This window comes from Sphaerodactylus townsendi, linkage group LG08 (assembly GCF_021028975.2).
Source record: "Sphaerodactylus townsendi isolate TG3544 linkage group LG08, MPM_Stown_v2.3, whole genome shotgun sequence".
NCBI classification, from domain to species: domain Eukaryota; kingdom Metazoa; phylum Chordata; class Lepidosauria; order Squamata; family Sphaerodactylidae; genus Sphaerodactylus; species Sphaerodactylus townsendi.
Genome location: NC_059432.1, coordinates 51,812,105 through 51,956,283, shown reverse-complemented (window position 1 = coordinate 51,956,283; position 144,179 = coordinate 51,812,105). Strand labels below are relative to the sequence as shown.

Here is a 144,179-nt window from a genome sequence, read left to right as displayed (position 1 = left end):
ATTGGTACAGGGAGAAATGAAAGACAAACAACTCTCAAGACTGCTTAAGCATTAAGCACTCTGCAGAAATAAATATGGCACAACCATGACTAGCATGTTAGAGGATCATGACATTTATTTTCCCCCTATATAAGATTCAAATATTAGAATCCAGGTTAAAGTAAAAGTATTGGAGAACTGTGATGGGGTTGCTACAAGTTCTAAAGTTACAAGCAACCCACGGTAGCAAGTTGTTTGGTGCCATGGCACTGGGAGAAGAAGAATGAAGGACCCCACCAATGGTGGGATCCAAAAATTTTAATAACAGGTTCCGATGGTGGTGGGATTCAAACAGTGGCGCCGCCGCACACACGCACCTCCAGTCCCTATTGGGCAGGGAGGTTGCTTTAGTAACCCCTTCTCGGCACTCAGAAAAAATGAGTAACCACTTCTAGAGAAGTGGTGAGAACTGGTTGGATCCCACCTCTGGACCCCATACTATTTCCCAATTTAAATTGCTCTGCCCCCGGGTAGAGAACATACAAGTGTGCTTGGGGAGGGTAGCAACAAAGTCTTACAAATGTCTCCCTTGCAGACTTTTCTCGTAGATATATTCTGAATGTTTCTTAACAATGTTGGGGCACACTTCTTGTCTACTGTTTTGAGGGAAAGGAATACTCAAGACCAATGTTGAGGGTCCCCCCCCCCCAACAATCACAGTGCATTGACTGTATTTCATCAGGAAGTGCTGAATACTTTAATGCCACATTTCTCACATATGGGAGAGAGGATCAAAAGACAAATGATTAAGAATAGACAAAAAACTGGATATAATAAATTTATCATTTAAAAAAATTGAAAATCCATTGAACAGGAAGAACACATTGAACACTGAAAAGTAAACCATAAATCATAATCTTCTTTTGTCCCACAAGGTGACAAAATTTAGAGAAGGAGAGAGACCAGGATAAATTCTTCATAGTAGCTTGACTATTAAGGAAACAAGTTGAGTTTTGTCTATCCAAATTGGTGAAGAAATAATATAGAGAAACGAGAATTGGAACCAGGATATATATTGATAATTTTTGAATATTTAAAAGAAAACTATGTTTTTAAAAGAATCAATACTATTATGATGCTGTGGAATATCCTGACTGGGAAATATTGAAGGTTCTGGATGAACTTCTGCTTAGAATATTTTCACTGTAAGATATACCTATCTTAAGGAAAAGATCTGTGCTCAAGTACTTGTGGAGTTCCTTCTGCCTAATATCAGTGATTCTACAAGACATTAATTCATGGTATTATTAATATATTTGGTATTCTATCAGAAACAGAAACAAGGACATTGTGTGCCTTCTAAAGCAGTACAAAATTAAAACTATGTTCAGTCTCTCTGCTCGTTTAGCAGATACTTTAGGAGACCTTTGCTGCATTTTGAAGCATGGCAAGTTCATACAGATAGAAGGCTTCTATTTTTAGGCCGTTACAGTAACAGCCAGGAAACTGCTAAATCAAGTCAGACATAAGTGTTCTTCAGTACTAATTCAACATTTTTACTCATAGAAGGGTATATTTCATAACATCACAGAAGTATATTTAATCTCAGAAGTATCTAGCATACATTGCTTACAATTCAGAAGTCAGTATAATATTCTATATATATAAAAAGCTAACAGTGTTTTTGTTACTGATGCCCTAACGCTGAAACAGCCAGACGGAATGCCCCCAAATTTTCACATGACATCCCGCTCTGTTGCGGGCAGGTAATCGGACCTTCAAATCACCAAAAGTCCATACCTGAGCCAGGAAAAACGTCTTTTTCCTGGTGCACCAGGCCATGAAGCTGGCTGTGTTTAACTGTCACTCTTAGAATGTTTGTGCAGCATGTCTGTGGCCTGAGGGGTTGGTATGTCCTTAGAATGTTCGCGCAGATGGCCAGAGATGAGTAGTGAAAACAGTAAATAGGTAATACTGTTAGGTAATATGAGTGGAAGTGAAAGAATTGAGGTTTTGTGGTTATTGATTGATTGATTGATTGATTGATTGATTGATTGATTGTATTTATAAACCGCCCTCCCCCAAAGGGCTCAGGGCGGCGAACAGAACAAACAAATAGAGCACAAATAAAATCAAAGTTAAATATAGCTCTATATGCTAAAATTAACCCCATTAAAATGCAGCATCCTAATATCAAAATTAACGATGACAATTTGTGATATGTTTTATGATATTTTAGGTGTTTTTTATTTTATGCATATTGTCACCCAGTTTTCACAGGTTATGAACTTATTTCTAAAAAATCTCCACCAGCTGCTAAGAGTGTAATAGCACACAAATATCTTAAAGTAGCAATGGGTAAAATAACGTGGCTTGGCAATGCTTTGGGGAAACAGCTCACTTGGCAATACGAGAGGCAGACTAGGAGGGGATCTTTTAGACTATGTATACGGGGAAATATAGCATGGAGCGTTCCACAGAGTAACACAAGGAGTCCAAATTGAGTTTAAAATATTTATATAAATTTGGTTTCAAACACACATACAGGAAGATGTGGAGGCACATACACACAAGTTCCTAGAGATATAAAAACATGAGAACAATAGGTTTGGATGATAGAGAGGGAATTGGGAAGCAGCAGGGTGATACGTTACCTAATGGTTCCAATGCAGCAGATGAAGTAGAAGACAGGGACTCTATGCCTGCACAGAGATCCAGTAGAAGGCCGATATCATGCCTCACACCAACTTGACCAAGGGAGGTTCAAGTTAGAAATGAGCCATGAGCTTAAGGTGAGCAGGGCTTTTATAGGGTGGATCGCTAGTTTGGCGGGAAAGGAGACCCTTTGCATTAAATTTCATTTCCTACAGCTGTGCTGGCTTGCAGGAGCTGAGCTAATCAATAGCTGTATCTATTGTCCTAAACTCAGGAGTTGGTAGCCAATTGTTTCCTTGATTACATTAGCAACACCTTGAATAGGTGGTCGGAAGAGCAAGTCTCTGGCTATTGTAATTTAGCTGAGACAGCAACATTAAATCAAGTATGGGAGCACTTAGGAGCTTTTAGGAACAGCTGAAGGGAAGGAAGGTTGCAGCATCTCAATTCAAGGGATATTTTCCATTTGCAACTCTAATGATTGTAGCTCTGGCTTGGGTGTGAACATCAAGGAGCAGAGTAGTTTTATTTCCTACTGACTGTTTGCTATTCTTTGGGCTTGCTGTTAGCCCATTTTATCCCACACCACGCCATATATATTTTTTAGCCTTAATATCACTCAGTAATATATCTCACATATACTTTGTGTGTATAAATATCCCGGCTTGGATGCATGATTTAGGATGTGGGGTGAAAGGGGTACATAACAATATTTTCTATTGAGATTTTTATGTATAGTTTTCTATCATTAAGAGTTAAGCCCAGTGCAATAAAATGTATGTTTAGTGTATTTTAACAGATATATGTTAGACTTCTCAACCTCTGAGAGGTGCCTTGCCAATATGAGAGCCCCAGCCCATGAAGGGCTTTGTATATGACAGACTTATATGCTGATCCATTCTCATGCATAAATAATATAACTTTGATAATAATAACATAATACATGTTTAAACCTATAATGCAAATACATTGATTCCATTGATTCCATTCACAAATACATTGATTCCGTTCACTTTAAGTTCCCTGAATATAGGTTCATATATTTCTTCCTTCAGAAGTGTGTTAAACAAACACATTACTTCAAAATTACCCTAATGTGTTTAATTTGCATCCAGCATTTCAAGTCTGCATGCCTGGTAGTTGTTGAAATCCTACTGTTTCTGCTGTTAATATTATATTGCCTGTTCTTCGAAGGTGCTTTATGTTTAGAACAGCAGCAGCTGTATATTTAAACTGGTACCTTGCTGAACTGGGTAGTGATCTGTCAGAATTCCTGAATGCAACCACCAGATGGCAAAGTTGTACTTTGTTGGTTTGTCACAGCAGCTTCCACCAGATGGCAACAATGAATTCTGTAAATCTCTTGCAAACACAAATCGAGAAGGTACTGTTTTGTTTTGTGACAGGACCTTGGACATAAATGGCCATTATTATTATTTTTTGCTCTTTGATCAGCATTGAATGTCATGCAGAGATTTTTATTGTACATGGGTCAGTGTAGTTAAAGGACAATCCACGTAGATATATCTGGGTAAAAACTGCAACTTTTGATGATAAATGTTTAAATGTTACTGTGCTAATACTCTAAAATGAACAAAAGTTGCACATCTTTTTTTTCTTCTAACTAGCCTTCAGTCTGCCAGGTGAGTTGGATGTCAATTCATCTGTTGATGTGAGGTAGTCAACAGAACAAAAACATTTTTCCTGTGGCACTAATGAATCTCTGATCCAGGGGCCCCCAACTTGCTGCCCACAGCCAATACTTTTTGGTGCAAGTGTTTTTTGCAAGTGTGCAGGACTGGCAGGGCTTCTGTTTGACTATTAGAGATGTGCTTGGTTGTGCAGATTTTTTTAAAAAATATTTTGTCAGCAGCTGCCACCACAGCAAAAGGATCTGCACCATGTAACTGAAGTTAAGTAAGATAATCATTTTGTGGGTGGCTCTGCCTCCTGCGACAGTTATTTTGTCGCTGTACCTACCACACCATGTCAAAATTTCACATGAGTCTACCAGCTCAATAAGTTGGGGGCCCCTGCTCTAATAATTGAAGTCTCCTATTATCCATTATCTTCCATTACCTATTATCTCCCATAATTACATTATGTTTTTTTAATAAGGTAGGTCTGGGACACACACAACTCCTTTTCCTGCAGTCATATAGAAGTGGCAGGGGAAAGCATTTTTAAGTTTACAGGAGACTGAATGGGCTGGGGATAATTGAGTGTAGGTTAGAAGGGACTCTGCTTTTGCTGGTGCCTTTTTCCTAAATTGAAAAGACTGAGAGGTGCATCTTCAAAGTTCTACATGCATAGAATACTGCACAGATCCACAACTCTGGAACCTACTTGTCAAAAACATAAGATGTAGGCCGTTTCTACAGCCAATTACAGTGGTGTGCCATCAGGGTTATTGGCAATGCTGCAGCAATGGAGCGTTTGCATGGGCGGGCGCTCCGTGGACAGGTAGCGCATTGACTGAACTGTGGCACTTTGCACAGCTGCGCCTTGCAAACGGTGTTCTTTTCCCCCCAGGGTAGACGTCATGGGCGTTTGGAACCAGGATTGGCCAGTGTGGGTCACCATTGTGGGGGGTGGACTCTGGGCACCAATTCCTGGCAGGTGCTTCACATGATGCCGGCTGTAGATTGAATTGAAAATGGAAAAGACTCACTCATTGAGTGATTTTCAACTACACCATTTTGGGGTTGCTGGAGTGTTGCTGCATCACTGCAGTGTCATTTCTGCAGCGGTGGCCATGTGAACTCCCCACCCATCAAGGACGTAGGTAAGGGGGGGCGTTTCCTCAGGTTCAACCCCCCATTCATGTCCGAAGCTCCGCCCCTCTGTTTGTGGGTTTTGAAAACATTTTAGTGTTTTTTTTCTTTTTGGCCTGCAGGGGGCGCATTGTTTGGACTAGCAGCACCAAACTTTCAGGGATTGTTTGGGGGACTCTCCTGATGATACTACCTGGGTTTGGTGAGATTTGGTTCAGGGGGTCCAAAGTTATGGACTCCCAAAGGGGGTGCACCCATCCTCCATTGTTTCCAATGGGAGCTAATAGAAGATGGGGGCTACACATTTGAGGGTCCATAACTTTGGGCACCCTGAACCAGACTTCACCAAACCTGGGATGTATTATAAGGAGAGTCTCTTACTGATACCACCCAGGTTTTGAGAAGTTTGGTTCAGGGGGTCCAAAGCTATGGACTCCCAAAGGAGGTGACCCCATCCCCCATTGTTTCCAATGGGAGCTAATACAAGATGGGGGCTACACATTTGAGGCTCCATAACTTTGGGCCCCCTGAACCAAACTTCACCAAACCTGGGTGGCATCATTAGGAGAGTCTCCTAAAGATACCCTGAAAGTTTGGTGTGTCTAGCTTAACAATTGCACCCCTGGCAGCAGGCTCCCCCCAAATCTCCCCAGATTCTCCTTTTAAATCCACCCCCTTCGGCATGGATTGAAAGGGAGAATCTGAGGTCGTCAGTTTAGAAGAATAAGAAGAGTTGGGATTTATATCCCCCTTTCTCTCCTGTAGCAGTGGCGTAGTGGCTAAGCAGGTGCACTCTGATCTGGAGGAACTGGGTTTGATTCCCTGCTCTGCCACTTGAGTTGTGGAGGCTTATCTGGGGAATTCAGATTAGCCTGTGCACTCCCACACACGCCAGCTGGGTGACCTTGGGCGAGTCACAGCTTTTCGGAGCTCTCTCAGCCCCACCTACCTCGCAGGGTGTTTGTTGTGAGGGGGGAAGGGCAAGGAGATTGTAAGCCCCTTTGAGTCTCCTACAGGAGAGAAAGGGGGGATATAAATCCAAACTCTTCTTCTTCTTCTGTAGGAGACTCAAAGGAGCTTACCCTTCCTCCCTCACAACAAACACCCTGTGAGGTGGGTGGGGCTGAGAGAGCTCTGAAAAGCTGTGACTAGCCCAAGGTCACCCAGCTGGCGTGTGTTGGAGTGCACAGAGCAGGGAATCAAACCCGGTTCCTCCAGATTAGAATGCACCTGCTCTTAACCACTACGCCACATTGAAAGTGATGCTGTTTCACGGTGGGTGATAATCCACCCCAAAACAGCATCACTTTCAATGTTGTTTAACTGGGGACCCCAGATTCTCCCTTTAAGGTGGATTTAAAAGGAGAATTTGGGCTCTCTAGTTTAAACACCATTGAAAGTGATGCTGTTTGGGGGTGGATTCCAGCATCACAGAGGCTGCCCGGGGGGGGGGGGGGGCCCAGATTTTGCACTGGGATCCATTTTCCCTCTATGCCTCTGCCCAGAGGGGAGGGCAGAAGGAACTGCCAGCTGCCGGCTGGGAGCCCAGCTGGTGGGGGGCAAGGGAGGGCGGGGCAGAGGAGTCTGCTGACCCCGGCCTCAGAGAGCTGCCTTTATAAATGCTAGGCCAGAGGCGGGGCTTTGGTAGGCATGGCCATGCCCTAGGGCCGGGTGGGGGTGTGGCCCCACCCGAACCCCCCCATAAAAAATCTATACCTATGTTCCTGCCACCCATAATGCTGTTTTTACCATTGTTTTACCGGCTTTTTTTAGTCCGTGCAGAAATGGCCATATTTTGGCCATTAGGAATCCTTTCTGAAGTCAGTAATTTTCCACAAGGCAGGATGAAAGGGATACAATAGGGCTTTAAAGGAAAAACTCTGTCCTTTATTTAGAGGAGGTTTGCTTTTTTGTTTCAGAATAAAACAAAATAGTGCTGTGAAACAATCTGTGGGGATCTGTTGGATACCAGTGCAATTAGTCTTTGGAAGGGAAATTAAGACCTTTCTGTTTGACAGTCCATTTTTGTGAAATGTCTGTGCATATTTTTGTGCAGCCTGTGCACACTGGGGTTTTTGTGCATTTTGTGATCTGATGGGTTTATGTAAAATATGTTTAATGTTGTATTGTTATCCAGCTTGGGTGCTTAGAAGGTGAGGCAGGGTATAAGTATTTTGAAATAAATAATCAAAACATGCAATTGATTTTTTAAAAAATGTCTCTCCCCCATTTTTTTAATCCAAACTGCATTTGCCATGTTCACACATGGCAAAAAAAAAAAAAAAAAAAGAGAGGAAGCGCTTTTCATGTGAGATGTCTTACCCGCATTAACATTGTCATCTCTAATATACTTTATTATCCAGCTGTGCTGGACTAAACAGGAATTCCTTTCAGACCTTTCACTGTGTCTCCCATCAACACTGAACAAGCAATGAAGGATTCTCACATTTGTTAAACTTTGGTTTATACATTTTCTTTCAGTGATGAATCTCAGAATGCGTTTGTTGCCAGTTTCCTGGAGTTTAAGCCCCATACGGGCTTGAATTAGTCTATGTTTTGTCTCTTTGAAACACAAGTTTCATTGTCCTGACATTGCTGCTGATTTTAACCGCTCCAGGCATTTTTAGAATACACATGTAAAATGTCAACTGCTGTACAAAGGTCTAATTGCTGAGTGACAATTGCCTTCCCTCCCCTTTAAGTAGTACTGTGACCACTGAACTCTTCCTGCCCTAAATTCTCCTATAAGCACCAGCTATTTTGCACCTGTTACAAGCATATTTTAGTCATCATTTCCCTGGAAAAAAACAAAGCACTTCTAGCACTGGCAAATTTCTGTGAAAATCATTTCACTGGGGAAAGAAAATTTTTGTGTATCTCCTTATAGCTTTGATAAATCAGTTTACATTGCTCATAACTTACCTAGAATAATTAAGTTCTGAAGGACAGAAGTCTAGTTGTGCTTTCTTCTGTCTTTGGGAAACAGATATCATATGCCTTTTTAATGTGGTTAATATGTGATTTCTGTGGTTAATACAGATCTTTCACTCCTATGGGCTGCTTCAACATGGATGCTTTTCTCTGTCTTTGTTTTCAATTCAGAGTGCCATCTTTTGGAGCAAAAACACAGTCATTCATTCATTCATTTTTCAGGATTGCCCATGCTTTCTCAAACCTGGTTTACTATGATCTTTCCCGAAAGAACGCAGCCAAATGCATTTACATGGTGTATGGATGGGAACATGCACACTTTCAAAAGTGTATCAGCACCATTTTCATTCTATCAACCCCTTAAGGACAGTGTTTTCCCTGCTGCACCACCAGAAGGCTTTTTCAAAATTCTAGTAATTGCTACAACACTATAATGCTATAGCAATTGCTGAAAAAGCCATCCAGTGGGCATGATGGGGCAAACTTAAGGGAAAATAAAGTGGTAGAGGATGGAAGAAAATATGCAACAACTTGCACATGGGTGCTGGGTTGCCAGTGAAAATGCCAATACATTAGCTGTGGCAATCAATGCACAATGGATAATCCTCACCATATGAAAGCAACCTTGACTGGGGCTGCCTGCCTGCTTCCTTCCATTCTCCTTACTGAAAGACATGTCATTGACATGTCATTCCTAGCAAGAACACAGGACTTATGACCAGTTTCTCATTTCTATAATCTTCCATTCAAATGAGGTTCTTTGTCCCAGGAGGATGTTTTCTTAGATTGAGACAGTTTAGCTGCCAGCTCCTGACAGTAACAGGACATCCAGGTTGACTGTGACCTAAAAGTTTCTTGATCCTAGGGCTCATGGTCTTTCCTGTGCTGCAGCTGTTGAATGGCTGTTTAATCAATAAAACAGCTGGAAATCAGTGGGATGTGGTAGAGATACTTTGAGAACAATATTTCAGACACAAAACATTTGCAGTACAATTCTTTCATTAATCCCATACCAGCCAGAACGCATCTGGGACAGGCTTCTCAGTTTTAGCAAATGTTCATATAATTTCATTTATCTGAAAAATTCTATCCACCTTACCTCCTCAGACTGAAGGTAGCTAACAAGGCAACAACCACATTATTTATTTATTTATTTATTTAGAATATTTCTATGCCCCCTCTTCAGAGTCTGACTTGAGGCAGCTTATAATTAGAATGATGTAACAATGTAAAAAAAAGCCATTAGACATTAAAAACATCAATGGGCACAAACAGCATAAAAACTGTCCAGAGAATCAAAAAGCTGGTAAGTTAAAACCCTTTAGTAGAAGCCTAAGTAAAAAGAAGTGTGTTGGTTAAAGGACCCACTACATCAGTTTGTTTAGCAAGATTAAAAAGCACAATTTTTTTTTAAAAAACAACAGAATTAAATGAACCACACATAGAAAAAGAATAAGTACAGTCAAATCTGCTGAAACCACTTACCCTCTCCAAATTGCTGTCTGGAATAAAACATTCCTAAACATAGCAAGTGAATCTGCTCTTCACAGTCACTCTGGTAGGCCATTGCAAGGACTGGGCCCACCATGCAAAAAGCCCATGACCAACCTTTTATGTATTTATGATATTTATATCCCGCCTCAGACTCGCGCCTCTAGGCAGTTTACAAAGGTAAAACAAACAAACAATAACTGGTGGGAAATTGGGAAGGGGTACTTATAAAATAAAATCAGTCCCACTATAAATACTCAAGCACAACAATAACTACAATAAAACATTAATAATCAACAATAAGCTGGGGGGACTAAAATGTCCTCCTTAAATGCCTTATGTACAGTGTTATTCGAATTGTATAACAAAACTGTTACATCCCTAAAGTGCTTGATTTCCCATTTCACCGATTTCATTTTTCTAGTATCTCCCCTGCTGTTTTGTTCTGTCAAATCAATGATCTATCTTAGAAACCTATAGCCTTATACAATTCAACAGCCAACCAAGGTCAAAATTCAGAGCAAGAACTCAAAATGAACCAGTCTAAGGACACTCCAAACTGAAATACACAACTTAATGTTACTGATAATTGACCCATTTACATGTTCCTTCTGTAGCCTTTATTGGCATTCCATTTACATGTTGATTAATGTCATAATGTTTCTACAGCCCAAACAACGGTTGTTAGGACATGCATGGCACACATAAGATCTTACAATATGTAATATACACAGGAGCACCCTGTGCAATTGTTTTAGTGCACGTGCATAAGCCTTTGCATGGTTCATGCTTGAACTGCTCACCTCTACCGTTTCCCTTTCTGTATAGCATCTCTAAAATGTCCTTTGGTGGCGGAGAAGGCTGTCAAGTCAGGATTGATTTATAGTGACCCCCACAGGGTTTTCAAGGCAAGAGATGTTTGGAGATGGTTTGTCATTGCCTACCTCTGCAAAGGGACCCTGGTAACAAGCCAGTTTCACAGCAACAAATGAAGGTTTTCCACTGATTGTCACTCCACAAGAAGTCACATTCAATTTTACCTCTTTGACTTCACCTGTCTTGCACACATTTTGTCTAGCATCTGTTTATCACACTTACTTTAGGTACTTGAGAGCAGCAGTGGTGTAGGAGGTTAAGAGCAGGTGCATTCTAATCTGGAGGAACCGGGTTTGATTCCCAGCTCTGCCGCCTGAGCTGTGGAAGCTTATCTGGGGAATTCAGATTAGCCTGTACACTCCCACACATGCCAGCTGGGTGACCTTGGGCTAGTCACAGCTTCTCGGAGCTCTCTCAGCCCCACCTACCTCACAGGGTGTTTGTTGTGAGGGGGGAAGGGCAAGGATATTGTAAGCCCCTTTGAGTCTCCTTACTTATTCCGCACAATGCATTGAAAGGGGATTGAAAGTGGATTATTCTGCATGTGCAGAAGGGGCTCTCCGGGGATTTGAATTTGGATCTTACAGATCCTAGTCCAAAATTCTAATCACTGTATCACACTGGTTCTCTTAGGCATACAGATGTGTGAAGAGATGCCGATTGGCACTTGTTTAATACAATACATTCTTTGTGGTTGATTTTGGAATGTTGCGACTCCCAATCCTCTCTCATACATCTCTTTAAATTGATTTGGCAGAAGTGGGTTCTCCTGTTGCTGCTGTGGATAGATTGTACCAGGACAGGGTGTTTAGTTTGGATTCTTTTATAGTTTTGATTTCACGTAGAAAAAAATTACACTATAGTTTCAAGATAAAAATGACATCATCAAACTTGAAGATCAGCATGTCACAATCAATGAACTATAATGTATGATGCCCTTTTGAGAGAACCATATAGTAAAAAGGAACTGTCCTTTGAATGCACAAAACAGATGCCTGAAGCTGGACTGTTATTACTGAGTAGCTGGCAAATGCAATTGTTCTCTAGGCATAAGTGCCTGTGTTGAAAAAGGTTGAATCACAGACTCCAAAGGGTAACAAACAAGTGTTGTCTCTCAGTGTTCTGCAGCAAGAAAGTTCCCTAAACTGAACCCCTACTGATAGATTCTTCTTTGGCACTGAGATCTTTCAGGGACTGTGCCTAATTAGTTTGGTTGCATATTTCATTTGAATACAGGCAGCTTAAAGGAACAGTTTTTAGCACTTTGGTTTTAAGCACTTAAGGAAGCATTTTTTTTCTCCTATTAATTCCACTGCTTTAATTAATGGATTATTGTAATTTGCCTTTGTCAACATATTTCACCCACTGGAATGAGTTGGTATGAGCATCCAGGAGTCTGTAGTTTTACTTTTCTCAGAGATACTCAATGAAAATAGTATGGGATAATTTCCAAAATGGTGGTAATGAATAATTGAAAGGGCCAGGTTCAATGGGATGTTGATACTGTATTTATGTTCTTGATGTTTTTATTTGTCTTTTCTGCATTTTCACAAGAATGCTTTCTTATTGGTAGTGTGTTACATATATCTGTTAAATAATAATTGTTTCATTGGGATCTATATGTTTCGAAATATATTAAATCTGTTCCTCAACCTTTTGTGGTTTACTTTTGGATAGTTGGTTGTATGTTTAGTTTCCACCTTTTTGAGTTATACATTTGTTTTATTCTCACATTGTAAGATCCCAAGTTGTACCCTATCATGAAGATCAGTACTGGTAATCAGCCCTGATTCAAATAAAGTATTTTTTTTAAATTCTCTCTGGTCTTGTTTGTGTAAAAATTTTTATCTAGTGAGTAACCAAAAGCTGAATAGTATTTGCACCAACAGATAAGGATTTATAAGTGGCAGCAGCTGCTGTTGATCCAACACCAGAAATGGTTCAGTTACTTAGATGTGGCCTTGAGATGTCAGAGATTTCTGTTTATCAAGGCTAAACATGCTACACAATTCCCATATCTCTTCTTCAAACTCTCTCACATGAAGAGTCTGAGAAATCCTATCTTGGGTAGTATGAAACTCAGTGCTTGTGGTAAATGACACATCAGACAAATTCTATCTCCATGGATCGACACTAATGAATATCTATTAATACATGTATATTACTAGACTGATGAACGAGTTATCTGCCTTTTAATCATTATAGCACATTATACATGTCTACTGGGAGGTAAATCCAAGTATGTTAAGTAAGGTTTCCACCAATGTGGATAATATTTCAGCCCTTAATTGTTTAATCAAAATGGCTTCCTGTAGCATAACAGTTCTACATCTATGCATACTCTACATTCTCTCCAGACATGCAAGCCCAGGGGAACAGAGAGAAATTCTGAGGTCCATTACATATTGGAAAAATGACATCTGGGAACTGACTTTCTCTATGCTGTGACTCCAACCCAAAATTGTAGCCCATCACTGCAATTTACCAATAAAAATAATAATGAGATCCATTCATACTTCTCATAGTTCTCATCTAGTTTGGTCTTAAATTGTACCTGAATCAAAATAGCTTTTAAAAAAAGTAGGTGTGCCTTGTAAGTTAAATGGAAGGGTTACCAAACTCCTGGTGGTACCTGGAGGTCTCTTAAAATTAAAAACTGATCTCCAGACTCTCTAGATCAGTTCCCCTGAAGAAAATGGCTGCTTTGGAGGGTGAACTCTATGGCATTGTATCCAGGGCTGGAGAGAGGGGGAACTGCGTCCGGGGCACGTGCGCCCCCTGCACCGCCGCCTGCCCTGGAGCTCCCCCAGAACGTCCCAGCCATGCTCCCACACCAGCGTTTGCCTGGGGCATCATGCCCCCTGCCCCGTTGGCCCTACGCCACTGATTATATTCCACTGAGGTCCATCCTATCAAACCCTGCTCTCCCCATGCTCTATCTGTAGATCTCCAGGAATTTCCCAACCCAGAGTTAGCAATTCTATTAAATGCACTGCACTGCCCATTAAATTTGCCTGGTACAGATTGTCACCCATTAACTCAATACAATGGCTGTTTAAGTGATTACTGATTACATCTTTCAAAAATTGCACCCCTAATTTATAATTTGGGGTTCTAGCGTAAGCATGATATAATTTTGGTTAATATTTCTGGCAGTAAAAAAAAACCCTAATTATCCTTTTAAAAACTGCACTGTGGAATTTGTCTGTGTTCTTTGTAGTGGGTAAACTACAGGAATACTATAATTTTATCCTAAACAGATGCTGCTTGGTTTAGAAAGGGGTGGCCACTCTGGTCATTCTAAATAAACATATTTAGGATTTTCAGAAAGCAATTTAAACCTAATCTGAGAATGTCTGGAAGAGGAAAATGACTTGTACGTGCTGGGGACAGTGTTCCATTAGCAGTAATTTATTGTCCTTAAGAGCATCATAAGAACTTTTATTTGATACAACAAAAAACAGACATTTCCAGTTGGTTGTCATATCACCTTGCATTTGTCTACCATGAACCAGCATCAGTTTGCTCCCTTTATTCCTGGAGAGAACTTTACATTTTTAAAATCTGTTTAGAATTCATAGGACCCTTGAATTGCTAGTACCTCTGTTAATATGCAGAGATTAGCATGTGCAAGAAAGTGTAAGATTAGACTGGGCATATGAATTCTTTTTGGCTTTAATGCTGTATATATTAAAGTATTTTCCTGATTTGCCTAATTCACAGTTCTTCAAAGGTGATTGGGAAGCTGAATTAGTAATTTACCTTTTCCTGAATGTCATGTACTCCTTGATTTATAAAACTGCAAAAATACACACGCACACACACACATGACCACATAAATCAATGCTATATCTTTTAAAAGGCCATGCAAATGCTCAAAAGCATAGCTGGGCAGGAGTGCGCCCAGGGCACACTCAGTGTTTTCCGCCTCCCTGCGGCCCCACCCCTCCCCACATGGCCCCTTCCCCTCCCCATGTGGACCCCCACTTACCTTTTCCAGTCAGCAAAACCCAGCTTTCTGCCAGCTGAAAACGGGCCAGGCTGGTGGGGCAGGGCCAGGCCTGGTGAGGTGAGGCGAGGCGGGACAGCCCAAGGGGGAAGGGGTCGGTGGTTGTTTTTGCACCCCCAAGCGTGAGTCCAGTGCAACGTGCAGCCCCTGCCCTTGTAGCTTCGCCACTGCAAATGCTGTATATATATTCCAAAAAAATAGTTTTATACTCTTTAATCAGCATGGTTTCCTGAAAGACTAAACTGAACTGTAGTTTGCTTAAGGTGATAACTATTGTGTATTAACGATAGGGTTAGGGTTATTGCCTTAGTAGAAGTGGAGATTTGAACTTAAATCTCCCAGAATCCTAGTCCCATATTCTAGCCACCATGCTTTGCTGGCCCTCAGATAGGCCACATACTTCAATTAAGAGTAGATGGAATTATGTTTCTTGTAATATACCTGCTGGAGTTTATGCCTATGAGTAAATTTTCAATGTGTATAAGTTTCCTACTAGGAAACCATATGAAAAACCCATCATGCTAGATCCAGTTGCTGAAATTCAGTCTTTGATTCCAGAAAGGCTAGATTTTCTCAGTTAATATGATTCTACTTGTGCAACGTGGACCATTTGTCCTCATTTAGTTTAACTTATTGTTGGTCTTACTAACTCAGTTTACAGCCCCATCCAAAGGAGGGAGGAAGCATTTCAGGGAGCGGTGTGGCACTGCACTGATGCATTTGCCCTCCCTGGGGCATTTAGCCCAGCAGGGGGAGCAGATATGCCAGTGGCGGCCTGTCCCACAGCCCCATTGCCACAAAACGCAGAATTCTGGGCTGCAGCAGGGCTGTGTTGGTGTCCTATTTGGATGGGGGCAGGCTGGGGTGTTCCCAGGGGTAAATCATGATAAATCAGTTTATGTTACAGTTGCGGCAGCACTTTCTGCTTTTTTAGGCTTAGGGAAAGTTGACTTTGTACCTTTCTGTCTACTTTTGAAAACCATTTATTGGTTAAAGGCACGAGATGACATTTTCCTTTCAAAGTTCATTCCCCAAAGGAACACAGATGACAGTTTCCCTTCCCTATGTTGTCCAATATGCAGTTAAGCCACATGCATTACAAAGATACCTAAAGGGATGCTCATTAATATCTGATGCAGCTTGTATTATTTTTTAAAGGTATATGTTCAAACCCAGGTCATCAGGCAGATCTCATCATAATAACATTTGAAACATGGGTCTCGACTTGCATCCATCTGAACTTCCGCAATGCCTACAAGGTGGCATTTACTGCTTGGTGCTTAGTCGGTTAAATGCCAAAAGGTTTCAAGAGCAGTGTAAACAGTCAATATAAATACAATTTGCATGTAATGACTGGATTCCTCTAACCTCAAGGGATGGGGAAGGTATTTGTCTCTAACTAAAAGGCATCTGACAAATTTCCAGAAAAAAATAATTAGGTTTGTAACACCGCAGTCAGTGTGTCTCCTTATTGATCAGGGAGCTGAAGCAAAGTTGCCCTCAAGGCTGTGTCAAGTGCTAAAAGAATACTAGCTTTGAAAAGACAGCTAAAACATTGTGTGATTTAGCCTGGCCATTAGCTAGCTTTTATTCTGTGTGACAGAACCTCACAATGTCAATACTAGTCTTTCCCTTTTGAGCCCACAAAGTAGCTCTCTTTCTTTTTCAGCCATTAATATTTGGCCATCTAATTTCATCTGACAAAGATGATACGTTATTTCTGTTTTAATGCCATGGGCCTTGCTGCTAGAGCTTGATATTCTCACACTGCAGAAGAAACATTTTAGGATATCGAAAGAACGTAATGGGGAAATATCAAGGTAGAACTAGAATTGGGTAGAGCAGAATTTAAGAAAAAGTAGTGGTGAAAATTCAGGCGTGGCATGGGAAACAAACAAAATGGTTTAGAAAAACTCTGCAGAGTAAAAGTACTTGAAGCTAGATAGAATTAGATTGAAATGATATATGCACATGAACTGAATGGTATACATGCGTTACTCTAAAGCTTTTTATAATTACTTGGAAAGTTTGAGAGCTAACAATGATGCATTTTGCATTCTAGGTTAGAGCCTGTACAATGTTTCCATGGGTGCAAGGACAGATCCCACCTGTGAAGCTTGGTTTTTCCAGCTCCCTACTCCTGAAACATCCCATGACTTCCTGTTATTTGAAATTCACTCTCATCAAGAACAAAATTTTAGGAACCATTTCTGGCTGCCATGGAACACGGACCAAGAATGTTACATTCTGCTGGTAGAAGTCCTTGTGCTTGCAGAAAGGCTGTGCTAGAGCCAACCTATTATGTAGAATTAGGAAACAGTCAAAGGTAGAGTAGAATCCTCTGGCTCAGGACCTCATAGTTGCCGCGGAAACCATAGAGTTATTTCTGTTTCTGGTCCAGCATATTCGACATGCTCTTGACCTGGTCTTTGTGATGGGACAGGGGTGATAAGTTAGTTGGGGGACTTAATATTTGTCTTTTGTCATGAATGGATCACTGGTGAATTTTGGCTTCAGCTGCTACTCCCTCACTGCAGGGGCAAGGGACCAATTAAAATGGACTGCCCTTAGAAAAGGATGGGATCCTACTATATATTTCTGTATCAAAGATAATACCACACAGATCAAAGATAATACTCTGTGTGATATTAAGACTTATGCTTTGCTTCAGTTCTGTTTTTAGATTTCTGACTGGTTCTACATCACTAATGCTATTGTATTGTTTATTGAATACCCCACATTCTGTTGATTGTATTGACTTGCTCTGTGTAATCTGCCCTGAGTCCAAGTGAAAAAAGTGAATGATAAACAAAAAAGAAGAAGACGTCTTGAGGAGAGAGGTGTCCTGTGTCACATACAGCTCAGCAGCTGGTTCCCAACTCCAACCTTCAGGTGGTGAGGAAATCATGCAGTGCTCTATACACCTATGATACTCCCCCAGCTGGTGAACTGATGTGAAGGGTGTCATCAGCAGATAGATAGGTCACCTGCCTTATGACTGAATTCAGTAAAAGGCTGTGGCCATTTTCTTTCCAAATGGTCCACTGTTAATCTTCCCTGCACTCAACTTCCCTTGCACCCTCAGTTGCAAATGAAGGCTTGGACAGATTTATGGAGGAGAAGTCGATCTCTGGCTACCAATCTTGATCCTTCTTGATCTGAGGTTGCAAATGCCTTAGCAGACCAGGTGCTCTGGAGCAGCAGCAGCAGTAGGTCATTGCTTTCACCTCCTGCCTGTGAGCTCCCAAAGGCACCTGGTGGGCCACTGCAAGTAGCAGAATGCTGAACTAGATGGACTCTGGTCTGATCCAGCAGGCTCTTTCTTATGTTTCTTATGAAGGCCCCCAGTGGTCATTGCTAGGCAGCATTATGGTGTTACAAGTCTTTACACCTTTGTGTGAGTAAGGCAGGTGGCTTTCCCTCTTCTGGGAAGACTCGGCCTCTTCCTCGGGCAACCAGAGCAAGCAGTGGGCTGGCCCAGAAGCCTGCGGCCTGCGGCAAGCTTTGGTGTGTGGGGGAAATTTTGCGACCCCCATGTGACCAGATAGGTGGTGCCCCAGGGCCTAGCCGCTTGCTACTCTTCAACAGTAACTGCCCTGCAAAAGTCAGTGTTATGTAGTGGCTAGAATTTCAGAGCTTTAAAGGCAAAATAACAACAGTTATTTAATTTTTTTTTGTTAAATTGTTGGTACTGGAAACATATAAGACAGCTGAAAATAAAAATTGCAGTGTAGTCTTTTATTTAACAACTTGGTTTGTTTGCTTAATTTTTGGCATCAAGTCACATGGTGACCCCGGTGGGGTAAGAGATGTTCAGAGGGTTTGTCATTGCCTGCCTTTGCATCACAATCCTGATGTTGATTGAGGCCTCCCAACCAAATACTAGCCATGGTTGACCCTGCTTAGTTTTTCAGATCTGACAAAATCAGGTTAGCCTGGGGCAATTCTCTCCATAATTATCAAAATTAATAAACTAAGTTTGCATGGGCTACTTTTTCACTACTGCTTAAAAAACTTCATAACACTGCATTTTTCCATTGATCACCAAAGTAGTTATCTTCTGAAGAAGGAACAATATGCTGTATTAATATCAGGGCTGTTGACGTCATGAAAACAGCTACTTAGAACATGGTCTTACAATTTCCATTTGCAACGATACGTTATTGTTGCTGTTCTTTTTGTTTGGTTTTGTACTGCTCTTAATTCATATGGATACTTACTTTTAAAAACCAGTTTGAACTTCCATGCTTTGCTGTGCAATATCCAGTGGAAACCTGACCACAGTGACCTTTACAGACTACCACACTGAAAGTATTATTAATAATATATCTGTGCACAAATAAGTACTCTCAGAAACAATTATAGCCATTTGTATGAAAGGTGCTGACAAGATCCCTTTTAATATATATTGGCTTTTTGTATCTGGCAGTGAGAATGTCAGCTCCTAGGAGGCACAGAGAGCATAAGAGACTAGAAAAAACAATGATTTAAACTTGAGCACCACTAAATAGCCATTGTCAACATGAACTGAGCGGAGGAAAAGGCAGCAGAAGGGGCAGAGGAAATAATAATTCACTGAACAAAAAAGGTCTTTCATGTCAAGATGTTTACAATATGGTATACCCTGTCACAAGCACGTTTGTTCTTCTCCATTCTGTGCACAAAACATGTAACATTTTCTATTTGAAATAGGCTACAGCACAACCAAAGGCTATTTCTCCTTTGATGTTTTGTAACGATGCAATACTTTTTTCAGACACAGAATGTCGATTGATGTTTCATTAAGGCACTATTTAGTAATGTTGTTTGCTATTGTTGAAGCATTACTTAAATAATTTTTTCCTTCTGAGTGAGACTTCAAAGATAAATTTATTTACATGTGTAAGTACACAGTTGCTATTTTTTTTATTTCAAAGTTGAAATATGTCACTTTTCCCTCTCTCCAGTCTGTTGTATGCAGAAGAAAGCTTCACGAGGTACTTACAAGCAGGGAGACTTTTCATTTTCCTCTTCCTACTAGTTCCTATTTCCATTCCCTGAAAGTCATTATTACCTCTCCTCTTTTCCTGTTTCCTTCTCTACCACCAGTCAACTGCCCCTCCATCTTCAGTTTTCCCTTCTCCACTCCTATCCTTGGTGGCTTCTTGCTGGAAAAAGTTTGTGTGGTTCCAGGTGCTTGTCCAGGGTGGCAGTTGTGCAGTGCTGGCTGCTGGCTCAGTTGCATGGTGGCAGCTGCTGGGCTGGGCTCAGTTACAAACTGGGGAACCCTATAAGACTTCTGGAGGGCACCTCACTTTTCTCTGTGTTCTCCTCACTGTACTATGTCCTCTTTTATTCTCCTGACCACCCCCATACCCTCACCTCCCTGCTTCTTTTTCTCCCTACCTGCCAACTTTCCCCCTCCTCCATCTTCAATTATATTTAGTATTTATTTACTTAATTCATATCCCACCTTTTTCCCACAATGAGGACCCCAAGCAGCTTGCAGCATTTTCATCTCCTCCATTTTATCCTTATGACAATCCTATAAGGTAGGTTGGATTGTGAATGTGTAACTGGTTCAAAGTCATCCAGTAAGCTACCATGGCAGGATGAGGATTCAAATCTGAGTTACATAGTTCAAAACTCTTACCTGGTTCAAAACTCTTATACAGCAGTTGCTTTCATGGGTATAGCTGTTGTTGTACAATAGCAAGCAACTGGATCTGGGTGAGTCAAGAAAGTCAGACGATATCATGTTGCTGAGTGGTTTCTGCCAGGCTCCATGAGTTCTTCCTCAAAGGCCAAATAACCCTAGAAAGGGCTATTGCCCCCCAAAAAATCTGGACCAGGAAAGAAGCTGAAACCTGTATTTCATTTTATTCTGCAGATTTATTAGCACTGAACCAGCTCTGTGTACAGATTAATTTTGTCAGGTCTGATTCAGATATATGCAAGCTCCTGAGAAGCCCCAGATATTTGGTTAGCTTTCTTGTATCAGATCACTAATCCCCTCACAAAAGGTTCACTGGTACAATATGTTTAGTTTGTTGTAGGTACAAATAAATACTAGTAGAAAACCTTTGCCACTATTTTATCTTTTATTGAAATACAACTATTAAATAACATCCTTAACACTGACTTTTCTTCTTCTTCTTCTTCTTCTTCTTCTTCTTCTTCTTCTTCTTCTTCTTCTTCTTCTTCTTCTTCTTCTTCTTCTTCTTCTTCTTCTTCTTCTTCTTCTTCTTCTTCTTCTTCTTCTTCGGCTGCCCTTCTCCTTTCTGGCTCAGGGCGGCTTACAACGTAGTTTAAAATACAATAAATAAAATATCTGTCAATATTAAAACGTTCTAAAAAATCAATCATTTCAGTGAATTCAAGAGACAACTAAAACATTCAGAGTCCATCCATTAATTCTGCATAGGAAAATATGGGAAATCAATAACATGAGTCCATTAAATATCTTACCAAATGTAAACAGGATTACAGGCAGGGAACCTCATCTAAAACACTAATAATCAATTTAGCTTATCATCTTTACAAGCTTTCAGAATAATCTCCACAAATAGTTAACTGACAGCTTGACAAGACTCTCATTCTTGGCTAATTAATTATTTTATTCTGACACCATGCAAACTTATCTACACTTATAGTCCATATATGTTATGTTAATTTTGTTAGTACATTCTTGCTACTTTTAATCATAATAGAATATAAGAAACAGTTATTACATGTTTCTTATCTATATTTGTGATTCTAAAACAGGAGCTATGGGGTGGATCAAAAAATCTACACAATGGGGCTAGAGACAGATACTAGGAATTTTTCTACAAGCCTGAGAGAAGCTTCAGATATGCAGAAAAAATATGAATTATAAAAAAGTGGTCGTTAAACCCCCATGAAACACAGAAGCAACATGTACTTCTTTAAGAAAAGTATGCAACTAAGATGCTGCCTGCAAGAGTATATTGTGTAGTCTTGGTGGCTTTTTAGGAGGTTGCTAGGCAACTCCCAAGCCTTGGTTAGTATCACTGTGAGGAATGGGGGTGGGGTGGCAGACTTAAAACATAAAAAAGAAAACACAGATGGGAAGTAAGAATGGCAAAAAGGAAAAGGGAAAAAAGAAAGCTGAAGGCAGGGTGGGCAACATAAGCATTACTGTATAAACTAAGAATTAGCAGATAAAGACATTTGCTATCCAAGTAACTAATGAATTCTACAAACCTGAAGGGAGGGGTGTTCCTGCGGCTTGGGGGTGGTGTGCCTGTGGCTTGGGAAGGGGTGTGTGGATCAGTGGTAGAGTATCTACGTGCAGAATGTCCCATGTTCAATCCATGACATCTCCAATTATCCACTTTAAAGGGCCAAGTGGTCGGTGACTGGACACATCTCTGTCCAAGACCCTGGAGAGCTGCTGCCAGATTAGACAATACTGACCTTGATAATCCAACATTATGACAGCATAAGGTAGCTCAAATAGCAGGTGATGTGGGAGAGAGAGAAAGGGACTGACAGACGGTGCCAGGTGAGAAGCAAAAGAATTTAGTTCGGTGGGTGAAAAAAGATAGGGGAGGGGCTGCCGGGGGAGTCTGGATGTGAGTGGAGAAAAAGGTGAGGGAGAGACTGCTGGCACTGCTGGCTGGGAGGGAAGAGGACAAACAAGAGGGAGAGAAAGAATGAGGAAATGACATCCCATGGGTCCTCACAAGGTCCCCCATTAGTACATATCATGCTGTGTTGGCCTTAACTAATATATCTGTATTTGAACTGTATCTTTACTCCTGATCTTAGCTTGGTTTTCTTGCCACAATTTCTGGCATCTGAACTCCAATGCATATGACCTCTTTTAATATGAATTAAGACTATTTCTAATAAACTAAAATCCATTTTGTCCTGTAGCTTTGTCCCTTTGCAAGGCTGTTCTATTCTGGATTTTTTTACATTTCCTTTTTGGAGGCACTAGTGGTTAGTCAAGAGACAAAGCCAGTCCTGATTTTGGCCTGAAAAAAATCCTTCCTGTTCTTTTTAGTTAAGGTAGCAACTGCTCCGTTGTGTTTCCTGTCACATCAGTGATATAGTGTTGACAGATTCCATTTATTGAATTGAAGTCTATTTACTTCATGTTTACGATCTGTAGAAAAGTTGAGTTACTTAAATAGAAAACTTTTTGGTAACTTATTATAACTTATTTGGTAACTTATTATAAAAGATCCTTTTGACTGCCCCACCAATCAAGGAAGCTTGTCAGTGGGCCTTTTCAATGACCGCCCACTGTCATTGAAGTATGGAACAACTTCCCTATGGAGGTGCAGCCAACTCTCTCACTTTCAGTCTTCAGGAGACAGTTGGACAGTTTTATTTAGGACTGCATTTGACTCATGTAGGGTTTTTTTAATTTATTGGCAGTTCTAATTGGAGATTTAAATTATGGAATTTTGTGTATTTTTATGATCATTGTTTGTAAGCTGCCTTAAGTCTGAAAGATAGAAAGGCACCTAATGAATGTTTTATGTAAATAAAAAAATCCTAGGATTTTCCCCCCATTACATTGTACAATTATCATGAAGAACAGTTGCTGGAGTTGTGTTGAAATTAAATCTGGCACATGTGCATTTTGCACATTCAGCATTTGAGAATTTTTCTTCCCGAATTCATCTTAGCATTACACAACATATTGGAAAGACTGCCTGTCAAATCATACCAAAGGTTATTGACGTTTCTACTTCATAAGAAAGAAGTATGCATTACAGGCAGTTTGAAAACCTTTGGAGTTTTGTCTGATAGTTGACTAGTTTTGAATATTGAAGGTTCCTCAAGAGAAGATGCTCAATCAAAGCTACAGATTCTCTCAGAAATGGTGACAGTAATCCTATACACTCAGAGTCAATTCTCTTCGACTTCATGGGATCTTGGCTTCTGAATAAAGATGTGAATGACTGAGTTTCAAAATTCAGGTGATCATTCTGGAAATTCCGATAGTGCTAACTGAAAAATTGGAAATTAAAATTCCCTCATACAAGTAGAATGCAACTTCGATAATTCAGGTGAGAATTTATTCTCTTTTTCAGTTGGATGTTTTTAAAATGAAAGCATTCCAAATTAATTCCTCATGAACTAGTGCTGTACTAGTGGTAGTCTGCAAATCACCCATATTAATGATCTCCTGGCTAAATATAGTAATTATGTTATTGTTAGGGTCTTGCTATTTTGTAGACAAAAATTAGTACCCAGATTAGTATGTATTCAGTGCTAGTGTGATAGCTGTTTGCATTATACAACATATGAAGATCCCTGCTGGATCAGATCAATGTCCATGTAGTCCACTATGAACAAATCCATAGAGGATGGAGTTATACTCTGTTCAGGATAAATGTGACAAGAGATTGTGAAGTCATCTGCCATTCCCTGGACCGTCTTTGTTCCAGAATGCTCGGCTTGGGTCCCAGTGCTTTGGGGACAGAGCTAGATAGGTACTAGGACCTAAGCATGACATTCTGGAACAAAGACAGGCAAGGAAATGGCTGATGAATTCCCAAATCTCCCATCATCTTTATCCTGAACAGAGTATATCATTGGCTAGAGAGTATATCAACAGCCTCTCTCTCTAGTAGTAGAGGCAGTATGCATCTTTATATCAGTTTCTGGGGATGAGAGGCAGAAGGATGCTATTGCTATCATCCTGCGGCTGGACTTCATAGAGGCAGCTGGTTGGCTGCTTTGTGAACAGATCAATGGACCCCTGCTCTGATCCATAATTGGCTCTTCTTGTGTTTGTCTTCCACTGTGCCCAACCAGATGCCCAAGAAAGTCCACAGGCAGGGGCACAGAAGTCTGAAACCTCAAACAGTTGCTTTCAAACATTATTGTCTTTATTATTGCTATTAATTTGATTTAGTACCCTGCCCTCTGCAACGTAAGTCATGCCCAGGGTGGCTAATGTACATGTTTAAAACACAATCTTAAAAAGCAATAAATCAACAGTTAAAACATTCTTGATAAATTTCATGATTGTGATTTAACACTTTACCCATCACTCAAACTCAACTGTCACTGTAACAGAATCCAGTGGGTGAGAGGGGGAGGCACCAGCTCAGGGGTTGAGAAGACTATGGACTTGGCAATCTCAGTTATAAGCCTGGAAGACAATTTCAGTCTTACAGGTGCTGTGGAATTGATTTACACTCTACAGGGTCTTAATATCCATTAAGTGTGAGTTCCACCAGATTGAAGCCAGGGCTGAGAAGGCTCCGATGGAAGACAGCCAGGTATCCTTGGGACTGGGGACCACTAGTAAATTACTATCAGAGAATCTGAGGGTCCTCTGTGGGCAATATGGGGAGATGCGGTCCCAAAGATACAATGATCCCAGACCACTCAAAGTCTTAAAGGTTAGTACCAAATATTGAAAATAATCCAGAACTCAACTGGCAACCAGTGCAGCTGGTAGAGCCCAAGTCTAATGTGCTCCCTCACTGGTATCCCAGAGAGTACCCTCTCAGCCACTTTCTGGATGGAGCAGTCTCAAGGGTAGGCCAGCATAGAGCAAATTACAGTAATCCAACCTGGAGGCGACTGTTGCTGTGACCAGGCCTGTACCAAGCAAATAGAGGGACCACTGGCTGGCCAAGCAGAAAAGGCCATCTTCCTCTGTGGAAGTATCTGAAAATGCCTGTTCCGCATATAGATTATCCGAGCAGGTTAAATTCACAACAAAATAATTTAAGAAAGTAAATAAAAATAACAGTAAATCAAATGTTAAGATGTGGAAGTAACTCAGTTGCTTAGGCTCATTCCGCACATGCAGAATAATGCACTTTCAAACTGCTTTCAGTGCTCTTTGAAGCTGTGCGCAATGGCAAAATCCATGTGCAAACAGTTGTGAAAGTGGTTTGAAAATGCATTATTTTGCGTGTGCGGAAGGGGCCTTAGATTTTTAAGCTGTCAGAGTTTTGGAGGTTGTGCTAACCATGATTTTGTCCCTTTGTTTCCTCACCCCATATTCCTTTTTTCCTTTCAAGGTGAATGTTGTGCTTTCCAGATAATCATGTGCTCCCACTGTTCACAATGGACTTGTAAACCCAGCACATAACTTTCAAGTTGATTTGTTTATATGCAATCCCACTGATATGTTCAGTTTCACTTCCAGGCTGATTCTGCATGGGCCAAAAACAGCAGTTTGAAAACGGTGTGAAAATGGTGTAAAAGGGTTTAAAATGGTGTAAAAGGGTTTATACTGTTTTCACACCGTTTTCACACCACTGTTTTTGGCCCATGAGGAATCAGCCCCAGTCAAATCTATTTTGGTTAACTGCAACCCACAAGCAAATGTCTTTGTTCCCATTTAGTTTCTATAGGAGGGGGCAAGTTGCTTATAAAAAGTACATCCATTGGGACGAAAACAGATTTTTTAAAACTTTTAGTCAAGACCAACCCTGGATTTATTGAAACTAACTTCTGCTTTAAGAAAGACGCCAAACATTTGCACGAGAAGCGCCGTGTTTGACAAAAGCACAGCCGACTGGAGGAGGTGACCAGTGTCAGCGTGAGCCGCAGATGGACAGGCCACCAAAGGCAGCTGTCTTTAAATGAGCTCTTTACACATTGCCCTCCTAGTATTTATCCCTTGCACAGCTGTTGCTGCAGCAGCGGCAAAGCCATCTGCGGTCCAAGCAAGGGCTTCAGAAGCAGGCACGCGCCAATCTGCAAAGGGCTTCTCCGCCTTCTGAACATCCTGGACGCAGCGCCCCTCGCCCCTTTTGCACGCGCTGGGTCTGAGCCGTTGCGCGGGGGGGGGGGGGAAGCGAAAAGGTTGAAAGAAGGATGCCCATTGGGGAGGGAGGAAGCCAGGAGTCAGGAGAGCGCGCTTCGGCGGGCCGGCTGCTTCGCCTGGAGCAAAGCGTGTCCTAAAGGAGTCGTGGGGAGCGATAAGGATCAGGCGTGACGTCAAGGAGGAGTCTGGTCGGTGGAGGCGCTCGGAGTCCGGAGTGGCGGCAGAGGCGGGCGGCGAGCTGGAGCAGACGGAGGCGGGCGCGAAGCCTGGTCCAGAAAGGCAAGTGGCGGCTGAGGCGGGTGGGCATCAGCAGGGCGGCGCGAGGAAGAGCGTGGGCGCGCAAAAAGTGAGGGCGAGCGTGGAGCCGCCAGAGGTAGGGGGGCTGTGGAGCGGGGGGGAGGGGTCCTGAAGAGGGAGGGAGTCGGCGGGGTCCGAAGCAAAAGCCCCAACCTAAAGCCGTGGAGTGACTTTTATTAGGGCGAGCGAGAATGCCGCAAACTGTTGCGCAAACTTTTCATCATCTGCTGAGGAAGAGGGCTGGAGAGCTCCGAGGCTTGGACAGCGGTTGGTGCTGTTTTGCATGGTCCCCGGGACATTGCCTGTCAGTGAGGGCTGGCCAGTCGAGGAAGGGAAGGGATGCTCTGGCTGGAGGAAGCGGGAGAGATAACAGAAGGATGTGCGTGGGGAGGGGGAGCGTCAAGGCAGTGGCCAGAAGAAGAAGGAAGTGAAGGGACCCCTGCCCAAAAGCTGTGGCCCAATGGGTGCAACAGCTGCCCACTCAGCCTTGAAGCTCACCTTTGCGGTTAACACACCCCACGGGGTTACTGTGAGGATAAAATGGATGAGAGCTCTGAAGAGGGACGTGATATTTACAGAGTTAGAAAAATGGACTATACTGTAAATCTCTCGATTCATGGCCTTGCTACAACTCCAAAATTTGAAGCTGGCATCTATGAGTGTAAAATTTTGGCCAATTGTTGCCTATATATATATGAGTGTAAAATTTTGGCCAATTGTTGCCTATATATATATAGGCAACAATTGGCCAAAATTTTACACTCATAGATGCCAGCTTCAAATTTTGGAGTTGTAGCAAGGCCATGAATCGAGAGATTTATAGTATAGTCCATTTTTCTAACTCTGTAAATATCACGTCCCTCTTCAGAGCTCTCATCCATTTTATCCTCACAGTAACCCCTGGGGTGTGTTATATATATATATATATATATATATATATATACACACACACACATATACACATATACATATACACACTCTCATTCTTGAACAAAGGGATTATCATGTAAGGCAGTGATTGAATATGGGCTGATGGAAGTAAGAAAGTAGAAGTATGTAAATAAAAATGGTATGAGGGAAAACCAGTGTCTGAGATCCTCCACATGTGCTGTTTCTGTGAACAGGTGGATTTCCATCATGAAATGTGGTTCCCCTGCCTCTCCAGCCTACTGAAATGCTACTGGGAGATGGGAACAGCATTTCATGGGCACTTGGGGTTGCCGTTGTAGGGAGAATGAGAAGTTAACACTCTGTGGGCAGAAATCCTTCCATTCATGGAAACCTTTGGCGAATCCAAAGTAGGGTTGAATTAATTTGCACCGTATTACAAATCTGCCATTGGTTTTTGGTGCCGAAGCTGTGACTGGAGATAGGCGGAAAAGACAAATGTCTCTGAACATGTGCAGCGTGCTCTTAGTTCACCATGACCAACCAGCATATGAAAGATTTAGCAGGTAGAACTTGCAGGGCAGAGGGCATGGTTTTAAAGAAAGGTTGATTTCCAGAACTTCTGCTTTAATTATCAGAGGACAGTGGGAGGAAAGATTAAAAAAAAGGGCTAGTGGGCTAAAAGTGAGGATTGGTATGAGTTAGTTTACACATTGATGCCTAACTTCTATTATAAGATGCATTTTAGTTTGTGGCAAACATTCATTCAGGACCAGACCTTGTGAAAGGGAGCATGACTTGCCAACTGTTTCTCCATCATATTCTGGTGAAGCTCATATACAAGACTTATTTGGAAGTCAAGGCAAACACATTTTAATGGTTTCTACCATGCAGAGAAGCCAAAATATGCTGGCTTTTCAACCATGCTTACCTGTAATTGGAAATCTATGGCCAACAGTATACTAACCGTGTGTCCTTTGTATAGGAGATACCTTCCTACATCTTGAGCCAGAAAGGGTTGTTAAACTAGTACACAGTTTATCCTACTTGTAGGGGTAATAAGAGGGACACTCTATAGTCATTTGGCATGGTAAGTTCTTTGCACGTCTATCATCTTTTGCGGGGGGAAGTTGGGGTTGCGTTTGCTTTCATTTTCCTGCTGACTCTCCTTCCTTTTGTTGGGTGTCTTTTCTGAGCCTCTTGATTTCCAGCAGTGAAATTAGGATTTAGGGTGGTGGTGGTGGTATTTGTTTCTCAGGTTCTTTAAGATGCTCTGAGAATCAATGTATTAGTAATCTGTTAGCGATCCTATAGTTAGTGCTCAGTTGCCATGAAGATTTGCCAAAGCAACTAAGGTTGAGAAATTAGAACAAGAATTTATTGGAAGTATGGTGTGTACTCAGCCCTGGTCAAGAGGAACTTTCTCTCTCCCTGCATGCTGCAAATTCAAGTTGTAGTATTTAGGATGCTGAATATTGGATCAGGAATGAAAGGAGTCAGTTTTGAGAAAGATGAGTATGAATTTGATATCTCCTGACCACAGTCCATACTGGAGATTTTTAAAAATTCAGTGCTGAGTGCTTTTCTTTGCCAAAGGGAATATGTGCAGAGACATTAATTAACACAGAAGTGAAATGGCACAGGCAAGAGGTATCTGGCATTTACACCAGTTCAGACAGCATTTATCTCTGTATTTCTATTCTTCCTCTATTGACTTCAGCCTTTTTTAGTGTTATTTTTTTAAAAAAACCTTACTGAATTAGATTGTCTTGTATTAAGTTTCATAGGAAGGACAACTAGTTAGTTTTGTGAGGTAAATTGGTAGGGTAATACTTAATACCCCTGAGAGCTTAACTATTTTATTTTCATTTCTGAACACAGAAAAATACTACTTTATCCAGAGATTACAGATAGGTCTCAAATACAAAAGCTGAGTCTGACATCTTATTGTGCCTGAGAATGGAGTAAACAGGTAATTGTAGTGATTGTAGATCAGGAATTGTGGCTTGCCTCAAGAAAAATGTCATGAAAACAGCAAGAAATTATGTTTTTTTATTTTTAAATTTGTATTCTTCTTTTTTTTTTTTTTGCAGTATAAACCATTACTCAAGGGAAAAACCATGGCTTGGAGTGAATTCAGTATCCTCAGCTGGCTCAGAGAGAGTCGACAATCCCGGAAACTAATCTTGTTGATTGTCTTCATTGCATTGCTCTTGGACAACATGTTGCTTACTGTAGTTGGTATGTAGAATCTTTTAAATTTTACATCCTATTTAATAAACATCCATGAAAGAACACAAATTATTTTGAATGGAATTGCTGTAGACTTTAAAGACATGTTCCTGAAATGCATAAGCTTTTCCGCCCCATGACACATGTTATTTTGCTTTTATTTATATTTGCAAAAAATTCTGTTTTTTGAGGGGAGAAGCAAAAGTTATTTATAAGCTCCAAATATTACTGGTTCATTTTTTATCTCTACAACATTTTATTTCCTTTGTAGTCTTACAAACCAAAATGACAGGAAAGATAAAACTTAAGAAATATGTTTCCTCTTGATAGTTTTCTTTCTTTGGTTTTATGAGTTTGAGTTTGCAAAGCCACAGTATTCAGTTCACATTTAATTAACTTGCACAATTTCTCATTTTTTTTGATCCATTCAATGACAGAAGTAAATTCTGCTAACACATTTAAACACAGTGGGGGACACTACTGACTTCAGAGCAGTATGATCAGTATTAAAAAAATGTATGGTTTGCCTTTTCACAGCTGTTACCCAGGGCGATGCTACCTTAAGTCAATATGTCCCTGTATTTGCTTGAGTACACAGAAAAGCGAAGTTGAAACAAGTGTTGTTAACTTGCGACAGGAATTCTGCTTCAATCACGCTTAACTGCTTTAAGAAGTTGCTCATGTAGCCACTGTTACTTCTTGAGGATGCAAAAATAAGCACACATTCACAATATAATAAATGTGAAGGAACATGAGAAAAATGAAACTGTTATTATGTAGTAGCTGAATTATTAACTTCATATGCATGTATATAACTATTTAAATAATAGTTAAAATACTTTTTTAAAAAAGCCAAGCAAGCTGCTTACTTAACTACAGCATGAAATTGTCACTATTGTATTAAATTAAAATTTCATTTTAAACAAACATGTTTAAGTCCTATATACCTGATCTTTTAAAATTGAATCCATGCTCCAGTATTAAAATCTGTCTCTGTAAAAGAAAGCATCGGAGCAGAAAATATCAAGTTAAGCATTCAAAGTAGGGCACAATGAATCTGTTCTTGTATTTATTATTGTGAAAAGTATAAATATTTAGACCATTAATATTGTGATTTTTATGTTTATAAATAACTCAGTGGGTGTTTAAGTGACTTATTCACTTGACAACCCATTCAGAGAAAGGCAAACTAGAAATATTGTAAACAAACAAGCAAAGGGCAGTTTAGCAAAAACTGCTTGTTTCTAGAGTATCCTGAACCCTGAATACACTGGCTCAATTTAGTACTGATTTCAAACTATAGTTTGGAGACTTGACTCGTTAGTTGTGATTTTCAATTGGCAGTACCATGATAGGCAAACCAAATCTTAAAGTGTGTGTGTTTTAGTGGGTTTGCAAGGCATCATTTTTTGAAGTTCTGGTTTGATGTAAATTGACATTCTAGTCTTTTTTGCAAACATAAACACTTAATTACTCCCCAGGCTTCTTGTGGTACGAAAAGCATGTGGCCTATGTCACCAGAAGTCATAATTTCCCTTGCCCAGAAAATACATGAATAAAAAATTGGAAATGTTTTTCTTGGTGATTTAAATCCATTTGTCATTTTCTAAACTATATTTCTTCAGTGTTTCAAAACACTGCTAATGAAATGCTGATTCTCATCGCTGCATACTGTTTGTAATGTAAAACTGACATCAATTAATTTGTGAATGCTGCACTGCTATGTTTCATATACACCCTTGCAGACTGGAGTGACAATTCAGGATGTATTTCCCTATTGTGTCACTTTTATAATTAATCCTCTTGAAAAATGTTGCTAAGACAAATAATGCAGTCTGCCATATAGGATAATCTAGAATATATCATTTTTTCAAATTAAAACTTTAGGTTAATGTGGAATAGGAGTGGTTTTTAAACAGGATTTTCTGAACTATTGTTTTGAAAGTTAACAACTTCTATTTCTTGATTAATGTATCATTGTTTCATTTATTTGTAAGTAACGTGCACAATATTTCTATCAGCATCTAGGTTTTCGAATAAAAAGAACAAGTATTCCTGTCCATTTTGTATTCCCCGATAAACAAGGTCCCTCAACTGTTTTTACTATTGTGGACATTTTTATTACTATGCTTAGGATACATTTAAGATTTTAACCATTCTAAACCACTTGACTTCAATGGACTTAGAAAACTGTAACTTTGTTTAGGGTTGTACTTCAAATCAGATATTCTGATTCTTAAAATTATGAGTAGCCTGAGATTCTGTCTTTACTGTCAGAATGATGAATGTGTAATGAAATAAACTATTAAGCTTGGCTCATTAATAAATATAACAGAATTTTATTGGCACATCTTCCTTGGCATTTATAACTTTTTTCATAACAAATAAAATTATTATAACCAGCATAGTACAAATTCTATAAGCATTTAATTTACTTTTCTTTTAAAATATTGTGTAGAATTTCAGAATTCTAGCATATTTAAGATGGGGTCTTTCAGCTGCAATTTATATTTAAATTGTTATTTAATGAATTATTTTATTGTTTTTTATAATGGAAGCTGCACTAATTCCATAAAGGGAAGGGTGGCAATGCAAGCTGAATAATAATAATAATAATAATAATAATAATAATAATAATAATAATAATAATAATAATAATAATAATAATAATTCTGTAGTCTGTGAGAATAAACATAAATCAGATAACTTGGGTAAGAGTACTTTTGTCAATTGAACAATGCTATTGTTAATGAAAGTTGACTAGAACCTTCTTCTTCTTCTGCAGTTCCTATCTATTTAACATGCAAACTTCTGGTATCAGTCTACTTAGTCTCTGATAATCTGATGAGCGTTTCTGAGAGAGTGTGGCAGGATATGGCTTCCTTCTGTCTATTTCTAACCCCATCCTATATTTAGTGCTTAATTTTTACAAAAGTTGATGCTGAGACTCATTTCTGTTTACAGCTTGGTCCCTTTTCTAATTCCTGATGTGGGGACTGTCTCAGTTTACTCAATGGCAAAGAGACGCTTCAGTCTTTTTAAAAAAGTGCTCCGGCGTTATGTCCCTTTGCATTGAAAGTTGTGGTTGAAGTCTGCAAAACTCTGGCACAAATTAAACCCTATTTACATAACATGTTATATGTAAGAAGCCCAGTTTTTGAAATAACTGTGAATTAGCTATTGTTCCATGCAAAGTTATCAGAAAGCCTCCATAATGTCAGCACATGTATTTTGTGTAGTACAGTTAACCATGACCCTATATTTATGTTGATAACAGAAAATGTCATTTTTATTTTCCCTGTAAATGATAGTTGCATATTTGGTTGATTTTTCAGTGCCAATTATTCCTAGTTACTTGTATGGCATTGAACACCAGAAAAATGCAACAGACATCCAAACCATTGGGCCAGACACAGCTTCATTTAACTTGGACAGTTTTCAAAGTATCTTCTCCTATTATGACAACTCTACAATGGTTACCGGAAATCGTTCTGAAGGGACAAGGCCAGGAGATTTTTATCATGCTCAAACGCAGCAAATGGCAGTAAATATGACAAAGGCATCCTCTGACTGCCCCAAGGAAGATAAAGACCTTCTGAATGAAAATGTTCAAGTTGGCTTGTTGTTTGCCTCCAAAGCAATGGTGCAGCTCATCACTAACCCTTTCATAGGACCTATGACGAATAGGTATGCTTTTTCCGTTACACAGGAAGGAAGTATTTAATTCTGATGTGTTATTTAATATAGCTGCATGTCAAACTGGAAATCTTGTTTTCTTCCTTTAATTATTCCCTTTGCATTTATATTTCCTGTGCACTTTAAAGACAGCTTTCACTGTTATATGTGTTTGGAGTAGTATATTCATCATATCATGCACTATTTTCTAAATAACAGGGGTTTGTAAGAAGTAGCTTTCCTTTCCTTTTTTATGTGTCTGACTACTCCTCTGCCTGACTTGCATGTATTTGTACAAACTGTGTCTACCTTTTGGGAACTGACAGTATAAATGTTAGAAGCTGTGAACCAGAAATGAAATATTTAGAAATGAAATACTAGTGAAATATATTGGTATCAATTATTGTGAATACAAAATGTATAATCATAGGTCTGCAGAGTCCCTGAATGTGTCATCGGACATTAGAGGCTTCTATCTTTCCAGGTTATACTTTTGTCCAAATGTTGCTATAAATTAGAAGTTAATTAATTAAAAGGATCATTGAATGTTGATAGAATATGTTAATAAGAGGCCCTCACAGTGGTGATTGTTTAATGTTTGCGGTGAAGAAAGACCCCCAGATCGAGTTGGCAATATTGATTTTGGGCAAGAGCGTGGAATTTGCTTCATGAGCTGACCAGAACAGGTGCAGAAATATCTGTGGACAGTGTACATGAGATGAGTCCATCATAGACATTACTGTTTGTTTGTTTCATATTGAGTATCTAATCTGACTGACAAGTGAAAATGCAGTTGACTTCATTTGGAAAAATTCCATCAGCATAGATCATGTAGGACAATCCTATGATATCATTACATGAACTGTCATTGCAATTCTGTTTTTATATATAGGGTTGCCAGCTGGCCTGGAGAAAAATATCCTGTCATTTAATTAGGGGTGTAGCTGCCTAAAATTGGGCCTGGGGCAAACACAACAGCTGACCCAGTGTGTTACTTGGGCAGGTCACGTGGAGGTCATGTTGCCACCTGCTTCCCCTTGCAACTGCACCTCCACCCAAACTCCGCATGAAGTTCAGGAACGGGCGCAGTTGAATGCTGAGTCAATCAGCATGGGCTTGCTTGCCCCACCCCAAACTCCATGTGGAGTTCAGAGCAGGGTGGGTCTGTTTGATGTTGGGTACTGCTTGTCTGGGTCCAGCTTTAAACTGCTGGCTTTGAGCCTACAGTTTCAAGCTCAACCCATGCCATGCTGAGTCCAGGATCAAACTGAGCAGGTCAGGCTAACTGACTCTAGCTTTATACTGTTGGTTCTACCCCCAAGCTCCACTTAACCTGAACAGTAGCAAGTAACCAGGCTTGGGTGAGTTATGCAAGTTGCATGATATCAAGTCTCTCATTGTTTGCTGGTAGGCCTAGCCCTGATGATGAGTCCTCCAAAACAGCCCTGGAAAGGGTCCTGTCCCTATCCCTGCCTTTCACTGACAGAATTTAAGACATGAAGGCTGGCAGTACTGTTGTTGTTGCATAATAACGGCCACTGAAGACATTTGTTCTGAAACCTATGGATGTTGCTTCTGTTATTTTCAGATTTTGTAATCCTTTCTTCTCAGTTCATTACTCTAGTATCTGGATGTAAGTTGTCACAGGTTTGGCCTTGTTGAAAATTAGATGCATTGTCAAGCAGGGGACCTGTAAGGCTCACAGGGTGAAGTGAATCACAGCTTCCTAATAAATCTGGACAAGAGTTCCCTGGTACCATCAAGGTGCATGGAACATCTTGGGCCTTGATAGACATCTCCCAAAGTGCCTTGTTCATGCCAAGACAAAAGATACTCAAGATACAAAGGTTGGCAGCTTCCTTCCTGACAGCCAGCAGGGCTTCCCTTCTCCAGCTGGCAAGCCTGATGGGATTATTAATCTCCGTGACAGACATGGTACAATGGGGGAGGCTTCATGTGAGATCCCTTCAACGATTCCTGAGACTGCAACAGGCTCAAATTATGGCCAAACAGGACAGATCACTCCCCCTCACCAAAACTCTGAAGGACAGTCTCTGTTGGTGGACCCACCGCAACAATCCCTTGGGAGGAAAGGTCCACCTCCACCAAGACAGAGCCAAATATTCACAGATGCCAGCCTACATGACTGGGGGGCATCTGTCCAAGACAACTCAAGGACAGTGGTCACCTAAGCAAGCAAATCTGCCCATTAACATCCTGGAAATCAGGGCCATGTACCTGGCTCTTCAATACTTTCAGACCACCCTTCACCATTGGCATGTCTTGATTAGGACAGATAATATCACATCCAAAGCTGACCTAAATAACCAGGGAGGCTCGAAATCCTGCAAAATACACCAGGAAGTGATCAAAATCCTATCATGGGCAGAAGAACACCTTCAGTCCCTGGCAGCGGGATATTCAAGGATGCATCAACATAGCGGTGGGCTGGCTCAGTTGACCGGAGATAGTGGAAGCTGAATGGAAGCTCAGCATCCATATCTTCCAACAGATCATTCAGGAGTTTGGGGAACCAGCAGTGGACCTCTACGCATCAGAGACCAATTGTCAACTACCAGTCTTCAGGTCCAGATACCATCACCCCAGGCATATGCAACGGATAGAGTTGGTAGATGGGCAAAAAATTCAGCCCCAGTTCAGATTCGGGTCAGCCTCGGATAGAGGAGCTCGGATTGGCTGAGCTCTGAGCCTACCAGGCTTGGATCCATCTGATCCTGCAGGAACATCCGAGAAATTCGGATGCATTTTTATTTTGTTGTTGTGTTTTCACGTTTTGGCCTGCAAGGGGTACATTTTTGGGTGTATTGGCACCAAAAGTGCAGGGTATCATCAGAAGGCTGTCCTGATGATACCCCCCCATTTTTGGTGCAGTTTGGTTCTGGGGGGCCAAAGTTATGGGCCCTCAAAGGGGGTGCCCCATCCCCAGTTTTGCAGCAGTAGCACAATATGGCAGCCCAGCCTTGTGCTAGCCTGCTCCATCCATTCATCATTCATTCGTCAGACCTGGAAGCAGCAGCAGCAACAAGTGTGTGAGTGGGGTCATTTTGGGGGGTTTCAGGGGGGTTATTTTGGGTTGGGGTGTTGGAGTTGTGTTGCCGCAGAGAGAGAGAGGGGGAGAGAGAGAGAGAGAGTGAGTCCCCACCAGTGATCCTTGGGCTAGGGGGATCAGCTGGCATCTCACTTTTCCCCCCGGCTTGTTTTTTTTTTGAATGAATGGAGTTTGCTGGGGGAATTTGGGGGGTTGCAGGCGGGTTATTTTGGGTTGGGGTGCTGGAGTTTTGTGCCGCAGGGGTGTGTGTGTGTGTGCGTGCGTGTGTGTGTGTGTGTGTGTGTCCCCAGCTGAACCTTGCCAGATGGGAGTGTTTGTTTACATTTTTAAATTGCTGGCTGGGAGGTTTTTTCTGTTTTGCAGGGCTCAGCTGCGTGCACCTGGAAGGGTTTTTTCTTTTGCTGGGGCAGGGATCCCACGCTGCCCTTGCAGGGCTCATCTGCGTGTGCGCAGGGGAGGTTTTTTCTTTTTGGGGGCGGGGATTCCGCGCTGCCTTTGCAGGGCTCGTTATGCACACAGAAGGATTTTTTTCTCAGGCTCAGGGTGAGCTGCAGTTCGGGGGACCCACCGCTCCGAACCTCATGGATTCAGAGCGGCTGATGTTCAGAGGCCTTGGCTCGGCCCCGCGGCACCCAAGTTCACCCGAGCCATGCCCAGCTCAGGCTGAACCACTGGGTCGGAGCTCCTGAACCACCATCTCTAGCAACGGATGCTGGTGTCACCTTGGCCCAAGACTCTACTGTATGCCTTTCCACCCATACCAGTCATTCCCAAGTTCCTGAAGAAGGTTTCGCTGGAAGGTGCAGAGTGGCACCATGCTGGCACCATGCAGAGTGGCACCATACTAGTGGCACCATGGTGGTCAAGATGACCATGGTTTTCATCAATTTTTTAACTCTCAACTGCCCCCGCTCTCAGGCTACTGACTCTTCCAGACATGCTTTCCCAGGGTCCCATTTACCACCCAGAGCCTCAGTGGTTCTGCCTGACTGCTTGGCGCTTGAGTGGTAAGCTCTAAAGGAAATAGGATACTCTGAGAGCATCACCGACACCCTCCTAGCCTCTAGGAGGCCCTCCACCAATAACATTTACAACTACTCCTAGAAGGGTTTTGTTAGATGGGCCAAGAAGTGCGGAATCAATTCTAAAAAACCATTGGTGCCACATATTCTTCAGTTCCTCCAGGAGGGGTTCGAGAAGGGCCCCAGGAGCGTGAACTTTAGGAGACAGGTGGTGGCCCTCACGACTGTCTGGCCTAGGTTACAGGGATATCCAGCATTCAGACACCCGGATGTCATCCAATTCCTTAAAGGAGTACAGCAAAAACAACCTCCAATTGTGCCTTGTCCATGGAGGCTAAACACAGTTCTCACAGCACTTACCAAACCCCCCTTCAAACCCACGCAAACTATCCCACTCAAATGGCTACAAATGAAGGTTTTATTTCTGATCGCCATTACATCGGCCAGAAGAGTCTCCGAACTCAGAGCGCTGTCCATCAATACCAACCTTTGTTCCTTCCACAAGGATAGGGTAGTGTTGTGGCTTGACCCGACCTTTCTTCCTAAGTTGGGTTCCAGCTTCCACATCAAACAGGAGATAGTCAACCCTACGTTTTGTCCATTTCCCTCACACCCCAAGGAAGTCCTGTGGAATAACCTGGACATCTGTAGAGTGTTATAAGCCTTCATCATTCAGACAGAGCCCATCAGGAGAACCGAGAGTCTGTTCATTAACATCTCTATGCCAAATCTGGGATCCCAAATGCCTATGGCAGTGGTGGCAAACCTTTGGTACTCCATATGTTATGGACTACAATTCCCATCAGCCCCTGACAGCATGGCCAATTGGCCATGCTGGCAGGGGCTGATGGGAATTGCAGTCCAGAACATCTGGAGTGCCAAAGGTTCGCCACCACGGGCCTAAGGCAACCATTAGTACCACCATAAAACACTGTATCAACAAGGCTTACAAGACATCACACCTACCGATTCCTTCGGGAATCACTGCAAATTCAACATGTAGTACAGCCACAAACACAGCCTTTAGGAGACTGATTCCTGTAGAGGACATATGCTGGTTGGCCACTTGGTCGTCCATCTCAACATTCATCGGGCACTACAAAATTCACTCCCTTGCAGCCACAGAGACCGCCTTTGGTAAAAGGGTGTTAGGACATATTTTTTTAGACTGATCAGATCCCACCCATTCTTCAGGGACACTGCTCGGGGAGGTCCCATCCAAGATGCCCTCCGTCACCTCCAGGAGAATGGTCCATTTGTCACTTACCATGAAGGGGCCTTCTCTTGGTGGGCAATGAGGGCATCATTCAACCTCCAATCCAGTCTGCAACCTAGTTCTTAAGAACATAAGAACATAAGAACAAGCCAGCTGGATCAGACCAAAGTCCATCTAGTCCAGCTCTCTGCTACTCGCAGTGGCCCACCAGGTGCCTTTGGGAGCTCACAACTTCACAACTACCATACGTTATCAGCTTAATGTTACAGTTCTCGTGCTGTTACCATTATTGGAGCAGCAGTGGCGTAGTGGCTAAGAGCAGGTGCACTCTGATCTGAAGGAACTGGGTTTGATTCCCAGCTCTGCCACTTGAGTTGTGGAGACTTATCTGAGGAATTCAGATTAGCCTGTGCACTCCCACACACACCAGCTGGGTGACCTTGGGCTAGTCACAGCTTCTCGGAGCTCTCTCAGCCCCACCTACCTCACAGGGTGTTTGTTGTGAGGGGGGAAGGATAAGGAGATTGTAAGCCCCTTTGAGTCTCCTACAGGAGAGAAAGGGGGGATATAAATCCAAACTCTTCTTCTTCATCATCCTTGTCCTTGTCACTTCCTGTTTTCTTATCTCAGAAGAGTTTTATTCACTGCTTTGTCAGTTGTTTACTGGAGCCCAAGCCTTCCACAGGCAGTAGCAAGTTTTAGTTCCTGCCTCCCTGAGAAAGGGTTGGGAAATCACCCATCCAAGATGCCCTCATCGCTCACCAGGAGAAGGCCCCTTCATGGATATGAACACTTCACCAGGTATCTGAAATGTTTTTGTTGGTATGGCAAAAGATGTGGAAGAATGCAGTCTTGTCTCATCTATTAACCAAATAAAGTAAGATGAGAAAGAACCCAATTGGGGGACAACCTGTTTTTTATTTTTGTTTTTTGAGAGATACATAATAATATGCCCTAACTCTCACGTATATGCTACCTGTGATATACATTTATTCTTAAATGCAAAACACAAGTAGGCACGCATATGCCTTTTGGGTTAATACATTATGTACCAGACTAGTTGTTCTTTGGGAAAACAACTGTTAGACTGGTTTAGGGAAATAGATTGTGCTAGGGAGTGTGGTGGGGACCACTTGAAAACCTTCATTAGAATTTCCTTAAACAAGTGTTACACTGTTGATATCCTTCATGGAAGCAATAGGAACTGGCTTCTTTGCTGTTAACATCTATATGTGTCCAGTGTAGCATTAATTCTACATTAGAATGTAATATTGTACATGAGTATGTTCATGGTAGGCTGGAAAGTACGTACTTTGAAAGATTTGTGTAAGGTATACTTACCTTAAGCATGGACTTACAAATTTTGGAGTAGCATATTAACCATTATGAGCTAGATAGCAACATATTTTTTGGGGATAAAGTCAAAAGAAGAGTTTAAATTATATCTATAGATAAATGTTTTATATTGTACTAAAATTTCTAGTGCACTTGTATCAATTTTGGTCTTTGAAAATCAGAATGATGCCTGAAAACTGACAACTTTATTCTTATGATAGCAAAATACTGCTTTGACTGTGATGAATGACAGTTTGTTTACAATAATATTGGTAAGGCTACACTGTCTACTTACATAGCTACACTGTCTCTTACATAGCTACACTTACATAGCTACATACTACACTGTCTCTTACATATCTGTCTGTGCAATTTTAACAGTATTGCAGAATGTAGACTTTTAATACTACTATTTGAAATGATACATATAATTGTTAGTTTAAAACAGTCCATTTTGCATCAGTAAGAGGTATTTGGCTCAAAAAAATAGAATTTTACACTCTAAAGAGAGTGCTGAGTAAATACTGTGTTCTGTCATAGGGGTTTGGTCTATGTAGGCAGCATATTTTGAAGAAAAGCTGAAGTCTAAATTACACGCAAAACTCTGTTTTCATTCATATCAAGATTCAGTATTGTCCTATGAACAGTACATTGTACTTCTCTTTTTCCTCCAAATCAGGGTAGGCTAATATACCCAAAAACCCTGATTTAAAGATGGAAAAGAGTGGGTGGAAAGAGGGAGAGAGGGCAGCAGCTAGGTATCTCAACTATGTTGCTGTTCTCAACTATAGGCCTGATGGAATAGCTCTGTCTTACAGGCCCTGCATAATTATGAAAATTCCTGAAGGCCTCTGGCCTCTTTCAAAAGAGCATTCCACCAGATGGGGGCCAGGGATGAGAAAGCCCTAGATGAGGACATCTGGACACTTCTTGGACTTGGGACCTCCAGCAAGTTGTTATTGGCAGAGTGAAGAGCATTCTGGCTGACATATTTGGAGAGGCAGTTTTGTAGATGTGCTGGTCCAAAAGTGTAAAGGGTTTCAAATATTAAAACTAGGACCTTGAAATGGAAATTCAACTTGGAGATACAACTGTTCATAGTGCACTGGTTGCATATGGGCTCCCTATGGTGTCCCATTCAACCACATTTTGGGCCAGCTGGAGCTTCTGTATCAGGATTAAGAGCAACCTTGCATAGAGTGACTTAAATCAGTTCTGGAGGTGACCGTTGCATGGATCACTGTAGCCAAGTCAGGACAGATAAAGCACCAGCTGCCTGATAAGGCATCAGTTGCATGACCTGATGAAGTTGGAAAAAAAACAGGTGGGTCATATTTGTGACCTGGGCCTCCACTGAAAGAGAAGCATCCAGAATCACAACCAGATGCTTGACTGATGGCTTAGTCATTAATTGCACACTGTCAAGAGTTGGGAGCTGGTGCCCAATCTCAGATCCTCCCTGTATCAGCCAGAGTACCTCAGTCTTCATTGGATTTAGTTTCAGCCTGCTGTGTTTCATCCATCTCAGCATGGCATCCAAACAGCTGGTCAAGTTGTCTGAAGAGATGGTTAATCAGCCACTCATTAACAGATATAAATAGGTATAATTGGCATACTGATGATAACCCGTTTCAGAACGCCAGTTAGGCTAGAAGCCACATATAGATGTTAAATAGCATTGGGGAAAGGATTGCTCCTTAAGGGACCCCAGTGAGTGGCATGACCAGTTTTCTCTCCCAATTCCACCCTTAGTCCCTGACCTTGGAGGAAGGAAACTAGCCACTACAAGACTGTTCCTCTTATTGGCAAGGCGGTGGGTCAAAAGATTGTAATTAACCGGGTCAAATGCTGCTGTTACATCAAGAAGCATAAGCAGCACTGACCTGCGCTGATCCAGCTGTCCCCAGAGATCATCTGTGAGAGTGACTAACCCTGTCTCCATCTCATGACCAAGTAGGAAGCTGGACTGCAAGGGTTCCAATGCCAATGAAGAATCTAGAAACACCTGGAGCTGCTCTGCTACTGCTCTCTCAACCACCTTACCCAGAAACATCAAATGTGAGGCTGCATGATAGTTGGCTAGATCCAATGATTCTAATTATTTTTTTCAAGAGCAGATGTACCACTACCTCCTTCAGCCCTACAGGAAAGGCCCCTGTGGGAAAGACAGATTTATAATGTCCCTCGGGAGCCAATGTTTTGTCATAGGCTTTAGTTCCTATGGGCAGGCAATTTGGGGTGGGCTGAGGGCCCCACTCCTGGCAGGCATTTTATGGTGGTGCCCATTAACTGTTTTCAAAATTCCAAAAGTGCTCACATGCTCAATAAGTTTGAGGATACTTGCAGTAGATTGTGGGGTTTTCCCATATGCACCACTTATTCTTGCTTTTCTTGGCAGTTGATTTGGATCATGTGCTGCATGGGAGTTCCACACATGTTTTCTGCTTACTCATTTTTTCCTGTTGCCACATCTCTTTATTTCTTAAAAATCAGGATTTTTAAGTGACAGTGTGGTTGTCATTGATGTCATTACAATGCCAACCCCCCTTTTTTGTTGGGTATAAGCTGTGTCAGCACACTGATAGAAGAGGGGCTAGAGATATGCATACAGGAGAACTGCCATATTGTTCATGTGAACAGACATGGAAAAATGTCTCCCTTCTAATATTCAACCCTTTATTTGAATATTTGGGGTGGCTAACTAAAATTTTTTGTCGACAAATAGCAGATCAATAGAGTTGATTTTCTGTTGACAAACAGCAAATCAATCAGTTGCTCACCTGTCTAGTCAATTGCTTTTAAGTGGCCGGTATTTAATGTCTAGTCCTGTGAATGTCTCATCCTGTGAATGTCTCTAGTAGACCAAGAACATTGGTAACAGTTCTTTATCAGAATAAAAAAATAAAAATACCCTCCATAAAATATCAAATTCCCACGAAAAATAAACATATTTGGGGGCAGCTATCAAGACATGGGCATGTCTTATAATGATTTATCGCTGTCAGGACATTTTTTAAAAAACAAAAACAAAACAATGACTTGCCTATGAAAGGGAAAATATCCTTATTTCCAAAATTTCCCCCCTTTTTTTTCAAAGCAGGGAGGGATTTGGTTATTTTAGGAGAGCCAGGCTCAAAGGCACAGAGCAAAGGCTGTGTTTCCAGAAAGTGCAATGAGGATGCGTGTGCTTTTGAAAGTTCAAGGGAGCAAATAATTTTGCTTTGGGGTGAAGAAAGAAAAAAGGTTCCAGTTGCTGCAGTGAATTCTCCTGTATCTTCTTACAGCTATATATATCCTTATCAAGCAAGTTTTTAAAAAAATGCTTGAAAATTAGCTGAAACAATGGATAAAAATTCCTTATTACCAAGGCAGGGAAAGAGACCACTGAGTGGTATGGTTCCACAGCCACGGACCAGACAAGTGGAGAGTGGGCAAAAAGTGCCAGGCACTGACAAAACTGCAGGAAACATTTAAAATGCTACCAGATTCAATTGTAGAAAAAGGATAGAAGTGCTTCCAAAAGAACCGGGAAAAAACAAGGAGAAATGTGAGGTGAAAGTCAGTGGCTCAAGAGAACATATAGAAGCCAGGGGATAAAGTGAATCCGTATGAAGTCAGAACCAGCACAATAGTGCCGTGTGGAAAACCCCAATACCACTAGCCTGTCTGACTCAGAATGAGGCAGCTTCATGTGTTCAGTGTTAGACTATGAGGTCCTTATCAAGTTTGGAAGGAAAGCCATTGAGATGTTCAAGTAAACTAGTATGAATTTGCTGGACAAAGACACAAAAATATGTATGTTAAATATTTTTATGATCAAAAGTATAAACAGTAAGATCAAATTCTGTATTTGTTTTGTCTTCCAGAATAGGCTATCAGATCCCCATGTTTGCTGGTTTCTGCATTATGTTTGTCTCAACAATTAGTAAGTGATGTTTTTCTCCTTCTTTTCTGCCAAATACTGCAGAAGGTGGGATAAATAGAAAAGAAATATACTATTCTCCCATGCTGCAGAATCAATAGCTTTAATTGAAATCCCTTTGCTGCATTGATACTTCAGATCTTCATCAGGGAAATGGGACTATTAGCTGGAAAAAAATAGCAGTTAATTTAGAAATTCTTCCTACTCTATGGAACCTAACTGTTCCATAAAAAATTATTTCTGTACAAATGTCTACAGAACATAACTGTTACATATAAGTTTAGCGTAAAAGTAGATGCTTTATGTATTGTCCAAGGCTTTCACAGCCAGAATCACCTAATTTTCTCCTGATGTTTCACCTGCATCTGTGGCTGGCATCTTCAGAGGATCTGATGGTAGTAAAGCAAGTGGAGTATATATACCTGTGGAATGTCCAGGGTGGGAGAAAGAACCATTTGCCTGTTAACAAGTGTAAAAGGTGCAATTAGCAAGCTTGATTTGCATGTGTTGGGTGGGATCCACCCATTTAGCATGTGAGTAACCATGAATATAGCATAATCAATAGTGAAGGTATTGTCGAAGGCTTTCACGGCCGGAATCACTTGGGTGCTGTGTGGTTTCTGGGCTGTATGGCCGTGTTCTAGCAGCATTCTCTCCTGACGTTTCGCCTGCATCTGTGGCTGGCATCTTCATCTGAAGATGCCAGCCACAGATGCAGGCGCAATACGTCAGCAGCGTGAAATACTACTTAAACTACGGCCTGTAACCTTGTCGGAAACCACAGCACATAAGCATAGTGAAGGTATCTGCATTAAAAGTAGCCTGGCATTTTGATCCCTTTGATTGCTTACTGCCTTGAGTGGTGGGTGGTGTTCACTAGCCCTTACTGCCTGGAGACATCCTTTGTCTGGGTGGTATTCCTTAGTCACTGTCTTGAACTTAGTGTTCTTCCACAGATGCAGGCGAAATGTCAGGAGAAAATGCTACTAGAATACAGTCATACAGCCCAGAAACCACACAACATCTCAGATGTTTATGTCTTAGATCTTGCAAGCAGCTAGTGGAAGACATCTCTAACTCTTATGATGAAGATTCCCCTTCTCAAAATGTTGCTTCCTGATCACCAGTTATTTTTCTATGCATGTATTGTGGCAATGTTTCATATCATCAATTATTTGTTGATACCAAAAATGCTAAAAAAAATGCTAAAAAAAGAAAATACCAAAAATGTTGAAAAAAGAAAAATGTCAGAAGTAAAAAATTTTAAAAGGAGAGGGGTGAAGTTGTGAGGTGAGGAACCATAAAAATAGCAGAGCAAGCACTGAAATTGAGGTTTGTGGTTTGCACAGGGGTTATGGGAAAAGACCTGTGGTTTTGGAGGGAAAAATAACACATTTCAGCATAATCACACTATGAGGGAAGCTGGCTTGGAAACATTTCAGTGAAAAGAAATGCTGTAAAAGTGTTTTCAGATTCAATAGAGAAAAAAATGTTTTGGAAATGTTTCCGAAACAAAACAAACAATGCAGAACTTCACAGAGGAACAGTTTTTTTTCTCCAGCCTGAAAAGATTGTTAATGGCATATGCAGAAAAGGCCAATGTCAATTTTTCCATTGGAAGAAATTCAACAACAGTTCTGAGGAAATAAAAATTATGCCCTCTACTCAAATGTTTGCAATAATTTCAGGTCTTCACATCTCTGTCAACAGTGAAAGTGTCATGTCTATGACAGAATAACAGTGTTTAAATTCAATTAATTCTGATGCTTGAATCTAGTTTTGATTTTATCTGAGGCCGTTTCCGCACGGCCAAAAGCAGCGACGCGATGACGTCGCAAATTGCGACGCATCCCAAAAAAAGCGTTCACACAGACAGGCGGAGCTGCGGGCGTCCGCAGCCCCGCAGAAATGTGAATGATTACGCGCGCAGGCGCTCTTGAAGAAATCTCGCTGACGATTGCGCCTAACGCACTTCGCGAAGCGATGCAGGCCGAACGCCATTTGTGGCGAACGCTCACGTGGCGGCTGTTACGCCCGCAGTCTCGCGTCGATAAATCACATAGGGAAAAAGAGTGGTTTTAAGCGTTTTCTGAATACCACGATCTTCGGCGCCCGGTTTTAAGCGTTTTAGCGACGGTACTGCGCATTCTTCGCCGCTTCTGGCATTCAGAGCGCGCTCTCTCGCTCTGACGCTTCTTTTTGCGTTGCGACGACGTCATATTTTGCCCGTGCGGAAACGGCCTGAGGGTTTTTTTTACATGTTCCTGTTTTTTTTCCTCAGTGTTTGCCTTTTCAGAAAGCTACAAGTTGCTGTTTATAGCAAGATCACTTCAAGGAGTAGGTTCTTCTTGTTCTTCAGTAGCTGGTAGGCACTAACAAGTTCATTTTTATATAGAGCATTAATTATCAGAACTGTCACTTCCATCAACAGTCATATCCTTAACTGTTTTCATTATCTTTCATCACAGAGTAATCATCCACTTAGAATCAACCAGACTTCTGATTAACATTGTCTTTATTGTCAAATAACTAGCTGTTACACCAGATAACTAATTTCATGTTTCATTAGTTGTATTATTGCTGTAAAATAACCTCCCATCCCCTGAAATCCTTTTTGAAAACTGTTGCAGTGATTTACTTTTGCTTTTAAAAAATTATTTGACCAATTGTATAGGTCAAGTAGAATTGCTGTGCAGTGGAAGGTGTGCAGAATTTTATCAATCATCCAGATACAAGGGACTTCATATTTATTGGAAGTTCTGAGTTCAAGACACTTGTAAAGCTCAGCATATTGGGAGTGTGCAGATATAAAACACATTCATGTGTGCCTAACTGTTGATGTTTCTGTAATTTCCTGCTTCTCTGGCCTTTGTTACTGCTACATTGAAAAGATGATGTTATCAGCCTTTCCTTTTACACTTTTTTCCTCTAGGGATGGGTATGCTGGCCAGTGTGTATACTGACGATGAAGAAAGAGGCAATGCGATGGGAATTGCATTAGGAGGAATGGCTATGGGAGTATTAGGTCAGTATAATGAAATCCACTGGGAAAAAATGTGCAAAGTTTTTGAAATTTTAGAAGGTATGCGTTTTCCATACAAAAATAAGCTTTATATATGTGAGATGCTATTAATACGTGGCTTAAAAATCACAGTACACAAAGGAGAAAGCTGAGCATAAAAATATTTTAAATACATGCTTTAAATGCAAATTATGTTTCTGTTCTTTGGACGAGATATGTGAACTGGCATGATGATGCTTTTCATTTACATTTACGGCATTTAAATGAGTTCTTTGATTCAGCTTTGTTGGTTTTTCAGATGTAAGTCTCATTGAGATTAGTGTCTGTCCAGTAAGTGTACATGGAGGTGAAGTCCTTAAATTTTTGAACTGATAAACAATAACTATTAAAGCAGTTCTTGTGCTTCTGATTTTAGTTGGACACCAAACTGATGATGAATAATAATTTTTCACTCATAGTGGGCCCTCCTTTTGGAAGTGTTATGTATGAATTTGTTGGGAAAGCAGCACCTTTCCTCATTTTGGCAGCATTAGCTCTTTTTGATGGAGGTAAGAAGAATAGTTATTGATGATTTAGCAAATAATTTTAAGAACTGAAATTATAAACTGCATCATTAAAAAAAATAAAACATCCTATATTTTAATTTCTCCTCTTGCAGCCATACAGTTGTTTATTCTACAGCCATCCAGAATACAACCAGAGGTAAACACTGTAGCAAAACATTTCCAAAAATTGTTTATATTGTCTTTTCCTAACCCAATACATTCATTGTCTGTTGGTAGAGCCAGAAAGGAGCATCATTACTGACACTTATGAAGGATCCATATATCATTATTGCCGCAGGTAATAACAGTTATTATACAGCTTCATTTTGTTTGATCGTGGCCATCTTTATTTTGCATTTGGTCAGGAATAAGTATTTGTCAGCTGACAAATATCACCCCCATGTTTTCATAGTAAGATGTTAAGGGGAAGCTGTACAGCATAATTCGTGAGCTCTTGCCTTACTGGATTTGTCAGAGTTAATGTCTTCCTGAGACATTTATGAGAAGTTCCTGAGTGAGAAGTTCAGGAATGATGCATGATTCCCTGAAAGACAATGGTCTTCCTCTTCTCTGCAGTTGCAGTGTTGAGAGGATTCTTAATTGCAGTGGTGAGCTTCTCAAAATCCTCACTGCAATTCCATGCCCTCTCAATTCCCTACCCATGTCCCTTTCCTTCAGGCTTCATTATAACCTACTATTTCTTCAGATTCCCCTTTCTCATCATGTTGCCTTCACTCTAGTTTTTTTTATGTGTAGGCTGTCTGTTTACTAGCTTCTCTTTGTTGAAACTTATTCCTAGATCTCAGCCTGGGAAACTATGAAGTTTTATTCCCAGCTAAACTATACTTCATTTCCTCACAGATGCTAGACTGTATTCTGCTTTGTTCCCTGAGCAGCTGAATGTTCCAGGTTATTCACTAGCTCAGTTAATCAGTATGAATGGTTTTTCACTGCTACAAACACAATACAAAATGCATTATATTTTTAAAGCAAAGAACTTATGTGGATAGTAATAAAGAGAGATGTTGGAAGTTCAAATGGCTTTTTGCATTTGCCAGATCCCTGAGTAAAGTGAGTAACGCCAAATGCTGATTCACAGATGCAGCCATCATGTTCACCAATATTAGGTTGTTTCAAACTGGAGGAATATTGAAATGAACAATTCTGAAAATAGAAACTGTCATGTTCTGAAAAGAAGGCTCCTGTCTAAAGAAGGGTAGTCATTTTAAAGTGCAATTTACGTTAATGATAGTCTTTTGACGTCTTAAATATGAACACATTTCAGAGGCGTAGCTACCATGGGAACATCCGGGGACAAGCGCCCCGGGCGCCACCTTGTGGTGGGCGGAAAAATTGCAGGTTCGTTAGTGGCTTTTTCTATTTTCCAGGGTTTTTCCCATTTTTGGCCTGCAGGGGGCACAGCTTTTAGGCTAGCAGCACCAAAATTTCAGACTATTGTCAGGTGACTCTCCTGATGATACCAGCCAAGTTTGGTGCAGTTTGGTTCAGGGGGTCCAAAGCTATGGACCCCCAAAAAGGGTGACCCCATACTCCATTGTTTCCAATGGGAGCTAATAGTAAATGGGGCTACCATTTTGAGAAGTCCATAACTTTGGATCCCCTGAATCCAAACTTCACTGTAAACGCTTGGTGGTACCATAAGGAGATAGTCTCCTTGCTGATACCACCCAGGTTTGAGAATGAAGAAGTTGGAGTTCAGGGGAGTCCAAAGTTATCGGAACTCCCAAAAGGGGTGCTCCATCCCCCCATTCCAATGGGAGCTAATGGTAGATGGGGCTACCCTTTTGAGGGTCCCATAACTCTTTGGGCTTCCCTGAACCAAGAGCACCGCTCTCACTCAAACCTGGGTGGTTTTAATCCCAGGAAGAGTCTTCTGAGAAGATAGCCTAAAAGTTTGGTACTGTTAGCTTAAACATTGCTCCCCTGACAGGCACCCCTCAGAATTTTCCCCAGGTTCTCTCTTTTGAAAATCCACCTCCTTTGGAGTGGGATTTTAAAGGGAGTAAATCTGAGCTCCCTAGATTAAAAAAACATTGAAAGTATTGTTGTGAAGGCTTTCAAAGGCCGAAGATTCAACTGGTGAGGTTGTGAGTTTTACAGGAGCTGTGTAGCCGTGGTCTGATAGATCTTGTTCCTGGAACGCTTCGCCTGAATCTGTGGCTGGCATCTTCAGAGGTGTATCACAGAGAGAAGTTTGAGCTATAAGAGAAGGCTGGACACAGTGTATATTAGACTTCTCTCTGTGATACACCTCTGAAAAAAATACCAGCCACAGATGAAGGTGAAACATTAGGAACAAGATACACCAGATTCACCGCCACACAGCCCAGAAAAAAACTCATTACTGAATCAATATTGAAAAATGATGCTGTTTGGGGTGGGGAATCTACCCTGAAACAGCATCACTTTCAATGTTGTTTAAACTAGGGGAGCCCAGAGTATCCCCCCTTAAGGTGGATTTGTGTGAGAATCTACTCTGTAGTTTAAACAACATTAACAGTGATGCTGTTTCAGGGTGGATTCCCCGTCTTCAAAAAATAGCATCACTTTCAATGTTGTTTAAACTAGGGAGCCCTGGGTGTGTTCAGATTTGTGTGTTGGGCCATGTTCTATAATGCGATGGTGACTTTGAGATGACCTGGTGCAAAAAATGTTGTTTGGTCGTGGTGGGGGAGGAATGCTGCCCAAATGGGGGGAGGGGGGGGCGCAAAACTCAGATTTTGCCCCGGGCTCCATTTACCCTAGCTACACCCCTGACACATTTATTGTGTCATAAACTTTTGTGAACCAGTGTCTACTTTAAGAAATGTAAAGTATTTTGAAGGTAAAATAAAAGGTTCTGTACCTATAGAGCTAATTAAAGTAGGAAGAAGAACTGTGACGATATTGGCCACCCATCAGATTATTTTCTGTAGTCTTTCCACATTATTGCATATACATGACTGCAAGCAGATCTTCACTAGATTAATTTAAGTCAGATCTTTGTCTGCAGGTACTGTAATATAGAAGAGCAGATTGTGTTTGTTTGCCTTGTAGCTGGTAAACATTTATTTTTATTTGTTATAAAAATTGCATATAATAAGGTCAAGATATAATTTACTACTTAGATCTTGAATTGTATCTACAGAACGTTGGACCAGTAGCAGCAGTTTGTTTACATAGTGGGTTCCAGGAAGAATTCCAGCTCCCATCCCTAAGAATTGCTGGAAGAGGAGGGGTGTGTGGTTATCTTACTGGAGGGTGTTGGGAGGCATAGGCTGGTGCTGGGGAGCTGAAGCAACAGTCATGCATAAAGTGACTGAATGGATAGTGGTCATTATATATGATGGGTTCTGCTGTGGTGGGTCTGTGTTCCTGTAAAGTGCTTTAGCTGCAACCTTTGGGCCTATACTGCCACCTCTCAGTGCCTTCCAGTAAGGACATCTGTGGTGATCTCCCACCACTCTATACCTTTTGGGTTGAATCCCCACCGACAATAAGAAGCGTGATAATCATGGCAAAAAACACCGTTCAAGGAAGGCCTCCCCACCGCATATGTCTCAAAAGCATCTTCATCTCAGTTTTGATGCGCACTCCACCCTTAATCACGTGCTATTCCTGTACCTTCTCGCAAGTGGATCTTTCTGAAAAACATGCCCCAAAGCCATATCCGAGGGGAGGTTTGGAGTTTCAAACTGCATTTGTTTTTCTTGCTGCAGGGAGTGACACATGGACTCCCATCTAGTCACAGCGCTGTGAGTGGGTGAGACGCTGTGCATGCAGCCTTTTTTTTTCTCGTGTGAGCAGAAGCGACATGGAGACGTGGTGCTGAGGACCACAACAGTACCCAAAATTGTGCATCTGTGTCAAAGTGCTTACGTAACGACATGGCATTGTAGGAAAAAAAGTTTTTTAAAAATATTCCCAGCACGATGACACATGGCAGCCACTCAGAGGGAGTGGGAGTGGGCAGGAATATCCTGACATGACATTGCTGGGACAAAATCTCCATCCCAACTTGGCAGGACAGCCAATGAGAACCGCCGCAGCATGGCACGACAGCCAATCATAACACCGCTGCAGAGCAGAAAGCGTGTGCAAGGGGAAGATAGTGTTGTTTGAATGTGTGAGAGATGTGAATGTCAGCGCTGGGCGCATGCTGCTAAGGGGAGGGAGAAACAACGATGAAACCAGGATGAAAAAGTTCTGATTCTTTTGGATCCATATTTAATTTTCAGTGGGGATTCAGCCTGTATCATTGTAAGGCAAATTTTCCTGCCTTTTTCCTTTTTGGGTCCCTCAGGACTGAGTAGCCTTTCTGGTAGAGTGTGATGGTTTCAGGCTATAGTTCTAATATTGTCCCACTTTAAGGTGTAGAATGCCTTTTTCTTTTCAAACAAATCCCCTTAAAAATGGCATTGGAGAACTGAGGCAGGTTCAAACAAATTAAAAGGAAATTTCATTGAACAAAGATGGAATTATGAAGTAAGTCAGCAGATGGAAATAAGGCAGGAATAAACTATGTACAATCTTAGTTTTTTGTCACAGGCATAGGGTTTTATCAAGCTTTCTAGGTTTCTTAGTTTCTTGAATGTTATATTTCATATGAAAGTGCAGTTTTGTCTTGAGTTATTATTAGAAGTTACTAACTTATGGATTAAAAGACTCTGAGTTCTAACAGGCTGGTACCCTTTCTCTCAGTACACATAGCCTCTCCACCATTAGACATGCAATCTACAGAAATCTCCTTCATGAGGTAACTTAACACACCAACAGGGAATTCTCCTTTGTGTATAATTCTCCATCAAACTGGCTTAGGAATTCTTCGTCTATCTCCCATTAGATAGATTCCCCTCACCCTTTATTTGTGGTCACTGTGGAAAGTCTTTGTCTACTATTCCATCTCTGCCTTGACTAATAAATAAACATCCATATCTTTGGTCTGTGTATGTCTGCTCTCAGCATACACTGGCACAAACCAAATTTCAGATCAGATTCACTCTTTGACTGAAATCCTTTCATGGTAGATTGTCACACGCTTAACAGACCTGATGTAAACATGCAGGAACAGAAATCCAAAAGGAAAAATAGCTCCCTCTGTTAGTCAGCTCGTTGCTCCACCAATCAGAGCACAAGTCAGCTTACCCAATCAGAGTGTAGTTCAGTTCCTATGAAGTATTTTTTATCCTTGCACTCTGTTTGTGGCCACATTTTGTTTTTGGCTGCACTTCCAAGCCTTATTTATCTGTACAGTCAATGACAGCATCACTTCCCCCTTGCCGCTTTCCTGAGCCCTTAATGCAAATCACTGAGGTCCCCAAAAAGCTGCCTTTGAAGGACAGTAGAACTTTGGGAACAGCATGAGGGAAAAATTTGCGCAACTGTGGGGGGCAGAGACAACTGACCAAAACTGCCACTCTCTCCCTCCCCCCACCATTAGAAGAAAATTCCTATTAGATCCAAACTACTGTTTTATTATAAAATCAATGATCTATTCAAATTCTAGATTAAGGAATGACAGCTGAAACTTTTATTTTTAATCACTTACCTTGATTGATTTTTTAAAATTTAATAAACATGAACATTTGAGAGCTATTGGTATCCTGCTTTACATGTCATGATATTACTTACTTAAGTTGACAGTGATTCTGTGCTTTCAGTGGCATGCAGAAATGGTACAGGTGTACCTTTTCCCATCACTTGTATCTCCATGCTCGGAAGTTTCACCTCAAGCATTCCTTCTTGTAATTCATAAACATATGTCAATCCTACCAAAGTTTGCTGTTGGCAAACCATGCATTTGTGCAGTGTGGTTGATATTTTTAAAACTGGAGATTTCATTGGCAACAGTTAACCTAGCACTGTAGAAATCAGTAAGAATTAAAAGCCTATCATATATGTCCTAAAACCCCCCTGCATTGCTTCTTGCTGTTGCAACTTTTTGTGCCTTTGAACTGTATAATGAAGCTATGGGGGAGGGAAGGCACCATGGTATAGTCCGATCTCATCGTAGAAGCTAAGCAGGGTTAGTACTTGGAAGGGAGACCACCACGAACAACTCTGCAGAGGTAGGCAATGGCAAACCACATCGGCTTCTCACTTGCCTTAAAAGTCCCTTGCTGGGTTGTCATACACCCAAAGGGGAGAGCAAAATCCACACTCTATGGTTGATTTCTCCCATTTCAGAATCCCAACAGGTATCAAACTGCAACTTGATGGCACTTTACACACACACAATGTAATTGAGTGACTCATGGTTGGTTTCAGGCACTTTGTGGCATCAAACAGTGTTTTATGCTGATATATGTGCTTAGGTTCTTTTTTGTTATTAATCAAATTGAATGTGAACTTGCAGGTTGTATTCCATACCTATGATCAGTTTAGTTCAATGTTTATAATTCATTAGTTCATACTTCATAGAATAGTTAATTGTTCATTAGCTCATAGAATAGTTCATTGTTCACATAGATGAATGAAAACTTTCCACTACGGCCTGTGCATAAAGTATGAACGAATGAATACTTTGTGCACAGGCATATGTGCATAAAGTATGAACGAATGAATACTTTATGCACAGGCCGTAGTGGAAAGTTTTCATTGGTCATAATACTTTATCCTTCTTTGAAGGATGTTTTGCCCCCAGTATTGCCCCTGGGTCACAGTGTTAGCAATGCCACAATATTGTTGTAGATATTCTAGATAACAGAGCCTAATATGTCTTGGCATATTTGGACAAAGAATGACAGCAGTGCTCATTTTATGCTGAACTGTGTGATGATGAGAAGGTTTTTCCAGGGCAAATGTTTTGTCTTGGAATTCAGGCAAATTATATTTGATTTTTAAAAAAGATAAAATGGCCCTTGATCTGTAAATGACCTCAACCTTGTTCTGTTGTGTGAATATTAAACACTTTAAAAGTACATCCAGCATTAAGTGTATTATTAGACTTGTTAAAGCAGCAGTTACAGGCCCTTTCTGTTCAACTCTCCTAAAATGTTTGTAAAATGTTTTCAATCCCTCCTTTTGTTCACACTCACCCCCTTGAAATGATTCATGGCTGCCATTTTCTGTTTTTCCTGGGGTTTTTTCAGTGTGTGGACAAATCAGTGCTTCATGCTTGACAGCCTCATGCTGCAGTTCCCCGAGTGTTCTGTAACTGATGCTGTGAAGATTAAGCCCCCTCCCATCTCAAACATGCTCTGAAATGCTCCAAAAATAAAGCCAGGGGCTTCTTCACGCAAGGAGTGAACTCCCAAAATGGCATAGCACACAAATGAAGCCTTTTAAAAAATGTCCCCCCCCCCCCCGAAAAAAATGATAGAAAAGAGGATGCCTTTAAAACATTTTGAGACTGCAAATAAAACATTTGGGGTGGGGTGGGAGGGAAACCAATGCAGAACTCCTTGGAGGAAATGTTTTATTTCCTGCCCCAAAACGTTTTAAAGTATATATGTGGAAAGGGCTCCAGGCGCTGGGCATCTTCAAATAGAACAACATTTGTATAAAGAATTGTTTCCCACTAGGAACCTGAATATATGTAGATTTTCATGGTGTATATACAAATAAATATCCTTTTGTTGTGTGTGGCTTTATTTATGTCAAAGTTTTATATTCTGCCTGCAGTCCAATCAAGGACACCAAGGCAGCTAATAACTAAAAACAGAGGGCACTTTCGCACATGCTGAATAATGTACTTTCAGCCGCTCCCTGCCTCCCTCCCTGGCCCAGGAACTGGCTGGGAGCTTCTGGGGCCAGGGCTGCAGCCCAGTCAGACTCCCGGCTGGGGGAAAGCCCCTCCCTGCCTCCCTCCCTTGGTACTTTTCTTTTGTAGCTGAGGTCTCTTTCGGCTTAAAAATAAAAAAGCACTGAGGATGGATACTGGAGCTCCCCTCCCTTTCTGAGAGGTAGGGGCGCTCCAGCCTTGGCTCGAAGCAGGAAGCAACGCAGCCACGGCTGGAGTGCTCCAGCTGCAGCTATGCTGCTTCCTGCTCCCAAGTTCAGTGGTGTAATCATGTGGGAGAGCATTTTGCGCCCCCCATGTGACTAATTGGCATGCACCGAGGCACATGTCCCTACACGTTCCCATGGCAGCTACGCCACTGCCCCATTATGTCAGACCAGAGCCAGTGGGTTGAAATTAAATTAAAAGAGTTTTGGCTGAGCATTAGGAAGAACAGAGCAGTTCTTCAGTGGAGCAGGCTTCCTCGTGAAGTGGTAGGCTCTCCTGTGAAGGTTTTTAAGCAGGTACTAAATGGCCATCTGACAGCAAGGGTGATTCTGTGAATTTAGGCAGATCATGTGGGGGAGGGCAGGAAGGGTTGAAAGAGCTCTCATGGCCCTTCCTTTCATGCCCAGGACCATGCCAATTGCCACTTTGAGGCCAGGAAGGATTTTTTCCTGTTTTTGTTTTTTTTATTTTTGCCTTCCTTCGGGCGTAGAGCAGGGATCACTTGGGCCGTTTCCGCACGGCCAAAAGCAGCGACGCGATGACGTCGCAAATTGCGACGCATCCCAAAAAAAGCGTTCACACAGACAGGCGGAGCTGCGGGCGTCCGCAGCCCCGCAGAAATGTGACGGTTCGCACGGAAGCGCTGCGGAAGCGGCGTCTCGCGATGTTGCGCCTGCGCACTTGCGAAGCCGTGCAGGCCCGACGCCATTTTTGACGACAGCTCCGTGGCGGCTGTTCGCACGAGTGCGGCGTCGATGCGTCACATGGGGAAAAAGAGTGGTTTTAAGCGTTTTCTGAATACACCGTCTTCGCGCCGGTTTAGCGTTTTCGCGACGGCGCGACTGCGCACCTCCGCCGTTGCGCGTGCGAACGCTCTCGCTCTGACGCTTCTTTTTCCGTTGCGACGACGTCATATTTTGCCCGTGCGGAAACGGCCTTGGGGACTAGTGAGGTAGTTGTGAATTTCTTACACTGTGCAAGGAGTTACTACATAACCCATGAGCTCCTTTCGAGCTCCATGTTTCTGTGAATGCCAGGGAAAATAGAAAAGACTTCATTTGCTGTTGGAAGGCCGTGATAGAAAAGAACAGACTAATATTTCTGGGAAGGAAGTTCCACAATTTTGGTAGCATGACCATAAAGTCCTTCTCTTGACTAGCTACTTAGCTAATCTCAAAATGTTGGGGTATCCAAAGCAACAGTGGCATACCTGTGGGGAATAGACGACTCCCCAGGTGCCATTTACAAGTGTCACATCGGGAGTGCATTCAACTATCCCTTCCCCCTTATGAAAGCTGCTTTGTACTGCCTGCTGGCTGCTGGCATTGCCTCCTCTTCTTGCACCTTCACCCACCAGCTGCTGCCGGTCCACCCACCAGAAAGGTATGCAAGAGGTTCAGGGCACTCTTTCTTTTTCTGGAGCAGTTTCTGCTGTGCAGAGAGCAGAAGCATAGCTAGGGAAAATGGAGCCCAGTGCAAAATCTGAGTTTTGCGTTCCTCCACGACCAAAGTTGTGCGCTCCTCCACTGCCAACCCTGCTTAGCTTTAAGCCATATTCTCCATTGCCAATCCAATTTGAGGAATCCATACATATGTTTTTATAAAACATTTTGAGAGATCTGATCATGCATCTTCCATTTTTATCTAGTTTTTAAGCCTAAAAAGTGATCAATTAAATTTCAGTGTCCAGATTTAAAATTTCCTTTCAGCACTCATTCTTAAGTACCGAAAAAGTGTTGTAGCAAAATGTGCTACATGAAATAGTAGAATTTAAAATTAAGATGTAGATGTAGCTCATTGTTAGAGCCAGAACATGCTATTCAGATTCAATGGAGTTTGCCAGATCTGCTGCCGATGTTAAAAGCGGTACATTGTTCCCATTAGAATTTAGTGTGCTTTTTGAATGTCACTACACTCAACAAATCTATCTTGTTTCCACTTTGAATTGTGCCAAGTTTTTGTTCAACTGAAATACAGGGATTAAATGACTTTCCTTCTTCCTTAGTCTTTTAAAAATGATCAATGATATTGACAAGCAAGTCTTTGAAGCACATATTATTTCTGTCAATGGTGTCCTTTCCATCTGTTGATTAGAAGTAAAGTGAAATAATTTCAGCAATCTATTTTCCATCTCTCTTCAAGGATCAATATGTTTTTCAAATATGGCAATTGCTATGCTGGAACCAGCATTACCCATCTGGATGATGGAGACAATGTGCTCAAGAAAATGGCAGCTTGGTAAGGTGCATCAAATTGTTTATGTTTGATTCTTATATTTTTGGCACTGTGTTTCAATGGTCACATTAGAATTTTTAATAATAGATTGCAATGTTTTGTTTCCAAAGCTTGGTTTGGGTTAGTTGCAGATAAAATATGTTGGGTCTACCCTGTTTTTTCATTGTCTTGCCCAGTTCTCTTCCTGGCTATAGTCCCTGCCCCACAATGCTTTTGTACATGCAAGGCCCCTGATCCTCAGTCTAGCCTCTTTGGGTGGACAATTATATCCCTAGTGTAGAATTTTTCTGGCCTTTTTATTCTAGGATGCAATCCGGGGGGGGAGGGGTGCAAATGTCCTAAGGAAGAGGACTAACCTTTATCCTGGCCAAGGATGTAGGTAAGGGGGAGGGGTTTCTCGGGTTCAAACCCCCTCCCCATTACATGTCCGAAGCTCCACCCCACGTTTGTGGTTTTTTTGTATTTTTATGTGTTTTTTTGGGTTTTTTGTCTGCAGGGGGCGCAGTTTTTAGGCTAATTAGAGGCCCCTGAACTAGAGGCCCCTGGGCCGTCTTTGGGTCCTTTCTTGGACCACTTCAGCTTACTTGACCCAACGAATGTTGACAGGATCCTGGATGCTGTACGATCTACCACTTGTCCTTTTGACCCGTGCCCTTCCTGGTTGGTGAAAGCCGGCAGGGAGGAGCTTCGAAGCCACCTGTTGGATATAGTTAACTGCTCCCTTGAGCAAGCAGTTTTCCCTGGTCGGCTTAAAGAGGCAGTGGTCCGCCCGCTCCTAAAAAGACCGCACTTAGATCCTGGAGATCCGGCCAATTACCGCCCAGTTTCCAATTTACCATTCTTGGGCAAGGTAATTGAGCGAGCGGTGGCGGCTCAGCTCCAGCGATTCCTGGATGACACAAACGTACTGGATCCCTTCCAGTCTGGCTTCCCGCTGGTCATGGGACCGAGACGGTGCTGGTCACTGTTGTGGACGACCTCCGACTACACTTGGACAGAGGCGGTTCGGCGCTGTTGGTGTTGTTAGATCTCACCGCAGCGTTCGGTATGGTAGACCACGACCTTTTGGTCCACCGCCTCGCTGGTATCGGGGTTCGATATTCAGCCTTAAATTGGCTGATCTCGTTCCTCCGAGATCGGGGACAGCAGGTGGCATCGGGTGAGATCTCCAAGCCGCTTCCCATTATGTGTTGGGTGCCGCGAAGGAGCGATACTCGATGCTTTTTAATATCTACATGCACCCCCTGGCGAGTCTAGTTCGGAGTTTTGGGCTGCGGTGTCATCAATACGCTGATGACACCCAGCTCTTGTTCACAATGGAGGGCAGCCCGACCTCGGCCCCTGATGCTCTCCAGCGTTGTCTTGATGCTGTGGCTGGTTGGTTGAGTGCAAGTCGGCTGAAGTTGAATCCCACTAAGATGGAGGTCCTGTGGCTGGGCCGGGGGGAGTGTCCGGTGGCCTTTGGCCTGCCTACCCTTCTTGGCGAGACGTTAAAATTAACTTTGTCCGCCAAGAGCCTGGGGGTGACTCTGGATCCATCTTTATCATTGGTGGTCCAGGTCACCCAGACAGCCCAGGCAGCTTTTTACCATCTGCGGCAGGCACGGCAACTGGCCCCGTATCTCTCCCGCTCTGATCTGGCCACTGTGATCCATGCCACGGTCACCTCTAGATTAGACTACTGTAACTTCGCTTCACGCTGGCTTACCTTTGGCCATGATCCGGAAACTGAAACTTCGTGACAGAATGCGGCCGCCAGACTCCTTTTCGGAGTAACAGCAAGGGACCGGATTACTCCGGTCCTATACCAACTGCACTGGCTGCCGCATCGAAAGTACCGGGTCATGTTTAAAGTTTTGGTTTTGACCTTTAAAGCCATTCGCGGCCTTGGCCCTGCATATCTAAGAGACCGTCTCTCCCTATATCGCCCTTCTAGGCCCCTCCATTCATCGGAGGCGGACCTACTGGTGATCCCTGGCCCCAAGGCGATCCGGCTGGCCTCTACAAGGGCCAGGGCTTTTATGGCTCTGGCCCCTACCTGGTGGAACAGGCTTCCAGGTGAGATCAGGGCCCTGCGGGATTTACAAAGTTTCCGCAGGGCCTGTAAAACGGACCTGTTCCGCCAGGCGTTTGGCCAGCCGGGATGATATCAACTGCAACAAAAAGCAAACATCTGGCCTCCCGTGGGTTCATAAAAGGGGGAATAGAATAGCTGAAGCCATCTTTAGTCTAATATTTTATGTATTTTAATTAATTTATATATATGATGTTTTAACTTTTTATTTTGTTGGAAACCGCCCTGAGCCTTCGGGGAGGGCGGTATACAAATACAATAAATAAATAAATAATAAATAAAATTGCAGGGATTTGTTGGGAGACTCTCCTGATGATACCACCCAGGTTTGGTGAGGTTTGGTTCAGGGGGTACAAAGTTATGGACTCCCAAAGGGGGTGCCCATCCCTCATTGTTTCCAATGGGAGCTAATAGAAGATGAGGACTACACCTTTGAGGGTCCATAACTTTGGATCCCCTGAACCAAACTGCACCAAACCTGGGTGGTATCATCATCAGAGTCTCCTAAAGATACTCTGAAAGTTTGGTGCTGCTAGTTTAACAACTGCACCCCTGATATTAGGCACCCCCCAAATTTCCCCAGATTCTCCTTCCTTTGGCATGGATTTAAAGGGAGAATCTGAGGTCTCCCGTTTAAACATGGAAAGTGATGCTGTTTCAGGGTGGGGAGAATCCACCCCAAAACAGCATCACTTTCAATGTTATTTTTACTGGGGACCCCAGATTCTCCATTTAAGGTGGATTTAAAATGAGAATCTGGGCTCCCTAGTCTAAACACCATTGAAAGTGATGCTGTTTTGGGGGGTGGATTCCAGCATCACAGTGGCCACCCATTGGGGGGCGCACGCACAAAACTCAGATTTTGCACCAGGATCCATTTTCCCTAGCTATGCCTCTGCCCGGAGGGGAGGGCAGAAAGGGCTGCTGGCTGCAGGCTGGGAGCCATGGGGGTGGGCGGGGCAGGGGAGTGTGCCATCCCTGGTCTCAGAGAGCTGCTTTTATAAGCACTGAGGCTGGGGGCAGGGCTTGAGAAGGCGTGGGGGCATGTCCCCACCTCTGGACCCCCACTAAAAAATCTTTACCTGCATCACTGATCCTGGCATAAGGGCCAGTTATGAAGAAACATAGCTTTGCCTGGCTCAAAAGAACAACAATAAAACCATAAACTTTAATAGAAATGATTAAAAACAATATATCCAATAACCCAAATATGTACAATGGGAACAATAATGCAATACGTGAACAACATTAACAGACAAGAAAGGGATCTCAAAATATGCACAAAAGATAACGAGTCTCTGCATAAATAATATCCCTTCAGTGAAAACCTTGCAATTCAATTGTGGAACATCAAACAGACCTCCAGTAATCAAATCCACTGAAATGAAAAGAAGGTTTGTCCTTCCTCAAAACCTTGGAATATCCAAATAGTCAGCTGTTTGTTGCTCTGAGCATCAAAATTCTGAAACCAATTGCATCTAAACTTTTAGTGATAGATTGCAGATGCTTAGATGTATTTGGTTTTAGAATTTTGATGCTTCAGCTTCTGAAGTTATATTTTTGGGCTAGATCATGTCTTGATACCTTCTGTTGTTGCTGAAGAAGACTAAGATCGAAAGTGTTTCACTTTTTTCAACAGGATTGGAACTCAACCTCTAGCTCATGGATCAATGGTTTAATCCTAACATTAGCCACTCCAGATATGTTTCAAGTGCTGTGAATGTTGTAGAATATTTCCCAGTTGGAAAATGGGAATTCATTCATTTGTATTGTCGAAGGCTTTCACAACTGGAATCACTGGGGTGTTGTGTGGTTTCCTCTGAAGATGCCAGACACAGATGTAGGTGAAACATCAGGAGAAAATGCTACTAGAACACAGTCATACAGTCTGGAAACCACACAACACCCCATTCATGCATTTGTTCTGATGTAATCTTGTCATAAGAAGCATGGAGAGAATCAGCCATATATAGCTTTGCTGGAATCTCGCCATTCCCCAGCAACATTTTTTTATGGTTTTAAAAGGTGGCGAGGTCAATATTAGGGTGAATCACTGTGGATGGTTAGCTGATATTTTGAAAGATACAAAAACTCTACCTCCCACATCTTGACATTATCAGTATTTTTTCTCATTAAATTATTGTCTAGTATTCACCTTAATTATTCACTTTTGTACAGTGATTATTATATATCATTTGTAATATTTTTTCCTCTTTGTTTCATTCTGTCTTCTATACACTCTCACATTCTTGTATCTGATAGTAAGTATTCGCTTTCAAGCATAACAGAGGTTTAAATTTGATGGGTAATCTTGTTAGATCCCACAAAACAAACCGGATATTAGATTTTCTGGTTCAGGCTGCACATGTCCATTAGAGGTGTTCTAATAAAAAATGCTGTGTCTGAAATTATTAGTTTTTCTAATGCTTTACTGAAACTTTTACTGATATAATCTCCCATTCATATTTTTCAGGCGTTGCTTTCATTCCAGCTAGTCTCTCTTATCTGATTGGAACTAATATTTTTGGAGTCCTTGCACACAAAATGGGACGGTATGCTGCATTTGAACACATCTAATTCCTTGACACAATAATTTTTCCTAGTTTTTCAGTACTCTTTAAGTTAGTTAATGGAAAATATGCTGTTGTGATAAAATAGATTAAGCTACTATAAGTGTTAACTCTTTTTATTACTCTAGTGATTGATGAATTACACATCCATATCTAATGCCTACATTTTTGTTCTATAATTTTTGATGTCTAAAAAGATGTTTTTCCTTTGATAGGTGGCTTTGTGCTTTAATTGGGATGGTAATAGTGGGAATAAGCATTTTGTGCGTGAGTAAACAATAATTCTTCACTGATTTGAAAAGCATATGTCTTCCCTTCATTAAATATATATTCTGGTTCTGCAGACTTTTCTTGTTTAGTGACATGGTATTTGAAGTAAAGTCAGGCCACAAATTTTATTCAAAGGGAAAGGGAAATGTGAGACTCTCCCCACACCCCTCCATAGTTCCTGCACCTCCACCATCAGTTGTCTTCTCCTCGGGTGTACTCTGCCATGGCAAAAGACACCTGCTCAGATTCCCTCTTGCGTACAACAATTAAAGTTACAGGCAGTATTATAGGATGCAATGGAGAAAAGACGACCAAAACATTTACCTGCTTGAAAATTTCAACTCGAATAATCCCTTCTAGGTGCACAACAAAAGTCATAGAAAAATCATTTCTGGTGTTTTTTGATTAAAAAAGGAACAGAACAAAAAAATGTAAAATGTAACAACCACCAAGACAGAATGGCAACATTATTTTGACAGCTTCTGACTCAGAAGCACATTGTCTAAGGGAGGAAGGGACATTTGAAATTATTCTTAGTTAAAACAATATGGAAGCAAAGGATTCTGAAATATTTACAAATCTTTTAAGTGCTCACACCTCAGACTGCATCTATCTCTTAATGCTCAGAATACCTTGCAGAACTTTACAGCCTTTTTGCCAACCTTATTAACAGTACGCCTCGGCACAATGCAGCATTCTACCAATTAAAAGGGGATATGACTGTCTCCTTGGTTCATCTCAGTGCCCTTCATTTGCGTAGAAACTCCACGCAAGCTTACTCTGAAGTAAGTTGTCAACTTAGTAGGGTTTCTAAGTAAATGTGTATGGAATTTAGCACCAGATACTAGAGAGGGGGCAACCACCTGAATGCATATTTTTAAAAGAGAGAAAATCTCCAAGAAGCCTCTAACCCCCATGCAGAAATTAACAGAAGGGACATTAGAGGGATTTTACTGAGTTTGCACCTCTCCCGCAAACCTTGCCCTAAACAGTTCCCCATCCTCAGAGCAGCCACCCGCATTATCTCAGTCAGGAGGGAAGCTTGGAAGGGACGTGAGGCTGAACCCTTTCCCTTTGCAACAGGCCTTCCCCTTTGCAGTCACCAAGAAGAGGAGGAGTGCCCAGCCTAGCAACCCCCCCCCCCAAAGCACATGGCACACCTGGAGAGGTGTGGTGGTGCCTGGCTCCTCGCTTCTCCTACAGGATGCTCCCACTTGCAAAACTGTTCCTCTGTGCCTGCTGCATCCCCCTCCTTGGTGCCTCTTTTTGCGAGGTCCCACTGGGGTCTTGGCCACCACCATGCAGTTATGATGGAAACTGCCTCCCTGGCTCCCCCATAAGTTTTTGAGGGAAGGCAGGCAGGAAAGAGGGGTTAGCATTTCTCACCTTTCCTGAGGTGGCTTCACTTCAGCACTACCCAAACCAATCCCCCGTTATTCTAGGTGGGAACGATTGCTGGCCTGCTTGCCCCCACTCATGAGAGGGAGGGTCGAGGGGCAAAATGCACCCCCATGTGCTGAGGCAAGTGGTGCCTGGGTCATGAGACCCACCCAAGATATGGCAATGCCCTGCCCCAACATCAACTAGCAAGCTTCATGACATAGTGGGGATTTGAACCTGGGTCTCACAGATCCTAGTCTGACATCCAAGCTGCTGTAGTATGGATATCATCCCAGAATTATGCTGTTTATGAATGTTTATGAATTTAGGAGGAAAAGTCAAATAAATATCCCAACTGATGCAACATTAATAGAGCACTTTAATTCTCATGTGAAAATAATCTGTTATAAAACAGGAGGGGGATTATGTTCTCTGTAATTTCAAAAGACATCCATAGAACTTCATAAGGAAAACCAATTGGGCTTTGAATTAATTCTTATGTTTTGGCACCCATGATTTTATGATAAGAAAGTACAGTAATGCATTAAATGACAGGCTTGTAGTCAATATCAAACTCCTAGCACTTGAACTCATGGCCATAGTTGAATGTAATGTAGTTTAGTTGTAAGTCAGCATGATGAAATATCAGGGCTTTGATGGAACAACACAGATATTTCCTAAATAAATCACTAATGTTTGCTTATAAAGTTATGGTCTTCATCTGTATTTGAAAACTTCTTAAATATGATTGATAGAAAGATATAAAGCAAGATTGATGTATAAAATGTTGTTATATAATATGTGCTAGTTAAAACTGTTTCTGGGCTATCTGACCCATTTTGCAGTTATAGGAAGTTAATGGCTTAATTAAGATAAACAGTACCTAATAAACTAGTTAGGAATGTCTAAACATTTTTGTTATTTAATTTTTTGCCAGGTACCACTTGCGAAAAACATATATGGACTTATAGTACCAAATTTTGGAGTAGGTTTTGCCATTGGTAAGGAAAGTGTACTACATTTAGCTGGGGAAAGTGTAATTGTAAATTGCCTTCAGTAGTTATGCTGATAGGGGCTTGTCAGAACCCCCACGTCAATTTTTCAGCAAAGAGGTACAGCTGAAAAAAACACATTCATTTAACAATTGCATCAGCTTGATGCCATACTTGAAAGTCAGCAGTGACTGTGGTTTTGCTAGTATGGAAGTCACTGATTTTGGCCAAACCAAAATCTGGAGTTAATGACAACATTTAGAACATGTGCAGAAAAGAACCTGGCTGTGCCATGTCATGCTAGGTTGATGTAGTCTACTGTGGTTGGTGGCGATTCTCCAAAAGGGGAGGGAGAGTTCTAGAGGCATGTGGTGATGAGAGCATCTGAGAGTCAATTAAAAGGAAAACAGACATCAAGGTGATATTAGTTTGCTTAAGCCTATGGCCCCTTCCCCACACACAGAATAATGCGTTTTCAATCCACTTTCACAACTGTTTGCAAGTGGATTTTGCTATTTCGCACAGCTTCAAAGCGCATTGAAAACAGATTGAAAGCACATTATTCTGCATGTGCCGAAGGGGCCTAGGAGAGTTTACAGAATCTTGGAGAGGGAGATGTTGTGGAGGGAGAATATTTCCAGATTGCTTCACCCTTGTGATTGTATGGTTCCAGTTTACATTTAGCATAAAAATAATTTCTTTAGAATTACCAGATTGTTCCATCTCCATGCCTTTAGATTATTTTAGAGACAGTGGAAAGAAAAAAAATATCTTTAATTATTTTTTTTCCCCTTATCATTAGGAATGGTGGATTCTTCAATGATGCCTATTATGGGTTACCTTGTTGATCTGCGTCATGTATCAGTCTATGGGAGTGTTTATGCAATAGCAGATGTTGCATTTTGCATGGGGTTTGCTTTAGGTAATGGATTAATTTGATTCTTAGACCAAATACATGTAATTTTACTCAAAAGGAAATTCCTAACATTTTCTCAAAGGAATTTTTAATGTAGTCTAGCAGGCTACTGAATAAATATAGGATGCAACACTAGCATGCCAGTAAGATGGTAGAACAAAGGAAGAAATACTTATGGGAACTCCACTTTAGTTGCAAAATGAGCTGTCCTGCACCAAAACCAAAATCATGCTGTTGAGCACTTTTGAGGAACTGACACATTGCACTTTTACTTAAGTCAGGCATTATTTTTTATCAGTAATTTATGCCCATATATATTTTAAAGTATGATTTATTTCTGATAATAGAGAATTTGGAGCCAGGTCTTCTTTAAATGTTGTGATTGCCTTCAGCACTTTTAAAAATAACTTATATTTCCCAAAGGTCCTTCTGTTGGTGGTGCCGTTGCAAAGGCAATTGGGTTCCCATGGCTCATGACCATAATAGGAATTATTGACATCCTCTTTGCTCCTTTGTGTTTGTTCCTACGTAGTCCAGCTGCCAAAGAAGAAAAAATGGTAAGCAGGCATTATTTTCTTTTGGATTTGGTCCACTGCATCTCAGCTAAGATACCTTCCATTTGTTTTTCCTATCCAAGACTTTGGGAAAGATTTGTCTCTATCTAAATTACTCTATTGTACTCCATTATCTCTTCCTCCTTATCTAGTATCCCATCTTCTAATATGCGTAGACAGCAGGTTCATGATATTCTCACAACCATTCATTTATGGTTCTCTCTGCTTCACTTAGGCAAGAATGCAGGTTTGGTTTGCTTTCCGGAAGTTCCTTGCAGGATTGTTGAGAGGCTGATTGCAAACATGACAGCAGAGCACACTGAAAAATTTAAAAGGGCAACAGGCATTTCTCCCTTCTAAGAAAGGAGTAAAAATCAAAATTTTATATTAAATAGGGCTTATAAGATAATTTTCATCTGCTTCAAGATTTTTAAAATTAATACAGGTATTCTGAATATATTTTAAATAGATAAGTAGGATCCTCCGTGAGATTCTACCTTTTGTTGTTGCAAAAAAGAAGGGAATGTAAAATGACCAATAGTGAAATTTGAATCGAGGAAAAGGTGACATTTGGAAACAGTACAGCGTGCCGTCTCATAGTTCAACTAGAGTTGCAAGGTCCGTAATTGATTTAATTTCTTTTCTTTATTTAAAAACTGCCCCCCCCCCCAGCTATATGTGTGGAAGATTTAGATTGTGGCAGTGGCATTGGGGTTGAGGCAGATGGTTCCTTGCCTGTCATTTCCCCTCCCCAATAAGCATAAGCATAAGCATTTTATTGTCATTGTGCATGCACAACAAAATTTACAGCAGCATTCCTCGATGCACACAATAGTTAATTTGGAAGAGCAAAAATAATCTAGTTCAGTGCTTTGCTACCATATAACTGTACTACACCTTTTTTGGCTCATCCAGCATTGTGCATGTGTCTGGAGATTCTCATATACATGTGAATCCTGCATCTTTGGCAAAAAAAAAACTGGATTGGGACAAACTGCCATCTTCAGGTACTTAAAGAATATTTTTGGTGATCGTTTGATGTGAGAGTTAGTAGCAAAAAGAGACAAAGACGGCAGAAAAGGATTGTGCAAGAAGAGCTGGCTGAAGAAAAGAAACATGGCAGTGGGAGAGAAAGTCCATCTTGCTGCTTTAGGTATTGCCCCCACCCCACAAAAGCCAATAAATGAACAACATTTCTTCTGTTCTGGCTTATAAAGTACCTGAAGCCTTAGAAACAACATTCTGTGGAGACGGGTCTCCATTGCAGTAGGTCTTTTGGCAGTAGTTGATCACTCCTAGATATCCAGCATTCCGGCAGATCCCTTGCAACCTTCCAGGAGCTTTTTTAATGTCTGAATCTAGACATTAGTTATCCACTATTATATGTTTATACAAATGGCCTGATTGGATGCTGTGGATTTTTTCCAGAAACTGTGCAGGTGTCACTGATCCAAGTGACATGCTAGCATTGTGGAGAGAGTGGTTTCTCAGATAGCTAAATTGAGTTGGTGGGTATAGAAAAACAACGTAAATATCTTGTGAAGTTTATGTACATGGAATATGTAAATAGTGTTTCTGTATAGTGTATGGATAAGTTTTGGTAAAATTATAAGGTAAAGATGGTGTGATTTTAATTCCAGAAACAATGTTCAAGGCTACACATCTAAAGGCTTTAGGGCCATCTGCCCAGTAGTACTGTTTCATGGTAACTGTTAACTAAGAGAACCTCATAGTGGTTTACATTAGTCTACCTCACATATGTAGGGGATGTAGGAATCAAAATCAGTCATAAATTATTTGCTAGATAGTAAATATTCTGTCTCCTTTCACTGGTGTCATGATCAGCCCATTTCTGGTTTGATCCTGCCATGACTCCCAGCTGGAACATGGGATCCTTCTTCTCTCTTCTTCCCCCCACCTTCTTAATTACTGTAGTTGTACTTTCCCACTCTCTCAAGCAATGCCTTATCAGCACTGGGGCCCCCACATGACCCACTGTCCCCCATATATATGCCACTCCTTCAAAAGTGATAATTGACATTAGCATTAAGTATTTATTTTTATATTATAATTAGTTTTTTATACTGTCCCTCCCCCGAAGGGCTCTGGGTGGTGCACAACATAAATAAAGTATGGCAGAGACTGACCAGAAAGAAGTCTTCAGATCAAAGAAAGCAGTGCTCTAAGTACTAATTTGGGCTGCAGGCTGGATGGAAGAAAATTGGCTATCTAAATTTAATTAAAAGAGTGAATTATCACAGAGACTTCCTGTTAAATAGCCATGTTATCCATATATATTTCACAATTAATACATATTTAATATTTTGGTTCTTGTTATCCCATGGCTTTTTTCTAGCTGGTATTTGACAAAATACCAAGCTACTAGGATATAACAAATGTTTTACTTTCAGTAATCAATGTTGGCTGATACTCTAGTGGAAAACTGCAATTGTTAGACTTTTAAGTTGCACTGTCTCCCCTACCACAACTGATGTCAACAAGAGCATTTTATGAAAATGTCCAGAGGTTCACCAGAATGTGGATTGGATGTCTTGGTATTTCAGTAATTCAAAAACTTCCAGCAACCTGTTAAGAGATCTGTGAAATCCTAGCAAGTGTCCTATAATGCAATCCTAAACAGAGTTACACTCTTCTGACAGTCTCATCCATAGCCTACTGTGGCAGACCACAGTACTTTGTCAGTGCTGCCTGCCACCTCTAGGTGAGAAGTTCTTCATTGGGCTGTACAGGCTTAAGCCACCCAAAAGGGTGGGGTAAGCCTGAACCCCCAGTGCCAGTGTTCCAGTGGGCAAAGGCTGGGAGGAAGCCAGAGGTGTAGCTAGGGGAAATGGATCCCGGTGCAAAATCGGAGTTTTTCTGCCCCCCCCCCCCCCCCATGTTCGTTTGTGTGTTTTGTATTTTTAGTGTTTTTCAGGTTTTGGCCTGCAGGGGACACAGTTTTTAGGCTAGCAGCATCAAAATTTTAGGGTATCTTTAGAAGACTCTCCTGATGATACCTCCCAGGTTTGGTGAAGTTTGGTTCAGGGGGTCCAAAGTTATGGGCCCTCAAAAGGTAGCCCCATCTATTAGCTCCCATTGGAAACAATGGGGGATGGGGCACCTTCTTTGGGGGTCCATAACTTTGAACCCCCTAAACCAAACTTCACCAAACTTGGCTGGTATCATCAGGAGTGTTGCTGGACAATATGCTGAAATTTTGGTGCTGCTATCCTAAAAACTGCGCCCCCTGCCGGCCGACAAAGTAAAATCACTAAAAATATCAAAAATACATTTTTGCTGGGAGCCCCCAGGTGCACGCCCAGTGCAATGCGCACCCCCCTGCCCGGTGGCAGCTACGCCACTTGAGGAAGTCAACTAAAGTTAGTTCCACCCTCTGGTCCACCCCCGGTCACACCAGCTCAGGTTTTTGTGCCAACAGGCCTGGGGACAAATGGCGGCTTCTGGGTCAGGCGCCATGGAGCTGCGCGGTAAGTTACCCGTCCACCAGCACATTTGCCCCTTGTGCCAGTGGGATGGACACCCACACCAGTGCAGTGCTGTGCAGACTCCAGAGGGGGATTCACCCCTGGATGGGGCTGTAAATCCATTGAAGTCTGTTTAAGACTGTAACAAGAGAACATATCTGTGCATAAACAGCCATGAATGTTTTAATTACATGTTTCATTTTTCAGCGGATGTTGTATTTTTAATCATTCCCAAATGTGTATGAACTTTTGCCAGAAAAGATTGTAGGATCACACCATAAGAGTTTATGTGCAAGCTGTAGCAGAACTTGATTTAAGTAGCATTCTTTCAGGCTAAGCTAACAAAGAAAATTTAAAAAAACTTTATGTCCACATTTTCAGGGGAACTATTTTTCATAAATTGTTATTCAAGTACTGTTTATATGCTTTAAATTGGAGGTAACCTTCCCAGCTCTCAGTTCAAAATCATATACGAGAATCCTGAGGACAAATAACCAATTCTATATTTCATTCAAGCATTTCCTTATGATTTAAGTTTGTTTACAAGTAGATAATAATAATGTAGTTTATATGATCTGGTTTCTTACCTGACACAATAACAAATTACTCAAAGAATTATTTTTGCAAACTTAAACTAGAATTTTCTTCTATACAATGTTAATAGAATATATTGTTAGAGTGGAAAATAATGAAACAATTCAATGGCTACATTCAATATTCTGTTACTGACCCTGTTACTTCCTTCTTGAACAAGGTAAAATATGATGAAAGAATCCAGCACAAAGTATGTTTATCATGTTCTGGTGTGTTCTGAATACAAGTTTGATTTCAATCATCCTAATTTTCTCAATGTATATGAGTATTTTGCCACTATTTAAAGAGGCAGATCCAAAGAGCTGCATATCGCTTCATCAAAACATGTACCCGTGCTGCTTAATAAATGCTTCCAAAACTTGAGGAAATTACTGGAGCGGCATCTGATGTAGCGTAAAGAGTCTCAGGGAAATCCTATTGCATATATATAAGCTCTTTGATCCTGGCTGAAATCTGAAAGCGTCTTCTGTTGTTGCAGAAAGTAATAAAATAGAAGATGTACTAATGGGACACTTTTTTGTTTGTTTTTAAATAGGCAATACTCATGGACCACAACTGTCACTATAAAACCAAAATGTATACACAGAACAATATCCAGTCCTACCCAATAGGTGCCGAAGATGAAGAATCAGAAAGCGATGAGTAATACCTGAAAGCCATAAAAATAGTCTGGTGTATACAACAGTTTCCTGTGAAACATCTCATCAAAATTTTAGTTGTACTGTAGTCTTAATGGTGAAATAGTAACAAAACCAAACCAAAGGTAGATTATCTGTTGCCTATTATTATGAAGCAGAATACCCACTGCCTTATAAAGGAAAATAAGCTTTTTAAGGACTTGTATAGTGTTAAAAATTGTGCATTTACTTTTAATATTATATGCTATATTTTTGATTACATGAACGGTAGAAATGTCTATAAAAATCTAAATCAATATCCATGGCTTTAAAAACGTTTACTCATAAACAGTTCCCCTATTCCGTATTTTTGACTTACAAAGAAATGGAGTGCCTGAAACTAGTATCTATAAACTGACTGTATATTAAAATATGATCCAATGTTTTGTGGGCAGATTGTATTGCTTGGCAACATAAAGTTTATCATGAAACCTCTTTCTAGATTAAGCGGCATCTTGCAGTTCAAAAAACAGCTGTCTGATTTGAAAACCTCAATTAATATTTTTACACTTAAAACACAGTGAATTGTGGAATGATGAAAGTTTGAAGCAGTTGTCAAAATGGCTGCATGCCATGCATTAAACACAAAATAATGTGGGGAGAATAAAATTAATAGAGACATAAGCCCTGATGGATCAGATCATTCTAGTCCAGCCTACTGTTTCCCATAGTAGGAAACACATCCAGATCCTGCAATTCAGGAATGGATAGTATTGATAGATGGACTTAATCTGAGTTAAGACAATTCAGACATATGTGTTCTTATTTGCACCTTTAGAGTCACCAAATTTGAACCATTTTCAGCACAATACTCTGCCTACCTTCTTTTGAGGTCATTTAGGGTTGCCTGAGTTTTCAAGTAAACAAATCAAAACCAGCCTGTTACAGAGGTGTTCCTCCCATTGGGCAAAATGAGCAGTTGCCCAGGGCGCCCCCTTGTGGGGGGCGCAAAAACTGCAGGTTCGTTTGTGGGATTTTTTTGTATTTTCAGTGTTTTTCCAATTTTGGCCTGCAGAGGGCGCAGCTTTTAGGCTAGCACAGGGGTTGGCAACCTTTACCACCCAAAGAGTCATTTGGACCCGTTTTCCATGGCCCCGAAGATCTACTGAGCCGGAGAGGCGGCTCTGCTCCGGTTCGGCCCCTCCACTCACCTTTCCTTGCAGCCCTGGAAGGCAGAGGTGCCTGGCAGGGAAACCCCCTCTGCCCGACGGAGCAGGCAGCCACCTGCTCCGTGGAGCAGAGGGGGGATGGCGTACACGGCCTGCCCAGTGCCACCACCTCTTGCGCTGTGGGAGGCAGCAGCGCCAGGCAGGAAAACCCCAGCTGCCTGCTCCATGGGGCAGAGGGGAGATGGTGGCTGTGGCCTGCCTGGTGCCACCGCCTCTCGCGCTGCAGGAGGCAGCGGTACCAGGCAGGGAAACCCCCTCTGCCCGATGCCTACTCCAAAGGGTAGAGGGGGGATGGCGGCTGCTCTGGAGGGACATGCCCATGCTACCCTCCGACCTCCAGGGGTTGGAGGGCAGCATGGGCATGTCCCTCCAGCATTCCAGAGCAACCCCAGAAGGAGAGGGGAGTGAAGGGGTCGCGAAAAGCAGCGCCCTCACCCACAGAGCCGCCTCAGGTTCGGCTGTCCACTCACCTTTCATTCCAGCGCTGCTCTGGAGGGCTGGAGGGACACGCCCACACTACCCTCTGGCCTCCAGGTCATGTCGAGCTGCAGTATAAGGCTGAAAGAGCCACACGCAGCTCCGGAGCCGCAGGTTGCAGACCCCTTGGCTAGCAGCTCCAAAATTTCAGGGATTTTTCGGGAGACTCTCCTGATGATATCACCCAGGTTTGGTGAGGTTTGGTGTAGGGAGTCCAAAGTTATGGACTCCCAAATGGAGTGCCCCATCCCCCATTGTTTCCAATGGGAGCTAATAGGAGATGGGGGCTACACCTTTGAGGGTCCATAACTTTGGACCCCCTGAACCAAAGTTCACCAAACCTGGGTGGCATCATCAGGAGGGTCTCATGAAGATACTGTGAAATTTTGGTGCTGCTACCTTAACAATTGTACCCCTGACAGCAGGCACACCCTAAATTTCCGCAGATTTTCCTTTTAAATCCACCCCCTTCCTGCCAATGCTTGTTTTCTTTCTTTCTTTTATTAATGCCTAATAAAGGTTATTATTATTATTATTATTATTATTGAATCCACCCCCTTCGGCATGGATTTAAAGGGAGAATCTGAGGCCCCCAGTTTAAACATTGAAAGTGATGCTGTTTCAGGGTGGGGGATAATCCACCCCAAAACAGCATCACTTTCAATGTTGTTTAAACTGGGGACCCCAGATTCTCCCTTTAAGGTGGATTTAAAAGGAGAATCTGGGGTCCCCAGTTTAAACAACATTGAAAGTGATGCTGTTTCCCCCAATTGGGGGGACTGGAAACAACACCATAAAATGTTTTCATAGAAGTAATAAAACATTTTGAAAGCATTTCGAAAATGTTTTCAAAAAAAATTTCTGCTATGTGGCATGGCCCATTTCTGTGTTCAGATTTGTGAGTTGGGGCATGTTCTATAATGTGATGGTGACTTTGAAACGACCTGGTGGGAAAAATCATTGTTTGGTCATGGTGGGAGAGGGTGGCCGCCCATGGGGGGGGGGGGCATCAAACTCAGGTTTTGCCCAGGGCTCCAGTTTGCCTAGGTGCGCCACTGGCCTGTTACTTCAGGCAGCATTGGTCAAAAGCACTTCTGATATTTGTACATTTTATGTTTAGATTTTTGGCACAGTTGAAGCTTATTTTTAATTATCCGATTGTACAGTGTTGTCATGTTTTAATATCACTTGTGGTATTTTTGCATTTTTTCATTCTGCAATTTAAGATAATTCATTCTTGATCTCTGCATGTGCACAGCTTTGTGCAGGGACGAGATAGCTACTGAGATCAAATACAGTTTGTTGCCTTTGTCCTTTTCCAAGTTAAACTCTGGGGAGGAGAGGCAGATTGCTATATGGAAGGTTCATATTCTTCCACCTGTGAATAGTGGCCAGCAAATGTCAGTCCATTTACTGCTGTGTCAATCCTCTTTCCACATATGGAGTTGAACTCAAAGATAGATGGATTACGGCCCCAGTTAAGGACATAAACATTCAAGAAATGCCAAACCCCGTTTTATTATCAAATCTGCATTTGGTGTTTTATACATTCTGTGTTGTTTGTAAAACATGATCTCTGTGCCTTCTCGCATATGTATCATTAGATGGTTTGTGTCTTATAGCAAATTCTGTTTACACATAGTTTTGTAAAGTGTGTACATATATACATACATATATATATTTTGGTCAAAAGTCTGAAAATGCTGTAGATCAACTGTGTTTTGTTGATAATTATGCACTTAATATATAAAAAATTGAGACCCAAAATGTCATTTCTGAAAAAAGTGATAATAATAAAGGTAAAAATTTAATGTTTTGATGCACATTGTTTTGATTAGTAGCAGGATTCATTTTCTGTTGGAAGAAAGGATTATGATTCATAATTGTCATGAGCTGGTGCTGTGACACCATCAGTTATTAATATCACTATGCTAGCGAAACTCCTAGACATTTATGTTACCCTAGTTAGCCATCTGAGCAGACTCATCCTTCCATTACTGGGTCACTTTCACACTGGAAAAACACATCTTATTAATAATAGTACTTTTAACCTATTTTTTCTCTGGTCAATACAAACTCAAAGTTGCATGCAGTGTTAAAAGATCAAACGTAACAAATTTCATGTACATAAATATTTGTCGAATGTTAGCCAACTGACATATTCTTCCTTGTAGTAATGATGCATGCAGTCTCAAACCTGGGGTGTTTTTAATTTGCCCAGGGTTTTTGCATATTTCACAAGGGTAAGATAACATGGAGGGCAGACCCAACTTTCATGCCAAGCAAAATGAAACTATCATTGATCTCAGGGGACACATCTATCATTTTTGTATTCAAGGGAACATCCACAGATTACTTTGAATTCTGTGGCCTTCAGAATTTGTTATCTCAAGACCTCTACCACTGGGAAATTGAGTTCCATTTTTTATTGCCTTCCCTCCAGCCTTCAGAAAGGAAGAAGGTAACTTGGTCATTCTTAAGGTTTGGAAAGAAGAAAGTCCAGACTTGCAGTGCTAGAGATCAAAAGATTCCAAACAGAGCCATAGCACATTCTATCTAGGGTGCAATTAATTATGATGCTTGCCTTCAACTGGAAGGTACGCTCAAAGTGATCCTTCCAGTCGCGCATACCGACTGACATTTATTTTTCTCTTCTGAGAAAGACTACATGTAAGTATTTTATTTCTAAATGCATATCTGGAAGTAGTAACACAATTTTGTACAACAGCATCGCTTCAACCAATAAAAAGATGTTTTCCCTGGTCATTTTCACATTAGAGAATACATATATCTTCATATTAGAATGAATCCATTTGCATTACTGTGCAAATGGCCCATGATCTTAACTAAGGGTTTTAGATAAATGAAATTAGTATGCTCCCTAGTACTGTTCCCCAAATCTTCTGCAACACACGATTATTCTGAGGTAGACAAAGATTTCTAAAGAGACTGATGTATGAGAAGTGTTCTCTAAAGAGTTTGAATAGCACTACTTATAGCTATACCTTTGCTTGTACAGCATGACAAGATCTCATACCCAGATACATAGTAGAAAAATTCTATATTAATACTTTGCAACAAACTGAGAATTTATAAAAAAATGGTTTTATTAAAGCTTGTTTTCATGATAAAGTCATATCTGACAATCATCTCAGCAGATTTCCCATAAATATGTGCAACTATCAAATAGTTACATACCACTACATCAAGATACTCTTGCTTTCAGTGGTATTTTTTAAATTTTAGCTATGTACAGTAAAGCACAGAAGCAAAGAATATATTAGGAATGAGTTAGTACAGCCTCTCAAGATCAGTGTTATTATGTTTTGTATTTTCCTTAATGCTACCTTACACTTATTTTGCCCCCATTCCCACGCAACATTTAGAATATTGCACTACATTTAATTTATATTATACAATCATAGTAGAGCTTGATACCCAACCTTTCTTAATCATTTCATTAACTTATAAACCATAGGATGTCATTTTTGAAAACCTAACACCTACATTATTTTTGCAGTTGCTTCTTCACATCAAGAAGTGTTTAAAGACCTGGGAACAAACTAAACACTGAGAAAGATTTTATCCCAGATTACTTCTGCTGGTAAGCAACTTAGAAAATAAACTCTCAGTTGGAGAGTCATTAGACATTGTGTTGACAATGCTGGAAGATATGATCTATGTACCTAAGCAGAATTTTTAAAAAGTGTAGAATTGTTATCATTTTGAGCATAGATTACGTTCTTTATTTAGCTATTATTCCGCTAGGTTATGTAAAAAGTGAGAAAAGGTTATTTGTAAGTTTAAAAACATTTTTTGTATCCCACGGTAAATAAAAACTAGATTTAACACAGTAACATGAGCTTGTCAATTGAAGTAAGATTGATTTAATTGTGCTAGCATTACCCATTTCTACATGGGCACCTTTGCTTCATTTGGTAATATTGTACGACATCTAAAATGGTGAATATGCTTTTGGAAGATGAAGCCTCAAGATACTGATTGCAAACCCAAAACAATTTCACATCAGACAAGCCGTGGCTTGTTCAAATGAAGCTGGTGAAGTTGTTAATTTATGTTGAGTTTGTTATCAAGGAAAAAATACTTCATGCTGTATAAAAATGTTCAGCACTTCACCCACAATTTTTCCTGGGTAGGATGGCATCAAAACTGTTGGAAACTTGAATTAATTTAAACAATCCTGTTTAAAGTATTACCCTTTTTGTAGATTCTGCAGCAAATGCTTAAGTAACAGAAAAAGTACAACTGCAGTTTCTCTAAAAGGGTATATAAGCATTAACAGGGCTGATATTTACAATATAAGGCTTCCATCTGTTTTGCAGCTGCACAGATATTTTACTGGCATATTCCCAGTAAACTGCTAAGCAATATTGGTTTAAATTATGTTTCAGCAAAACTAATATCCATGAGTTGTAAGAAAAAAATACTTGAGCATGTTGAAAAGGCTGTTCCAAGAACGTTAAACTAGATATGCATTAGAAACTCATCCCACTTCATTACCCCACTAGGCATTAAAAAAACAAAGTTGTTTGAGCATGGCCCTTTTCAAAATATTTGACGGAAAAAAACTTATAGAAAGCTAGCATCTTGATACGTAATAACTTTACTAAATAACTGAAAATGTCTTGTTGCTTCCATAGTGCATGATTGGCAAATGAACAAAGAAACCTTTTTCCACTACCACTAAAAAAAAACCCCTTACGTGAATGAGCCAAATAATAAAATACAAACAAAGCAGAACATGTTTTCTCAGTTGCTGCTATGAAGATATTCATTTAAGCAGACAGAAGGAATTCAAAGAATTTAACTTTATAATGACATAACAAAAACAACAAAAACCCAATCCCATAATAGCATGAAATGTTAGGAATATGTAACTAGAAAAGGTTCAAGTAAGTTAAAAATAATCTCCCAGTATAAATTTCTAAAATGTTTGCTTAACACAATTTGATCAACTAATAGAAAAAAAGTAGTAGTGGTTCGGCAGCTCAAAATAACACTCTTGACCATACTCTTACACAGGTAAAAATGTGGAGAAATAGTCTGTGTACATTATACCAAGTTTTTAATTATATTTTGATGAATTTGATGTGATTTTGATTAAGTGCAAAGTATTTTCTCAGCTTATCATTCCCAATGTCAAATGTGCAAATTTCAGTCTACAGATTCATGAGGTGTATCAACTGTTTCCTGGCCTTCTAACAGGGTTTCAAGTATTGGAGGCATCGCTACATTGCTTTCATCTTCTTGATCTATTTCTTCTGTTAAAATATTGTCATTTTCATACTTATCTGCTTTTCTACATTCCAGCTCTAAACTTGTATTTTCCAAGGCTTCTATATCTTCAATGCCAGCTCTGTAGTGAATCATAAGGAGAGTTAGGGCTTGTAGTCTTTCACCAGATTTAGCCAATGCAGCAGAAAACAGCATTTTTTTCCTTGTATCTGTTGATTCTTTCTCTTCTCTAATGAGGGAATTATTATTCTCCAATTCCTGGTCTATTTCATTTTGCAGTTTTTCCAACATAACTTCCAATTTTTGAATTCTTTCTTCTGTTGGCAAGCTTCTATAGAGGTCTCGGCCAATTTCTTTAACAGCAATGAAAACGCTATCATCTAGTCCTCCTTCTTTTCTTGCTAATTTTATCCCAGTACCAGCTGCTTGTTTGGAAGGGCTACTTGGACCACCAGTTTCTGTATCACTGCCTTCATTATCAGAAGTATGTGGCGTGTGTTTTGGTGATGGTTCAATTGTATCTGATCCTGGCTCTGTAAGTCGTGTTTTAGGAACTTGACGAAGATTTAACAAACGAGTGCTTGTATTTATAATATGTCTTGTTAAGCCTGTTGGTTTGTTTGCAGATTTCAGTTCTGCATCAGTACGAGGTGATGATGGTATGGAGTGAGAATCCTGACTTTCAATTTTAAAAGAACGTCCGTCAAGTCGCCTGGAAGGTCCTAAACAATATGGGGTGTCAGTTAGACATTTTTCTTGACATTTTTTGTGGCATACATATGCACAAATTCTGCACTGTGATGCTGCTTTTGTCCAAACTTTCTTTTTGCAGTAGTCACACCAAGTTGGATTCTGAAACTGGGTATCTTGAAACTGATGCCTGTTTTCAATGTATGTTATGTGCCCCAAATAAGGATCCTCTTTTAGGAGAATGGGAACAGCTGCTGTTTCTGAAATATGTTCCCTTTCCTTTTCCATTAGAAAACTTGAGTCTTCTGGTTCACCTTCTCTTAAATATTTAAAATGCACAGTAATATCACCATAACAAAACTTCTCATTAAAACCTTTGTGTGAAATCAAATTGCGCAATGCAGTTCTAGTTACTGTGGCTTTTGGTGCAGGAGGATTAAGTCTAATTGTCCTGATGAATTCCATAGAGGATGTAGCTATACAATCTAGAGCTATTTCTTCAAGTTTCAAGCTTTCATGTCCTAGACAAAGAAGTCCGCCTAATTTGAAGGGGTCTCTACACCAAATGGCAACATTTAGATATTTATGGTGTTTTTCTACTTCAAATATGCAAGAAGAGGCCTTTGTCCTTGCCCATTTACCTGATCGATTACGATAAGGAATTTCTGATGATTCCCATGAATTATGGTTATCTGTGTTTTCCTTAGGACTCTGCAAATCGTCTGTACATTCCCGGACTACTTCTTGTTTGTTTGTAACAGGAGTTTGTTTGGCTCCTGTAGCTTCTTCTACTACATCTGTATTTTTTGTTAGCTTTTCTGAGAATTTGTCTCCATTATTTGCAGGAGGTGGGGGCCTTTCGGGTTTTTCAGAAGATAAATCACCAGTTTCTAGCGTATTTTGATTTTCAGCAGGACACACTGTTTTAAGCTGTGGTCTCGGTGGTACAGGGGGTTTTGCTGTACCAGACTGAGGATGTTTACTGGTTTGCAGGCTTACATCCAGACTGTCAGTATTCTTCGAAGTCACTTGTTTGGTTGTATCCTTGGGAACTGCTTTTCCAGAAGACTGGTTTCCTGAACATAACTTGCGATTCAGTATCGGAGAAACAGTTCCAGTAGACTTAGTAGTGGCTGATATGGATGTATGTTTGGGACTTGTTGAAAAATCATCTCTGGAGTCATGAGATCTTAGCACAATTGCCAGCTCCTCATACTGTAAATCCAACTCTGCAGTCTCAGATTCTGTTGTGGAACTTGGGTCTTCATCTGCAAATGTGGTGTCTTCCAACTGAACAAAATTATCTTGTGCTAATGGATTCTGCTGACTATAGCCAACAGGCCTTTCATAACATACCACTACTCTCTCACCGGCCTGTTTGATAAGCTTTAGCACTTGAATTGATGATGTAATCTTTACTCCTGTAAAAAAAAAAAAACCAAGTCTCAGTAATCATGAAAGAACACTAGAAAAACTGAAAAAAGTAACAGAAACATTATACCCTGTGTCAGAAAGGCAGAATATATGCAGAACATCCAATTCTATGTTTTAATACTTTAAGTACTATGCACAGAAAAGGGCTGTGTGTCAGAATCTTAGCAACTGTTCTCTGTTTGCAGGACTCAAGGCTGTGCATGACTTTTACCGCTGGACTGGTAAGTGTTGATTGTATTTTGAAAGGTGTAGGAGGCTGAATCAGAGGCCCCTTCCGCACACGCAAAATAATGCGTTTTCAAACCACTTTCACAACTGTTTGAAAGTGGATTTTGCTATTCTGCACAGCTTCAAAGAGCACTGAAAGCAGTTTGAAAGTGCATTATTCTGCATGTGTGGAATGAGCCTAAGATTCTTTCACTGTAAGAAGAGCCTGAATCCAGCTCCTTAGCCCTCAAAGCAATTGATCAGTGCAAACTACCTGTTCAGTAATAATATTGGTGGACATAGCTCTGGATCAATGCTGTTGTGCTCAGTTACTGTATTATTACTACAATCCAATCTGGGGTGAGGGGATGGACCTACCTGTGGAGTTGGTGCAACCTTGTGCTGGCGCGGGTACCCACCCCACTGGAGCAAGGGACAAATGCCAGTGGAGGGTCCAATGCGTTCCTGGGGGGCAGCTGCACCATAGTGCCGGACTTGTACTTATGCCAATTTGGTCAATTGGCCCCTATGGAGGGCTTTCTGGATACAAGGAGGGTTTTTCTGTTTTCTCCCTCCCTGCGCCTCTAGAAAGCCTTCTGGAGGAGGGATGGTGCAGCAGCAGAACTGTTCCTGACTGCCTCCATGGTTTGGATTGGGCTTTTACAGGCATAAACCCCAACTTTTAATACAAAATGAAAAAGAAATTATTTTAATGGTTGTCACCCTCCATTCATCATCATGGTACCTCTGCAGTTTCACATGGGTTCAGAATATCAATCAATCAATCAATCAATTTTATTGAAAGCCATAGGCCATTACAATATTACAATATTATTACATTAAAACTTCTGAGCCAACTTGTTATTCCAACAGGTAAGAAAAAAAAAATTCACTAAAAATCCATCATGTGAACACTAAGTCTTTCACTTTCCCCCCTACAGTATGTCTAGATTGTATTCCCACCTAACTTATACCAATTTAGGTTTGATCATTTACTTTATTACGTTGTTGGAGCGAATCTTTGTAGCTGCCAAGGCGAATAGGCCAACCCTATAGGATATATAGGGATCCAAATCCGCAAGGAGAAGGTATAATTTGTCTGACTCATAATATACCTGGGACAGGGATATGAAACTATTCAGAAACTTAGCCCTAGGCTCTGCGTACAGGGGGCAGTTCAGAACATAATGAGGTAAATCCTCTACTTCCTGTTTGCAGATACAAATTCGTTGTTCAACTGGTATTTTGGCATATCTACCTTCTAAATAATTTGTTGGCATTGTTTGAAATCGTAATGCTGTCATAGCCTTCCTTATCTTAAACTGAGTAATGCCAGCAAGATAGGAGGCTCTATGATGATCCTTTTTAAGGTGACTATACCAGGGAGCAAACTTGGAATGTAAAATTATATCTCTGTCCATACAGTTATCTCCTTTGAATATCCAGTCCCGAAGGTCGTGATTTAAAATTGGTGAAGAGAATAAATGATCTGGAACAGAATAACTGAGCAATATATTATTTAGGGAGGTATTATGTAATTTTGAGGCCTTTAGTAATATCTGCAGACTTTGATTCCCAAACGAAGTCGGTTTTAGTGAACTCTTTTAAACATATTTCAAAATTGCCAATTCAGCTCGAGCTTTAATAGAAGGCAAACCGAAGTTCTGCCCTAAGGAGGGCTGCTGGCGTTCCTTTAGGGAGTAGGAGAATTAGTTTAAGAGGGAAGAGGAGTTTGAATAGTTTCTATTTTATGTAGGACTTGGACATTCCAGCCCCAAATCTCTGTAGCATAGAGTAACATAGATATAACTTTAGTTTTAAAGATTTTAGGGCTGGATCAACTAAATGACCTCCTTTTGTATGATAAAATCTCAATATTGCCCCAACAGATTTATGGGCAGCTGCTTTGACCACTGCTAAGTGGGCATTCCAATTTAGTGAAGGACTGAATGTAACACCTAAATATTTAAAATAATTGCATTGCTCTATAGGAATATTATGGATGTTCCAACTGTATTTTCTTGGTCTTTTCTTGAACACCATTACCTTAGTTTTGGAATAGTTTATGGAGAGGGCCTCCTCTCTGCAATACTCACCCAAACTATATAGGAGTCTCCTTAAACCATTCCTTGTAAGTGAAACTAGGACCATATCATCTGCAAAAAGCAGAATTGAAATTTTCTGTTTTCCTAGCGAGGGGGCAACAAATTCATGGCCAGTCAGCTTAGGAATTATATCATTAATATAAAGATTGAATAAAATGGGGGCAAGTAAACAGCCCTGCTTGACTCCTTTCCCTGCTCTAAACCCATCTGTTAGAGAGCCTGATGTATTTACTCTGACTTTGATCCATGTATCCTCGTGCAGCTCTCTAATAAGGAAAAGTAAGCGTTTATCCATATTTGTGTTCAGCAATTTCCACCAGAGTCTTTCTCTACATACTGAATCAAAAGCAGAGGCCAAATCAACAAATGCCGTATATAAGGCTTTCAATGGGCCTCTTATGGCTGAATGAGCTAATTGATATAGCACAAGGCAGTGATCAACTGTAGCTTGTCCCTTCCTAAATCCTGCCTGTTGTGGGTGTAATATGTGATTCTCAATTTCCCAATCTTCTAATTTTCCAAGGAGATATTTACCATATATTTTAGAGGCAGTGTTCAATAGGCTTATTGGGCGATAGTTCTTTGGGTCATTTTTGTCTCCTTTTTTATGTATAGGGACAATTATGCTGGTTTTCCATCCACTGGGAAAACTGCCAGTATTGTTAATCTGAGTGAAAAGTTTGGCAAGAATTGGTACCCACTAAGATGGAAATGTTTTGAACACATCATTCGGAATCAGATCTTCACCGGGAGCCTTCCCGGTTTTAATAGAACTGATCAAGTTCTCTATTTCTTTCTCCCTTACTGGAGGCCAATTTGGAGATAGGCGCAAGTCATCAAGGGCACCCTTTCTTGTTAAGTCTGGAAGTAACTTAGGGATCAAGGAGGAATCGAAAATTTGGGAGAAATGCTTAAACCAAATATCACCAGGTATCTGTGCATTTAAAACTGTGCAACATGAACCCATCCCAGATGAGACCAGAGCCCAAAAATGTGCTTCGTTTTTCTCGGTCACGGCTTGGGCCAGTGCTTCCCATTGGCATCTAGAATATGCTTTTTTCTTCTGCCTAATTAAAGCTTTATACTGTGATCTTAGTATGAGTATTTGGGAATTTCTGTCTATATCCTTGCCGTGCCGTAAAAGTTTTAAATTATTATTTAATTTCCTCTTTAGTGCTCTGCACTCCTGGTCAAACCAGCCCTTATGGGCAGGCTTATATTGTGTTGGAGCATTAGAGTAAACAAGTATCGGTTTGAGGCCATTGATTATCTCATCATATTCTTCCATCACACTTAGCTCTGAGTTTATTATATTCAGCCTTTTGGACTCAAAGGCCTCACTGCTTAGCGCCATGGCTACTTCAGTCATGAGCTGTTCGGACCATTTTCGTCTACGGGTACATGGAAATGCATTTTCTTTGGTCTCATAGTTTGGAGTTAGCAATTTTTTTTTATTAAGACCAACTATTAATTTCATGGGGAAATGGTCACTTTCTATTCGGTCCAGCACTGCAAACTCCTGAACTTGAGGTATTAAATCAGGTGATACTGCTATATAGTCAATGGTGCTTGCAGAAATAGATGACAAGAAAGTGAACCCACCTCCTGACGAATCAAACTTTGTACCATGCAAAATCCTTAAGCTATACAAGGAGAACAGAATATGTTTGGCCAACCATGGAGCAGTTTTAGTGGCTCCTGAAAAGCAGAGGGAACATCATGCTTTCCTGGCTTTTTTCAGTGTGAAAAGGAGGGAGAGAGGGAGGAACATTCTTCCCTCAGTTCTCTGCTGCCATTCAAAGAGGGAGTTTATACTAGAAACCCCTTCTTTGAGAAAACTTTTAAAAAATCTTTCTCCTTCTGAAAAGAAAAAGGCATTTTGTCTTTGAGTTCAGTGTTTTCCAGAGAAAAGGTTTTTTAAAAAGCAAACGGTCGCCAAAATATGGCTCAAAAAGCTCTATAATATAAAAAGTACATCTTGTGTAATGAAAATCTCTTACTCAGATGACCATACACTTTGCCTCATTTGCCATGGTGAGCAACATAATGTATCCATATGCTCCAATTGCAATTTACTCCTGAAGTGAGGCATAATTCCACAGTTGTTTTTAGATTTTTGAGTCCAGAGTCGTTTTATGTCCATGTCTTCAATTTTTAATGAGATAGGCATTTATATGCCTGGATGTTTTAATGAAGCTCTTTACTAAAAAATAGAAGTTATGAGATGGGTCTTCTAATGGATAACTGGTTAAAAAAAAGATGCAAAGGACAGAAGTAAACTGACTGCATTTGCAATTCTTGGAAAGAAGAAGTATAATCCTCCAAAGAGCTATACTGAGACAAGTAATATTAAACTGGTTCATAAATGTTCTGAAGTTCTGAATGTTCTGATACACAGCAAAGTTGCTGATTTTTGTAAATGTCACTCCATTATTTATAAAGGTAAAAATCAACGCAAAGTGTTTTGACAGGAATTCTTTAAACTGTGTGAATAGGCAAGATAATGGCCAATGATATTAAGTACAACTGTCAAAATATGCATATCAGGGCAAAGAATGTTAACCATATATACATTGATGGGATCTGAACTGTCAGCAAACAACCAAAAAAGAATCTCGGGATCCTGGTATGCAGCAGAAGTATTACCGGTAAATCAGTGCTGAGGAGTGTAAACAAAGCTGCAGATTCAGAAAAAGGATTGAAAAGAAATGTACTAATTATAACCTAATTTTTTGTACTGTGCACTGTGTTCATTCCAAGGATTTAGAGCTGGAAAAGAATAGTCAAAATGATCATAGGTGGCAGCATCTTTCCCTATGAGAACAGGTTAAAAATGTAGAAGTTTTTTATTTTAGAAAACAACCACCAAAGATGGACTTGGTAAAGGTTTAATTTATATTTAATTTATAACAGCTTACAAAGAACAATTTCCCTATCTCTCATAATAAATGAATTTGAGATTTAGGCAATAGATTCAGAACAAACACAAGGAAGTACTTCACAAAATACATGATTGCCTTATGGAATTTAATGCTTTAAGATATAGTAAAAGTTTTTGTAAAGAAAACTAGAGAAATTCATTGGAGGTTAGGGTTAGCAATATTCAGATTTCTCTTGCTAAGGGACAATGCCAGAGAAGGACCCTCCTTGTGGAATTTCCACTGGGAGTCAAGGAAGCAAGAGTCAGCAGGTCTAGAATCTGGAACTTGAAAAAGAAGAGTTCTTTTAGATACGGCTTCTGTTGGTACTGTAGCATTGTGGCCCAAGAACAATGGTGGTGGTCTTAATGGTGGTTTTAATGGTTAAATTTCACATATTTATTTAAATTTGTCAGCTGATTATTTGGCTACAGATTTCTAGTTATATAGAGCACTGTGCAATCTATCACCCATAAAATTGAACACAATGTACCAACCAAAAAAAAGGGGGGGATATTAAGCCCTGGGTGAGCCATCATGTAGAGAAGGTCAGCTAAGTTTTTTTATAATAGAAAATCACGCCAGGAAATGTAAGTTGCTTACCTCCAATAGATATAAGCCTATCTCCTCTTTGTAGATCAGCAACTGCAGCAGGTGAGTTTGGAGTGACACTCTCAATAACAACGTGTCCTGCTTCTCCTTCCTTAGCATGTACTTGGCGGAGAGTGAGCCCAACACTTGGCATATTTCCTTTAATTAGCTCTGCCTGAGAAGATAAGTAATGTATTTAGACTACAACTTGTTAATATTGTTAACATTTGTTTATATAATTTCAAAAACTAAACATATCACATGAAGTATGTAACCTGAACCAACTTTATAACAAGCTATGCAGTCCATTCCTTTAATAACTTGTTTTTTTTCCACAGAATTCATGTGATATATTAAAAGAAAAATACTTCTCTACTCCAATAAACAGCATTGACTGGCAGTAGGGCTCAAACAGAGGTCAGGAAATGTCTCAGGAAATGCTAGAACTGTACATAACATTTTTAAAATTAAAAAAATGTGGGGTATGAACAACTTCGCAATATTTTTTTCTATTTGTTTTCCAAGAAGTTGCTATGTACTTGTGAATGCATTCATCATTTTAACTTACTAAAAAAAACCCTGCAAGCACTTCTGCGGACAGACAGCACAGAGAAGAAAAATGTACTACTTGGTGTAATGATAGACATTAGCTTAATAGGTACGTAGACTGTTGTGGACAAATTGCATAAAATCCACTTTTCAGAGAAAGGACTGGGTTTTCCAAGTACAAAATAAACTACATTGAAAACCTCAACAAGATCAGTTTGACTAGAGATTGAAGTGGGAAAGAAAATGCACACATTGATTACTTATTTATTTCATCACATTTGTACGATATCTTTCTGTTCACAGAATACCTGAGGCAACTAACCATCAGTAAAAATATGAAATATTTTAATCAATAAGACTAACAGTCCAATCCAAATGTTCCTGGCGGCCAGGGAGTGTGGCACCAGTCCTGCCCCGTCACCTCCAGAGAGCTTTCAGGTAGCGTGGGGAGGCAATTAAAACAACAACAACAACAACAACCCAGCTGCCTGAAAGCCCTTCAAAAGGCTAAATGGAATTACAATGGAATTATGGGTTGCGTGACTCCAAGGCCCTTGGTGACATGTTCCTAGCCCTAAAGCCCAAGTGGGAGCCAATTAACATCGGCTCCGCCCCAAGAATGCCCTGCTCCCCTGTGCCAGCATCCAATAGGACACCAGTTTTCCTTTGTGGCAGTGGCCACTTCCTGCTCTTTATGCCAGCAGAGGGGGCAAACACTCTGCTATGGTCCCATACTGCCTCCATCAGCCTATTTGCCAGCCTATAGGATTGGGCTGCCCATCATCACTGAAAACAACATTAAAAACTCAGGGAACTGCATTAAAAAAGCTGCCCCTGTCACGCTCCCAGAAGTAGTGACCAAGCAGTTTTGTTTTGGAGTGTCTGAGTGTGCTCAGTAAGGCTAAATATAAAAATAACCGTGCTGAATATTGTGCTGCGGTTACAAATGGGGCTTGGGTGGGTAAGCACAAGGTTCTGAGGCAATGTCTACTCTTTTTCACCCTTCCCTTTTCTGGAGTGATTCACATTGACACCTTTCTTTTATCAGCAGAGTGGTTGGGTGGGCAAGTACAGCGATATAGTAGTAGCCCATGTAGTACTATATTATACCCATATAGTAACTATACAATGAGGGGGTGCTGAAGCTCTGCTTTACTGAAGTATCACACACTCAAGGTTACAGAAATGGAAGGCTATCTGTTGCAGAGAGATGGATGGAGTTTACTTGTAATGGCCTTCTTGACCCAGAAATTTTAGACTTTTGAGATAGTATTAGCTTGTCTCCCAGGATTTTTCCCTCAGCCATTTTATAAGTCACTAACACATTATTTCTGCCTATTACTGAAAACCAAATCCTACCCTAATTATATAGCTCTGTCGATGCCTGTGCCCTATCTGAGATTTTTTTCCTGCTATTGTCCATGTTCCACTCTCTTTTCCTTTATCTTCTTATTCTCTGACAAATCCAGAGTCCCACTGGTAGGAAACACTAGAGATCTGAATAAACAGCAGGGAATTAGTGATTGGCTGTGACACATGGTGGGTGGAACAAGAAGCCATTTGTCACAGCTGACATCTCTGCAACCTGCATGAACCAAATGCAGGGCTATGTATCTCCATAACTTGCTTTTTAACTGCATGTACCACTTTCACACAATTTAACATCTGTTAAATGCAGGAGAATTCAGAAACACACATACACAGTTGGATGAAGATGACAAAAATCAGTGACTTTGCACTATAACAACCAAATATAGGAATCAAACATGCACACTCAAGCATTACTTCAAAATGAGAACAATAAGCACAGGCTGAAGCTTTCTGCTGTCTAGTGTGGCACGGTACAAATAAGACTAATGGGGCTCTAAGTCATAACTTACTTTTGAAATTGAAGACTTCATTTTAAAGATTTTTTTAGCATTTATTTTATCAGACATTGGCTACTAGATATATCATGAAAAGTAGCTCACAAGGCTGAAACCTTTTGGCAAATATGAATAGCTTACTGTATTGATTTTCTGTTCTTCGCGTGAACAAATTCCAAATACTTTCTGTTTTACTTCTGGTTAACCCAACAGAAGGCCATTTGTCCTCCATTTTATACCTTACTTGTTGAACATTATCTGGTTGTGTTCCAGTTATGTACGTTCCAGAAAAGCAGAAGAACTTTGTACTGAACACTTGGAATGGGGGACAGGCACTTCAGTTAAACAAATGTCATTTATGTAAGAAATAAAACACTGAAGCAAATTCATTTTTTTCCATGAGAGTATATATAAACAACAATTCAAGCAAATATTTATATAAGGCAGGTTAATTAAACAAGAAATATCCTATTTACTTTGTCACTACTTTGAACATCCTTAAATAGCTCTGGTTATGTTAAAGCAGCAAAGCAGTTTTCAGAACACAAAGAAATAACGAGTTTCTGTGACATGCAAGAAGGAAACTCTAGCAATTTGAAAAAATTGCCTAGGTATTCGAAGTAAATGGCAATTAAAAGAGCAGAACAAAGAATACGACCAACGATAATACTAGGCAATAAGCATTTAGCAAGACAATGTTTGCATTGCATTAAAAAGGGCTATTAGGTTTGTATGCGACTCTGCCAAAGAAATCAGTTTAGCAGAAACATAAGTGTGGCTTTTCTTGAATTGTTGTTATTCATTGAATTTTAGTCCTTATTAGATACAAGTGTGATGTTCACTCAGCCTGAAAAATTGGAAAAAATTGATTTTTATCCTTCAATTCTCGCAAGTACTTGATAGAGAAGATTCCTCTAATCTGGGACCTGAACACGAACCAGTTATTGGAAACTTCATAACACCAAGGAGAAAAGTATCACATAAGACATTAATTCGATTTTGTTGTTGGAGGCGGAACAGGGAGAGGGATTTTGGAAATGATGGTGATAAACAATATATAAACTTTGTTCTTCTATTACATTTTCCAAAAAGTCTTTGGTATCAATGATAGAAGATATTTAAGTGGAAAGTACATATAGAATGGAATGTGTTTAAGTTGAATAGGGAATATGTAGGTAAGATCGCTGTGCAAGCACTGGGCCATCTGCTAGGAAGGCTACTTTAATGGGGTTGTTTACCATTACCATTTTTACCATTGTTTACCAGTCAGCTACACTTTACCCCCAGCAAGCTGGGTACTCATTTTACAGACTTCAGAAGGATGGAAGACTACCTGAAACTGACTTTAATTGGGATCCAAGTCAGGTGGTCAGCAGAACTTTGACTGCAGTACTGCAGCTTACCACTCTATAGCACGAGGTTCCTTAAATGAAATGAGAACTGATTCCACTTAATGGAATTTAATAGCAATTCTATAATCTGTCAGTATTTTTGCTTTGATCATTCAAAGAAAATTTAATTGTCTATAAACAAATGTAAATCTAAGGAAAAGATTATAGTTTATTTACATTTTCTTTTTATATCACAGCATTTTTTATAACAACATTCTTTAAACGTTAAAAAAAATTGCTTTCTACCACTAATTTTTATTGCTTATTCCAGGGTCACCAACATGATGCCTTTCCATTCATGGCTCTAATCACCAGTTTTACCTATTCTCAGTTTTGGCCAACTTTGCTATTATAATACATGATGACAATTGGTCAGATTATATATAGCTGTTTCTTTATATTTATGTTGCAGAATTACAGTGCCTGATTAGAAGATTTACAGCACAATCTTAAGGGGGACAACCTGAATTTGCTCAGGGAGTCAACAGACCCTTATGGCAGCGCAGGACCCCAGTGACTCTCTCGGGCGCCGGTGCAACTCAGGTGTAGGACTCTGTATTGGCATCATCATGATGGATTGCCAGGTGCAGCCAGAGTTAGTCCCTAAGCCCTCTGAGTCTGGGAATGCCCCCTTATAGAGGTGCAAAATTGTGCCAACAAACTGTATATCCCACTAGCATCAATGAGCCAAAAAAACCAAGTGCCCCCCCCACTGCAGTAGCCATGCCCAGAAAGCCCCAAGCATCATAGGATATTGACTCAACTCCTCCCCTGTGGTGACCAAGCACCCTCCCCAGCCCTACAAATACCCCAGTTACATGGTCATCGTGCAAGTCAGGTTTCTGGCTGGCAGCATGGGAAAAATGACTACCATAACAAAAAACACTGGGAGTGGGGTTCCAGATGCCTTCTTCTCGGTTTCTAGGTGCCTGGGATTGCACTGTGGAGCCATCCTTTCACGTCCCAAAGCAGATGCCCTTTGCCAGGAGAAATTAATCCACAAATTGATGAAGTGGAATATTTGCTGCTCATGCAATGTGGGAATTCCTAGCTCTGAAGACACGGTCATCCCATTTCATTTTTAGGAGAACAAAACAAAAGGAAAAGGCAGAACACAAAATTCTGGAGGAAACCTTGGGAGGCTCTGTTCTTTTCCCCTATGGTTGCCAACTAGAAACCAGCTATCTCCTATGTTCCTCTGCAGTGCCTGGCTAAGGGGGACATATGCTTGTACAGTTGTGTGTGGCTTCTGTAGTCAATGACATAACTCACATTTTCCTTCTCCTCCTTGCCCTCAGTCAGACACCTGCATTCAAGTTGTCAGTCAACTGAGTACTCATGAATAATGAAGGAGCCTATAAAACAGTCCTCCCTGCATCTAGGGACTATGACCCTCTATCTTGGGTGCTACATGAGGTCAGGCATGCTAGTGGACAATGAGAATGATGTGGGTTGGTGGGGTTTCTCAAGGAGTAATGTAAGTACAATAGGGCTCCACTGATCCCATGCTTGCTGCCCCTGATTGGTTCTGCCTGCCCAGTCTGTCATGGCCCTGCCCTCACAATACTTATATGAGATGGTACAGCATGGTTGCTGGGGATTACAGCCATTGAAACGCAGCTACTGACTTTTTTCCTGCCAGTAGCCACACAACCAAACTCTTTAGGGAGAGGACTAGTGGTGCCAGTTATGCCACAGCCGGCTACTACAGCGCAGGTACCCAACAGGATTGTTCTCCCCAAGTAATATACAGCTGCCTACATTTTAATAATACTAGTCCATTGACTGATGAAGTGTAGCAGGTTGAATATCTTCTTAAATACTGTCTTTGCAACAAAAGTCATGAATAGTAATTCAGAAAGCAGACTGAATATGGATGAAGTTTTTTAAAAATTATTATTACTGATTGCTTGTGTTTTCCCCCTATGGGGTTCAAAGCAGCTTACATTATTCTCTTCACAGCAATTCTGTAAGGCAGCCTAGGCTGAAAGTGGGTGACTTGCCCAAGGTCACCTAGCAAGCTTCCAAGACATCACAGGGATTCAAACCTGGATTATCCAGATCCTAGTGTGACTACTCCATGCTGGCTCTTTACTACAAATATTTATATATTTTATCTATATACCACTTTTCTCTCCAATGAGGAACTAAAACAGCTTGTAATACAAACAACAACAACAAAGTAATCTTCCAATCACTTTTGCCCTAATTTTTATGTAAACTTCATTGCTTCAGACTAGGCACATTGCCAGTAAATGTTCCAGCATTTGTTTTCCTGTGTGTGTTTTTTTTTTGGCAGGGGGAGGGAGGAGTCTTACACTAAAAGTTTTAAAACACTACTGGAATATTTACATATCTCAAACTTGCATGACATCCTATGCAGCTCTGTCTTTGTTAATGAAGGATGTGTTCTTTGGAAGAACGAAAGGGGGGGGGGGGAGATTATCCCTGGCTTGTTGCAATGTATTACAAGTGCAGTAAAGGTGAAAGATTTATACTATCTGAAGAGAAATCAAAGTATTATTAACTCACTAATTACTGAGGGTGGTGGCAGTGTTTACTGTACCTGTCCTGGAGTCAAAACAGGACCGGCAGAAGAGAAGTAAAAAAGGACAAGGGAATGCAGGTCTGCCTGTCATATCAGGGAGGGATTCATGGCCTACTCTTTCACACTGCAAGTCAGACAGATTTAGAGATCAGAAAATAGCACATATGACCTAAAAATTCTAAAGGCTTAATACAAATAACAGCATCCATCTACAGAAGACTAAACATGGAAACATACTATTCAAGTTATTTTAAATGATTCTCTGTTCTCTGAAAAGATTCCAATCTACCAGTACCTTAAAGATCAACAAGACTTCTAGGTTACAAGCTTGTGAGAGTCATATCTCTCTTTGTTGACAGCTTTGACTTTGGAAGGCTTGAACCCCCAAAATATTGTTGGTCTCTAAAGTGCTAACAGACTTGAATTTAACTCCTCAATTAACACACAACACAGCTGTCTGAAACTGTTCTCTGTTTTCTTATATATATTAATGGTTTACAACTGTGTACTCGGCAAAGAACAGTAGATAGATATTTATTATTGGCATTCACCACTCTGTATTTCTGTTTAGTATTTATATAAGAAAACTCAACAATGCATACTCCCTAGTAGTATTTTCATGCCAAGGGTTCATATAATTTTACCCTAAAGTTAGCATGTCTGTCACAGACTGACCTTTAAAAAGGAATGTACAATGTCGAACAAATCTCCAATAAACTCACTTCCTTTTTCATCAAGAGAAGCTTATAACTTACAAGTAAACTTTCTTTCAAAGTAGAAAACTTTTTAGTCATTATACTGTTAGAGGGGGGAAAGTCTTTAAAACCAGTGAAAAGAATACCCTCTAACTACAAATATTCAATTCTCCATTGTTCCACATGAAGCCTGCTAAGTGACCTTGGGCTAGTCACAGTTCTCTCAGAATTCTCTCAAGCCCAAGCAGAGCCAGGCAGGCAATGGAAAAGCACTTCTGAACCTCTCGTGTTGACAACCTGGACTCATGTTTCTAGCTCAGAATAGTACTCTACACCAACTTTTCCTTCTTCCCCTGTGCTTCAGGCCAGAGTTGCCAAGAAGTTAAGCTTTTTTTTCCCTAGGAGAGAAAAACCTCAAAAAGCCCATGGGCTTTTTATAAGAGTTTAGAACAACATTAGCTATAGCTATTACGAGTCTGTTGACATTTTAAGACACGGAATATTATTATTATTTATTAGATTTAATAGACCTCCCTACCCCCGAAGGGCTAGGGCGGTATACAATAAAACCAACAATAACAGTGATAAGGCAGAATATAAACAATATAAAGCAATATAAATCAAGAAGGTGCATTAAAATCCATTAAAATCAGTAGCAGCATCATAACTCGGACAAACCCATTGTTTAAAGGTGGCGTCTGAACCCCAATCCCCTGCTCTATACCCCCCTGGGGGGGGGATTAGAAGATTGCAGCAGATGGTATGCCCAGATGGTACACGGGACATCAAGGATAAGGTAAGCGGTACATTTTAAACTGTTCTGCTGAATTGGAGGCATATACTTTATGTTGGAAAAGTGTGACTTTTTAGTGTGTTTATTTTGAAGGAGAGTTATATCCTTCTAAGTCCACTGATTTCAGTAGATTTTGAAAGGTGTAATCCTGTTTAGGATTCCTCTGGCAGTTGGAAAGTTATCTGAGCCTTTGCCTAGTAGTTTGACTCTTGAGGGAAGAGGGTTTAAAGTGTCAGTTTCTAGTCTTGTAAAATTGAAAACAGCATGATCCAATCCAATATTACTTGCAAATAATGCAAAGAGTGAAAAAAGTAAAACTGATTATTTTCTTCCATCGTCTCTGTTTTCTATTATATACTTATTAATATGTAATAAAAACTTTGAATTACTACTTCTTATTTATTTATTTATTTATTGGATTTATATCCCGCCCAATCCCTGAAGGGCTCTGGGTGGGTTACAACAAGCTTAACACATTAAAATATGGCTGTCAGCTCAAACTGACTGAACATATTATTAACAACCAGCAACCCATGCTGGAAAATGATACTCTTCTCACAGTCAATGTGAGGCAAACCATTTTAGGAGGGGTCATTTTAATTTCAGGGTCATTTAAAATGTAGGGAAATATACTTTTAAGTACAACTTTCTTATCTTTCAGGGAAGTTGTCATACATTCAGGGTAGGCTTCTTTGCCAGTTAGCACAGTGTATAAGAATTTATTTCATGCTTTTATTTAGTTGAACAAGTTTATATACAACCAACAAAACAATATATAAATTAAGCACATTTTAACCTGCTTGACTCTATTCAAGTAATAGGGTAGGTAACCAAAGAAACTGACAAAAAGAAAAATCTCACGTACAGAAATATCCAGATAAATTCTAAAAAAGCTAAAATTATATTACATCTCAGAATCTTTATCATATTATAAATAATAAAACTGTGCATAAAAACCCATCAACTTTGATTATATACATAAAAATCATCCTCTAGAGTAAAAAACATTTTGGTAAAAAAAATACTTCTATAAATGGGAATGTCACACCCTTACAAGAATCTTTCCTATGGCTAGGAACAGTTATTAATAATATAAAAAACATGTACACTAACCAAATGTGTTTTGGCCATACAGTGCACACCATACAATATAGTTATAGTTGTTTGATTGGACCAGTATGTTGTAATTTTGACAAACACATTATATGGTGCAAATAAATCATGCCAGATGAGCTAGATATGGTATATGAAGCATAAACAACCTCAGAGCCTGTGTATTGTCCAGACTTGTATATGCTGTATTTGCCTTATTTCAATAAAATTATTTAGATATTTAAATCATTTATTTTAATTTGAGTTGAAACATTTTCCAGGAAAACCCACACCACTGCTGAAGAGATGACAATCTGCCTCTGCGCCTCACCACCTAAAGCTGTCATTGTGTCTTCTTTCTACTTTCTCAAAAATATTCTTTGAGTGTATGAGAGGAAATTCTTTACATGTATGACAGGAAACAAACTGCAACTGAATCCAGCCAAAACTGAACGATACTGATTAAGCGTCTGGATTGGTCTTTTTAACTGAGAGCTCAGAAGTTGCCCTTTTGGCCACAAGTCCTCTTTTAGTATTTTTCCTTGGGAAAGTCCACCAAATTGAGAGACTTTTCCCACAGAGAAGCCTTAAGCCTTGAAGTCCACTCAAGTCTGGCTTTCAGAGTAAAAAGGCAGCAAGATGGGCTTGTCTCAGAAACATGAGTCTCAAGTCAGAAAAGACATTCATCATTTTTGTCCCACATTTGACACATCTTTTGAACAACACAATATCAACAAAGAAAACTGTGAGGTAAAACTGAAGTGCTCAGCTATAGCTGGTCCTCTCTTCATGGTGAACAGAGAACTGAGTGAGGAGCACATGACCATTTGGGCAGGGAAACTAGCCTACTTGAAGTTCCGGGGGTGGGGGGGAGGGAGGCTTCAAGCTCTCTGAAGCTTCAGGAAGCCTTCTGGTCAGTTCTCCATAGCTGGCCTGCACAGTCCTATGTGGGACTGCAACGAAGATATGACAATGAACTTGTATTTCCTACTGAGGAAATGTGTTAGCTTTAAATGTCAGCAGAAGATCATGAAGAATAAGCTTCTGTTGTCATCCAGTCAAGCTTTGCCTTCTCACTGAGTTACTGTGTTTCATATCCTTTGACTGTATGCTTTAATATCCTTTAAACAGCAGTGTGGTAATATAATTAAAGGTAAAGAGGCTATATTGGCATTTAAATTATGTGATAGCTCAGAAATACAAAAGCAAAGACAGAATTATATTTCTATTCCATTACATCAACCATTATTGTTTATATACAAACTGGTTTATAGATTTTTTTTTCTAGAGCCATTTCCTGGGCATTAGTTTCATCCTTTCTATTGTCCAGAGAGCACAGCCATGTTAAAATTATCTAGGCCTTTCTACCTTTCCTAGAAACGCAGAGATAATGTATCTCTCTGGAAAGAAGTGTATCTTACTGGCAGCAAGAGATAGCCAGCAACTGGCTTATCACCCTTGAAGGTCAATTGTTTGTTACAGAGCAACAAGTCCACCAGAGGTCTGCCCTATGAGCACACACAGTGCCAAAAGTCCAGATAAGACCTCACAAAGCTCTTTCCTGTTCTATCCACCTAAAACACCTGCAACACACATTGAACTGCAGAACATTCAGATATGAAAGTGTTCAGCAAAAGGGGAAGGGCAGCCTAGAAATCTATATATATAAAAAGCTAACCATCTGTTTGTTGGTGACTCGCTAACACCGAAACGGCTGGACGGATCGCCCCCAAATTTTCACATGAAGTCCATCCCTGTTGCGGGCAGGTAATCGGACCTTCAAATCGCTGAAAGTCCATACCTGAGCCAGGTAAAACATCTTTTTCCTGGCGCACAAGGCCATGAATCTGGCTGTGTTTAACTGTCACCCTTAGAATGTTCGTGCAGCCTGTCTGTCTGTGGCCTGAGGGCATGGTATGAGGGCTTAGAACAGGGGTAGGGAACCTTTAACACTCAAAGAGCCATTTGGACCCGTTTTCCACGGGAAAAGAAAACACTTGGAGCCGCGAATAATTTTTGACATTTAAAATAAAGATAACACTATATATATTGGGGGTTTTTTTACCTTTTACTCCGCTCATTCTGAGAAGCACATGGATACGTCCGCCCTGCTGCCTGCAGGGCGGGCAAGGATGGGGCCAGCAGCTCGGCCTCGCCGGCCGCCGGGAAAGTGCCCGCCCCGCAGCGCAGTCCAGCCGGCCACGGGCCATTGGTACGCCCGCCCTGCTGCCTGCAGGGCGGGCAAGGATGAAGCCGGTGGCTCGGCCTCACCGGCCGCCGGGAAAGCGCCCACCCCACTCCAACGAGGCGGGCGAGAGGGGAACCCCGCGGCGCAGCCTAGCCGACCGCGGGCAGTTGGTGCGCCCGCCCTGCTGCCTGCAGGGCGGGCAAGGATGGGGCCGACGGCTCAGCTCGTGGAGCCGCAGTGCAAGGGCAGAAGAGCCACATGCGGCTCTTGAGCCGCAGGTTCCCTACTCCTGGCTTAGAATGTTCGTGCAAATGGGCAGAGATGAGCAGTGAAAACAGTAAATAGGTAATACTGTTAGGTAATACGAGTGGAAGTGAAACACATACACACTTTGCCGTGTGAGACGTCAGGTGGGGTCCCCCCCACACACATGCAGGTAACTTGCACTCTCTGTGCCTCACCCACTGCTACCACACAATACACATCCAGCGCATCCACATCCAGCTCACCCTCACACACCTCACTCTGCCCTCCCTCACATCCAACCACCACTTACCCACTTCCTCACCCATATTCGCCACAGCTGTCTTTTACTAAAAGCAAGCTGGAGTTTGCCTTTTTCTTCTAAGAAAATCCGCAGGGTGTGGGTGAACCAACACTACTGCCTCTGCTTTTTTTGCACATGGCCCTTTAAAAACCCAGGGAGCTGGCCTCGATCTGAGCGCCTCACCACCCTGCCTCTGCTGCCTGACTGGGATAGCCTGCTTGCCCCAGTTCTGCCTTACCCAAGCCAGGACTGTGCGTGTCAACCAGCGTCATGGACAGCGGGATTTGCACTCTGGACAGTCCCATTGTGGAATGGAAAGGGTTACCTTATACTAAAAACCAAGACAGCACCATATAATAATGTGAATTGAAAAGGGAAAGAGGGATTCCATTTGACCACCCCAAAAGAAGAAGAAGAGGAAGAAGAAGAGTAGTAGTAGTAGTTTGGATTTGTATCCCCTCTTTCTCTCCTGTAGGAGACTCAAAGGGGCTTACAACCTCCTTGCCCTTCATCCCTCACAACAAACACCCTGAGAGGTGGGTGGGGCTGAGAGAGCTCTGAAAATCTGTGACTATCCCAAGGTCACACAGATGGTGTATGTGGGAGTGCACAGGCTAATCTGAATTCCCCAGATAAGCCTCCACAACTCAAGCTACAGGGATGGGAATCAAACCCAGTTCCTCCAGATCAGAGTGCATCTGCTCTTAGCCACTATGCCACAGCTGCTCCCAAAAGGCTATGCTGGGGATCATTGGACCTGCATGGACATCTGTGTGGGTTGCGGACTGTGATGAGAAGGACAATTGCCACAGCAACGCGTGGCCGGGCCCCGTTAGTAAATAAATAAAATAAATGCATGAATGCTTGGATGATGAAATGCAGGCATAAGCGACCATTTGTTTGAACACCTGTGGGTAAGGGGAGTTGCTGCCAGCCTAGCAGATGAACCCTAGGCATCTTAGCACACTGATCTGACCTAATAGGATAGGTACACCTTACTTGCCTCTTGAAAGATTTACTACCAGTGCTTTGTCTATCTTTCTGTTGTTGAATAAACTGTGCCTTAACTGTTAATCTGTGTCTGTGCTTCACTAGGTAAGAAGAATAGTGAAAGAGTACACAATCCTGACCTCTCCAAGTAAAGCCTGATCCTCGTTGCTCTCACAGAGGTTGCCATGTAATTTGATCTATAAGTGAATTCCCCTTTGGGAGCAGTGTTAACTGGTTGGTCTAGCCATTGAAGGCTATTCGTGCAAGATAGGAATGCTCCAAAGTGGAAAAAAAAACACTCAGACCCCAATTTTACCCTAACTTAAAAAGCTATATAGTACAACATTGTATCACAGGCTTGAGGTTCAAGATTTAAAGCAAGTTACCTCAAACTCTGCTCCGTATACTGATCGTTATATTGATAACATTATGATATCAGACTCTACAGAACAGGAGGAAAAGCAAGGGTACACTAGCAGAGTACATGCAGTCCCAGGGATGGGAGATCAACACCAAGAAAATCCAGGGTCCAGCTGAACAGATGCAGTTCCTTTGGGTGGTGTGGACTGGACATGTCCAACAAGTATCTAAGAAGCTGGTTAATGTGACAGTCACTGTAAAGCCCCAATGTCTCATAGTAAAACCAAACGCATTGTCTACTTCAGGGGTTGGCAACCTTTACCACCCAAAGAGTCATTTGGACCCGTTTTCCATGGCCTCGAATATCTACTAAGCCGGAGAGGCAGCTCTGCTCTGGTTCGGCCCCTCCACTCACCTTTCCTTGCAGCCCTGGGAGGCAAAGGCGCCTGGCAGGGAAACCCCCTCTGTCCGGCAGAGCAGGCAGCCACCTGCTCCGTGGAGCAGAGGGGGGATGGCGGCCATGGCCTGCCCAGTGCCACCACCTCTTGCGCTGTGGGAGGCAGCAGCGCCAGGCAGGAAAACCCCCTCTGCCTGACGGAGCAGGCGGCTGCCTGCTCCATGGGGCAGAGGGGAGATGGCGGCTGCGGCCTGCCTGGTGCCACCGCCTCTCACGCTGCAGGAGGCAGCGGTACCAGGCAGGGAAACCCCCTCTGCCCGATGCCTGCTCCAAAGGGTAGAGGGGGGATGGCGGCTGCTCTGGAGGGACATGCCTCCAGGGGTCGGAGGGCAGCATGGGCATGTCCCTCAAGCACTCCAGAGCAACCCTGGAAGGAGAGGTGAGTGAAGGGGTCGCGAAAAGCAGTGCCCTCACCCACAGAGCCGCCTCAGGTTCGGCTGTCCACTCACCTTTCATTCCAGCGCTGTTCTGGAGGGCTGGAGGGACACGCCCACACTACCCTCCGGCCTCCAGGCCATGTCGAGCTGCAGTATAAGGCTGAAAGAGCCGCATGCGGCTCCGGAGCCGCAGGTTGCAGACCCCTGGTCTACTTGACAGGTTTCTGGAAATGGCATATACTACACTTGACTCGAATTCCGCACCCAATATACTGCACAGTTCACCAGAAAGCCCAATTCAAATGGGAGGAGCATAAGCATACAGTTTTAGCAGATGCTAAGACTGCTATAGTAGCTGCAATGCCACTAAGTCCTTCTGCAAAGAATATTCCATTTGAATTGTGTCTGCCAACCAAGAACTGACTGTGCGGAGTCTGTGGCGAAAAAGATAAGAGGAAAAACAGGTGCTATTAGGTTTCTAGTCACAGAGGCTGCCAGGTGCCATGCTGAAGTATTCCTTATTTGACCACCAACTGCTTGCATGAGACACTTAGAGGAAGTTCATATAACCTGGAGATACAGCCTGGATCTGGGTGGAGTAGAATTTTTTAAACTGAATAGACAAGACAAGATAAAACACTTACAGGAACCTCCAGATGATGGATATTAGATGAGTGATATTAGCAGTTCAGAAAGTAATAGAACACTGCAGGTAGTGGCTTAAAAGTAGGTTTGGTGAAACCCTTGAGAAATAAATTAAAATTACTAGTGTGAAATTTGTGAATCTCTAGTTTGAATAAAAGAGTGCCTACCCTGTGGAACAGTGCATTACAACAGACTAGTCTCAAAGTCACTGATGTCACAGAAAAATACCTTTTATCACTTTTCAAGAAAAAACAATTTTTTGAAAAACGGAAATATGTACAATACTGTTCTATCATACATAAACACTTTCCTGCTTTAACAATATTAAATGCATCATTTATAACTAGCAGAATAAAAATTTACAATATTCGACATATTGAATTTAAAAGTTATAAATGTCTTAATTTGGTACAAGCAAAATTACAAATACACCCATCACTTTGAGAGAAAGCTACAAGCTGATACACCCTATTTTATCTTAGGACATGTACCTTAATTTTTGCCATATAGTTAGAAAGAGCTCAGTTGTTAATGAAATGTTTAGAATTTTTCTCTGAGGCTCTGGTGCAGTTTCTGCCCCACCTCCTTCTGATCTTTTTTTCCCTTCAGCAACTTAGGGCAATAAGCTATTTTTTAAATCCAGCCTGTTGGTACAGGTTTCACAGCAGTTTGTGGGAGGGATGAAAGGATCAACTGCAAGGGAAAAGCTGGGTCAAAAGGACAACAGAAGGCATGCAACAGTTGAAAAGTAATGGCATCTCTGCATACCGCATATACTCATGTATAAGCCGAGGCACCTAATTTTACCACCAAAATCTGGGAAAACTTATTGACTTTCGTATAAGCCGAGGGTGGGAAGCTGGGGTTTGAGGAAGCCTAGCCAGCCTGGAGGCAGAGGGAGCTCTTTATTTGGGCAGTGACTCCCCCTGATAACACTGACCAAATAAGGAGCTCTCTCTTGCCTGAGGGCTGGCTGGGCTTCCTCAAACCCAGAGGGGAGGCAGAGGGAGCTCCTTATTTGGGCAGTGACGCCCCCTGATGTCACTACCCAAATAAGGAGCTCCCTCTGCCTGCGGGCTGGCTGGGCTTCCTCAAACCCAGCCGGGAGGCAGAGGGAGCTCCTTATTTGGGCAGTGATTCCCCTTGATGTCACTGCCCAAATAAGGAGCTCCCTCTGCTTCCCTGCTGGGCATGGATGTAGCTAAGGATGGGGGTTCTCAGGTTTAAACCCCCCGCATTCATATCCGAAGCTCCGCCCCTCCATTTGTGGGTTTTAAAAACATTTTTAGTGCTTTTTCGGTTTATGGACTGCAGGGGGCGCATTGTTTGGACTAGCAGCACCAAACTTTCAGGGATTGTTTGGGAAACCCTTCTGATGATACTACCCGGGTTTGGTGAGGTTTGGTTCAGGGGGTCAAAAGTTATGGACTTCCAAAGGGGGTGCCCCCATCCTCCATTGTTTCCAATGGGAGCTAATAGAAGATGAAGGCTACATCTTTGAGGGTCCATAACTTTGGACACCCTGAACCAAACTTCACCAAACCTGGGATGTATTATCAGGAGAGTCTCTTATTGATACCACCCACGTTTTGTGAAGTTTGGTCCAGGGGGTCCAAAGCTATGGACTCCCAAAGGGGGTCCCCCATCCCCCATTGTTTCCAATGGGAGCTAATAGGAGATGGGGGCTACACTTTGATGGTCCATAACTTTGGACCCCCTGAACCAAACTTTACCAAACCTGGGTGGTATCATTAGGAGAGTCTCCTAATGATACCCAGAAAGTTTGGTGCTTCTAGCTTAACAATTGCACCCCTGACAGCAGGCACCCCCCAAATTTCCCCAGATTCTCCTTTTAAATCCACCCCCTTCGGCATGGATTTAAAGGGAGAATCTGAAGTCCTCAGTTTAGAAGAAGAAGAAGAGTTTGGATTTATATCCCCCTTTCTCTCTTGTAGGAGACTCAAAGGGGCTTACAATCTCCTTGCCCTTCTCCTCTCATAACAAACACCCTGTGATGTGGGGTGGGGCTGAGAGAGCTCCGAAAAGCTGTGACTAGTCCAAGGTCACCCAGCTGGCGTGTGTGGGAGTGCACAGGCTAATCTGAATTCCCCAGATAAGCCTCCACAGCTCAAGCGGCAGAGCAGGGAATCAAACCCAGTTCCTCCAGATTAGAATGCACCTGCTCTTAACCACTACGTCACATTGAAAGTGATGCCTACGTCCCTGCGGCTGGGGTTTGAGGAAGCCCAGCCAGCCGGGGTGCTTCGGGGTTCCCCCTTCACCCCTCCGAGGAGGGCAGCAACAAGCGGCTTGTGCAGCCGCAGGGAGGTCAACCCAGGCCATGCCCCCAGCCTCGGCAGAGGCCTGAAGAGCCCGCTGGCTGCGGGGGTTTCCCCTTCGCCCTCGGGGGAGGACAGCAACAAGCGGCCTGTGATTGCTGGAAAGCGGTGACTCGTGTATAAGCTGAGGGGGCATTTTTCAGCCTTAAAACAGTGCTGAACTTGGCTTATACGCAAGTATATACGGTACTCTCCTTGCAAAGATTAGGTATCCTTCTAAGTGCAGAAATGTATCTTGGTTTAAGAGCTTTATATGTCTACAGCATGCCTACCTTGTTTTCAATATTTCACTCATTCTAAAAGACAAAATATTTCACAGGTGTTTTTTTTTTCAGCCCTCTCCAAGATCTCCAATTTTTAGCTAGAAAAATGAAAAAATCCTAGAAAAAAACATTTCACATCTCCATGTGTGCATTTATGTGGCAATGTCAAAGGAATCTAGAACAAGTCTTATGAGCCAAATTAACCTGAAAAAAGGCACTTTTGCCCCCACACTAACTTGTCTCTAACAGCACAGACAGGTCCAACACAATACCTAAACTTTTAATTCAGTCTGGAAGAAGACAAGTTCACTACAGGAAGGGTCAGAGCATAATATCTTCCGTAATATATACTTACCTATATTTCTCATTATAATCTTATTACATCACAAGCATGATTCTCAAGTATGACACATAATTAACTGCCACCCTCCTCTTCCCCTTCCATGTGAAGATATCCTGCCTCCCTGTAACTAGGCTGCAATACTTTACCGACCACTGCATATGTTTTAGTAATTCACACATCATCCAGAAACCACCATGTGTACTTGGATGGAGAAAAACAAAGTTATCTTTCTTCCAAACAAGGCATGTTGTTTATATAAATTAGTAGCTTTTATACTGATGCCACTTCTATACTCAAAAGTGGTGATCACTGTAAATCAATTTCTTTGCAACTGGGAAACTCAGCTGTCTGCAAATAATATTTAAAACTATCTTCTGTTGAATATTTATACAAGCAACACAGAAAATTACCATGTGAATAAAAGAGAGTTTGTCAGTACAGTGCATCTGTGAAAAATAAATACCAGCCCTGTTTGGGGGGGATTTACAACTGTTTTACTAGAAGAAACCAAGCCAAATTTATCTTCTAGGACACCTTATTTTGTTTAGAGCATACCTTGCAATATATTGATACTTAGCAATACATCAAGCCATCCTAATAAGACAGTATAATGGAGTGCATTTTCTGTTGATCTACAGAACAAAAGGCAATGATGTATTCAGCACAACAAATGGATGATGTATATGGATGAGATTTTCAGAGACCTGCAGTTAGAAGCCTTCTTCTCTCATGACAGCTCCTCTGTTGTCAGAACATGAGGGTGTGAGGGTGTCAGGTAAAGAGATCTCCACAATGGACCTGTTGGTCAGATGATGAACTGATATCCTCGGTACCACGCTCACCTCAGTTGGGGCAAGGTAGGGCCTCAGCACTTGGATATCTGCCCACATTCCTCTGTCTTCCAAAGTTCCTAACCCCCCCCCCCTTCCACTTTAACCAAGTCATAATCCTAGAGGTGTTCTTCAAGAAACATTTCATGCGTGTGCTTCACACCCCAGGTGTCTATCTCATCTACGTTTATGCTATGGACTCAAATAATTCTCTCACTGATTAAGCAACTTATATCTTCCACTAACCTGCTTTGCTACCTTGTGAACTGCCCACTTTCAAGCTCCACAGTCTTTGCTCATTGCACATCCATTACAGGTGTCTGCAGAGCAGCAATGTGGTCACAAACCTTGACCTTCATACAACATTATGTCTAAGATGTTCAAGCTAGGAAGGATGTGATGGTTGGTTTGGCTTATTCCACACCTGTTCTCACTGCCAGGTAGGTCACTTGCTAGTCTTATCCCATCAGTGTGACGCATAGGAACAACAAAAGAAAATATCTTGTTTGCCTGTAATTGACATTATTTGAATGGAGGAAGAACTGTGTACAGCTCTGCCCTTTCAGAGCATCCATGTTGCTACCAAGTGCTTGGGATCAGTGAAGCAAGCACAACACAATTTTCTACTGCTTAGGTCTGGAGATTTATGTAGCTGCATTCTGTGCATGCTCATGTTCTTATCACTTTGGCTATACAGATGATCAAAGATCATCAGTTACAAGTAAGCAACCTGTTTGGTCCAGTCAAAAATGTGAATAACCATATGACTGAAGATGACAAATTTGAAGTAATGGTGAAATAATAAATTGTACATAAATTCAGTTAAATGTCTCACATTTAGCGTTTTACTGGATTTACTGAAGTCTGCCATTTCAGTTTTTAATCCTGTTAAAGAAGACAAAGGAGATTAAGGCAGAAAGCCTTTTTGAAAATGTCACTTTTTATGAAAAACAAAAACTTAGTATTTGCTAATAGATAGGGCATAATTTTTCTTCAAATTTATATACAAAAAAAGAAAAAGACTTCAACATTTAATTAAAAATCATCCATAAGAAACATACAAGGCAAGCCATTCTAATTAGTAACAATAATGGTCTGAATCCCATGGATCTGATCTACTAACAAAATTGCTTTATTTGATAAAACAAGCCTTTGGCTGACACATGGAAGTTCTTCTGTTGCCAGAAATACTTCCTCTCTCAGAGAAAGACTCTACGTGCCAGAAATCCTCTTCTTTCAAACTCAATAACAAAACTGTGTAGAGGCCAAACAGGACAGCATGTTTAAGTCAATTTGTGCCAATAGTTTTAAATTGCTCTTGTATTAGCTTGTTGAATAAAACTGTGTCTTATTACTCATTAAATATATACAATAATTAAATATTACAACAATCATGTCATTTTACTTGCAAAATGAACATGTAGCGTAACCAATGAATCCACTTATAAATGCAGCAAATCGATGTACGTCAAAACACATCAAATCAACATGCTCGTAATTCGAGACAATTACTGTTCTATCATAACAACCTAACACGGAGTCAGCATAGAATTCAAAAGTAAACAAGGACAGGTACATGTTTTCAATATTTACAACTATAATAAACATGAACATAAACAGATGCCCAGAAGATTAAAGCTGTTTCGAGCCCTAAAGGATATTCTTCAGTATGTGTACTTCTATTTTTTTCTATTTTAGGGAGCTCTCAATCCTTCCAAGGGATAGGCCAAATCCTTGTGCCAATTCCTCAGTCAGATTCTTCAATCTAAAAATTCAGGGCCAGTTATAGACCTTATTGTGTAAAAAGGATAACTCCCAGCAAACACCATGCCTTCTTACCTCAAGGAAATAAGTCCTTCCTCTAGTGACCACATACTCCTATGTAGATATGCTCTCTGGGATCCACATAGGAAGTTGTGGTCACCAGAGGAAGGGCTTATTCCCGTGAGGTAAGAGGGCATGATGTTTGCTAGAAGTTTCACTTTTTATACTATGAGGTCTTTAACTGGTTCTGTATATTTTTCTAATGGCAGAATCTGACCAGAACTGACACAAGGGTTTGACCTATCCCTTAGAAAGATTGGGAGCTCCCTCAAAATAGAAAAAAATAGAAGAAGCACATATACTGTAGAAGACCCTTTAGGGCTTGAAACAGCTTCCGGGAATGTGTTTATGTTCATGTTTGTTATTGTTGTGTGTACTGGAGACATATACCTTTCCCTATTTCTGAACACAATACATATTTCTTTATAATGTTATATAGTATTTAGGAACTTTCAATGCTCTTTATCATACTCAGGCAAGTTATGAATTTACTTGAACTAGATTTGTTTGGATTGTAGCTGGAATTTAAATTGATGTACTAGGCAGGTTTAATAACTTAAAATCTTTGTTCAAAACCAATTACCATGTACCAGGAAATCATAAGAGTTGTGAGCAGATTAAACCTTGCTACAATTTGTTACTCAGCATTACAGCTGTCTAAGCTTCACTTTGAACATAATGAAAATGCCAACTAAAAAACAAACATTGATATTTTTTCCAAAGAACAACTGAACAGTTTTCATGAAAAAAGTAATCACAAGCTATGTTTTTTAAGTTACTTCTACATATACTTAGTACTTCTCAAAATCTCAAAAACAGTACATAGACCTATCTGACAATTACATTTTAGGCTGATGATGATTATTCTGAATGACGCTTCTTAGACTAGAGCACAGCAGTCCCAGTTGAATTTGAAATGAGTGATCACAGTTTCTCACTATATAGACCTTTTATCTTAACAAAAGTAGGAATATGTTTCTGGATACCAGGCATCTTCCCCATGACTTCTTAGAACCACTGATCCAGTACTGTTTTCTAGACTGAAGAAGAGTCCTGCACACAAACATTAGAAAGCAGGGAGGCCTGGGAATCATCAGCTGGAAGGTTTCTTGGGATGTCTGGCAGGGGCCTTAGAACAGTATTACCTACAGTTGCTTGTTGCAGTGACTGGAAGAGGTATCTCAAGATCTTAAACTTTCTAAGAGAAGCATCATAAAACTTTCTTCTTTTTCTTGAATTATATATGCTTCAGTGAGTTGTTAAAAGCTTTGATTTAACCAGTTCTAAAGCGGACATTTCTCCTGGCTATTGCCACACAGGCAAGGTTAAAGCAAAAGCATTCATAGTAGAGTCAGGAAGCTGGCCTTCTTTCACAACAACCTATTGCTGTTCTGTTCTGGTAAAGCATAATCCTAGAATGTGAAGAAATTATCTGGCATAGTCATACTTGCTTCATCTGGAAATCCCAGTTTTGACTTGATGGAGCAAGGTTCTATTTCAGAATAATAAAAAGATTTTCTATAGAAGCCTGGCTGAAGAGAAGTTTATGCATACCCACTATGTCATGAGTTAGTTCCTTATTTTCTTCATTCTGAAGGTTTAGCTGCAGGATTTTATTTATATAAAATATTTAACTGCCGTTCTTCCTTACCAAGCTCAAGCTGCTTCACCGCATAGATAAAACACACAAAATAGAGAACATAAAAAATAAAAAGCCAAAATTTAAAATAACAGTTTAGCCGACTTAAATCAATAAATGGATCAATTGCTCAAACAATCAAAAGCAGATCTAAACACAGCTCTCTTCAGTTGCCTCCTTAAGACTGAAAGTGTGGGGGTCAGGCCAGAGGCATAGCTGGGCCAAACTGCACCCGGTGCGCAGTCTATATTTTCTGTCCCCCATGGCCCTTCCCGTGGCACCCTGCCGCTGCGGCGCCCCTGCCTTCCCCCACTTACATTAGTTCCTTTCTGTTTCCTAGAACCTTTTCAGGCTGAAAAAAAAAGGCCTATTCACAGTCCAGGCTTAAAAACGGCCTGATGGGAACCATACTTCCCAGGAGACCTTGTGAGCCCCAAGGTCTCCTGGGAACTGTAGTTCCTCAGGCCATTTTTAGCCTGTACTGTGAACAGGCCTTTTTTTCAGTCTGAAAAAGTTCTAGGAAAAGGAAAGGAACTAAGGTAAGTGTGGGAAGGAGGGTGGGGTGTGGTGCAGGGGGTGCTGTGGGGAGAAGAGGGAGGGGCCGGGGCGATTTTCCACATCTCCCAGGCACGCACCCGGTGCACCCCCCACCCCCTTGTAGCGCCACCACTGGGTCAGGCACACCTCCCTGGGGAAGTTCCAAGACTATGATGCCACATAACCACATTTTAAGAATGTCAGGCCAGTGCAGCAATCAAGAACTGTACTGGAACTCACGTACTTTATATCTCACTCCTCTCCCTTCTGTTGGGAACCATAGTTGTTTTTATCATTCTCTGGATACACTCTGCCTAACCAACATCCATTGGATCCTCACAACAACTCTGTGAGGTAGGTTAGGCAGAGAATATATAACTGACCCAAGGTCATCCACTCAAATTCCATGACAAGAGTAGGAATTCAAACCTGAATCTTCTAGATTCTACTTCAACTACTACACAACACTCAGTTGAGTTCAACAAGGCATATCTATGTGTTGAACTTTTTCTGTACTCAGTATGTTCTGAGTCTAGGTACCATGTGAAGACAGGTTGGAAAAATGATGAGATCCTCTGAAAGTTTTATCCCCGACTCTGCAGAGGAGCAACCCACTAATGATCTCCACACGTGACCAGCCCACTCCTCACAGAGGCCTGTCCAGCTCACTTGTCATACACATATCTATTAAGCCTAGGTCAAGTGGAATGAAAAATGCAACTTCTCTTCCAGAATTCCCTTAGAGGTAGGAAAAAGCAGAACTCATCATCTTATCTGCCTTTTGTCAACTCAGATGGACCAAATGGGTGAGCTTATCTTGAAATTGGAATGCTTTCTACAGCAGTGATGGCGAACCTATGGCACGGGTGCCAGAGGTGGCACTCAGAGCCCTCTCTGTGGAGAAACACACAGAGTTTGTCTTGAAATTGTCCCGCTCCCCCATACATCTAGGCTGGCCTGGGCCGCTGGACTTGATGTGCATGCACCCCAGCGAGCAGAGAGGACTCGGCTGGTGGGCCTGGTACCTGTGCTCCAGGTGGCTGCTACCTGGGGGGGTGGGGGCAGAGGCGGCAGAGATGCTAGAGAGGCGCAGAGTGGCAAACGTGGGACTTGCTGGGGGCTACAGCAGGCTGGCCCCTGCTCGAGGGGGTTGTTCAGGTTAAATTGCCGCATTGGCACTTTGCAATAAATAAGTGGGTTTTGGGTTGCAATTTGGGCACTCGGTCTCGAAAAGGTTCGCCATCACTGTTCTATAGCAAGTTAAGCTGTTTTTTCTATTGATTTAAGATTGGAGAATATAAGAGTTCTATCACTACCGTAACCTAAGAAAACATTCTGACTACAAAACTCATTTAAAAGCAGTCCAATCCTACCACACTAATTCTCTCACAGAATCTATGTATATGAATAGCAATGCTGCCACCTGCTGTAAAAATATGTAACTATCCAGAATGGAAAAATCAACCAATTAGAAATATATGGGTTGTGTGACTATGGTCTGGTAGTTTTTGCTTCTAATGTTTCACCCACAGCTACGGCTGGCATCTTCAGAGGCATGTCACCGTAAGATATGTTTCGCTTTATGTAAACAGAAAAGCATCTGAGGTCCCAAATAACCCCAAAAATCTACTGATGCTGACGTTTTGAATGCTTTTTAACCCCAGTGGTGTACAAAAATGCCCATGAGGAGTTCTGTATATACATTTTTTTACGGACGATAATGATCAAGGGAAGTTGTTTAAGTGATCCAGAGATACAGCCACACCTGATAAATAGTAACACAGTCCCTGTAGGTTGCCTTGGATAACAAAAATACCCCAGATACAAACAATGATAAAAATTATCCAAGGTAAAATTGCAGTTTAAAAATCTCATTTTAATATTTTATATATACTATATGTCTTATTGATGGAAACTGATTTTAAGCATGTCTTTTAATGTCTTTTAAGCATGTCTTTTTATATCTTTTAAGCATGTCTTTTTAAATTAGATATCCTCTTGGAGTTTAAGGAAGTTTGTAGTTGTTTAATACCTTGCATTCAAAACAGTCTTTGTTGTTTCAAACTAAGCATGAAAATTATTGTTTTATAATGGACCAGAAAACATGGTTGCACTTACCAGTAATTGTTGTTCCTCCAGTAGTCAACAGTGGAGATGGGCTCAGTGCATGCGCAGGCCAACCAAAAGCTCTAAAGACGCACAGGCTATTCCCCTTCACACTATGGTTTTCAACCTTTTTGGCATGGAAAAGAGAGGGAAAAGCATTCTTCCCTCCGTTCCCAAAAGCTGCCACTGCAGACAGATACTATTACCCAAATTTGCGGGAAACAGGAGCTCACAGCAGGGCAGGAGGGAGGAATGTGTGACTACAGAGGCGACCGCCCAATGAACAGGTTACAAGTAAGTGCAACCATATTTTCATTGTCATGACACTTGTGCAGTCCCCGCACAGCAGAATAACAAGCTGACTTACCATGTCATGGAAAGTAGAAACAAAGACTAAAGCACTGTTTTTCAAATTTCTGCATCTTTTGTGGCATCTACATCCATAGAGCAGTGCTTGAATGAACATTAAGAAGTAAAGGAAAGTCAACTCACGCGAGCTCACAGCAGAAGTGGACGCAGGAGACAATTCACCTAAATATTGGAGTTGGGGCTGAAAGTCTGCAGCCTATCTTGACTTGGTATGTGCTGCCTTTAGAAAGAAGGGCAAGCAACACATTGTAGACTGCTTTAAGCCCAAGAATATTTATGTGGAGTAAGCTCTCTTGGTGGAACTAAGTACTGCTGACTGAGAAAAGTCCAACATGACACCCCCCCCCCCCCCATACACACACACCCCTAGAAGGAAGGCATTCGTGGCTACGGTAACCTCTGGAGAGGAGGATGAAAAGCACTCCAATTAGGAGATTGCTCTGTGTTGCCTGCCAACAGAAAAAATTGAATAGAACCACTAGAAGGTTTAATCGTTTGAACTGGAAACAGTAGAAGGCACTGAACCCCCTTAGGAGCCAAAAGTGTAGTATTTGCAACTTTGAAAGGGGAGCTGCAGCCATGGTGCAAGCTATGAGGTCCTGCAGTCCAAATGGAAATGGCCTGCTGCTGCCTGTGTCATTGGAACTGCAGAATCCCCAGCTGAATGGCCAGGATCAATTCTTGGGACAGGAAAGCCATTGCAAAGGGAGAGTCTAAAATTGTGCTCAGGAAAGTCACCTTATGCATGGGATCTCAATTGGATGTGTCAAAATTTACCAGTAAGTGTAATGCTTTTTAGGATGCTTAAGTGAATGTCTGCCTGTAGTTTGTTTTTGTGTCAGCTGCCACTAATTAGTTGTCATGATATGGGTAAAACTTGCACACCAGTCTGCATAAATAAACTACAACAGTTAAAACCCTGGGGGTTGTTGCTAACCTGAATGGGAGCAGTGTGGACTGTAAGCATAGTGTACCACATTGAAAATAGAGATATTTTTGAAAACCTGGTCCGATCTTGATGTGAAAGTAGACATTGAGAAGTCCAGAGACATAAATCACAGGCCTGGGTACAGCAGAGGGAGAAAATCAGAAATGGACACTATTTTGAATTTTTAGCTTTCTCAAATCAGATGCAGTGAATGGGCAGCCAAAGAGGGGGGCTCGGTTTTAGACCTTGACCTCTGTCACAGAACACACAGAAATGGGAGCATTTCCCAATTTGAAGATGTCCTCAGAACTGGCATGACTTCCTTTACAGGATAAAGGGTGGTCTAGTCTGGAATTGTGTCCTGGAACTTGGAAAGAGTATGAATTGATGAAAACCTGGTCAGGTTTCAAATGCCTAATTTATCATGAAGTTTGTGCTTATGGTATACTTTCTCTGAAGGCAGCTCTGAAACAGTGCAAATAGGCAAAACTGAAGATAAGGTCTTCACTGGAAGATGTACATGACGACATCAAACAGGTTTCAGACTGGAAAAAGAGTGTGCCAGCCTCTCAGAAATTTGTGGAGTGGTATTAGGCTGGGATGGCTTTCCAGAACTGGCTTTCTCTCAAAATGCTGCCTCAAAACTTTTGACAGGGTACCCCTCGATGATCTGATGGGTAAAGTGGAAGACTGTGAATGCTTAGGTAGATAGAAAACTGGTTGGAGAACCACATCCAAAGACATTTTATCTGATTGGAGGGAGGTGTTCAGTGGGGTTTCACAGGCTCAGTTTTGGGTCTGGTATTTTTCACCATATTTATACATGATCTGGATGAGGGTGGAGGGACTACTCATTAGATTTGCAATGACACCAAGTTGGAAGGAGTAGCAAACACCCCAGAAAGAGATAGGATTCAAGGAGATCTGAGCAGACCAGAAAGTGGGCAGATGTGAACAAAATGAAATTCAATAAGGACAACTGCAGAGGGATACATCTGGGTAATAAAAATGAGAGACATGCATACTGGATATGAGATATACTTCTGGGTAGCAGTGTGGGCAAATTAGATTCCAGAATTTGGGTGGACTGTAAGCTAAGAGCAGTCAGTGTGATGTGGATGCAAGAGAGACATGACAAGACATCATAGTCCCACTGTATATCAAATTGGTCAGGCCATATCTGGAGTACTATGTACAGTTCTGGAGGCCTCGCTTCTAAAAGGATGTGGTCAGAATAGAGTAAGTACAGATGAGAGCAACAAGGGTGATCAAAAGCCTGGAGACCAAGCCCAGAGGAAAGACTGAGGGACTTGGGAATGTTCAGCCTGGAGAAGAGGAGGTTGAGTGGAGACAGAATTGCTCTCTCTAACTATTTGAAAGGCTGTTGATTAGAAGAGGGCAGGAAGCTGAGGACAAGACTCGCAATAATGGATATAAATTATGGGCAGAAAGGTACCAGCAGGACATGAGGAAAGAATGCTTGCAGCAAGAGTAGTGGAATTGGTTACCTACAGAGGTGGTGAGTTCCCCCTTACTGAGAAACTTCAAGCAGCAGCTGGATGAACATTTGTCAGAGATGCTTTAGCCTGATCCTAAACTGAGCAGCGGGGTGGACCAGATGGCCTTTATGATCCCTTCCACCTTTATGATTCTAAGGTGTGTGCCCTGCTCTTGCCTTGCCTTTACAGTGATGTAAATGAAGGACATGTGGATGCATTGTGCTCCTCACCAAGGCAGAACAGGTAAAGCGTATGACCACTGCAGTGACAAATTTTTGTCTGTGAGACATTTTTTTAAAAATAGAACTTTTTGAGCCATATTTGATGGACCTCACCTTTAAAAAAAATATTTTTCTCTAAAATATACTGCTTGAAGAAAAAGCTGAACCTTGTTCTCCTAAAAAGAAAGTACACATAATTCTTTAAATTTTCCTAAGCGTCAAGTAGAGTCAACCTCTCTCCAGCAGCAGCTTCAAGGTACTGAAGGAAGGACATTCCTTCCCCTTTTTCATACTGAAAAAAGTGGGGAAAATAGCACAGGGGGAGTTGCCTTTGCTTCTCTAGAGCTTCTAAAACCTCTTCTACAATTGTCCAGAGCCCATTCAGAACCCATATGGCATGGCACAGATACCATGACTTTGAACTAGCATAATTCAATATGCAAAAAGGGAGAAGTGAACATACTCAAAAGACCAATTCTAGATCATCTGAAAGTATTATTTCAAGCTCTGGTTATCTGGAAATTGTGGAACACGACAACTATTGCCACCACAAAAAGAACTATAGGGCATGAAATTTGGCTTTAGGTTAAACAATAACCCACAATCCAAATTATGCAAGGTTTCGTTCTTCAAAAATGAAGGCAATTAAGCAGTACAGAAAAAAACATGGGTGCAGCAAATAACAGTAAAACAGTACATGCAATTTACCATCTTGATGGAAGTTCTCTGTTTTTCTTCCCAGACATTACTGCTCAGTTCAAGTGTGCAATGAACTGTTGTTTCCCGCTCATAAGATCCAAAGATAAGGAATCTGAAAGACAGAAGCATTGCTTGCATTAACATCGGCATGTTTTAATTGGACGCACACCTTCATGTGGTGAGGGGGTCTGTGTGTGCCAGTGAAGCTGAGAGAAATAACATAAGGAGCTTAGACTCTGAAAATTGGTAGAAGGGTCATAAACAATTTGAGATATGCAGAAAAGCATGAAGACTTGAAATGACCACTGATGAAGGTTAAAGCAGAAAGTGCCAAAGCAAGATTAAAGCTGAACATCAAGAAGACAAAAATAATGACTACTGAAGCATTACATAATTTTAAGGCAAAAGAAATTGAAATTTTTCAAGATTTTCTATTCCTTGGCTCAAACACCAAATAAAAAAGGAGACTGCTGTGAAGAACTCAGAAAGAAAAAGGAGACTGGAAAGGGCAGGCATGAAGCAGCTAAAAAATCCTTAAGTATAAGAATTTGTCATTGGTGACCAACTTCAAGATAGTTCATACAATAATATTTTCTATTGCTATGCAAGTGTGTGAAAGTTGGACAATGAAGAAAGCTAACAGAAAAAAGCTGGTTCATTTGAAATGTGGTATTGAATGTTTTACAGATGCTATGGACCATCAAAAAGTAGGTTCTAGGACACACCAATGATATAAAGCAGGGCATTTCAGATATCTAATCCAATATGTGTTAGCTAATTCAATATGAATAAACTATTTAAATAAATACAGTGCTTGCTTGATTTCTTACTTGTTAGAAATATGACTTTTTTCTTCCCCCTTTCAGGTTCCATGGTTTCTTCCTTAGAAATTCCATTATCTTTTTTATTTGATAGGGGATGCAACATCTCCAATTTCAGAATCAATTACCGGTAGTCGTCTTGCTGGGAGCTGTTCCCTTTATAGGTTGTACTGTGGCATTTTTTTTTGTCCTGATACTCAACTGGGCTCTTGGGGAAAGGATGTCACTGGCATTTTGCATGTGAACTGTATTGAGGAATTGGGTGTAGCAGGAACAACAGATGGGCAATTCTCATATCATCTTTTTGGCACCTTAAAATACGTAATGAGCCAGCCTGAAGCTGCTACTGTGCCCAGACAACTGTTCCAGGGCTCCGCTCAGTGACAGGTTTTCCACCAAAATCTTCCTGCTGCTGGACACTGTGCCAATGATTGGCTTCAGCATCATGCAATCTTCTCCTCTAGCTGAAGTTAGGATGCTAGAAGGCTACTGCATTGTGTCTAATGAGAGGAGGGGTTTTCCTAGCTACTCCTTCTGGGGCAAAGTAAAGTATCTCTGTCCTTGAGGGGTTTTTGTATGGGGGGTAGGGGTAACAGTTAATCAAAGAAGGGTTAAAGTTTAAAGAGAGAAAGTCTGACAGAAAAAAATATGTAAGGAGGGTAGTTAAGAAGAGCTCCTCTACAAATACTTATTTTTTCCTGAGCAAAAAATGAATTGCTCCCCACTTTTGGTGCAGGAAGCTGAAGTTTTACTATCTCCTTGTCTTAGTGAGATTAGCACAATTACTTTCTTGGGTCATTACTTTCTTCCATTTATTCATACATGCATCCTCAGATATTAAAAAGGTAACCCAAACATGGGTATCTGACCAACAGACAGACACCTATGTAGGAAAGAGGAACTGTGCCATCAGAAGACATCACAATATAACTTTAGTATTACCAAACTTTGGAGGATAGAAATCAACTTTAAGAGCAATTATCACATCAATTATCACATCAAGCCATAGCAATCAAAGGAAGGGGGAGAGAAAACATGAAAGGCCAAAGCTCAGTTTTGTATTACTTTTAAATCAAAAGTACCTTTCTTTATTCTGATTGTAAAAGTTTGAGGAAAAGCGTGCCAACCTCAGCTAAAAAACTGCAATGGCTTACACCCCACTAAAGTCTAAGTGTTCTTATGCTTTCTTAAAAGGGGGCAGAGATATCTACTGTTTGCTTTCCTACCACAGACAAACATTAAGGTATTCATGAGGATCAACTGACATGAAGGAACTCAAGGGGCTTAGTAGACTACAGCAAGAAGAATGAATGGAAATTGCAATTTCCGTATCAGTGCCCTTATGCATTCTCAACCATGTAGCTGAATAAAGCCCTCAAAAAAACAGACAGACAGACAGACAGACAGACAGACAGACAGACAGACAGACAGACAGACAGACAGACAGACAGACAGACAGACAGACAGACAGACAGACAGACAGAGGATTTAAAAGTAGATATCCCAGATATGGAATCAGACAGACACCCCTGAAAATAATGAACTTCCATTTAAATGCATTTAGGATTAAGACACATCTCATAGGTTGCATTATTTTAGTGTTCCATGTGTATCTAAAACTAGGGATTTTTCATAACCTATAAAAATGTACAAAGGGTACTCTGAAAACTCTGGCAATGACTGGTTCTTATCATCCAGACTATTTTTCATATGCAGAAGTACTGAATCTCACTGAAGGAAGTTTTTGCCTTTTGACTTCCAATGTAATAATTAAATAGAAAGAAATTATCAGTCTTTGAGGAAGCATTTCAGAATTATTATATTTTAATCACGGCTGAGTTTAATCAATACACAGTGTGTGTCACATGGGGACACGCCTCAAACATATATAATTCTCAAACATCTGTACTGCTTTTAAATCTTCTGGAATTACCAGACCTGGTAGTAGGAATGTGAATGACTAAATGGGGAAAATATGGGTTATTTCCCAACTGAGATGCAAGATAACATTACATAACCTAATACTTAATCCCAATAAGATGGAATTGCAACTAGTGAGCAGAAGGTCTGGCCCAGAACTTAAGATGTCATCTGTTTTAGATGAGTTTGCATTTCTCTTGAAGGAACAGGTTGTAGTTTGGGGATGCTCTTGAATCCAGGTCTCCTGCTGGATAAGATCTCATTGAATATACAACAGTATTAAAACTTCTAAGGTGTAGACATCATTGCCAAAAATGATCCAATGATAGTTCTTTGGGACTCACAATAACGAAGGAGGATTCCTCAGCCATGACTTCATTGATAACATATTTTAAATTTGAATTGCATTGTGTTGGTCTTGTTGACAGTTATAAATTATTATTTTGTTGTCAAAGCTGTTTAATATTTAAAATTAACAATGCTATTTTTGTGTTTTGGGGACTTCTTTCCTAATTCCATGCTCTTTAAAATAGGAATAAAATAAGGAGTTCGTTCTTGTTTTCCACTTAAATTTGACAGAATGTTAAAGGACACTGAGAAGAAGAATAACTGATTGCTAAAGCCCTTTCACACCAAAGAAGAAGTACAAAGAGACCCCGGGGGGGGGGGGGGGGACAAAAACTAGTTTTTCTTGATCCAATATTTAGCAAAATATTCAGTTTAAGACAACAGTCCTAGTTGTCAATTATTTTCAGCCCAGTTAAATCCAAATACCTGCTTAGGATACTCAAACAAAACCAGACATGAAGACATACCTTGAACATTCTATTAAGGACACTTTCAGTCGGCCTTCTGCTAATGAGAAATCTTGTATATTGAGATTACGGTCTCTATATTCTTCTGGTGGCACAACTTGAAATGGAAAGAATGGCTTGAACCTAGTCAGAAGAAGTACAAATCACTTTGTCAGAACAATATTTCTGATAGTATTCAATATGCAGCTGCAGCAGAGAGGAAATAATTACAAACTCAAATAAAGACACACAACAATTCAAGATGGTGAACAGGGTAGACAGAGAAACAAAGTTTGTATTTCCAACTTGTTTCCTTTCCTCATCTGCTAGTTTCATTTTAAAGCCAATTCTATGAGATACTGAAGTGTAAGCACTCAGCATTATCCATTATTTGCAATCTCTCAGCCACAGGAGCCCCTGATATGGAGAGGCTTTCTAGGAGCAGTTCCTCATGCTTTTCCCAGCAAAGGAAAAAGAGCATAGAGGGAGAAAACCAAGGAAGAATGAAGACGAAAAACACTCCCCTTGATACCCATCCACTCTGTTTAATATACCATCTTTAACCAAATAGAAGGCAACCCAGAATGCAAGATGATTTCCCTTTAAAAAGTTACACTCAAAAGTTACTTTAATTACTGAACTTAATTATAACCTGCTTGTAAATGTAATACCATCCCCTCTTTTTCTTGATACTGTATGAAGAAGAAAAGCCCCTTGTGTGCCTCGATGCTTTACTGATTCATCATCACTATATATACATAGCCTTTATTGGCATAATCAAACAACGAATATAAAATACAACAGTAATAGGAGCGAAGACCAAGGAAGAACCATAATACTTACATACTAGTACATACTCTCGACTATCTCCATAATAAAATTAGCAACCTCTTCACAAAAACCAGTCAGAGTTGGATTTGCAGCTGTATAACCTTGCAGATTTTTCTAGGTTGCTAAACCTACCATTTAGTAGGCCAGAGGGCATAACGTTGAACCACACAATATTGTGAGCTCTCCTTGAGCGGGGATTTGTTAAAACATAAAGATAATAGGCTCTGCTCGAATGGAATTAAAAATTGTGTAGGGGAGCAAGTTCATTTGGCTGCTAGATGTAAATCTGCAAATTCCAGATCTAGAAGCTGGTCTAAGCATATTGAACGCTTCTGAGCGGGACATTAAGAAACATAAGAACATAAGAACAAGCCAGCTGGATCAGACCAAAGTCCATCTAGTCCAGCTCTCTGCTACTCGCAGTGGCCCACCAGGTGCCTTTGGGAGCTCACATGTAGGATGTGAACGCAATGGCCTTCTGCGGCTGTTGCTCCTGATCACCTGGTCTGTTAAGGCATTTGCAATCTCAGATCAAGGAGGATCAAGATTGGTAGCCATAAATCGACTTCTCCTCCATAAATCTGTCCAAGCCCCTTTTAAAGCTATCCAGGTTAGTGGCCATCACCACCTCCTGTGGCAGCATATTCCAAACACCAATCACACGTTGCGTGAAGAAGTGTTTCCTTTTATTAGATCTAATTCTTCCCCCCAGCATTTTCAATGTATGCCCCCTGGTTCTAGTATTGTGAGAAAGAGAGAAAAATTTCTCTCTGTCAACATTTTCTACCCCATGCATAATTTTGTAGACTTCAATCATATCCCCCCTCCTCTCCAAACTAAAGAGTCCCAAACGCTGCAGCCTCTCCTCATAGGGAAGGTGCTCCAGTCCCTCAGTCATCCTTGTTGCCCTTCTCTGCACTTTTTCTATCTCCTCAATATCCTTTTTGAGATGCGGCGACCAGAACTGGACACAGTACTCCATTAAATAGAGAGATTCAAGGGGCACACCAATAGATATGATCTTCCTCTCTATCAAAGAAAACCAGGGGTTAGCCTGTGTGTCCTGGAGTATCAGGGAGACAAGAGAGTGTTCGGATGGAAGATAGTGAAATTTTGTAAAATAAAACAACTAGGAAGACTCTGGTTCAAATCTTGGCCAAACTGTGACTACGGGTAAGCCACTTCTTTTATTCTCAGCTCTCCAATATGGATCTACAATATGGAATCTACAATATGGAAAATGGCCATCTACCCCAATTGCTTGCTATGAAAATGAATGAAATAATTTATATTCAGTGCATTAGGCACATATTCAACGTGCATTTAAAAAATAATCTATATTATCACTCAACATAGGCCAGCACCAAAAACTATTTTACTCTAAATTAAAGTCCAGTTACAATGGTAGGTTTTGCATGAGGAAAAAATGACATTCAAGGCATTGATTACTTGTCACAAATTATATAATTCTGCTGGCTAGTATTTCAAAAATAGGACTGTAAGTAAAAGATAACTCCTCCATGACAAGACTTTTTCCTTCCACTGCAAGTACAATTATATTAATCCAGTAATCTATTTGCAAAATGTCTTGTAGGAGAGTACAAACTTTAAGTGACTACAGGAATAGAGTAATGGGTTACCAATAACATATTTAAATAGGTTACATGCAAGAGCAGCATCGAAAATAAAATCATTTATCAGTTTTAAAAACAAAACTTAAAATTAAATATAGAACAAAAGAATTGTTCTATTTTGCAAATTGACTTCAGCCAGACCAAAGTTGATATTTTTAAAGAATGAGCTACATTTGATTCAACAACAAATACAAATCCAAAACCTTTAATGGCATATAAAGAGTGGTAAAATACAGATTATGTTAAAACCAATTGACTAAAATTTACACAAAGGTTTCACTCTTGATCCAAGTGCCTTTGTTAAAAACCTGGCAACTGATTCAGTAGTGTGGGGATGATGGTCACTAAGCAGGTGTGAAACTATTTCCTTGTCTGATCTCACTGAAAATTTCTTCAAGATGGCCTCGAGAAAAAGCAACCGATAGACTGCCAAATCTTTGCAATGAAGGAGCACGTGTTCAGTTGTTTCGGGTAGGCCCGCTGCACAGGAACAAGTCCTGTTCTCCTGTGGGATGCCATGATATCTGCCTCTTGTTTGGGCAGTCGGTAACACATTTAGCCGAGCAAGCATAAAATATCTACGGAGATGTGGATTGATTAAATTACTCATATATTTAGCCATAAAACCCGGCAATGGTGGTGAAATGCCATAAAATGTGGGAGAACAAGTTCTGCAGGCTCCAGCTGTGAGAAGCTGCCCTTCAATGTCAAGAGCACGTTGTTTCAAAACTCCGAAAGCCTGTCTTTCGATCCATCAGTAGGAGTTGGTCCAAAAGATACACCTATGTTGTTTATTTGCTTGATAATTTTGGTGTGCCAGGTGTAGTGTAAGTGGTCGCTTACTGAAAATATGTGAGACGGCCCGGGAGGGCTCTATTATGGAGGCGAGGCCTGTACTTAAAAAAAGAGAGCCAAACCGGGGAAAAAATTACACTGGCTCCGGTTTCTAAACAAAGAACTTGATACGTGACTGAGTTTGGAAGACCCAATAAACGACGAAGAAACAAAGATTGAACACTCTCTAATTTCTCAGCGGTTTTGCTCCCCAGATTGGAGCTCCGTAAAGTAATTGTGGCAGTAGTTTTAACTGAAAAACTTCCATTGCGGCAGGAAAAAATTGACCGCCTCTGGTGTGAAAAAATCTGGATATTGCCAACACTTTGATTTTACTTGTATTGAGAGTCTGGTGGATATGAGAGGTCCAGGTTAAGGAATGATGGAAGGTGATTCCTAAATATCTGTATGAATGGACCTGTTCAATCAATGTACCGTTTATTTTCCACGTGCTGAGTTTTTTTGAATTCGAAAAGATCAGCACTTTGGATTTGTTATAATTAATCGACAGGGCACTGTTTGTGCAGTACGTCGCAAAGGCTTGAAGTAGTCTTTGCAGGCCCACCTTGGACCGAGACAGTAACACAGTGTCGTCTGCATAGAGAAGTGCACATGTGGGTCTTTGTCCCAAAATGGGTGCGTGACTTTTAGTCTGAGATAAATGAGGAGCAAGGTCGTTTAAATAAAGATTGAACAGGAGAGGAGCAAGAATACAACCCTGCTTGACTCCCTTGTTAGAAACTATAGGTGAAGCTAAGCGACCCGCACGATCACAACGAACTTGACAGGTAGTTGAGGAATACAACTGGCGAATAAGAAACAGTAATCTCTGGTCTATTCCCAACACAGTCAATTTTTCCCACAGCTGATTCCTGGGGATAGAGTCGAATCGCATTTCAAATCTAGGAAAGCATAAGGAGTTTCCCACCCTTGCAGGGTGGCAATATTTCTCCGCCAAATGGTTTTAAAACCAGACAATGGTCACGGGTGGATTTACCTGTGGCTTATGCTACCTCTTCCGGGCCGAGCACTGAAGAGGACCAGGCAGTGAGACGTATCATAAGGTACCTTGCGTAAAGCTTACTAGCCACTGAAAGCAAGCTTATGGGGCGATAGTTAGATGGATTTGATGGATCGCCTTTTTTATGTAGAGGTACAATGATAGCTTCAGTCCAATGCTTAGGGATACAGCCACTGTTGTTAATTTTGGTAAACAGGGTAGCCAAAATAGGGGCCCAGAACTCCGGGAATCTTCTAAAGAGTTCAGGTGGCAGGCCATCAGGGCCTGGCGCTTTCCCTTGTTTTAGGTCAGATATAAGGGTGATCACCTCGTCGCAGCTGACAGGAGGCCATTCAGGTAAATGCTTTGCTGCTCCAGTTGCACATGGAGTATCCAAAAGTTCTGGATTGCAGAAAATGGCTGTAAAATGTGTCCTCCATGCTTCCACTGAAATCTGAGAACTGATGGCTGTATAGGGCTCGCCGGCACTTGAATTAATTATCGCCAAAAGCTTTGCTGTCTCTGGAGTTAAAGGCTTGATGGAGATTGTTCCAAATCTTTGTAAGATGTAATTTCTTTTTGGTCTTTAAAGATCATGATAGGACTTTCTAGCTGCGAGGTACTCTTTTGTTAGCGACACTTTTCCTCTAAGTTCACAATGATGACATAACTTCCGGAGTTGGGACTTGCCGCTCATACATTCTCCGTCAAACCAAGGTGGGAGGGATTCACTGAAGATGTGAAAATTTATGATGTGATTGATTACTGGAACCCTGAATGAATTTAGATAGGAAACCAGTTCATTATAGATTTGACAAACCTCCTCCTGCTGTCCTTGCAGCAGTTAACTGTTATTGAAGAAGAAAGTTAGCCATCCGATCCATCAGAAATAGAATGGCTGGCGTTTAGTTCAGTTTTCTTGCGTCCAAAGCGAAGCCGGACATGACAGGAAGACCCTTCTTCCTGAGCTGATTTGCTTTGAAGAGGGATTTGTTTATTAGTCTAAGAAGAAGGGGAGAGTGCTCACTTTCCGTTCGAGCCATAATTGCAAAGTGATCAATGTGGTTTGTTAGTTCAGAAGCGATATTATTACATAATCAATCCACACTCACCCCACGTGCAGATCCTAAGCGTGAGACTTTCCAGGGTAATCAAAGGGAGGGAAGACCATTTAAAATTACCCTATTTGCTACGATGAGGCAAAGGTCCTATCAAATGGGGAGCTGCTTGATTTATGGTGTGATAAGCTGGACCAACCTGCATTGAGATATAGTGGTGTCAGATTGAATTTCATCCAAATTTAAGCCACATCTTTGACTTAGGGAGCTGAATCATTTTCTCTCGATCCTGGTGTTTTAGATCACCAGCAATGGCAATGGTGTCAGAGGGATGTTCTTGCTCAAAGCTGAGAAAGTATGTATTGATGGAGATGCGTGACCAGTTCTCTACAAAGAATGCTTGCCTCTTCTGCGGGTTTGTGCAAATAAACATTTTACTAGTAAAAAAATTTCCAGATTGAGACTCTGCCGAGAATCAATGGGGCTTGGAGCCAAAGGCGCGGAGTTTAGTGCTACTGCATTGATTTCTGCGTTGAGAGAGACTTAGGATACAAGTACCTGCTCTCACATCCCCTCCCTCTGGCTTTTAACTTGAATGCTGGAATTGAGAAGGAGGCATAACCTGCAAGATGAATGTCGCTACTGGTCCAAGTCTCTTGTAATGAGATAATATTAAAACTGGCTAGAAATTTCATTAAATCAGAATCCCCTATGTGGCGGCACCACCCTGATATGTTCCAGGAAAGTATCGATAGTGCAGGACATTTCTGGCGTCAGGCTGTACCGTCCAGTGGTGTGATCTGTGACTGAGAGTACTGTACACATCCATTAGATGAAATTCTGTTAACTGTAGAGTTCATGTCTGGGTGTGTGACTGATATGGGTACTCTGGAAATTGTTCCGGTGTTTTGCGAAGTTGAGCCGTTATTCGGGATGATGTCATAGTGGTGGACTTGAGCTTTTGATTCTACATATGATTTTTCACCATTTTATGAAATCATGATTTGCTTGCAACATTTTCCTCAAGCTTTAGATTACTTTTATCCTTTAAAATCAAGTTTCTTTTACTTATCCTTCTAACGTCCTTTCATTCCCTCTCATTCTTCCTCTTCAAGAGAGGCAAATGTACAAACAGCTTCCTGCCAGTTCCACATTTATCCACACTTTTCAGAACGACCAACTCAGAAGCAAACACTGGTCACATTTTTAAAAAATGAATTTAAGTGCTATTTTGAGAATGGCTGTTGACTTCCACCCTTTCTACAGCTTTCACTGTCTTAATTTAAGTATCCACTGTCACATGGTTCCTCTTCAGTCTTACTGACACATAAGTAGGTAAACATCTGTTTTTAGGCCACACATATCTGGGAATTACTTGGCCCTTAGCGGGCACTATGCATGAAGAAGGGGGAGAAGGATCTGGGCAAATGTTACAAGCTTGAGGAGCGGTCCAGTCCAGCCAGTACATGTTCTTACACTGAGATCTAATTCTTACTTATTTACTTATCCAAGCCTGTACTATATCATTTCAGACTACAGCAGGCTGTTCCACAGAAAATAAGATATTAGGATTAGTGAGGCAGCATTCCATCTTGCAAGCGCCCCCCTATGCAGTTATAATTTGTGAAAATTAGGCTTCAGACCCAACTCTGGGCTAACCATACACAGCAACAAGAGCTGCATCAGTTATCATTCATGTTAGCTGCTGCCACATCTTTATGTTCAGGCAGAGGAAGATACCAGAACACAAATAGATACATTTGACATGTTTATCTGTTACACTCTAGAGATCATTATTAAAGCTAACCTGTTTATACAATAACAACATATCCCCATTTAACAGATTTGTAGTTAAAGTTATTTAATGGAATTCTCCAAACCCACCCCTACAAATAGTGAACATTTTATCAGGCATTCCCTGCTGTATAAAAGAAAAGGGAGAAAGGACCTAAAAGGAGGCTTGCTGCAATACATTGGTGCATTTAGTAACTGACAGTATGTTGTGTAAAACAGAACCTTGGAAACTTACTGCGAGGATTTCTCCCACTGTGAGATAAGGATGGCATCTTGAAACTTGGGTTTTTCCCATTGGCTGCTCAGGGAGACAGGACAAAAAAACCCCTTTCAATTTCCTGTCTCTTAGGCAGGAAACACCTAGTTCAGTTTAAATATTTTCAGGGCTAACAAGTAATACAGGAAGAAAAAAACAATGAACACAAGTCAGAAACAAGAATAGTTTAAACCATGCTGACATAGTCAAAAAGGCATTCGAACAAAGTCACCAAATGAGCTGGTGCTCAAGAAAGAGATAAACCAAGTTGTTTGTTCTCATCACTTCTAATAATGTAATCATTGTCACTTAGCCTTATTCCTTGATTTCTCATTTCTGCAGCATGACAAAATTTTATCCAGTCCACCTCTTCCTCTTCACTTCTCAGGTGGGCGAGATACCCTCCTTACCTCAGAACAGAAGGAACTCTCAGAATAAGTTTCCAAGGTCCCATTTTCACACTGAGGAGGAGGGCAACTTGAAACTTGGGGCTTTCAAAAACAGCGTTCCTCTGCCATCGGGTGGGAATTACACATTTTCTATGACATGCTGCAGAATTCTGTGCCCGAAAGCTGCATTAGCTGAAGAAATATATTCTGTAGTGCCTGACAAAAGTTGATAAGGAGGATCAAGCCTTATGTATTTTTTTCAACTGAGCCTTGATGGTCAAGATTGACTGCACTTCTTACTGAATGAGCTGGGGAGTCTTTGGGAAAGGGGACATTACTGGCCTTATTTGCCTGGAAAATGTGCTGCTTTATGGTGTAACATGGCTGACCTAGACACTTTCTTTCACTTGTTTGGAGTTGTCAAAGAGATGAATAAGAAGTTCACTTTCCCAATGGAATCTACACGCCAGATGTAGATCCTAAGAGCCCTTCTCAGATCTAGTGTGTGCAAACTGTGGACAGAAGGACAACAGGTGAATCTCTTGCCTTCAATGAACAGGGAGTTAACTTTAGGCATGAAGGCAGCATCCCAAAGTTATCTCACCCTGCCCTTAGGGAAAATATAGGGACCTTTCCTGGCTAAAAGAGCTCCAGCTTTGAGATCCTTTAAGTTGAAGTTACCGCCATCAAGAACAAAGTCTTCATCGAGAGCCACTTAATCAGAATCGCTCTTAGCTGTTCAAATGGAGCACTAGTGAGCAGATAGCAGCAATGAAGTCCCCAAGCAGGAAAATAATGGATGACTAAGAGGGTCAGTCTGTGCCACCCCTTTGAGGAACATGAGGATGTTTAGTCAAAGCAACCATTACCTGTGGAATTATGGTTGCTTAAGCCACCACCTGACGACATAGTGTGTATGCCTTCAGTTTTTGGTGTACCCCCTCTTTAAGGAAGGCTACTATGAAATCAGGATTGGGACAGATGATACCATCTCACAAAGGCTTTCCAGAAAGAGTTGTATATGCATCAGGAAGATAGCTTCCTAGAGACCATGGTGGTTTCAGCCATCTCTAGGGTATAACATTGTTCTAACGACTGGTTCTGTTCAAGAGCCATGCAGTTGGTCAGAATTACTCTGGGTCCGGGAACCACACCAGATCTTGTTGCAGCATGTCCTGGCTCACAGGAATATGCCAAGGTTTTTGCACTAAACGTTCCAATAGATATGGGAACCACAGTCTTCAAGCCAAAAGATAACTAGCAGAGCATCCTGGTGTACCTTCCTTAGTGCCTTTGGCATAATTGGTACAGGCAGAAATGTATGTGGTCACAGAAAGGTTAGTGCATCCAGTAACTCTGCTCTTGGATGATGGTATCCAGAAAAGAATCATGGTACAAGATAACTGGAGGCTGAGGTGAACAGATCTACCCTTGAAACAACAAATCTGCCCATGGTCATCTGAAAAGTGTTCCTTTTGATAGACCATTCATTCTCATCCATGGTTTACCTGATCAATTGGTCTGTTCATGTGTTGAGTGATCCCTGAATGCGTTCTGCCGATATCAATTGCAGATTCATTTCTGCCTACATAGAATGTTCTTTGCTTCACAGTGTAAGGTGAACGATTTGGATCCCCCATGTTTGTTGATATGGGCCCTGGCTGAAATGTTGTCGATCCTGACGAGAACATGCTGGTCCTCGATTGTTGAGTAGAAGTGTAGAAGCACCATCTTGATGGCCCTGAGTTCTAAGACATTGATGTTCAGTCACTTCTCTTCCTTAGTCCAGAAATCCTGTGTTGGCTGTTCTCATATGGAAGCTGCTCAACTGATAAGACAGGTGTCAGTGAAAGTTTGTAATATATTCTTCTGAATATAGGATTATCCCTGTCAAGTGGTTGTGCTTGATCCACTTGATCTTCAAAGATCTTGCTTTGTCTGATGAAAGTTGTTAGGTACAACTTATACCTTTTTATGATCGCTGACTGGTGAGAATGAAGGAACCTCTGGAGAGGCCGGGAAAGCAGATGAGCCCATGGGACCAAACCTATGCATTATAACACAAGGCCCTGTAGTCAGGTCAGGGACATTAATTCTCTGACTTGGCTTTGGAGATATTCATGACCAGGCTCGATATCGTGTTGACTTTTTTTGTCTTTGTTCAAAAGGTAAACATGGTCCTCCAAAATCTGTATGATCTGACTTGTATCCTTGAAGGCTTTTTTCCCTGGTAGACAAACAAATCAGAATATCATAATATTCAGCATTCCAAAGCAAGTTTGAAAAGCAGAGCTCCGAACTGGAAATGCTGATTTTGGAAGGAAAATCTGAAGCCGCTGTGCCTGGCTCACTCCTGACTACCTGTCCCTCTCTGCAGCTCTGGGACAACCAGTTACAGCCCACTGATGTTGGGTTTCACCGCATCTGTCTACCCATCACTGGTTGTCCTGCCACCTGCTCCCAGCTGGCTGAGGTGATCTCTCATCGGAGCAGTTGGGCTCGGGTCACTGCTTGGGGTCGGAGGGAGCCAATGGGGTCAGTCAGTCCCGTGCCAAGTCTGGCGCGAGACAGCTGTGCTTAAAAATGATTCCTTAAAGCTCACAGACATTTGGGACTATTTTCACCTGCAGAACCACGCTACTTTTACTTACCCCGCAAGACAACTAACTGCACTTAGGTAATAGGGTGCAATAGTGCAGAAGGATACACAACTCAAAGAGTTAGATGGGCAATAAGGGATTTTTAGTGGTGATAAATGGACCATCTCATAATGGTGCCTGACTCCATATTGGCTTCTGTAATAGTTGTGAATAGACGGTGTCTTTCAGGTGTCCCCAGGGAGTACCCTGAGTCCCTAGAATGGGGAAATTATCAACTGCATCACAGGGGCTAGAGAAAAGGCTTATGTAACAAATTAAAATGTTGTGTATGTTTCTTTTAAATGAGAAGTAAGTTGCAAAACTTGGGAGAAAGACAGGTGACTGGGCTAAACTTATAGTGTTATATGAAGTGTAGAATTGCCAAAGAAATAGGAAGAAACCTTGGAACATTAGAAAACGAGTCAAAGATGTATAAGAGAGAGCAGACTGTTGTGAAGCAACTCACTTCAGCAGAGGCTGTTCCCTCTGTTTTATTTGTTGTAAATTGTTTCTTGAAACCTTCATGCTAAAAAACATACATAAATAAAAATTTAATTTGTTAAATGTACCCTGGAATCCCACACTAGTAATTTCTTCAGGACCTAACTCGATGTAACTGTAAACCAATGCTGCTACAAGATATATGTAACCAGCCTGTTACATGTTACCATTGCCATCTGCAGCATTCTTTCCTTGATACTTATTTTATGGCTTCACATCCTTTGTAGATAACTAGACTTCCCCTGACACGTTGGTCCCATGAGGAACAGTATTGTTTCCCTTATCTCATGGGGGCAAGAGGTCAGGTGGCTTCTCTTGCTATTTGCAACCAACCCTGGGGCACCTCAGGGGACTATCTTTCACAACTTCTTGCGTAAGCGGGAGGGGGAAACTGATGGGGATAAAGGAACTGGGAAAAGCCAGGCTAGTCAGAACTGGCTTTGCCAAGCTCTGATCCTCTGACACTTATCAATAAAAGCTATTGATCAACAATACAGAGTCCGTTTATTGGCTTACGGTTCGAGACCTAACAGGACCACATAGCCCTTCAAAACTGATTTAAAGCTCATACACACCACTTCAGGATACATTGTAAAGAGGTTTGGAATTAAATTCCTGGTAGCAGTGAAATACAACGAAAAGAATGAATAAACACTGTTTACAAAGGAATAAGAGAGTGGACATTGCAGTTTGCATTTGTAAATTTTGTCCAAGACATCAAAGACACTTGCATTCCTCCAGTATACAAACAGGGAAAATTATTTTAATAAGGACCACCAGCATGTTTTGGCTTATAAAGCAAAAATGAATAGTTAAGACAAAGTAAAGTTAACATATTGCAATCTTATGTATATACTCTCAATTGAAAAGAAAAGAGGTGCCTAGCTAGATCAGTTCAAGACATTCTTAATCCAGCACTTTGAAGGAAACCTAGAAACACCAAGTACTTCACGTTCCATCAAAACAATGTTTTATATATGAACAAAATTAAGCCTAAAACAGTTATAACCTAAGGTGATTCAAACTGTGGGCAGGGGGAAGACACTAGATATATGAAGACCTGGAAAAATCAGAATAATTTAGGGGGAAAGGTTTTTTTTTTCATTTCCCCCTTAAGCCCCTTTTTAAAATTTCTCCAAGAGTACTAAAAAAAACTTCTATAAAATATTTTATCTCATAGACATCAAGTAATAAGTGCTGACACAACCTCAGCAAGCTCCAAAGAATACACAAACTATCTTAAAATGGTTTTACAATTCTAATGTTCTTTTCACATCCACAATACGTGCTAACCAGTGGCAAAAACATAAACAGGCCTGTGTGCACATGCACATTACTTCCATGCACACACAAAGCAATAGCAAATGTTTACTTCTCACACAAGTCTTTTGCATCCCATGGGATTTTCCTCTACAGGATTCCTAATGTACAGAAAACATTTTAGGAAAAACAAGGAGTGGGACAGAGAAATTGAAAAGCTTGCATGAACTTTCTCAGCAAGTATCAACAGAAGTTTAGAAAAAGTGAAATAATCCCTGTCTCAACGGATTCCTAATTTTAGAAGTGTAAAAACTATACCTAAATGTTAGTCACCATACTAGCAAAGCTAAATACATTCTGGGGGTGTAAATCTGAATATGTTTATTCTAAATTTCCCAAAAAAATAAGCACATTGTGATTACACTGAGATTTCAATGATAATTCTCCAGCATGAATTTTGCCTAGCAGAGAAACATTTTTAACAAATTATTAGTAAGGTAAAAGTATCATAACTTCAAGGTTTTTTTACTTCCTTGTCTCCCATGGTACCTGAAAACATTAACTTTTACAATTCACGTTCTCCCTCCGCCAGTTGTTCATTCACTGCAGGCTCAACTGTGTTTAGCAATCATGACCCTCCTCCTTTGATAACATGGCTTTGCAATATGTTTAATAAAGGAAGGAAAGGAACTGGAGCAGTGGCGTACCTAGGCAAACTTGAGCTCTGGGCAAAACCTGAGTTTGATGCCCCCCCATGGGCGGCCACCATCCCCCAACATGACCAAACAATGATTTTTTCCACCAGGTCGTTTCAAAGTCACCATCACATTATAGAACATGCCCCAACTCACAAATCTGAACATAGCAATAGGCCATGCCACAAAGCAGAAATAAATGTTTTGAAAACATTTTCAAAATGTTTTATTACTGCTATGAAAACATTTTATGTTCCAGTCCCCCCAATTGGGGGAAACAGCATAACTTTCAATGTTATTTAAACTGGGGACCCCAGATTCCCCCTTTAAGGTGGATTTAAAAGGAGAATCTGGGCTCCCTAGTTTAAACAAGTGATGCTGGAATCCACACCCAAACAGTATCATTTTCAGTGGTGTTTAAACTAGGGAGCCCAGATTCTCCTTTTAAATCCACCTTAAAGGGAGAATCTGGGGTCCCCAGTTTAAACAACATTGAAAGTGATGCTATTTTGGGGAGGATTCTCATCTACCCTGAAACAGCATCACTTTCAATCTTTAAACTGGGGACCTCAGGCTCTCCCTTTAAATCCCAGGGGATTTAAAAGGAAAATCTGGGGAAATTTGGAGGGTGCCAGCTGTCAAGGGTACAATTGTTAAGCTAGCAGCACAAAACTTTCAGGGTATCTTTAGGAGACCCTCCTGATGATACCACCCAGGTTTGGTGAATTTTGGTTCAGGGGGTCCAAAGTTATGAACTTTCAAAGGTGTAGCCCCCATCTCCTATTAGCTCCCTTTGGAAACAATGGGAGATGGGGGCACCCCCTTTGGGTGTCCATAACTTTGGACTCCCTGAACCAAACTTCACCAAACCTGGGTGGTATCATCAGGAGAGTCTCCCGAAATATCTCTGAAATTTTGGTGCTGGTAGCCTAAAAACTGCACACCCTGCAGGCCAAAAACAGAAAAACACTGAAAATAGAAAAACCCCACAAATGAACCTGCATTTTTGCACCCACCACAAGGTGGCACCCTGGGCATCTGCCCACTTTGCCCAATGGGAGGAACGCCACTGAACTGGACTAATCAATGATAAGGAGAATGTGTGCTAATTCCAGTTACAGGGAAGAAGTTGGAAAGGTTTGGAACTGAGAAGAAAGCAACCTGAACAAAAATAAATTAGAACTTCACATTTTCTCTAATCAGTCTCTTTCCAGTCTCAGCTTTCCTGAGCCAACACAAAAAGTGAGAAATAATTTAAAAAAACTAAGCCCAGTTCTACCACTCATATGACCAAGCCATCCAACTTTCTCAGCTTTTCCAACGATCTTCTAGGAGGTATCACATCTTGTGCCAGAGATCTGCAAACTGCAAACTCAAGAACTAGATACAGTCAAAATGCCAAGCAAGAACACTTCAAACACAGGACAATCTGTCCTGTGCCTAGTAATCTACTGCAAGACTAGTCTACCTCTTCAGAAACTTAAGCTACTGGAAGGCAAATTTTCTGAGGCTTTGGATCGCAGACTACAAGACATGCAACTCTTCACTACAAGCCAGTTGCAACTGGCCAGACAAAGCTGTGAAGGAAAGATTTCTCCTTGTAGCTCTATGATACCTAATATTCAAAATTTTATCAGCTACTGAAGATCTCCTCCAATAACATTTGCTATCATGCATTAATACTTACACATACGCATCTAAATTTCACATTATTTTTACAAATTATGGATGCTCACTTAAGACAAGCAAATAAGTTAACACTTGAATGATACTGCTCCTACAGCCAATTTGGCTCTGAATAATCTCAGGCAGACTAAAAAAACGACAAAATACATTTATATATAACTCTACGTAAACAATCCAGAATTACTAATTATTAATCTTAAACAACTGAAAGAAAACTTGGCAACTGTCAATGTAACACTAAAATGAACCCCTGTAAAAAGAAACTTCAAATTATTCAATTTACATATAGGATTCGAGCTAAAAAGTTTTATCCACCTATCTCTTGCCATACTGAGCAAGTCACAGCTGAATAAAGAATGTTGAAAGGTATCTATTTGACCAGAACCACACTGACATACTCACTCAGAATATGGCACCTTATTTAAATGACCCAAAAACTCCCCTAACAGAATGGCATTCAATTTAGTCAACTTAAATAATTTTCTGCAGCATGGAAATATCAGGAAGTCAAAGTATTTTGGAAGAGATTGTGGCAGCATTAAACCTAGGTACAAAAGTGCACATTACATACTTTTATCCTAAAAGTATGTTTCTAAAATCAAGTTTTTGCAAGCAGCTCAAGAGTATAGCAAGAGCTGTTGATGGCCCATGAACTTTTAAATCATAAAGGTAGATTCCCAAAATTTGGATATGACTTCCAACCAATTTGCTCCATGAGTTCTGATAAGAATCAGCTTTCAATAGGTCTAAGTATCTGCTGATGTCATGGAGAATAGAATCTTAACCCAGAATCTGAAGACTGCAGCCCAAATTCAAGCTTCAAGGAATCTGAGGCCCAATTCTGCACACAGAGAAACTCCAGCAACACAATTAGAAACACCAGTAATTTTACGAAGAAAAAAGTTCACCTCTTTAAAAAGAATAGTGTCTACCTCCAGCTTAACAAATCATGCTATGAAAGGGCATCAGTAAATCTAGATACTGAATGGCCAAGAACCTTTTCTTTAGATACTGTAAAGCCAGGTTAGGCAACCCCCAACATATGTGCCAGGATATGGTGAAGCTGGGATATGCTTCTATCATTTACATTTGTAAAGCAGTTTTATTTTTGATCCTTACTCCCATACCACCACCACCCGCCTGATAAATATGCAGTATTTCCAGTGTGTCCGGCCTAGTAAACTCCTCATCACCCCTCCCACCTTTTGCCTCCTGCACACCAACCTCTTCCCAGGTGAGTATTGTATTTTTTCAGCAATCAGACCCCAAAAGGTTGACCAGAAAGCATCAAATATACCAACAGGCATTGTATACAGACAGTATCATAACCCTTTCTGTTAGAAATTCTAATTACCTCCTAAGATTTTCAAAGAATATTACACCCTAGTAATTTGCACCAGAGAATCCACAAGACTACTTGCTTGCTTTCCTGCAGCACACGCTAATATCCTGCACCCTAGTCCAGAAATCATTCAATCTTTTCAAAGTTCTCCATAAACAAAAGGTCTCAGGGAAGGCCACACAGAGGCAAAGACAGTTCTCACCATCGACATCAGGGGAGAGGGGAGCTCACATATGCATCTGCAGTTCACACAGAACTTGAGATAATGGACAACTTTTTTTCTGCTGGTTTTTACAGGAGGCAGCAATAGCAGTGAGGTGCTCTTGGTGTCGCCTGCAAAACCAAGAACAGAGAATATTCTTTCTTCTATAGAGAACTCAGGGACAGAAACTCAAATTAGACAAGGCAAAATCTGTTGGTCTTCCTAACACTTTCCAGAGGCACTTTAGTGTTTACTTCAAATGTCCCTACTATACTTCTTCAGTAAAATAAGCTCCTTTTTACAGCTTAAGCCCCAAACCCCTCACCTGATTTTATAGTGAGGCAAGGTATGCTTGCGCCTAATAACCTTCTTGAACTGATTGACAATGATGGAAGTAAGTTGTGGCAGGGGTCGGCCTTCAAATTGGGACTTGACATCAAAGCCGATGAGAGGTTCATCCACAAAGGTGAAGGACCAGTGAGTGAAAGGCAAACGGGTGAAAACCAGTCTTAACCGACCCGCTATTTTGGAGATTTTGACAAAGAGGTAGGCTGACTTGCCAAAGACCAGGTCAGCATCAATGGCCAAGTGGAAGCCACCACTGTATTCCAGGTCGACCTCAAAGTCCAGTTCCTCGGGGCAACCTTCCTCGTTGCAGACCACCGGCCGTAGCAGCTTGATGTTCTTGAAGAGGGGCACCACATCCCCCAGCGAGACATCCCTCAGGCTGAGCCCTTCCAGCACCTTGCCTGTCATTTTAGTCTGGAGCAGCTCTTCAAATTCCACCTTGATCTTCCTAGTGACCCAGTGCCTGACCAGGGAAGTATCCCTGAGCTCCCTGAAGAGAAAGAGGCAGACGGCATTGAGCCAGTAGAGGGTCTCCTCAGTGGACTCCACAGAGGGCTCCTGGGACTGTGCGGGCAGCTGCTGTTTACAGCCCTGCTCCGACCGGGTAGGGGACTGGTTAGGAGTCGAGCCGCCAGTCGCAGGGGCCTCGTGTCCCACGTAGCCGGCGAAATAGTCCTTGAGGCTGGAGTCCGGCAGCACCCTGGCGGTGAAGGGGCTGGAGCCGGCCGGCTGGGACGACCCCTCGGGGGGCTCGGGCTTCTTCCGATAGAGCAGCAGGAGCTGAATAAGCAACGTGAGGCAGGAGCCGAACAAAGCCGACAGCAGCACCCCGTATACCGACATCATCGCTCCTCGCCTCGCCTCAGCGCTCCTCGCTGCCTCAGACCGACACGCCGCCTCGTGCCCCGGCCGCCGCCTCACGCCGCCCCCGACGGCGACACAGCCAGCCCTTCCACCTCCATTTTGCGGGCGGCGACCTGAAGGGACCCTTCTCAAGCCGTCCCGGTCAATCCCTGCCGCCGCCGCCGCGCGAAACAACTCCGGCCCGCTCCGCCTCACACAGCGGCAGCATCCGGGCCTTTCCTTCTTTCCCCTTCCTTTCTCTCCTCCTCCCGGACATGAGAGACCAACAGCCAGTCCTCCGTCTAACCGCCCTCCCCTCCCCTTACGCCTCGATTGGAGGAACAGGAGCGAGCCGGTGAGTGACGTCACAGAACACGTCCTCCCGCGCGCTGACCTCATAATACTGCGGAGGCAAGTGGGGGGGGGGGGGATCAGGGGAGGAGCAGATGTGTGCGTCGCCTCTTCCAGGTTAATCCTGTGGTGCTGGTTTGCTGTGCGTGGCGGGTAAAGTGGTAACACACGCGCTTGCCTGGATTTAGAATGTAATGACGTATTCAAAAGATGGTTCGGTTTTTAGGCGACATGTCAGGTGCAGAGGGATATTCAAAAGCGTCACGCGTTGTAAAAGCTAACCTCGTTGCCTTCCGTCTTAAGGACAGGGGGATCCTTAGTTCCTCAACAAAGTCTGCACTGCAGTCTTAAAAATAGCTTTCCAAGAGCAATGACTTTGGAACGCTGAATTGTGTGATTGTCTGGGGTTGCACTGTCTGAGACGGAACAGCATTTCTTTTAACATCATGAAATACAGCAGACGGAAGGAAGTAACTGCATGCATTCCAAAATATACCCTCGCGTTTGTTCGTACTGTAGATTCACCCTGGCAAACCCCTCTAATAGCAACAACTATCACCTAGCGTGCTCTGGTTTTCCTGCCTGCATTGCTATCCCACCACATTGAAAATGACCCTGCTCTGATAGTCAGACTTCCTCTGTAGTAAAGATTATGCAGTTGGCTGACCAGGGTTATTATCAAGAAATTAAATGGAGAAGTTCTAAACATGCATGTAATTAAACACTGACAAAACAAAAGGAATGTCATGTGATACTTTTTATCTAGACAAAATTCTGTGCGAGGTTTTGAGTTCTCCAGCATGCTTCATCAAACTGCGTAATAAGAACAAAGGGGGGGAAAGCAATACACACTTCACTGAATATATCTATTGCCAGCAAAAAGATAAATGGACCCAGAAGGGCTATGGTCTTGCATCTCATCAACAGAAGGGATGATGTTTCTAATATAAGGAACCAGCTATCTCAAGGTGACAACCATTTTTCTATGAAAGACCAAATTCAAAAATTGAAGGGAAGATGTATTGGACATGTCAGTAGGCCATTGTATGCAACAGAAAAAGCCTAATCAGAATTCTGTGAATTTGGAAAGAAGGCCTTTATTTTTCAGAAGATAATAAGAAAGAAGAAGCATATGATTCATCATAACTGCAGAACTGGCAAGAAACACACTTTACTGATACAAACAGTACAATAACTGGATTTGGGGTATGCTATTAATGGAAATATAAATTATTCAAAGTCACTGGTACCATATTTAAAAAATATTATTGGCTGATGTAAAATAATTATATTTTCATTCATTAATTGCAAACATATCAAGACCTATTTAAGCCTAATTTAAACCAGTAAGATTTACCGGTACTTACCGGGAAATGTAAGAGTATCTTTCAGGAGTTTCACGAGATGCTGAAACCAAGTTATGGACTGCATTCTACATTTACTGAGATGCTGAAACCAAGTCTGAGATGCTGAAACCAATGCATTCTGCATTTATTGAAGTTGCAATTTATTCCCATTAGCCATAATGAAAAAAACAAGCAGAAAAGAAATACTTCATCAGAAGTAGAGCAATGGACTAGTATTCATCATTTCAGTTATAAAATCAGTTGATAACATGGGGTTTGTCAGTTTTATACTTTTGCTCTGTTATTGAACTGTATTTTTTTTATAATTCCATGACTATCATAAGGGATAGGAGTAGCAAAGAAAAGCTAGTGTATGCATGATCCCATGTTCTAAATATAGCTTACAGCAGTAAGCTGCACGATAGAACAAATATAGCTATAAGCCAGCAGAATGAGACTCAGGATTTGGTATAGCTTCAAGGACAATTATGTTGACACATCTCTGGTCTCAGACATGTTTACAGAGCTTCCCTCTGGAGTCCTTTCAGATAAATTGAAGGCTACAGAGAACTAGAACATGGTGGCACATCTAAGTGGAAGGAGGTTGCAGAAGTTTTGCTGAGGCTTCTGGTACTGTGCACACTGAAGAGGAATGGTGGCAGAGGCCCATGCTGTGCTTCCATTTCCCACATTATGTACTGGATCTGCTTTAGCAGGGGGAAGGACCTCATTAGGATATAATGCCATAGAGTCTACCCTCCAAAGCAGTCATTTTCTCCAGAAGATTTGACCTTAATTGCCTGGAAATTGATTGTAATTTTGGGAGATCTCAAGGCCACACCTGGAGGCTGGAAACCCTACCCAACAGTAAAAAATTCCCCCCTAACCCTCACCCAAGAAAATAATTGAGAAATCAGTAATGAAGAAAGGTGTTTCTGTACATTAAAAAAACACTGATTCAAAATTTATTGCTTTATTTTAAAACACTTCTATGCCCTCTTTTGACCTAACTTAGGGTCCCCAAGGCAGCAAGCATTAAAATGTGTCAGACATGGAAGATTTCAAACATTAAGAACAGCATTTAAAATACAAATATATAAATAGATTTAAATATTTTAAAATATTTAAAATAAAACAAATAAACAGAAAAACCAAGGAAGAGGAATAAGATTTCTATAAAATGTTTCTATAAAGGTAGTTATACTTCTTCCAATAGAATTCACCCCTACACATATATACATATATACACATATACACATATACATACACACACACACATTATATATATAAATGTCATACCTTGATACATACCTTGATACACACATACATATATGTTGAGGACAAAGGTAAAGGTATTCCCCTGTGCAAGCACCATGTCAATGACCCATGGGGTGACATCACATCACGTTTACTAGGCAGACTATGTTTATGGGGTGGTTTGCTATTGCCTTCCCCAGTCATCTACACTGAACCCCAACAAACTGGAGAAGACTGAGTCAACCTTGAGCTGGCTACCTGACTTCGGTCAGGATTAAATTCAGGTCATGAACAGAGTTTTTGACTGCAGTATGGCAGCTTAACATTCTGTGACTTGGGACTTGTATACATTCTTGTTTTAGAGTGCTAGTAGTATGTGTGTGTGTGCACACTCACAATTACCGGTACTAGTTCAGAAAAAACATTCACTTAACTCTATAATAATCTGAGCACTTGGTGGTCATCTGAATCTAACTAATAGTTTGGTTTACTTTCTGCCCACCTGTGTTTTAAATAACAAAATGTTGTAAGTTTACCGTATGAAGAAATACAGAGATCAGTAACACTAATTATCCAAATCAACTTATTTGCTTACCTTGTATAATTTGTTTTATTTCTTTTAGTAATGGAAAGAATAAAAATTGCTATGCAGACTGCTAAAACTCCAGTTCGCAGCAACTAAAACTGTTGTTCAGATGGCAGTCACCCCAGCTTTTGACATTTTGATTTGTATTTCCATGATAATATCATTATATAAATGATAATTATGCAAAACAACATTCAGTTTGAAAGTCATACATGCATTTCTAACAAATCACACTATTTCATGCCTTAGTCTACCACTAGATTTAAATATCTGATTAAGAGTTACCAACTTTCTTCTTCCTCCTTTGTGCTCCCAGGACATTGCAGCACAGTTATTTTACCATTCACAGAGTATCATAAACTTTCAACAGCCATTCTCTTTTATTAGGAAGTATCTGGGTCTTCCAGTACCTAGCCAAAAACATTATCGCTGTTGTCAATAAATTTGTCACCAGTTCTCTATGAGCAATTGAAATGATTCCACTGTCGTTAAGTAAGATAAAACATTAGGCCTTATCAGAAGAATGGTGGAGGTGGAAAGTCCCATCAAGTCACAGCTGACTTATGGTGACCCCATAAAGTTTCCAAGGCAAGAGAATTAACTTAGAACAGTGCCTGGCTCAAGGTCACCCAGCAAGCTTTATGTGGAAGAGTAGTGAATCTAGGCCACTTCTCCAGATTAGAGTCCACTACTGTTGAGCACTATACCATTTGGCTCTCCTATCAGAAGAATGCATTTCCAAATATCATGAATAATGTATCTTTGTGGACCATTTTATTTTTAAAAATATCATGCTCTGCAACACTCTATGGCATGTATGCTGGAGGTCAGTTTTTCCAAAAGAAAAAAAAAGTTTATTACCAGTGGTGGGATCCAAAAATTTTAGTAACAGCTTCCCATGGTGGTGGGATTCAAACAGTGGCGTAGTGCCAATGGGACTGGGCGGGGCACAACAGGGGCGTGGGTTAATAATTTCTCTGTTACTGTAAAATATTTTCTCTGTTACTGTAAAAAAAAAGTTCCTAATTTCCCACTGGTATCTTTCTGTCCATAATTTAAACTCATTATAGCAAGTCCTATCATCTACTGGCAACAGAAACAACTACTTCTCCTCTAATTGACTGCCTGTCAAATACTTAATACTTTCAAACACTTAATTTTGTTTCTAGAAATCAAAAGAAGGATACTTTCCTTAAACAAGGAACTTTACCATATTTCTAAAATATGTTTTTAAAACAGCCCAACAGGGAGAATTATCCCGTTTTCTACCTTCGCTAACCAGCCACATAGGAAACAACAGGACTTTATGATTTTTGGACCTAATGAAATTTCTAACGGAAAAGCAGACCCAATTAGTAACCCCCTCTCGGCACACACAAATAATTAGTAACCCACTCTCGGGAACTGGTGAGAACCTGCTGGATCCCACCTCTGTTTATTACTTATTCTGCTACTCATTTTAAAGGTAAAGGTGCAAGCACTGGGTCATTATTGACCTATGGGATGATGTCACATATTGATGTTTATTCAGCAGACTATGTATGGGATGGTTTTCCATTGCCTTCTCCTATCATCTATACTTCTGGGTACTCATTTGACCAGTCTCACAAGGATAGAAGGCTAACAGCCCCACTCAAGGGGGTGTGGACCCAGCTGTGGCACTGCACCTGATGGTCCCACCCCCACCAAGAGGCTTCGCAGCGGCGCAGGAAGACTGGAAAGGCGAAAACGGCTCCCTGTCATTGAGAGACCCCAGTTGACCATAATAGACTTACACCATCCTTTTTGGTGCAGCAAGTCTGAGCCCCTATCCACAAGCATAACGTGGCAAATGGCCAGGGGAAAGCCCAGTAATGCTGGCTCCTTCCCCAGAGCTCCCCCCCCCCCCGCAGCTACACCAGCAGGGGTGCTGAAACGCTGGTCCACAGCCATGTACTAATGTTGGGGAGGGCCACAGTGGCTGCATACTGAAGAAATCACCCTTCCACCTGGGAAAGTGCCCTGGGGAAGGCAAATCTGCCAGCACGGCTACACACCACTCCCACGGGCAGATATGTTTCCCCCACCCCCTTTATGGGGCTCTGAGCCAACCTTGAGCCGGCTACCTTAAACTGACTTCCATAGCGAAAAAGTCATGTCATGAGCAGAGCTTTCACTGCAGTACTGCAGTTTATCACTCTGTGCCATGGGGCTCTACAAATTTTAGTAATTGTAGATAACCTCAAATACCATTAATTAATCATTTAAACCAGTTCTCAACTGCATTTTTACAGAAAATAATTATTCCTTTGTATGGATAAATTTCTTCCTCTTGGCATTTAGTTTATAGCCAAGAGGCTGCAATAATTTTTATTATGTTCATTATCATATTTGTATTCAAGATGAATTAATAAATGATATATTTTTGAAAATATTGTCCAACAAAAAACTCTCAAATTTATTAAGCACAAGTCTTTTTTCTTATTATTATTTCTCAGTTTACTAAACAATGTATTTGGAAATAATCAAAAATTCAAATGTTATTATTCTAGTTTGTAGAAAGCATATGGAAGGGAATAAACCTATAACTGTATAATAAATCTAAAATGCCAAGTTTTCAAGTTTGGCATTTTCCCAATTCTTGGTGTTTTTTTAAAAAAATCATATTTTTGGTAAATTTTCTGTCTCTAATAGCAGGTGCTAATGGTGAATTGGTAGGGGACATGTACTTAATAGGGACATTTATAAATGGAATACTTACCTTGTAGCTCTTTGCTTTACAGTGGGGGTTTCCTGTGGTTTTTTGTTTACGCAGGTATTCTCCGTCTGTGAAGTGTTCCTATCCAAGGCAGTCTGCTATTTTGCCTGCCCCCCGCTTCCTTGTTGTTTCCATGAAACCTTCAATTGGGGAGGTTGTCTGCCACCTTTTTCCCCCTGCCATTTTGGTCTAGACCAGTGGTGTGAACTTTAGCCTCAGAGTGGATTCAGTTATCGCCGCCCCTGCCAGCATTGCCAATTGACCATGCTGGCAGGGGCTGATGGGAATTGTAGTCCATAACATCTGGAGTGCCAAAGGTTCGCCACCACGGGTCTAGACTCAGGTTAGTTTTCAAGACCACATCAATTGCTTGTCAATTTCACTGGGCCTATCCCTCCAGCAGTAGACCTTCAACATAAAAGAAAGAGCCTTCTGACCCTTCTGAAATGGTGGCATGAAGAGTGGGAGATTTTGCTATGGTGTGGGCAGGGGAAGTTGGAAAGGAGCAAGAAGATCTGAAGAAAGCTTAAACCATGCTGATCTCCTTCACTTTCCCTGCGAAGGGAGAGGAAAAGTCAAAGTTTCAGAGCCTTTGGAAACCAAGAGGATTCTCTGATCTGAAATCAGGGTGACTGGCAAAGAGGAGAAAACACGTGCTTAACTGAGAATCAAACCCAAAGAGCATGTACACTCAATGTGAAGGACATCACAAATGTGTAAATGGCCTGTAACTGTTCCTATATTTCTATCATAGCATTAACATTCATACTATCAAACTTGTAAAACTTTTTATCACTTTTATTCATCCATAAATTCTGACATTTCATCAAGAATCACTCCCAGACTTTCAAGGTTATAGTTACATTCTGAGATAATGATATTAATTTCTCAATGCCAGATTTCACATTTGTGCCAGGCAATTGTTGAAATGTAGCCATAGGCATAGCTTGGAGTCTCTCATTTGAGTGGTCCCTTTTGATTATTAGATCATTGACAAGCATAAGATGGTGTTTAGGAAGTGTCAATAGAAATCAGGATATCTGCCATGAATGGTGCCTCACACTTATTCACAAGAAAATATTTGAAGGCACTTTTCTGAAAAAAATCCATTGATATCAATTCAATAATTCAGTGATCTCTTTATAAACATGCCATGCAAAAGTCCAGTGAGGTTCAGTTTATAGTAGTAGTAGCACCAAGCCTTTATTAGCATATAAGACAGTACAGGTAAAGGTACAGTTTATTTCTATTGCACTGCCTTGCTATTACATGAAACAGCTATCCACATTATTGAAAAATCCATATCTGTTTGTGCTGTTAACACTTGCTAATCCCCTTGTTCTTGCTGATTTAATCATCCTTGCTTCTGTTGTCTGCCAAATGCCCTGCACATCAGAGCACCCTTGTTAAAACCTATCAGGAATCACGTTACATTCTGTGTATATTGTCTGTCACACTGTCAGTCTGGATACTTACAGTCACTTTTTATGCCCAGCGTCTGGACTTTGCGTGAAATACTTGATGCTAACCAACAAACCTACAGCAGAATTATGTCTTCAGCTGTGTTCTATATCTAGTTTTACAAGGGCATAGTAATTGTATACAAGAAATGTGTTTATTGCTTATTTATGAATCCAATCATGTTTTCAACTGGCCAAAAATGTAAGCACACGTAGTACCTGAGAGCAATTTCCCTGTTCTGTTGATCGTCCCAAGAAGCTGGTATTCAGAGCCATACTACTTCTGAATATGGAGGTTCTGCTTAGTTATTGAGCTTAATTACCACTAACAGATCTGTCCTCCATGGACTAATCTCCTTTAAAACCATCTTAATCTAGTGGCTATAGCCATATCTTGAATTTTGTTTGGGAATGCCAGATGTGCCCTGTTTTAAGGAATGTCTTTTAATTTAATTGCAAATCTGAACCTGTAAATAATCTTCTTTATTTGAAAGGATTACTTGTAAGTTCACAGCATCACAGATCTATGTAACATGACGTTTATTCTTTATTTTAAAGGAAAGTGAATGAAAAATGTTCGGGGTTTTTTTAATGGGAACTGACAAACCTAACTTTGCCAAACCATTTTAAGGAAGGAACTGACAGGTGCAAATGTTTGGAACTTTTGAAATCATCTGAGATCTATATATATAAAAAGCTAACAGTGACTTTGTTAGTCATGCCCTAACACCGAAACGGCTGGACAGATCGCCCCCAAATTTTCACAGGACGTTCCTCCCTGTTCTGGGCAGGTAATTGGACCTTCAAATCACCGAACGTCCATACCTGAGCCAGGTAAAATGTCTTTTTCCTGGCGCACCAGGCCATGAAGCTCTGTTAAAACAATTAAGTGTTGTGAAGTCACAACTGACTCAGAGCAACACCTTATGGAGTTTACAACAGCTTGAGCATAGTATACCATTGCCTTCCTCTGCATAGTATGGAGCAACAGTTGAGCATAGAATGCCATTGCCTTCCTCTGCATAGCAACTCTAAATCTTCCTTAGTGGTATCTTAGGTAGTTCTTATTCTCAAAATGTTCTTATTCTCAAAATCTTTTTATACCATTAAGTCTGAGAAATTCTAGCTATGCCTATCCAGGCAGACTGGGCCTCCTTTTCATCTCTGTCATTTTGATGATCACATGTAGCACCATGAAGAAGGTAGAATGTAAAGTTCAATTAGGCAGAACATGTAGACTAGAACTAAGTAAACAGCCATGTTTACTGTGG

The 144,179-nt window shown here is 41.1% G+C and overlaps 2 protein-coding genes across 5 annotated transcripts; one reads left to right on the top strand and one right to left on the bottom strand.

Annotated features, from left to right (window-relative positions):
- Positions 1 to 26,432: 26,432 nt before the first annotated feature.
- On the top strand, positions 26,433 to 72,370 carry SLC18A2 (solute carrier family 18 member A2). Of its 4 annotated transcripts, none has more exons than XM_048507058.1 (16): positions 26,433 to 26,743; positions 29,743 to 29,890; positions 33,217 to 33,568; positions 44,066 to 44,124; positions 46,403 to 46,486; positions 47,054 to 47,146; positions 47,602 to 47,691; positions 47,802 to 47,845; positions 47,926 to 47,986; positions 57,779 to 57,874; positions 62,419 to 62,497; positions 62,731 to 62,782; positions 65,103 to 65,166; positions 65,960 to 66,079; positions 66,497 to 66,630; positions 71,242 to 72,370. In XM_048507058.1, the coding sequence occupies exons 2-16, from the start codon at positions 29,770 to 29,772 to the stop codon at positions 71,350 to 71,352; spliced, it is 1,560 nt and encodes a 519-aa protein (XP_048363015.1). In that variant the 5' UTR covers positions 26,433 to 26,743; positions 29,743 to 29,769; the 3' UTR covers positions 71,353 to 72,370. The 4 variants fall into 4 exon arrangements, with proteins under 4 accessions (XP_048363015.1, XP_048363016.1, XP_048363014.1 ...); XM_048507059.1 differs by lacking the exon at positions 26,433 to 26,743 and adding an exon at positions 26,829 to 26,837; XM_048507057.1 differs by lacking the exon at positions 26,433 to 26,743 and adding an exon at positions 28,669 to 28,739.
- A 3,742-nt stretch (positions 72,371 to 76,112) lies between these two features.
- PDZD8 (PDZ domain containing 8) lies at positions 76,113 to 135,509 on the bottom strand. The gene is made up of 5 exons (XM_048505935.1): positions 134,306 to 135,509; positions 117,881 to 118,003; positions 114,334 to 114,436; positions 86,243 to 86,405; positions 76,113 to 80,396 (listed from the first exon to the last, which is right to left on the bottom strand). The coding sequence occupies exons 1-5, from the start codon at positions 135,172 to 135,174 to the stop codon at positions 78,205 to 78,207; spliced, it is 3,450 nt and encodes a 1,149-aa protein (XP_048361892.1). The 5' UTR covers positions 135,175 to 135,509; the 3' UTR covers positions 76,113 to 78,204.
- Positions 135,510 to 144,179: the final 8,670 nt, after the last annotated feature.

Bases quoted from the DNA above. Each gene is read 5' to 3' on its own strand.
- SLC18A2 (XM_048507057.1), top strand. The intron at 47,147-47,601 runs GTCAGTATAATG...TTTCACTCATAG, and splicing joins AATGGCTATGGGAGTATTAG to TGGGCCCTCCTTTTGGAAGT. The intron at 65,167-65,959 runs GTAAGGAAAGTG...CCTTATCATTAG, and splicing joins TGGAGTAGGTTTTGCCATTG to GAATGGTGGATTCTTCAATG.
- PDZD8 (XM_048505935.1), bottom strand. From the start codon at position 135,174: ATGATGTCGGTATACGGGGTGCTGCTGTCGGCTTTGTTCGGCTCCTGC. The intron at 118,004-134,305 runs GTGAGGGGTTTG...TCTTCTGACTAG, and splicing joins TTGCCTCACTATAAAATCAG to GTTCAAGCCATTCTTTCCAT. The intron at 114,437-117,880 runs GTATGTCTTCAT...TCTGTCTTTCAG, and splicing joins TCCTTAATAGAATGTTCAAG to ATTCCTTATCTTTGGATCTT.